The 143,849-nt window shown below is 45.6% G+C and overlaps 1 protein-coding gene across 3 annotated transcripts; it reads left to right on the top strand.

The window, feature by feature from the left end:
* The first annotated feature begins 30,741 nt into the window (after positions 1 to 30,741).
* Actr3b (actin related protein 3B) lies at positions 30,742 to 89,437 on the top strand. Of its 3 annotated transcripts, XM_015493640.2 has the most exons (12): positions 30,742 to 30,759; positions 32,747 to 32,802; positions 44,498 to 44,622; positions 45,543 to 45,653; positions 54,990 to 55,085; positions 56,268 to 56,375; positions 59,172 to 59,315; positions 61,896 to 62,069; positions 63,472 to 63,564; positions 86,948 to 87,073; positions 87,818 to 87,901; positions 88,562 to 89,437. In XM_015493640.2, the coding sequence occupies exons 4-12, from the start codon at positions 45,582 to 45,584 to the stop codon at positions 88,655 to 88,657; spliced, it is 993 nt and encodes a 330-aa protein (XP_015349126.1). In that variant the 5' UTR covers positions 30,742 to 30,759; positions 32,747 to 32,802; positions 44,498 to 44,622; positions 45,543 to 45,581; the 3' UTR covers positions 88,658 to 89,437. The 3 variants fall into 3 exon arrangements, with proteins under 3 accessions (XP_015349126.1, XP_048642619.1, XP_048642620.1); XM_048786663.1 differs by lacking the exons at positions 30,742 to 30,759; positions 32,747 to 32,802 and adding an exon at positions 36,233 to 36,251; XM_048786662.1 differs by lacking the exons at positions 30,742 to 30,759; positions 44,498 to 44,622.
* The last annotated feature ends 54,412 nt before the right edge of the window (positions 89,438 to 143,849 follow it).

Below are 143,849 nucleotides of genomic sequence, written 5' to 3'. Positions count from 1 at the left end.
CTTTCCAGGGGCATCCCAGAGGTGCTGCAGAGGGAGCCTCTGGTCTTTGATCTCACGGCAAACCTTCACCATGCCCAGAGGCAGCTCCGTGAAAATCTCCCCATTTTGTTTTCCTTTTCCACATTTTTAGTCTACCTGGTCCTAAGATCTCTTATCTCTACCTCCAAGATGTCACTAGTCCTACTGCCACCACAATTCACTATGAACTATCCAGATAGTTCCCTCCACGGACTTCACCCAGCAGCACACACAGACAGACAGACACACACACACACACACAGAGACAGACAGACACACAAACAGACATGGACACATAGACACATTCGTACATACAAATACACAGACAGATACACAGAGACAGACGCATAGACACATACATACATACACAGACAGACAGAGATACACATGGACAGACATGAACAGACATAAGACACACAGACAGATGTGGATAGACACACATTCATACACACAGACATAGAGACAGATACATGGACACATACAGACATATACAGACACAGATACACAGAGACAGACATGAGCAGACACAAATGCACACAGACACACATTCACACACACAGACACAGATACACAGACACATTCATACACAGAGACACACACAGAGACATATAGACACAAAGGTGACACACAGACAGATGCGGACACATAGGTACATTCATACACACAGACACAGAGACGCATAGACACACAGAAACATATACACAGGCACAGAGATACACATAAACAGATATGAACAGACACAAGATGCACACAGACACACAGACACACATCCATACACACACAGAAAGATAGGTGCATAGACACATACAGACATACAGACACAAACACAGAGATACACACAGACATGAACAGACACAAGAGATACATACAAATACACACAGACACAGAGATACATATACACCAACAAACAGACACACAAACATGTAGATCCTTAAACACAAAGACACACACACACACACACACACGCACGCGCTCACAAAGTGTTTCCGTCCTGAAAAAGAATTCATTGTGCAGAATAAAGTACAAATATCAGAGGGTAGAACTTTCCCCTTTTTGATTGCAAACCTTCCTCTCTAGCAGCATCTCAACTACTACACCCTTCCTCAGCTCAGCTGAACTCCAGCCAGTTCCTGAAGCAGGCCTCTGTGTCTTTGAAAGTGCGTTTCCTTCTCTTTTTCCTTTTGAAATGATGCTCGCTCTGCGGAGCGTATCCAGGTCAACCAGTTGATAGCTCTCTCCTCGTCACCCTTGAGGTCCCAAGTGCTCCAGCATGATGTGTCCGTTTCTTTACACATCCCACCAGGTCCTTCCTCAGACCCCGGTCATTAGCCCACTGACTGCACGTCAAGGTCTTAATGAAACATGATTACAAAGTGCTTGGAAAACTTTTTATCCTGGGAGAGGACAGGTGTGTCCAGGGAACGTCTCCTTTAACTTCTGTTGAATAACAATTACAGGAGGCCATTGTTTTGCACTGGGCTTCTGCACTGGGCCCCCACTGGCCAGACCAAAAATCAAAATAGAGTCGCCCATACTAGTGTTGCACATCACCAGCCAAGACAGAGCTGTGGCCTGACCTTCCAGGAGTCAGGACTAGAGAGGCCATGCACATTCACATGCACAGCTCCAACTGGTGTCACCAGAAAGTTTCCCTGCCTTAATGTTCACACGAGATAGCACTGCGTCATTTTCCTACTAGTTACTCCCCCTGTCCACCCCTTGCAGGGAAAGTAACTCTGAAACCACCCATCCACGCAGTCCTTTCTTTCTGCTCACTTGAGCCTTTCTCTGTTTATTATCCAACTTCCTCTGCTCAGCCTGGGGGAACGCTTACTCTATTTCATGGGATGAAGTGTGGCCCCAACCTAGAATAGAAAATGAAGTCAATGAAGAAGGTTGTGATTCTGCCCTTTGACCCCTCTGACCAGGTGGATTAAGCTGTCTTCCATGACTTCTCTGGGCCCTTGCCACCCCCTCCCGTCCCTTTCCAGTGCCTGGCAGGCAGCCCCTTATCTGCTCCCAACTCCCTGCGGAGGACCCTGTCCTTCCAGCTCCCTCTTCCTCTCTTGCCTCTCACTGCCTTGACCATTGACTCCTGAAAGTGATCCAATTCATGCAAATTCCTACTAAGTTATCAGAGACAATTGTCCTTAAAGAGCAAAATCTCGGAACTCGTCCCTTAACCAAACCCAGAATGGCGTCTTGTTGAGGCGATGGCCAGGCTCCAGGACCAGACATTTCAGATCTGGTTGGGAGAGAGCAGGGTTGATGGTGCTGCAAGACAGAGTAGGGCACTGCTGTCCCTAAGACACGGTGGTCCTCAGGGAGGTCTCCCGAGGAGAGCAGCAGATGCCCAGCTACACAGGGGAAGGTGGGGAAGTGGCCGTGAGGGAGGAGAGGGTAGGAAGCTTCTGGGAAGTCCTCCATTGAAGAGAGTTTGCCATGGAGGAAGGACATTTGAAGGGGAAGCTCAGTGTGCCTCAGGGATGGCCTCCTGTCAGCCGGAGCGGAGTCTTGGGATGACAAGTGGAAGGAGTGTGTGTGCCTCGAGGTCAGGTTCGCGCTGCTCATTTAGGAGTACTGGAACTTCCGGATGCCATGGTTTGGATTGGTTTCCCCCCAAAAGGTTCATGTGCTGGAAGCTTGGTCCCAGTGTGGAGGGGTTGAGGTGGTGGGAACCTTGAGAGGTGGGGTCTTGCTGGGTATGGTGGTGCCCATCTACAGTCCCAGTGACTCAAGAGGCTGAGGCAGCAGGATCACAAGTTTGAGGCCAGCCTGGTCAACTTAGCAAGACCCTGTCCCCAAAAGAAAAAGTGAAAAGGGCTACGGATGTAGCTCAGTGGTAGAGGGCCCCCGGGTTCAGTCCCCTGTACTGCAAGAATAAATCAATAAATGAAAGTATCCGGACCCCTTGGTTAGTTCTGGAATCTCATCTGGGACCTGCTGTGGTCCCCTGGGTTTTTGTCATTTTGTGTGGGGGAAGACACTTTTTCTTTTTCTTTTTTTTTTTAACTTCTCTGCACCATTGCTGAGTCAAGAGTAAGTCTAGAAGGAGAAGTCCCTTCCTTTGGAGAGGGGTTGTAGAGAAGAGCACAGGCAGTTTCAGCCTGCCAATACTGGACTAAAAATGGCATTTCCCAAAACTGGCCACGGCAAGAAATCGATTGGCAGTGCACCGTAGTGAGCTGAGCCCTGGGTGGAGCTGCATAGGGGTGTGGTGGACAGCGGTGGCAGTCTGTTTGTGCTGCTATGTACCCAAATGCTTGAAACTGGGCGATTTATAAAGAACAGAAGTGTATTTCTTACTGTTGTGGAGGCCACGATCAAGACTTGAGCGTTGGTGGTGTCACTGGAGGGATCTGGGGAGATTTAGTCAGCTTTTTTGCTGCTGTGACTAAAAGACCTCATCAGCAAAACTATAGAGAGGGGGGGCTCACGGTTTCAGAGGTCTAAGTCCATGGACAGCTGAATGTCCATGAGGAATGGAGATTCCTCGGGACTCAAGGTCTGGCAGGACATCAGGGTGGAAGAGGGTGGCAGGGGGAAGCAGCTCACATGGTGGCCAGAAAGCAGAGAGAGAGAGAGAATCTTCTCTCTCTCTCTCTCTCTCTCTCTCTCTCTCTCTCTCTCTCTCTCGATACAGATATACCCCAAAGCCACACCCTAATTCCCACCTCCTCCAGCCACACTTCAATTACCACTCAGTTAATCCCATCAGGGGATTGATTCACTAATTGGGTTAAGACTCTTATAACCCAATCATTTCTCCTTTGAACCTTCTTGCATTGTCTCACACGTGAACTTTAGGGGGACACCTCACATCCAAACCATAACAGGGGACCTCAACTCAGCACAAGAGTCCTTGATGAATATGATAAAAAAGTTCTGCACATGTTAAATATTGAGGCCCAGAGATCTAGGCAGGAAAGTAAGGAGTACACATTCAAGGGAGAATGTGGGCCAGCTTGAGAGTCAGCATGCTTTGGGGTTCTCCAGCCCTTCTGTTAGAGGAAGCTTGTTGGAGAGGGGTGCCCATGGGGTGGCGTGTGTAGATCGTCTATTAACGTTTACCTAACTCTGGTCTAACCCAAGTGCCCCTGGATACTTTCAAAACTCTCTACAAAACTGTGTCCTATGTTTTAAAAACCATAAACCCTCACGGGCACCTAGATTATTTGAGGTGTTAGTGGTCTGAGTCAGTGGATCCTGGGGCTCCAGGGATGCCTGGGGGGAGATCTCCTGCCCCCTAGGGACGGGGACACCTGACTGTTAGTAGATGTGGGTGTGGGATAAATTAGTCCCAGTTGGGAAAAGATGAACGCAGACTCATGTGCTTTATCCTGTAAGTATGGGATAGAATCCTGATTTAGGAACTTGTGGAATAGAATTCACAAAACACCCTGAGAAACTTACAAGTACACTCCGATCGTGTTCTTTTATTTTTAGAAAAACACAGAAACTCTTCAAAGTGTATGAGTTACAAGATTACAGGGAGTTCCATGGCTGTCTCTGAGAACTCAAATTTGGGTCCATGTTAAATAACTGGAATTATTTAAGGCTGGGGACTTAATGAAAAAGAGATTCAATCCCAATATAAATTAGAGAGTAGAAAAATGCGACCTGAAAATGGGACTCTGGATTTTAATGCAACACTTCAACGTGGCTGGTTCTGAAAGTGGAAAGGAGAGTGGACAGAGGTCCGAGTACCTTTTGGTTTTTCCCTGCTCCCATTTCTAGAAAAACTGTTATTCACAGATTATCTCACGCTCTTGTTAAGCATTGCCACCTCAAGCACTAAGTCGAGAACTAGCTCTCAAACTCATTTGGTACTGAAAGGCAAAACGAAGGCATTTTCTCCTTTAGAGGGTCGTAAAAAGGGAGTAAGTAGTGGTGATCATCATTGCGGGTCTACTTGTGGCCACCTGACCATGCTTCAGTGTCGGCCTTGACCTGTAGACTGGTAGGCATGGGCCGTCCCCAGCTGCGTGGCTTCCACTGACTGTGTCCTCTACTCTCTATTGTGTCACACAATAGACAGCTGCATTTTGATTAAAAAAAAAAGTAAACTATAAACAGCAAAAAGTGTCTTATCATATTAAGAAGAAGGAATAATTTATCTAAATTCTTATAAGGATTATTTCAAAGTGTGAATTTAAGGAAATAAGGTAGAAAGAAAATGAGTAAACAAAAGATATAAGAAAGTTATAAACATGGAAATACTTATTAAATATGGTGTTATATATAATATTTACATATTATATCAAATATTACATATATTATATGCTTTTTATATACCTATATATATTTATATATTTGATACCATGGATTAAACCCAGGGGTGCTTAAGGAACTATATCCCAGCCCTTTTTATTTTTTACTTTGAGAATGGTCTTTCTAAGTTGCTTAGGACCCTGCTAAGTTGCTGAGGCTGGCCTTGAACTTGGAATCCTCCTGCCTCAGCTCCCTAGTTGCCGGGTGGAAATGTATTTTTGGTAAGAAAAGTCAAAATGAAAAGGGAATGATTTTGGATGAGAAAGAATTTTGAATGATAAAGTAATATTTGTATGTAGCTACATAGACCAATGGAACAGAATAGAAGACACAGGGACAAACTCACATAGATACAGTCATCAGATCCTTGACAGAGGTGCCAAAAATATACATTACAGAAAAGATGGCCTTTTAAATAAATGGTGCTGGGAGAGCTGGAGTCCATATGTGGAAGAATGAGACTAGACTCTTTTCTCTCACCCTGCACAAAAGTCAACTCAAAATGGATCAAAGACCTAGGGATTGGACCAGAAACTATGCAACTCGTAGAAGAAAACATAGGGTCAGCACTCCAGCATATAGGCACAGGAAATGACTTTCTCAATAGGACCCCTAAAGCTCAGTCAGTAATGCCAAGAGTTATAAATGGGATGGCATAAAATTAAAAAGCTTCTGCACAGTGAAAGAAACAATTAGGAATGTGAAGAATGAACTTACAGAATGGGAGAAAATATTTGCTAGCTACTTTTTTTTTTTTTTGGTATTAGGGATTGAATCCAGTGGTGTTTAACCACTGAGCCACATCCCTGGCCCTTTTTGTATTTTTTATTTAGAGATAGGGTCTCGCTAAGTTGCTTAGGGCCTCACTAAATTGCTGAGGCTCCGGGGTAAAAATGGGAGTTCATAACCCATTTGAATCAAAGTGTGAAATATGATATATCAAGAACTATGTAATGTTTTGAGCAACCAACAATAAAAAATTTTAAAAATAAATAAATAAATAAATAAATTGCTGAGGCTAGCTTTGAACTTGCAGTCCTCCCGTTTCAGCCTTCTGAGTCGCTGGGATTGTAGGGGTGTGCCCCCATGCCCAGCTGGTAGCTACTCTTCTAACAGAAGATTAACATCCACAACGTATAAAGAATTCAGAAAACTTAACACCAAAACAAACAGACAGACAAAACCAAATAACCCTAATTAATAGATGGGCAAATGAACTAAACAGACACTTCTTAAAAGAAGAAATACAAATGGCCCACAAACATATGAAAAAAAGTGTTCAACGTTGTTAGCAATTAGAGTAATGCAAATCAAAACTACACTGAAATTTCATCTCACACCAGTCAGAATGGCAGCCATCAAATACAAATAACAATCAATGGTAGAGGATGTGCAGAAAAGAGACCATTTTACACTATTGGTGGGGCTGTGAATTAGTACAACCACTATGGAAATCAGTATGGAGACTCCTCAAAAGACTAGGCATGGAACCATCATATGACCCAGCTCTACCACTCGTTAGTATTTCTCCTGAAGAATGAGTCACTATACTACAGTGACACCCTGTTTATAGCAGCACAATTCACAACAGGTGAATATGGAACCAGAGCAGGTGTCCATCAACAGATGAATAGATAAAGAAAATGTGGTGTATATGCCCAAGGGGGTTTTATTCAGCCATGATGAAAAATAAAATTATGTCATTTGCAGGAAAATGGATGGAACTAGAAACCATTATGTTAAAGTGAAATAAGCCAAATTCAAGAGAAAGAGAGGAAGTCAAGGGTTATGTATTTTCTTTTATATTCAGAAGCTAGATAGGAAGGAGGAAAAGAAAGGTAGTGGTAGTAGCTAGGAGATCCCATGAAAATCAATGGGAGATCAGTAGAGGAAAGGGACTGGGGACGGGGAAGGGGAAGTACTGGGGAATGATATTAGTCAAATTATATTGTTGTATTGTGTGCATGTATGAATATGTAACAACGAATCCCACTGTTATGTACAACAGTATGCACCAATAAAAAATCATGGGAAAAAAGACCTATGGTTACTGAGATTGAGAAACATTGATTTAGGAAAAATGCTGCACCAATTATTTTAGAATAAATAATCTAGGCTGATGGAAAAAAAAAAGAATTTTTTTCCTAAAGCAAATGATTGGATTTCTCCCAGTGTGGAAAAAGAGAGAGAGAGAGAGGACAAAAGCTAAGGATTTAAGTAAGTTGTAGCGTGTTTGAGTTGTACAAGGTTTATCAGAGTTAAAGCTTATAACAGGCAATTTACAAGTGTGATGAAATTGGCTATAATTAAGAAAGTTGTTCTAAGACCAAAATTTTATATGCTGATGTAATTTCAAAATCTAACTATTTAAAGCAGTGAGGTATTCTGTTCTTAGCAATATTCATAAAGAACAAGCTTAAAGAGCAAGAATTTCATCTTATCAAGATAGTCTCTTGGGTTTGCTATCTTTGTTAAGCCTTAGATTACTTAGGAAAATGAGGCTTAACAGAGTCAGAATTTACTTGAATGTGTCTTCCTTCCTCCCTTCCTCCCTTCCTTTCTTTTTGGCACCAGGGATTCAATCCAGCAACACTTAACCACTGAGCCACATCCCCAGCCCTATTTTGTGTTTTATATTAGAGACAGGGTCTCACTGAGTTGCTTAGCACCTCACTAAGTTACTGAGGCTGGCTTTGAACTCATGATCCTCCTGCCTCAGCCTCCTGAGTTGCTGGGATTACAGGTGTGCATCACCACATCTGGCTCCGAATCTCTTGATAAAATCTGAGTCTTTCAGATTGCAACAGTTCTGTGTTAAGAGAATGGCAACAGGAGTATTCCAACTCATCCCAACAACTGAAACCAGTTTCTCTCCGTCTCCTTTGGGTCTAGTTAGGATGACTTTCCATCCCTGACCAGGCAGGGTCACGGCCCCTTGCCAGCAAAACAGCTCTGGAAATGAACCTGCACCTTTAGCAGCTCTTAAGAATAAGGGATTGATGGGCTGAGGATGGGCTCTGCGGCAGAGCACTTGCCCGACATGCACAAGGCCCAGGTTGATCTCTAACATTGGAGGAGGGGAAGGTGAGAATTGCAAGTCCAGGGGGTGTGGATGAGGTAAGGTAGAAGGAATTTTAACAAAGATGGTAGAAAGGAGACAAGAGGAAGGACAAGACTAGAAGTTTGTTCTTCAGAGCTCCCCTCTCCAAGTTGAGATAGGAAGCTGGGATACAGACAAAGGAAGATACACGGAGGCTTCAAAGACAAGCACACCCACTCAGCATATGCCTTTGAGCCCTGGAGTGCAGAGCAAGCAACTCCCGAGCACTTGGCCTGTGTCCCTGACCCTTGTCTTTGGCCCAAGTCCTTGATCTCAAAAAGTCACAGGAGGTAAGGGCAGTGCCGGAGCCCAGGGAAAAACCGCAGGACTCTGGGAAAGTCCACCCAGACTTCCCTGCTGTCCCTCTGTAAATATTGATGTTCCCACCAAGGGGCTGCGACTTCCCGCTCTTGAGATGGTCTGCCTCCTCCCTCAAATGTGGTTCTACGTTCCTAAGAAATCTGTGTTTCTACCTGATGCACCCTAAATGCACTTCTGCAACATTTATCAAGAGCCCCACTTGTCCTGATTTGAGGTCCCCTCTCCAGGAACTCTTTGGACCTCCTCCAGTAATAAAGCCATTTCTCCCATTGGCCTGACATCCTAAATATCTGGGAAATCCCCAAATCACCCACAATCTTCAAGTTACTGGAAATTTCCCCACTTATGAAAACTGCCCTATAAAACTTATCAGCCTATGAATACGTATATTTTTAGAATAGATTGAGCAAAAGGAGATATGAATCCTTTAATATACGGTATTTCTCCACGTGATCTATGATCAGTTCATGGAGAACATGTCAGCCTAAGGATCCTGAGAATCACCAGACCATCGTAAAGGATCTTGTGATCAGTAGGCTGATGTCATCCCCACATACCTTCCTATGTCCAACCCTTCAAACTTTCCTTTAAAAAAGGAACCTGAGACTCTAAAAGTGTGTCACTTGTGAGATAGCCCGCATTTTCCGTGAACGTGTACTCTGTGGCTTCCTAAGTAAATTTCTCTGCCTCAAAATCTGACATGTACTGAAATACTTTTCCATCATGTGTGCTAGGACCCTGTTGTCCTGAGTTGAGATCTCCTCTTTAGAACTCCTGGGACCCCTCTGGGGATCTCCTCATGTGGCAGGAGGCAGGATGGTAGGAGATTTATGAGACAACCCACAGCTTTTGTGCAAGTTGCCAGTGCAAAACAGCACAGCTTTGGGGTACAAATTGTTTAGATTGAGCTTCTTTTTCAAGGCAGAAATAGGGTAGCCAGTTTCAGTGGTAGTTTTTCAATAGCTGAATGGGTTAAAAGTAATTGTGAATTAGGTCAACCGAGAACATCTGATTTCTGTGCAATTGTAATAAGGGTGAAATCCTAACAATAGCCGCCGTTTACTTAAGACTTGCTATGTGACATGGTTGAATAGGAGGTGTCCCCCCAAAGCTCAGGAGAAAATGTATATCAGAGGCAAAGGAAGTAGGTTATGAGAGCTGAAATCTCATCAGTGGATTAATCCATTGGAAAGGACTCCTGGACTGGACGGTAACTGTAGGCAGAGGGGGCATGGCTGGAAGATGTGAGTCACTGGGGACATGCCCTTGGGGATCATGTCTTGTCTCCCTGATTCCTCCTTCTCTCTCTTCCCAGCTGCCAAGGGCTGAGCAGCTTTCCTCCTCTATGCCCTTGTGCCATGATGTTCTACCTCATCTTGGGCCCAGAGCAGTGGAGTCAGCTGACCGTGGGCTAAACCCTGAACTCAAACTTTTCTTCCTTTAAGTTGTTTTTTTTTCCCCTAAGTTTTTCTTGTTGGGTATTTTGGTCACAGCGATGAAAAGCTGACTGAAACCATGTCAGGTGCTATTGTAAGGACTTGCATAAATTACTTCTTTTAAAATTTGATTGATTGATTGATTGATTGATTGGAGTACTGGCGATTGAACCCAGATGTGCTCCACCACTGAGTTACATCCCCAGGCCTTTTACATTTATTCTGAGACAGATTCTCCCTGAGTTGCCCAGGCTGGCCTCAAATTTACAAACCCCCTGCTTCAGCTTCCTGAGTCACTGGAATTACAAGTGTCTACCACTGTTCCTGGCTTAAATTACCTTTTTATCTTTAACCCAGCTCTGTGAAGCAGGTGCTATAATTTCCTACATTTCATTAAGATAGAAACTGAGGAACACAGTTGCCCAAGGTCTCAAATTCATAAAATCAAAGCTCAAATTCAAACCAGGTAGTTTGGCCTAAAAGCCTGCACTTTACATATATATGTGTATATGTGTGTGTGTGTGTATTCCCAATATATATATATATATATATATATATATATATGTCATTAATGTACCTTTATTTATTTATATGTAGTGCTGAGAATCGAACCCAGGGCCTCACACATGTAAGGCAAACGTTCCACGACTGAGCCCCAGCCCCAGCCCCAGCCCCAGCCTGCACTTTTCACCACTATGGACTATGGAGCCATGAATTACCAAAGCTTTAGCATCATGACAGCTTAGTGTCTGCAGTCACAAGGGAGAGCTGGTAAGAGGATATAAATAATTCAACGTGGCTGATCTCTATTATAGGGAGAATATCTCAAATGTCTAACTCAACCCTTTCACATCCTGGTTATAATCCAGGAAGTCAAAATAGAGCTGTGTGATTCTGGCCACAGAACTAAAATTAAGAGAATTACTAATCAGAGGAAAGTGGCTGCTGAGAGTCAGGGCAGCAATGATTTTGAATACCTTCCATATTATGGTGCCTGATATTTTTATACACTGACTTTAAAATTCAGAAAAAGCCTTTCTTACAGATAAGAAAACTAAAGCTCGGAGATATTAACTTACTCATGCAAAAATGTAGTTAAGTTTCCTAAAAGGGATGTGGAGACAGATCTAAGAGACTTCAAAATATGGGCTCCTTCCATACTTTGGTAAACAAGTAGAATTCATTTTATAAATTAACCTTCTTTCTTGGTGTCAATTAACATAACCAAAAATATCTAGATTAAGTACATAGTCTGATTTTTACCCCAACGGATAGCTATCACAATCAGTTACAGGTATGAAGAACATGGTGCCTACATGATTTTTTGGTTGCAAGCGACTTTTGCTTAGAATTCTTGCACCTTGGTAAGTTAAGAGCAAAGGATAGAAAGGTAAGACATGGAAACACTTTAATTTTGTGTCTACAAGCCAGATACACATTGTTGCAATCAGACTTTTAGCTGTAAGAAAAAAAAAAAGTTGAGCCCAGCAGGGTTCCCTTTTCCTGCCTACCTTCCTGCTACTAGCTTTGAGGTTCCCAGCACAGCTTATGCCTAAAAGGACAGTGGCTCTGATGAGGGCATTTTTGAAAGGGAGCAGCCTCTTCATTCATTCTACAGGGATTACATGAGAATCCCTCCTGAGCTGCTTCTGAAAATGTTCTAGGATGAACATCAGCAAGAAGGGGAGAGATCCCTGGAGGGCCATCCCGAAGCCTGTTGCTTGTGAGCCGCATGATGGCAAGAAACCCGGGTCCAATGTTTGGCGGGACATTCTGTCCGCATTGCTTGGGGTCCAATTACTCTACTCAGCAGTTTCTCTCCGTATTGGCAAAAGAATCTGATATTTACTGGATGCTACTCTAGAACATATAGTGATTGCCTGATGGGAGTTCATGGGCATTTGTTAATGAAAACAGAAAACACTGAAAGGGTTCAAAAGTAGGAAAGTGTGTTTGGAGTTCTAGAAGTACCAATTAGGGTGAAGGCCTGATCTCCTAAGATTCCTTCCAGGCTCAATGTACTTTCCACCTGTGCTTACCAGATGCTGGCTTTGTGATGCTTTAGCGTTTTCCGATTTCTCAAGGGAGCCTAAAGAAGGTGCTTAGAAATTAAATTGTAATCTATGCTAATTGAAAAAGTATGAGCGTTGGTTTTCTCATTTGATTAAGAGGGCTCTTTACAATATCCATCTTGTGGGAATGTTTTAAAGATTAAATGTGATGATGTGCTGAAAATGCTTTGTAAATGAAGACATTATTATAATTCAGTTCTCCATATGAATTGGAGTGTACTGTGGGGTTCCGTGATGTACTCCTCTCATCTCAGTTACGCTGGAGGCTGAGACGGGGGCTCGCAAATTCAAGGTCAGTCTCAGCAACTCAGTGAGACCCTGATTCAAAAATTAGGGGAAAGAAAAAAGGCTGAGGGTGTATAACTCAGTGGTAGAGCATCCCGGGTTTGGTCCCCAGCACCAAAACAACAAAACTGAAATACTGTTTTGTAGAATACAGGAACTTGGGAAAATGCAGACTCTCAGATTTACCTCTGGATTCTGACTGGCAGATGTGGAGTCGGTGATGGCTTCCGAGGAGAGGCAAGTGGAAGGTTAGCCTGCTTTGTTGAGTGCATGGAGTGGACACCTTCCAACTGAAATTGGCAGGATGAGCCAAAGAGGATGGGTAGGTGCAGAGGAAGGTTCTGGACTGGGGAGCTTGCATCACAATATGGAGGTTGTGAGGAACAGTGTGTGGTCTGGAGTGTCCAGATGTGTCCAAGGGCTCAACGTGAGAGGAGATCAGAAAGGTAGCATAAGAGCAGATCATAGAGGGCCACAAGTGCTATATTATGGGTTTGGACCAAGTCCCACAATAGGAGGGAGTCCCTGGGGGTTTTGGAGAAAGAAGGCTGACGTGATTTGTGGACTTCCTGTATTTTGTAAAGACGCCTTTCATAGCAGCCTAATCCACCCCAGAGAAGTCCTGCAGTGGCAAAAGTCTGGAGACAGGGTGGCTGGTGGGAGGCAACTGAGTAGTTAAGAGCCATGGTAGGAATAAAAAGTAGGAGTGGAGACTCAGGGGAAGTGGTGGGATTGAAGGAGCAGGACTTGGCGGCCGAGTGGCCTAGGAGGAGAGCCAGTGGAGAAGGGGGTGTGGAGGACCAGGGTTCCAGTTTGACTAATCGCCACAGACGGAGACAGAAACAAAGCAGAGTTGATGTGAATGTGTTCAGCTCCCTGAGTAATTTCCTTGGGTCTCCTGGGTTTTGGTTTGCTATCAACTCTCTGCCACACTCAATTCCCTCCAACCAATCAACTCTGGCTTGGACCATTTTTCTCCTGCTGTTGCCAAGACGTCAGGGAAGTCCTTTGAGTGCAGTGACAGGCCCTTCCTCTTAAAGGAGAATGCCAGTGACTTTCAAAGGAACGGGTTCTAATTTGGGGGGAATTCTTCCTCTGTTTGCATCCTCATGGCAACAGGGAACACACAGATCGCTCCTGCCGACAGCTCTGAGAGTTAAGATTCACAGAGCTGCTGGGTGGGCAGTTTTTGAAGAGAGCTTTTAGTTTTTGTGTTCTTTTTCTGGCCCAGGACAACTAGTTAAATGCAGGAAATCAAGATCACATTGTTCAAGTACTCATGGACTAAATTCCATTGGATAGAAAAATCTCTAAGCCCCGATTGTTTTGTTCTTCCTCGTCTTCATATGCATAAATACACATCACCACCAGCATTTGTTAAAAGTTCATTTGTGAGTGTTGTGGGATGATGCAGCCCTCAAAATGGGGGATGCACAGTGGCATCTTCTACCATGGAATTCATGCATGAATTTCATACATGAGCTGTTTTGACTTCCATGATTCTGCCTGCTGGGCGGGGCTGGAGAGAGAGGCTGTTCTTAGGTAGAAGCACAGTAAGGAAGGTCTCTTTTTGCTAAGGAAAGTCAACTAAAACATGTCTCTCATTACATGTTAGATGCAGGATATCAGTCAGGGAAGCAGGTTGAGTACTCAATGGGAAAAGAATCCTAGGTTAATGTGTATGTAGTAGCTAGAATTTTCCCTGAACTGGACAAAGCCAACTTCTCAGGAGTGTTTTCATCCAAGTGCTTCCTGCAGATGAGGAAGTTTTTTTTTTCTCTGTGCTTTTCCCTTGGCACTGTGAAAAGAGATGCAATTGGTTTCTGATCTAGAGGACTTCAACACTAAGAAGAAGAACAGCACGGGACAAAATGCCAAGAGCTGTCTTGGTTTGCTCAGGCAGCCATGACAGAATACTGCGTGCTGTGTGGCTAAAACAACAAACGTTTGTTTCCTCACAGTTCTGGAGGCTGGAAGTCTGAGATCAGGGTGCCAGCACCGTGGGGTTTTGGTGAAGCCTCTCTTCTTGGCTTGCAGAATTCTCATTGTGTTCTCACACAGTGTGTCTTTATGCTGTGTCCTTAGAAAATGGCTATCCTCCTTCCTGCTGATTGAACAAAATTCCAGTCAGGTATTGGCAGTCATACACTTCAGAGCACACAGGCCCTTTTGGGTCTTATGGGATTGTCTTCAATAGTCCAAATCAATACACTACTGCTGACTGCTTTTGGCATGACTGGTGTTATGGGTTAAACTGTGTCCCTTTAAAAAAAATATTGAAGTCCTAACCTTTGATATCTGTAAATGTGACCCTATTTGGAAACAGGATGTTAGCAGATGTAATTAAATTAGGATGAGGTCATAAGAGTGACCCTAATCCAATGTGACTGGTGTCCTTATAAGAAGAGAACACCATGTGAAAATGCTGTCAGACCTCCAGGGAGAAGGCTGGGTGACAATGCAGATTGAGGCTGAAGTGCTGTGTGTAGAAGCCAAGGAACACGAGGACTGCCAACACTACCAGAAGGCAGGAAAAAGGCACAGAACAGACTCTGATGTGTCATCTTCAGAAAGAGCGCGGCTCTGCTGGTGCTTTGATCTTGGACGTCTGGCCTTCAGAACCGTGAGAGCGTAGTGTTAAGCCGGCCAGCTTCTTGTCCTTGTTACGGCCACCTGAGGAAATGAGCTGGCTAACAAACAGGAGGGGAGCAGCTGGAGGCTCTGCGAGTAAGCCTTCTCCCTTTTCCTCTGAGAAAGGGACTCAGGAGGCGCTGCCCTTTTTGTCCCTTACAGCTTTGGGGCTGGGAGCAGTAATAGCCATCTCAAAAGTGCAAGAAGCAAAGCCTGAGGACAAAGGCCAATGTGCAGAGCCTAATGGAACTGAGTATTTGGGCTCACAATGACATCACCGAGTTGATGACATCACTGAGTTGTTGAATTGTCTGGAGTTATTGGACTTATTATACAAGAAAGTTTGGTTATTACTCATTCTACTTTGTTGAGGGCCACAGCCGAATCGGGATGACACATGGCATTTTTGCCAGAAGTAGTGGTTGAGAGGTGACGCCAGCAAGCCATTAAGATGATGACTTTTGAGTTCTCTCGGAGTTCCGGTTGAGCTCTCGCAGGGATTCCTGAAGAGTTCGCATTGGTTGGGGAAGTGCCGGAGGAGGGATTTCCAGTTGGTAGTTCCTGGAGGAGCCCCATGGCGTTGGGGAGAGTTCCTGGGGAGCGTGTGTGGAGTGTGCTGGTGGAGTTCAGAAATAAAGTTTGTTCCTCTTAGTGGCTTATGATTTGTGCTCAGCCAGACTGCGGCACTACTTTTAGTTGGTTTTTCTGTTTCCTGCCTACAAAAACATCTTTGATAGCTCAAGGGCCAGTGGTCTCTAGTGGTATCAGTGAAATCAGGAAATCTGTTATCTGTACCAGCTGTTGATGGTGACCACCATTCCCAGTAAATCCTATACAGAAGTGACAGTCCTTCATTACTAGCTGGTCCCAAACTTCTACAGAGGCTTCTTCCCTGATGTGGTGAAGCCTTGAGGTCCTCCTGGCCTTGGCATATGTTTCCCATCCCAGGATTACTTTCCAACCTAGCTGCTATCTACCTACCCTCTAGGTTTTGGCTTAGACTCTATGGCTTTGAAAAACTCCTACTGACCCTTAAACCAGAGTTAGTTACCCTCTAATGGGTTTCTGGGCTCCCTAGACTTGTGCCATGTTAGCATTTACCAAATTGTATTACTATGTCTGTTTTCTGGGGCTATCTCTCACTAGACTTGTGGAAGGGGATACTGTGAACATCCTGCTTATTATTACATGACCAGTCTAATATGAAAACTGACTCACACATAGTAGGCCTTTGATACATTTGATAAATATGCATTAAGTAAATAAAAGAAAAAACATGACAATGACAACATTTTGTAATCTGGAATTTTTCTATGATGTCTTGGCTAGTGCCATGACAGAATTGGAGCTGGAAGGACAGTGGCAAATGCAGTATAGACAAGACAGTCATCGCTGGCCTTGAGGTTCTACACTGGGATCTTCCACACTCCTAACCTTTAATTTTTCTCCCGTTTTCTACTTCTTTCTTCAGTTCTCTTAACATTATCTAGGTCAAGGCCTTATTTAACTCTTGCAGGTAAAAAGAAAAAAAATGTGTTACCTAGAAATTAAGCAATTCTGGTTTTTGTAAGAACTTTGGATGACCATATCACCTTTGATACTCGAAAATATTTTCTGGCTATGGTCTAGGTGTGGTGTTGACTCAGTCTAAGGTGGTTCATTCCTTAAGCTTAGCTGTGCATTTGTTTTGCAGATTTTTCTTCTTAGAATAAGTAATGCAGTTCTCTACTAAGATACGGTAATTTTAACAGCAGTTTTTTCCCCCTCTATATAAAGTTATTCATCCATTCGTTCAACATTTGGGTGTTTCCCATGAGAGCACCAAATGCTGTTAAGTTGGCATTGGGTCATAATAGAAATTTGACAGACTCGAACCCTATTCCGTGGAGCCTATTGTCCAGTAAGGGAGACAGACTATAAATGAACGAACGAACGAACGAATGAATGAATGAGTAAATAAATAAATAAAGCTTTTTTTTTTGCTTCAAGTCTTAGGAATGAAGCCAACAGATTGTTGAGATAGAGATTAAAGTTCGAGGAGGGAACCTTGGTAGGGTGATCAGGGACAACGTCCCTGAAGGTGATATTTGAGCCGAGACGTAAAGGAAGAGAGGATGAGAAAGGAGCCAGGCCTCGGAAACCGGGTCACATGCACCATGAGTCAGTTAAAAATAAACCCCAATCTCTTCCACAGCCAGGTTGGGTGCGTGGGCTAATAAGCCTCACTGCCAGCACTAAAGATGGCGGACGAGGGGGGGTGGGGCGCCCACGCGTCCTGATTGGCTGGCCCGGAATGACGTCACGTGGTGGCGGCGGCGCATCCGGGCTCCTGGCGGCGGCGCTGCGGGGGCTCGCGGGAGAAGCGGCGTGCGGGGCGNGCGCTCAGGTCCTGCGAGCGCTGGTCCACCGGCCGACGTCCCCCTGCCGGTGACATCCTCGTCGCTGGTGCGCCCGTGTCCTCACGTGCGTGTCCCTTCTCCCGGCGGATGATGATTCCTTAACACCGACTCGTGGAGACGTTTGCACGGATTTGCCAACTTGACCCCCTTTTCTTCTTTTTCTTTCTTTCCCTTTTTAACTGCCCACTCCGCTCTTTTCCTGAAACGGAACACCCAGGCCAAGCTCTTGCATTAGTTTGCCATAGACTTACCTTTTCTCTCAGAGATGATGTATTTAAAGACTCCATTTTGAAGAACAGCCTAAATTTGGGAAAGTCCTCCCTCCCTTTTTGATTGTGATCGCTTCTTGATGTTTAAAGAGACTTTAGGAAAGATCCCGTACTCTCAGCGGCCCAAGATCAGCTGATTTTTAATGTGATTGCTGAATTTACCTCTCTGGGAGTTTGAGGATTATAAGCTTGCTTGCTTAAATTGTGGATGTAGGGCTTAATAAAGTAGCTTGGGAGTAAATTTAGCTTCTTGAAAGATATTTCAAGAAGGAATTTAAGTCCTTGTCTCATAAAATATTCCATGGCATGTTCGCCTCTCCCGTGATTCTTTTCTATAGAAAAATGTAGTTGGTTTGGTTTCCTTGACAACCTTGTGGGGGTGTTTTCGGATTGCTACAGCCCATCTCCTACCTGATGGTCCTTTCTGTTTGCTGCTGAAGGACCACTGTTGGTTACAGACTGGAAAAAACTGCCTCTTGTGCTAATTTTTCTTTTTAAAATAGACATTGTGTTAGAAGTTTAGTGGCTTTCTCTTTTTGAAGCTGCTGTTGCTGCTCAAAACACAAGCCCACATCGAATTGATATTTCAATCCTCCTCCCCCAATTGTTGGCTCCCTTATTCAGCCTCTCTCCCTGCAGTCCCATGCCCTAGGGCTTGTGTCACCGGGCAAGGCAACCCATAAAAGTGTTCTATTTACATGGGGGATTTTTGCTTTTGTTTTTTTGGTCTCGCCAAAACTATTGAAATGTAAAGCATTTGTTAGTAGTATTGAAGTAATACATTTTGTTATACCTTCAATATTAGTAATCTGGGGACCTTACTCATTCTTGGTATAAATATCTAAACTGTGCTTAGTTACTACCTTTTGAGGTAAGTGATTCGTGTAACTTGGCTCACTGGGAAATTTACCTTTAGTAGATCATTGGGGGCCAAACCTGTGCTCCAGGCTGTCACAGGCTTTGGAAGTAACAGCATGGAATCTTCCCAGAAGGGTTCAGGTGGACATACTTTGCCATGGAAGCTGCTGTGTTATGTTGAATTCCCAGTGACCAGTGTAAGGACAGAAGGAGCAGTCAGGAAGAGCCTAAACTTACCCGCTTTATCACATTAGTAGTTCTTAACATTTCCCAGAAAGCTAAAATGGTTTTTGGATTGAATTTTACCTCAGAATAGAGGAAAAATTGGTAAAACACAGATGAAAATAATGAGGGCTAAGGAAAAGAGTGGACTTGAAAAGTTGCTGTGAAGTTCACAGTAGTGGCCCTCACATTTGGCTTTAATTTTCCTATCTGATGTCATCCTAAGAGAATCATTGTTTTGTAATCCCTGTTGTCAGGAAAAAAGAGAAATACCTGTTTCCCAAGTGAGAATGCCTATTATTTTTTTACTACATTCTAACAGAAAAATTTACACTGAGGAAAAATAGTGGGCACTAATGATTTAGTAGACAATTTACCAAGTAGCCAAACATCCCCCCTGCCCTGAACCCCATCCACCCTCAGATCATGCATGCTAGGCAAGTGCTTTACCACCAAGCTGTAGCTCCAACTCCAGTGTTTAGCAAATGAATTTCAGCCTGGTAGCCTCAGAAACTGAGGGCCAACAAAGAGACCAAGGTAATATGGACAGGGGGATCTGCTAGAATCACTGTATCCTGTTATTCCAGTTTCACCAGCTATTAAATATTTATTTTCTCATTCTCTCTGGATAGCCATACATACTTCAGTGTTTACTTTCTAAGAACAAGGACTTTCTCTTTTGTAATCACAGACCAATTATTGTAATCAGAAAATCAATCATTTATTCAGTAGTAGTATTCTATATACGGTCTGGATTCATGTGAACAGCCCCATTTATGTCTTTTATAAAGTCTTTCCCTGTCTTCCATCAGCATTTGTGGTCATCATATATTTTAGGTTCCATATAATCGAGAACAATTCCTTAGCCTTTTTTTGTCCTTCAGGATGTTGATGTTTTGGATCACCTGTTATGTATAATGCCCCTCAGTTTAGAATGGCTAGGTGTTTGACTATGGTAGGTCTAGTTATGTGTTTTTGTCAAGAATAACACAGGAGTGATGTGATCCTTAGTGTATCCCATCGAAAGGCTTAAGATAGCAGTTTGCCTCATTTTCTACCTTTCCTTTAAAAACGTTTTTTTTTTTTTTTTTAGTTGTCAGTGGATCTTTATGTATTTATTTATGTATGTGTACGTGGTGCTGAGGATCAAACCTAGTGTCTCACATATGCTAGGCGAGTGCTCTATCACTGAGCTACAATCCCAGCTCATCGTTTTCTAGCTTTCTCGTGGGGGAATTCTAAGTCTGATTAGGCTTTGTTTCTGGTAGAAACAATTTTGGTATGTTTTATTTGTCTTAAAAAACATTGATTTTTGGGCTGGGGGGGTTGTGGCTCTGTGGTAAGAGTGCTTGCCTAGCCCATGTGAGGCACTGGGTTTGATCCTCAGCACTACCAAAAAAAAAAAAAAAAACCTAAATAAATGAAATGATGGTATTGTGTCCATTTACAACTAAAATACAAATAAATAAAAACAAAAAATTGATTTCATCCAGAATTTTCAAATGTATGTGTAGTAACTTCTTGAATTTTGAAAGTCTGTTTTTATGATTATTTCCCTCTGTCACTAAAGTTCTTATATTATGTTTTTATCCTTTTGTTCCTGATACTTTAGTTAGTGGCTTTTCTATGTTGTAGACGTTTTTCAGAGGACAAGCTTTGATTCGATTCATTCATTTTGCCTCTCTTCTATTTTTGACTCATGTATTTGTGTTTTTATGATTATTAATTTGTTTTTGTTTTGTTTTTGAATGGGATGTTAAACGTATTTATGTTGAAAAGGTACTTGGTATTACAAAACTTGTAAGCTGTTTTTAGCTTGTATGTATACCTCTGATTTGAAAATTTTAAAATCATTTTCAAGAAATTTATTTATTTTTGTTTTGAATTTCCTCCTTGACTCAACATTTCTATGCTAATATGTTTTAAAACTGTCAGGTGAGACAGCCTTTTTGTTTTTGCTTTTAATTTCTACTTTTATTACTTTATGGCTAGAAGGGTTCTATGTTATTTTTGTTCTTTGGACTTCATTTTTTGCCATCCAAGATTGGTTTGTGAATGTTGTGTGTTCTTAAAAGGAGGTATCATCTGTGTTAACAGTTTGTTCAGAGTTCAACATGTATCTGTATGTGCTACTTTATTAATGATGTTATTTAGAGCTTCCAGGTTTTATTATTTATTTATTTATTGTTTGTATTTTGTTTGGTCCATTCAGACTGTCCTGGACTGGGGCTGGTTTGTTAAAGTCTTTTGTTACTAGTGTGTTTTTCCTTTCTCCTTGAATCTTTTATAGTTCTGCTTTATGGAAGTTGTTGCTGCCTTACTGAATGCCTAAGGAGAAGTAACTTGTGTTTTCACTTGACTTTATGCATTATAAAGTAGCCTTTTAGTGCTTTGGGTGTCAAGATGTGTGATTCCTGTTTGCTTCTTGTGTTTGCCTGGTGTATATATTTGCCTATTCTTTTGTTATTATCCTTTCTCTGTCTCTTACACCCAACATTTTGTTAGATTTTGCTTTGTTAGCCAACATGGAAAAAGTTGTCCTTATTGGGAAACTTAAACTTTTTTTTTTAAATAATAAAAACAACTAACATTTATTTTGTGCTTGATATATATATATATATATATATATATATATATATATATGAAATGTGTATTCACATTTGTGTGTGTGTGTGTATGTATATGTGTGTGTAATATATATATAAATTTTGTGGGACTGCCATAACAAGTTACCTACTCCAGGTGGGTAACTTAAACTAAACTTTTTAATAATTATTAACAGATGAGTTAAACACATAGTACTTATTGACATGATCACTATATTTGGCTTTAGTTTTGCTTTATTGGTTTATATTTATACATGTATATTTAAATATAATTTTTTGCCATATAGTCATTTTTATATGATTAATTTTTTGGGAGGGACTTTGGTACAGTTTTTTTTTTTTTAAATCTAATGGTTACATTTGCATATGCCTTTTTTTTTTAAACTGGGGATTGAATCTAGGGCTTTTCACTTTAGATAAGTCCTTTACCATTAAGTTCTATCCTCAGACTGTTCTACTCTTTATTTTTAGATCGGGTCTCACTAAGTTTCCCTGTTTGGCCTTGAATCTGTGAAACTCTTCTCTCAGCCTCCCAAGTAGCTGAGGTTACAAGGAGGCACCACTACACCTAGCACACATACCTTTTACTAGTGGCTTTTTCTACTGACTCTCACCTATGAGCGTTGATGAAAAGAGCTAGTAATAAACCCCCTTTTCCCTTTCCCCTTTCTAGCATCTGGTTTGGAGGAAAAAAATCCTCTTATTTCTAATTAATAGTTTTAAAGTGATCTCTGAGCTTTTTAAACTTTTTTTGGTGCTCTTTTTGAATTGTATTGACTATATGTTGTCAGAGAATGGAGCCATTTATTACTACACTTTTCCCCATATAACCTTACAAGTTTCATTTATGAAAAGTTCTCTAAGTCCTTAGTAGCACTGATTGTACCATGTAGCATATATCCTTTTTATACTAAAAGGCTTTTGAGAATTTTGTTGGACATATGGTGGTCTAAATATATATTCACATAACACTTCTTCCTGGAACTTCCTAAAATGAACAAGTCAAATCGGCAGTAGAGAAGAAAACAGCTAAAATTTATAAAATCTGGACCCACTTAACAGGAGTATACTGAGATGTGACATTTCTGCCCATCTCTGGCTGGTTGCAGGTGTCTTAGCATAAATGACAAGTCTCTGAAGGCACCATTCAAGCTGGGAGGTGAGGAATGAATAGGCCATTGCCAAAGAAGGCACATTCTCACAGTGGTTCATTTCCATGCCACCAAATAGCGGGGTCTGCGGGGCTAAAAGAGCCATGGATCATGCCTTAATGCTGTTTTTATGTTTTTTGACTTGACCTGAAGGGAAAAGCCTCTGAGGATGGTCATCTTATATCTGAGTAGGGATTGCTGATTGAGCCATTTCCCCTTAAGCCCCTTCACCCCACAATGAGCTTTGTAATTTTATGTGTCCCCAGAACAAAGGATATAATAGAATTACTGTGAAAGTATAATATATCCAAGTTCAGGCTCTGACAGCCTACTATTCCAGTGAATTCTTAACTTTTTCCTTCCTCTTAACACCTAAAGATTTGTACAGAGAATGCTAGTCATTGTATTTAGTATCTCTGTAAGTGGGAAAAGAGTTGATTGTTGAGCAAGTAGCAAGTCTAGAGAGCAGAAAATACCCTTCGTGGGACCTATGCATAAAAAATAAGGAGAGAACGATGACAAAGGAAAGTAAATGAGAAGTAGATTTTGGAAAAAGGAATGCTTCAGGAATCAGTAACATTTTAAACAAAGACATTTTGCTCTCAAAAACTTTTCGACAACATGGGTTTAACAATGTTAAAGAGCAAAAGAGTAATTTAAAAAATTGGAGATAAAAGGAGGATGTGAAAGTGAGCTGACATCTGTAAGGAAAGAAATAAAAATCATTTCAGAAATGAGAACGTGTTGGAAGCTAAAGGAAGTAGTACCATGGCTGCTGAAATCTCAGCTGCAGGGAGGATAGATAAGCTTTGGGAAGTTATGGACACAGGCATTTCTGATTGTATCAGTGTGCTTTGGTCCCTGTCTTTGGATTTTTTGTCCTAAGAGTTTTCTCTTTACACGCTTCAGAGAATCAACTTGCAGAGAATGCTGGAACCAGGAGAAGCAGGTGCCCACAGTATGGGGCCTGGCGGGGAACTTAATTTCATTCCCACAAGTACTGTATGGCTCTCCAGTCTGGAGCCTTTAAGGGTCTGTGCTGGTTCTTAGCTTTTGCTCCCAGTGGCTTTCTTAATGTCAGAATTCCAGGGCCAAAATCTTTCTGTTGTCTCTTCTTTGTGGTTTAATATAGCTTTTAAAAAATATGGCTTTAGTTTTAGTGAGGCTTTGGGAAAGAGTGAAGTTAGACTATTTATTCCACCATTTAAACAGTTAAAGCACTGTTTTACACACCATTTTAACTTGGAAGTCAGAGCTCATTTTATAATAACCAGAAACCCCAAAGTGAGCTGCATGTGGGGCTGTATCTCTGTAATCCCAGTAGCTCAGGAGGATGAAGCAGGAGTATTATGAGTTCAAAGCCAGCCTCAGCAATTTAGCGAAGCCCTAAGCAACTCAGGGAGGCTCTGCCTCTAAATAAATATAAAAAAGGGCTGGGTTGTGACCCAGTGGTTAAGTGCCCCTGGGTTCAATCCCTGAGGGAAAAAAACCAAAACAAATCATCATCATCATCATCATCATCATCATCATCATCATCTGAAAGGAGAAATAGACAAGTTTAAACAAATATCATCATCATCATCATCATCATCATCATCATCTGAAAGGAGAAATAGACAAGTTTATTAGGTAATGTAAAATTTAAGGGTAGATCAAATAGATCAAAGATTGAATTTAGGTAAAATTATGAATAAATGTCAGCTTGTATGTTGAACTCTTCTCTAAACAGAGGTTACAGTTTGCTATATAACAACTCAAAGATAATTTATAAATTGTGTATTAATTTACAGTGCTGTGAAGGATTGTGTATTATTTAAAAACTATCACTAAGATCTGGAAAAAATTTTATGTGAAGATCTTAGGAGACAGTAGTGCTATTGTGGTTGAAGTTTAGGGTTTGAGATAGACCCTCACAAGGATCTCAATCAAATGAACTTCCCTGCAGGATATAGTCTGAGAACAATATATAAAGATGTAAAAGACATGAAACTATTTTAAGATACAAATTTCCACTTTGGAACATAAATTAATTGAGAGTACATTGTCACCTTCTGCTAAGACACATGGTTGTAGGAGGAATTTCAATTATATATAAAGATATTGAGTTGACAGTAGATTCAGTTCTCCTGACTTTGCAGAATTGAGAAATGTACATGTTTCTGTTGTTGGAAGATAGTGACATTTAATAGGAAAAGTGAAAGAGTCTTTGTACTAAGAGTGTTTAAAATGTTCAGGGCAAATAAGGATATATTTACAGAAAGAAATGTTAGATAAAAAAGAAAAGAAGGTGGAAGGCAGAAATGTGGGTAGTCACGAGAGTGGGAGTGAGACTTCTTTATAGTACCTTTCATGTTGCTCTGAATTTTAAACTGCTAGAACATAGTTGTTTAAAAGGCAGAGGTGTAACTATTGGTATTGCTTTATGCAGCTGTTGATTCTGTTGCTTCCTCTTCTTTTTGCTGACTTCTGTATGAGAGAAGATCTCAGGTCAGGGTGCACATGGAAAGTGGTATTGCGTTCCAGAATGCAGCCAGCAGTCCAAAATAGGTTCTGTGGTTTTGAGAATGGTGCCTGCCTCTACAGTGCTGACTGTCTTTGGAAGGTAGTATTAAAATACAAAACCAAGAGCTTTTTTTTCTTTTGGTATCTACCAGGGATTGAACCCAGGGGTGCTTAACTACTGAGTCACATCCCCAGCCCTTTTATTTTTATTTTTTTTAAAGTTGGTATTTTTTTTGGACCTTTATTTTGTTTATTTATATGCAGTGCTGATAATTGAACCCAGTATCTTACACATGCTAGGCAAGTGTTCTACCACTGAGCTACAACCCAAGCCGCTTCCCAGCCCTTTTTTAAAAAAAATATTTAGAGGCAAGGTCTTACTGAGTTGCTTAGTGCCTCGCTACGGTTGCAGAGGCTGGCTTTGAACTTAACATCTTTCCTCAGACTCCTGACATGTGCCTGGCCAAAACCAGGAGCTTTTAATTAAAAATTGTTTTGAATGCTTATACACATGTTTAGGAAAATTTGGTTAGTGTAGTTCTTCCTATTTGGGATAAAAAGATATACATAAAACCAGAAGGGAAATAATATGAAATTTTAGTATGTAGAGGGACTTTCAAAGTAGAAATGATGAATAAATTATTTAGGAAAATGTTTGGTAGATTTGACCACCTAGACTGTTGTATTTCAGAAAATGTGTGGTCACACACTGCATAATGGCATTTCAGTGGACTGCATGTAGGATGTTGGTTCTGTAAGATTGTATCAGTGAGGTGATAGCTATCTTAGTTTGTGTAAGTGTGCTCTGTGCTGTTCACATAGTGATGGAATCAACCATAATGCTTTAGAGTCTTATTAAGATCTTGTTGACAGCATGTGACTGAAACTCAAGATAACACACTGAGAAAAAGTATAGAGTAGCTTTGTACATATGAGTAAGCATTAATATCCTCAATGTATAAAGAGGTAAAATTGGTAAGAAAACACTAAGACTCTAGTGGACATTATCTGAAGATAGTTCATGGAAGAAATGGAGATTAGTAATAGTGTACATAATATATATTCAGTAGTAGTAAATAAATAAAATTATTTAACTATGAGGTCCTATTTTCGTTTACTGAATTAGGAAATATTTTCAAAAAATGGTAAAATTCAACATTGCAGTAAAGATTGTTCTACACATTTTGCTGATGAAGAAACAGACATGGAGGGATTAATTTACTTGCCTGAAATGACATGGCTAGTGCTAGGATTTGAACCCCAAATTGTGGTCCCATTAAATTGCCTCATATCACAAATATATATTGCTTGCATCTGCTTGCAACTGTATTATACATCTATTTATGGCAGCAGCTCTCAATCTTCCTTTTAAATATTTGTGTAGCATTTTATTGAATGGATAACATAATTTATTACATCCTCTATTTTGAATGTTTCCAGTTTTTTGTTTTGCTATTTTAGTGTGTCAGTGAACTTTTGTGTGTGTATGTGTGTGTGTGTGTGTGTGTGTGTGTGCATATCTTTGTATGCACTGCTACCCATGAACAACTCACTACACTTCAGGAGTACCCCTGAGTTTGAATGGGTTTATTAAATTTATAGGTGGGTTTAATGATCTTTTAAGGATATTGATTCTTTCTGTTTAAGGTGAGGGCATATCTCAAATTTTTTTCTTCTTAATATTTGGAGAGCTATCTACAGCATACAGTTTATTCTTTTTTGTGATTCGTTGGTCTTTCTTTCCTTTCTTTTCATTCTTTCCTTTCTTCCTTTCTTTCCTTTCTTTTTTGTACTGGGAACTGAATCCAGGAGCCTGGTACATGCTAGGCAAGTGCTCTACCACTGAGCTACATCCCCAGCCCTTTTTGAAACGTTTTTATTTCAAGATAGGGTTTCACTAAGTTGCCTAGGTTGACCTCCAACTTGTAATCCTTCTGCTTTAGCTTTCCAAGTAGCTGGGATTACAGGTGTGCACCACTATGCCTGGCTCTTGTAGTTTATTTATTTATTTTTTTACATATTATTTTTTAGTTGTAGGTGAACACAATACCTTTATTTTATTTTTATGTGGTGCTGAGTGTCAAACCTAGTTTCAGGCATGCTAGGTGAGCACTCTTCCTCTGAGTCACAATCCCAGCCCTGTAGTTTATTCTTAAAGGTAATATTCCATAGTTGATGCCATTCGGTATGGGATCTTTTTATCCAGTATATGTTCTTGTTGACTGTTGTCTTTATTTAGTAACTAGTCATCTTACTGAATTCTCTATATTTAATTTTTCACTTAATTTTCCTCACATAATCTAGGTATACAGTTATTTATAAATGATTAATTTTTTAGATTTTTAAAAATTATTCTTTTTTAAAAAAATATTTTAAAAAATATGGATACAATATCTTTATTTATTTTTATGTGGTGCTGAGGATCGAACCCAGTGCCTCACATGGAATCAACCATAATACTTTAGAGTCTTATTACAATCTCACAATATAGCTCTGCCACTCAAGCCCCAAATTTATTCTTTATAAATATACATGACAGTAGAGTATATTTTGACATACATACATGGAGTATAACTTCCCAAATGATTACATTTTTGTCTCTTATCCAATGTCTATTCCTTTTATGTAGTTTTTTAAATTGTTGCTGGTGATTTGTAATATCTAGTTCCTCCAAAACAATGTTAAATGAGAGAGTGATGATTGGTCTCCTGGCTTAATTTTCACTTTTGTAGAGATATAGTAGTATTTTATTATCATTTGGTTTGATTACCCCTCCATCATCTCATAAGGATTAAATGCTTCTGTTTTTCACTATTACTTGAGCCTAGTATTTTTTAAAACAAACTACATTTCATAAGTAATTCGAATTGAAAAGCATTTTTAAATAGACATAGAATACTGAAATGCACAGTGTTTCTAAATAATAAGACAAAATTGTCACATCTGGGTCCCTACTTTTGTACCTCTGATTAGTGTTATACTTCAACACATTGGTATGTTTTATTTGGTGAATGTGGTGAGTGGTGGGTGGTTTGTTGGAATGTGAATGTGAGGTTGGGGGCTTGCATTATAAAATAGTGTGAAGATGATTGCCAGTGGTGTAGTTGAGGTCAGGATTTCTCAGCTGGTTGACCTTTAGAACCATGGTGGAAGGGCAGAAGATATTAAAAATACTTGTGTGCAGATCCCTTTGGAGACTCCCATTTGTGAGTCTTTCACAGGACCTTGGAATTTGTATGTTAGGATTTTCACAGGTGTGGCTGATATTTTCTGAATGCCTACCAGATGATCTTAAACTTGCCTGCTATATAAAGTGGGCCAGGCTCCCTCAATGTGAAGTCATATTTCTAATAGGTAAACATTTTGAGAATCACTTTGGAGACCTTTGGGCTCCCTTGCTTCCCAGTGTCTTCAGTGACTAATACAGTGCTGGCTATTTGGTTTACATTTTGGTAAATTGGTTGAAATGAGAAAAGTTTGTTTTTGTACATGGGGTCTTGACTTTCCAGATTTAAGAATTGTGTTTACTTGTTGACTCTTTTTTTGGGGAGGGTCCTGTGCATTGAGTAGTTGAACTGTCACACAACCATCCCTCCACCCTCCTCGCCCCCATATTGTGGATCAAACCCAGAACTTCACACATGCTAGGCAAGCCCTGGGCTATGTCCACAGCTCCCCTGTGTTTTAAATTTATTTTAAACAGGGTCTCACTAAGTTGCCTAGATTGGCCTCAAACTTGTGATCCTCCTGCCTCAGTCTCCTGAGTAGCAGGGATTAGAGGTGTGTGCTACCACATCTGGCTCTTAGGAGCATTTCTCTCTCTCTCTCTCTCTCTTTTTCTTTCTTATTGAACCCAGGGCCACTTAGCCACTGGCCACATCTCCAGTCCTTTTTAAATTTTTTATTTTGAGATAGGGTCTCACTAAGTTGCTTAGGGCCTAACTGAGTTACTGAGGCTGTCTTTGAGCTACTGGGATTATAGGTTTGTGCCACTGCGCCTGGCCATGATCATTTTTGATGGGGTATGATAGTCTAGTATCAGGTTGTCCTTCTAGGAAAGAATTTGAGGTGTGCAATGTTGCAGTTGATAGATTCTCACTGAAGGTTGGTGTGAGCCTGTGTTGATAGTTTATTAAAATTTTAAACTTAAGTGTCTTTTTTGGAAAAATCTTGTTAAACACTCATTATATTGTGATTATTCAAAATATACAAAACCTCAGGTGTATTTGATGCTATTTAAAGAATAGTATAGGAAAATTGAAAGATTTTAAATTGCCATAAAGTGATCTAGATCCTCTGTACTTTTGCCATTGAATTTAATATGGCTTTAGTTCTGCTAGGATGGTAAGGAAACATCTCACAATAAACTGTTAGTACATAGGAATACAACTATGTCTTCATGTTAGTTTGCCTTAGGCAGGAAAACCACTATTTGTTCAATGTTACTGATGCTTAAGGTACTCCTGAGACTATTAACAGAGGCCTCCTTTCAAGACCTCCTTTTAAGACCTTCCTGTTGTCTGACAGAACCCTGTGGCTTAGGGTCTTCATGTTCCAGCACCTGTTGCTGAGTGGCATTGTCAATATGTAGTTGAATTTTAGAACTGTGAGCCTAAAAGTGCTCCATTCCATTTCTGTAGTCTGAGCTCTTGTTGCTTGGGCCACAGTTCTAGTTCAGGTTTCAGAATGGTGGGAAAGAGATGAGACATAGCTGTTATCTGTTAATGAATATCTGTTATCTTCTAGTGACTCTAGAGATAACAGATATCCTTCAACAGCTGTGTTTCATGGTGTGTGCATTCCATCCCACTACTCCACAAACCAGACTGGCCATGCTGTACTGCAGAAAGAATGGAAACTATGGCTTGGGACACAATTTTTTTTTTTTTTTTTTTTTTTGGCTACTGGGGATTGAGTCAGGGGCACTTGACTACTGAGCCACATCGGCAGCCCTGTTTTGTATTTTATTTAGAGATAGGGTCTCACTGAGTTTCTTAATGCCTTACTTTTGCTGAGGCTAACTTTAAACTCTTGATCCTCCTGCCTCACCCTCCCAAACTGCTGGGATTATAGGCATGCGCCACCACACCCGGCTACTTTTCAAAATTTTAAATAAGAAAATATTCCACAGATACAGAAAAATAATAGAAAGATAAGTGAATCTTATATAATAACAATGTTGTTCTACCATTCTTACATATATTAACCCCATTATCATACTAACTGTAGGAGGTGGGTTGTATTATTATTTCTATTTTCCAGATGGCGAAACTAACACATATGGAAGAAAAGTAACTCCTCCAAATTTGGCAAATGGCTGAACTGGGATTTGAGCTCAGGCAGTCTGGTGCCAAAGTGCATGGTCTTATTAACTAATAAAAAATATAGGAAATAAAAAAAATAATGTAACAGACGTGTGGTACTTATGGGATTAAGTAGAAAGTCTCCAGTCTTTTCTGGTTCCACCATTTTTTTTCCTGATTTTCTGCATCCCCTTTCAGACATTGGTCCCTATCTCAGCAGTTTGACAGTGCTTACCTTTTCTTACACCTGGGAAAAATTCATTCAGAATTGAATTCATTCATTCAGAATGAACTGTCTGCCACATACCAGGCACCGTGAGTAGATGTGCATTTGTGAAGGATCCAGTTCCCTACATCACGGACCTCATAGTCTTAATGGTGTGGGAAGTTGGATTTACTTAAGTGGTTTAAGTTCAAGTGCATGGTTTCTTTTTAGGGGAGTAAAGTGATAAGACTTGTTAAACACATGATTAGATTTGATGATTTTGGTGGTTTCTGGTCTGCTCATTGGGTACTATGGGCTGCTTTTGCCTTGGGTTAGTAACTTGTTTACTTAAGTTTATCATCTGGAGTTTATTTCCAGAATGATGCTCAAATTGGGGATGATCTAGAACTTTTTGAAGTCTCTGTTGCTCCATTCTGGAAAGTCCCCAGTTCTGGTTTGGCTTAGAAACCTTCCTTTGTGGGTCTGTGGACCTGGGAGTGACTGCTCTAATTGCTTGTGTACCCTTATCCTAGACCTGAAGTCTGTGGACTTGTGAGGGCTTCAGATGGGTCTTATCCTGTGGGGCCAGGATCTCAGGGCTTGGCCTCATCCTGACTGCTGTGACATGAAGAACTTGTATCCCTGGAGGCTGAGCAGTATGGTGTGATTTAAGGACAGCTGACTATTTTTTTTCTTCTCCCCAATCCTTCCCATTTACTATGTGTTCAAAAATACTAAGATTACCATATTGTAAAGTACATTTAAAAATCATGAAGTTAAATTATTACTACCATGTGATAAGATCCATTTAAAAATCTCAAGGATAAATCTTTAGAAGTATTACCACATTAAAAATTTTCAAAAACTTAATATCAAGGGCTGGGGATGTAGCTGAGTGGCAGAGTGCTTGGCTAGCATGCACAAGACCCTGGGTTCAATCCCTACTAGTACAAAACAAAACAAAACAGGCATCTAGAAATAATTAATTGAATAGAATGAGTTCATAAAGCTGCTTTTACACTGCCAGAAGCTCTGTTCGGGATCAGTGCTGTTACAGCTTAGGGTGTGGCTGTCCCAACCTGGCTGTGGATGAGAACAGCCCTGATGGGAAGTGCTGAGGAGCCTTCAGTTCACTGGCTGCTTCTCAACTGATCCTCTCTAGCAGATGGTCGGAGTGGTGCTTTTTTACCCCTCTTTTTATATTTGGAAATTAGCAAATGCGTTTGGAACAGATAGTAGTATTTTGGCATTTGTTTTAGTGAAGACTTCTGGAATCTATCGTACAGAATATCTTGACAGAAAATGGGCTTCTTCTGAAATGAAATGATAAAGGAGGTGTTCCTGTCAGATGATTCTCAGAGAGAGCAGTAGCTGTTTCTAGACATATGCATGACATTTTAAAAAAATTATGTGATCATTTTCTAATTCCGCCCCCCCCCCCCAACCCAGAAAATACAGGAAGTTTGGGAAATAAATATACTTCCTACAGAACTGTGTGGGAATTAGCCTGCCAAGTTAAATTGGGGCTCTTTTTCTGTAGTTCACTGACAGTTTGGCCTTGGGCAACTTAATTAACTTCTCAGTGCCTCTGTTTTCTTATCTGCAAGATAGGAGTAATATCCACTTTCTTCATTGCTTTTGTAAAGATTTATAGAGTATGAAAGTAATTTTAAGTGTCATTAGGGATACAAATGAAGCTTTTGTGTGTTACTGTATGTGTTGCCATCATTCTAGTAGAAGTTTAGCATTTTAAGTAGCTATAAACTACTTTTCTTTGAGCTTTGGCTGGTGGTGCACACCTGTAATCCCGATCACTAGCCTGGGCACCTTAGTGAGATCCTGTCTCAAAATAAAAAGTGAGCTGGAGATGTACCTCAGTGGTAAAGCCCTTCTGGGTTCAAGCCCCAGTACAAAAACCAACCAAACCAACCTACTTTCATTGATATTCAGAGATCACAGAGTTTTTAAAAAATTTTCTAGGGAGTGTTCTGAGGCTCACTATTTTAGGACTTGGAGAACTTGATAATAAAAGACATTGGTGGGATATAGACAAGAACATTGTTATCTAAACCTGTGTTGATGACTTTGTGCTTTTAGGTATACCAAGCTTGGCTACGCAGGCAACACTGAGCCACAGTTCATTATTCCTTCATGTAAGTAAAGCTCTACCCTCGGGTGTTTTAAGGGTTGTGTTTCTCAGCATTCTCATTTCTAAGCATTCCAGTTCTGTTTTCCAAGGCATATTATTTTACTCACCATCTTCTTTTAGAAGATTATTCTAGTTTCTGGGAAGGGCTGGCTATTTTGATGCCTGGTTCCTGAATGTCGCTGTTGGTGGTAGCTATGACCTAACTGCAGTGCTCTAGTCTTTTGGTTCCCCTGAGAAAGCCCTTTGTCACTGTCAATGGAGTTTCATCTTGGGTGGTTGGCAGGGGACTTTGATTTAATCATAAATGTCTGAACTGCCTAGAAAAAGTGTGTCTGGGTTTTTAAGGCTAATTTGTAACCTTAAAAAGTACAGTTGTATTAGCTTAGTAACTTCATGTCTATTGAAAGATAGATGTTCACTCTATTGAAAGTTTTTTTTTTTTTTTTTGGTGGAAATGAGTGGCCTGCTGCTTTTTTGAGTCCAGAAGTGTTTTGTTGTTTAATTTTTAGTAGAGAGCGATAAGCTTAAAGGAAGCACCTCACGTTTTGTACAAGCTCCTTCTAGGCACTCTTATTTTCCTAAGGACAGGCTGGTTATTTATAGGTAGAATTCTTGGGTGCTACCTAAATCCTAGGTTATATTTGGAGTGAGTATATCAATCAAGAGTGAAGTAAAGATTGGCCCCTATATGTAGCTCTTGTAAGATAAGCTCTGATCTTAAAAACTGTAGGTGGTTAGTAGTTGTGTAGTGTTATGACAGTCTCTGTGGGCAGGACAGAACTGGGATGGAGTGGACGGAGGGAGCTTGGGTAGAATTTACTGAAGGGAAGGCCAAGGCCTTATTTGATGATTGTGAGTATGAAGATCATTAGAAAGTATACTCCAGATTCCTTGAGATGATTTAAAGGAACCTTGTTCCAGTTCCTTTCTTACTGGATAACAGACCATGATTTTGATTTTCTTGCTCTAAACACTGATGCCCTAATGGATTATCCCTGATAATAGGCATTATTGGTCTGCTGTATCCTTATTTTAAATTTATAAATGGGAATATTTGTCTGCCAAGGATGCCATAACGAAGTACCCTGCACTGAGTGACTTAAATAACTGATATTTATTTTATCATAGTTCTGGAGGCTCAAAGTCCAAGTTCAAGATGCTGTCATGGTTGATGAGGTCTCTTTTTTCCAGGCTTGCAGAGGGCTACCTTCTTTCTCAGTGTTTCCTCACATGGCCTTTTCTTTGTGAATGTGTAGAGGGAGTGGGGCTACTCTGTGGCCTCCCTTCTTGTAGGGCCATACTCCTGTCACATTAGGATTCCATCCTTATAACCTAATTTGATCTTAATTACCTCCCTAAAATTCCTTTCTCCAAATATTATCACATTGGGAGTTAGGGCTTCAGCATTTGTGGGGACATAGTTCAGTTTATAACAATTGACATTCTGTAGGATGAATCGTCTTTTGTGAATTTATTAATGTGAATGCCTCAGAACTTGATCATTCCATGCTGAGTGGACAGATTAGACTTTCTGACTTTCAAAGCAGGAGGTTAGATTTTAACTTTGTTAAGTGCATCAACTAAAAAAGACCGACCTTGTACCTTTTGCTTTAATGTGCTGTCGTTTAAAACTGTGAGCAGCACTCAGTTGGCTGTGCCATTTAACCTGTCATCATTAATAGGGAGGGGAATTGAAGACAGTTGTTAGTGGGATTTCATTCACTGTCAAAAGACGGGCAAGCTCTCAGACTGGGCTGTCAGAACCTTAGCAGTGGCAGAAGCTAGAAGTCGACAAACTGTCAAAGAGGTGGGAGTAAAGAATAGTTATGCTGTTGGCTGCAAGTGTTGAGAGAGAAAGATCCCAGAAGGCAAGGTAAGGTGATGCTCGGGCAAAACGGAGGGGGCGGGACAGGCAGAGGGTACTGGTTCCCTTGCTTGGCCCACTGCTTGTCTTGGTACTGGGAGTGGAACCTATTTTCTATGTACAGAGACCTTGTTCTAAAGACAAATTCCAGGAGGTACATGGCATCAAATAAGAAAAGCGGGGCTAGAAGTGTAGCTCAGTGGTAAAGAACTTGACTGAAATGTGCAAGGCCCTGGGTTTAACCCATCACTGAACATTAGTAAGTAGAAGAAAAGCTTTTGTGCAGAACCAGCCTTTTCTGGTTCTGATGGATCTCCATGTGAGACGGTAGTGAGGGAAGGAGAAGCCCTAGTGATATTGGACTCCAAGTGTGGAGAAGGGCCAGGTGTCTCCTGAAGGCACTTTGTTTGGTACATCAAGAGTACTCAGATGGTTTCTGAAGCGTCCGTCTCTCAGGTCCGGGTCCCAGGACTAGACTGGTGCCAAGTCTGTCCCAGGCTCTGCTTTTGTCTGGACTTCTGTGCAGAATTTTCCCAGTTGTTTGAAGAAAGTTCTTTTTCTACTTTTCTTTTTAAATGTTATTGGAGAGCTTTGGAAGTCATTGAACAGTTCCACCAGAGGGATGGATGGTGACCATGTCACATCTACACCTGGGAGGGGAGAGAGCATCAGAAAGGAAGGGACTTTGTGTGTTGAGTTGAGGTGTGAAGGCCTGGAGGCTGCTAGGACAAAGCTTGATGCCCAGAAGAGAGCTCCACACAAGTCATGAGATGCTTTTTTTTTCCCATTAAATAGAGCCTTAAAATTCTGATTTTTCTAAAAAAGTGCCAAAGAATATTAACAAAGACCCATGAACCCACCACCCAGAATGAACATGTTAACTTGTTTCATGTTCATGTCAGAATACAGTCATGCACTCTGTAATGAAGTTTTGGGCAGTGTGGATCGCATATATGACTGGTCTTGTAAGATTGTGTCACTGAGTGACATTGTAGCTGTTTTACTGTGTGTAGCTGTTTTAGTTTGTGCAAAGTGCGTATATGACTGGTCTTGTACACCCAGTGATGTGTAGCTGTTTTAGTCAGTACAAATGCAAATGTGCTCTGTGACCACCACTCAGCTGTGCCTCTCACCAGCTGTGCCTGTTGTCAGATGGTGCATAACTGTGAACGACACCTTACGGATGGATCCCAGCCCTCATTTCTTTTCCAGTTCTTTCCCTTTCTTTTCTTGCTTTCTTCCTTCTCTGGTGGATTTTTTCTGGTAGATTTCTAATCCATGTTCTATCTGTACACTATGTATATACAAGAATACATGGTTTTATGAGTTGAAACATTTAAAAAATGATTTCATAGTAACTTTCTGTGTTATGTTTAAAATTCTCCTCAATATTGTTTTTAAAACTTATCACTGATAATATACACAGATTAAGATCAGAATTCTAATGTGAATATATAGCTTTTTCTTTTTTTTTTTAAATGGCCCTTTCCCAGTTTTTCTATTTTACAGAGTAGTTTAGTAGATATCTCCTGAGGTACATGTGCCATTTTCCGAAGAGGAAATAATCAGAGATGGAGTTTTTTCATCAGGTTAGCCCTGCTTCGTCCTTATTAGGTATTGCCAGATTACTTCCAAATAGTTGTTCTGATTTATAACCCATCAGTAGTGTGTGAACGTTTTTGCTTCCATGTGTCCTTGACTTAAATTTTGCCAGTCTGATGAATGTAAAATGATGTTTAAAATTTCCATTTTCTGCCAGATGTGGTGGGGCACGCCTGTGATCCCAGGAGCTCGGGAGGCCGATGCAGGAGGATTGTGAGTTCAAAGCCAGCCTCAGCAACTTAGCAAGGCACTTAGAACTCAGTGAGACCCTGTCTCTAAATAAAATAGAAAATAGGGATGGGGATGTTACTCAGTGGTTAGGAGCCCCTGCTTTCAATCCCTAGTATCTTCACCCATCCCGAATTTACATTTCTTTTGCTGAAGTTGAGCATGATGCCTGTTTATATTTGCCCACTTTTCTCCTGCTTGTTTTGGTCTTTGTTATGGTGTCATGGGGACTCTTCTCTGTGCAAATGCTAATTTGTTGCCAATGTCATATTCTAGTCCATGAGTTTTCCCCCTGTGGTGCTGGGGTTTGAACCCTTCTTAGTGGCAGGCAATGCTTATCTCTGAGCTGTACTTCTAGCCCTGTATGATTTTTTTTTTTTTGGTTTCTTTTTCTTTTCTTTTATGCTATGACATTTTAAAAGGATTTTTTTTTTATCATCTAGAAATTTTAAATTTTGATATAGTTAAAATTTTCACTTTTTTCTTTTTTAGTTTTTATTTTGGAAAATATACCCCTACTCCAAGTCATAAAGAATTTCTGTGTTTTCCTCTACAAAAATTTTAAATTAATATCTTGAATATGGTATGAAGGAGATAGCTAATTTGATTTGTTTTACAAATGCAAAGCTTGTTGTGTAAACACCATTTATTGAAGAATACATTTCAAGTTGACATTCTTTTTCAATCATGTTGCGGTAACATTTATGCTTGGGAGTATTTTTGGTCTTTGTTTTGTTTCATTGATGTATTTCTCTATTTCTGCTCCAAATATGCAGTGTTGAATACTAGCATTTTGTCATGTGTCTTTTTAAAAAAATATTTATTGAGTTGTAGATGAACACACAGTAAGTGTGTGTTTTATTTATTTTTATGTGGTGCTGAGGATTGAACCCAGTGCCTCACACATGCAAGGCAAGCGCTTTACCACTGAGCTACAGCCCCAGCCCCTGTCTTGTGTCTTTATCTAGTAAGTTTGGTTTCTCCTCATCTACTTTCCTTCTTCTCTCCCTTCCTTGTTTTTGAACCCAGGGGCACTTTACTGTTCAGCTACATCTTTTAGCCCTTTTTATTTTTTATTTTGAGCCGAGTCTCTTTAAAAAGTTTCTGAGGCTGGTCTCCCAACTTGTGATCCTTCTCTCTCAGCCTTCTGAGTTGCTGGGATTACAGGTGTGCATCACCACAACTAGCTAATTTTTCTTTTAACCATAGCTTTGGCCCTTACTCTTTCCTAAAAATTTTAGAATCAGTTTAAGTGAACTTATGAAGTATTATGGTGTTTTGATTAGAGATATGTTATTTATAGATTGGGGAAAAGGTTGATATCACATTGACATTTATGGATAGGAATAGAATATTCCTACTTGGGAATATTTGTAAATTGAATATTTCTATCCATGAATGTGTTATGTGTAATTTATTGTTTATTCATGTCTCTTGGGTTTTCAGTAATGTTTATGTATGTTCCTTATAAGTTTATATAATGTTCCTTAAAATTCTTTTACAGACTCTTTGCTAGAATTATTTTTAGTCACCTTTGTGTTTTGTTGCTGTGAAATTAAAAAAAAAATTATGTTTTCAAATTAGTCCTTGCCTACAGACAGGAGCGCTACTGAGTGTTGCAAGTTGTTCTTGACTCCAGCCTCTGAGAGTCCTCAGAGTTTTCTGTGCAGCCTTCTGTATTGCCTGTAAATAATGGTCATGTTCTCTCTTCCTGCCTAGCTTTCTGTGTTTCCTTTCTGCTAAAGTAGTGACCAAGACTGGGGATAGCAGGTGCTCTTGTGTTTCTGACTTCAGAGAGAATAAGACTTCAGTGTTTCATTAGTGATTGCTCTAGGTTTTGTGGAACCTTTATCAGGTTAAATAGTGCTCTTCTATTCCTAATTTAACCAGAGTGTTTTTTAACCATGAGTGTTGACTTTTACTTAAGGATTTTTCTTTTATTTATTTATTTATATATCACAGTAGAATGAAGGCTTTTTATTTGTTGAATTGATCACATAGTTGTGCACTTTTGTGCTTCTTAATGTGATGGATTATATTAATACATTTTCAAGCATTGAACAGTTATTAATTTTATCTTTGGGATAAATCCTACTTGATTATGAAATACAGGTACATGCTGAACTATATTTGCAAATATTTACTGTCACTCAGTGATGGGGGATATATTAGGCGACTTTGTCCTTATGTGAACATCATAGATTGTCCTTGAACTAAGATGACTATGACCTTACTTGATGATGTAATTTTGTGGGACAATAGTCAAGTAAAATGTGCTGTCCATTGTTGACTGAAGCATTTTTGTGTGGTATATGACTAAATTTAGGATTTTTGCATCAATGTTCAAAAGTTTATATTTTCGTTTCTTACACATTTTTTATCTGGTTTGTGTATCAGGATGATACTGATTTCATAAAATAAATTTGTTAGCTTTTTAAATCTCTGGAACAATTTGTATAAGATAGGAATTATTTATTTCTTGAAGTTTTAGTAAAATGTGTAGCATTATTTTGAGAAATATATTAGATATTTTCAATCTTACTAATTTACTGGAGATTAGATCTCGCAGTGTTGCCGGGCTGGTCTTGAACTCCTGGGTTCAAGGTCCCCTGCTTCAGTCTCCAAGTAGCTGGATTACTGGGGCGATATATCTCTATGTATCTCTCTCTATATGTATGATTTTTTTAAACAAAATTACTGGTGGAGTCTTTTTTTAAAAAGTTTGTTCTTATTAGTTATACATGACAGTAGAATGCATTTTGACACATCATATGTGGTGTGTTTCTTAATTTCTGTGTCAAGTACAGAATCGTAAGTCCTTACGTGTATTATTCCTTATATATGCTCTCTCTAATAATCTTCCTTAGATTATCCTCAGATTGTCCTCAAATTTCTTGGCCCTGGAGTCTGTCTCTTCTAGCTACTCAAATTTTTTATCCATACTTTGTTTTTTTTAAACTAAAGAACTTTGTTCTTTACTAAGTTTGAGAACATTTTTCTTTATTAAGTTTAATCTTGTTAGTTTGATCATCATTAAAACTGAGGTGTTTTATAATTTAGATTGTTTAAATCATTTGTGAGCTTTATTTTACATTATTTTATTTTGAAATAATTGTTGATTCATGGGAAGTTGCAAAGAGAGTTTAGAAAAGTCCTGTGTATTCTTTACTCGGTTTATCCCGAAGATCACATCTACAGTGGTAGAGCCGGGAATCTAGTATGGTACAGTATGTGTGCACAGTTCTGTGTGTTTGTGATTGTTCCCTAAAGGGTTTTATGATGGCTCCTGCAATCCTTGCTTGACAATTGTGGTATCTGTGTCATCTTGGTTTGTCACTTATATTGTTTCAGTTGAGTCGTCCCCAATTGTTTCTTTGGTGAAATTGATCTGTCTTATCAAAACCTGAACATTTTGGGTGTATGCTTTGAGATTCTGATCTTATTTTAAGGGGGATGCCTCTTCATGACTGCCAGTGTGGTGTCAGAGTCAGGCTCCCCATTTGGCCTTTGTGGATACCCAGTTGGAGAGGGGCTCAGAGTTACTACTGGGTGGATGAAAGTCAGGATTTTGAAGCAGGCTGTGGGTCCTGGGAATAGCTGGGGTGAAACAGGTCATTATTTTATGAGAAACATGGGCAATCTAGTCTCTTGGAAATATTTCTTTATTTTGTTCCTAAGGACTATTTGGGCCATATCTTGGCTTTCATAGATATATATGAAAAAAGATCTTGAGTATAAATTTTATGCACATACATATGTAACTTATTTATTTTAAGATTAATTCTTGCAGTGTTGCTGTATAGTTTTTTTTTTTTCTTTTGCCCTCAAATACTCGATTAAACTTAAAGGATATCATGGGTTGCAGAATCATTTTTTCCTTCATCTCTTAGCAATTTTTTATAGTGACTTGGCAGTTTAAATTTACATTTATACATATTAGGTTTGATTCTGCCCAGAGGATAGAATCTGAGATCTGCTGCAAGCCTTCTTGCCAGTTGCCCTTGGGAATATCCAACACATGTATCAGATGGTTCTGTGTGGTGTCTGTCAGTATGCCCTTGATTTCGTAGTCAGTTTTTTTTTTTTTTTTTTTTTCAAGTGGGCTAAAGGACTGTTTTATAAATCAGTTTTTTTTTTTTTAAAACATTAGAGCATTATAGTTATACACAGTAGTTGGGTACATTTTGACAGAACTGTACATGCAAAAAGAATTTGATTTCAGTTCCCTCCCTTCCTTTCTTATTCTGTTCCCTCTCCCTGTTCTTCTTCCTCTACTCTACTGATTTTCCTTTCACTTGTTTATTTTTCTCGCCTTTTTTTGTGGTGCTGGGGATCTAAACCCTGGGCCTTGTACATGTGAGGCAAGCACTCTACCAACTGAGCTATATTCCCAGTCCCTCACTAGTTTATTTTTGATTGGCAGTTTCTACAAATAAATAAATAAATAAATTCCCTGTGGAACATTTATATGCACATATAACACAGTTTTGTTAAATTCATTCCTTATTTCCTCCCCTTTCCCATCCTTCCTCCCTCTTGCTCTCTTTCTGTTCCACTTATCTTCCCTATATCTTTATGATATCTGATCTCCCCTGCCTTCTTTCTCCTTTTTTTTTTTAAATTGCTCTAGCTTCCACATATGACAGAATATTTTATCTGACCCTTGGTTTTCTGAGTCGGCTTATTTCACTTAGCAAATCAGTAAAACCACTTTGGAAAGCAGTGTGGAGATTCCTCAAAAATCTAGGAATGGAACCACCATATGACCCAGCTGTTCTACTCCTTAGTACTTATCCAGAATAACTAAAGTCAGCATGCTATAGTGATCAGCCACTTCACTGTTTATAGCAATACAATTCACAAGAGCCAAGTTATGGAATCATCCCAGATGCCCGTCAATAGATTAATGGATCAAGAAAATGTGGTACATATATGGAGTTCTACTCAGCCATAAAGAAGAAAGAAATAATAGCAGTCTCATGGTCAGTTTTCAGAGAGGGGTTTCATTTCCTGCTGTGGACTGCCTTGTTAGTGTTGGCCCCTAGACCTGTGAGCCCGTCGCAGCCACAGGCCTCGAGGCTCCAGAGGCTCCAGGGCTTTGCTTCTCTCCTGCTTGCTTCGGTGATGCAGTTGTTCTGTCCTTTGGGCTTATGCCCAATTTTTATAACTGGAAAGCTGAGGTTTATTTTTATTTTTATTATTTTAGGAGGTGCTAAAGATTTAAACCCGGGGCCTTGTGCATGTTAGGCAGATGCTCTACCATTTAGCTACATTCCCATCCCTTTTTATTTTTTTATTTTTTCTTGTAGCAGGGATCAAACCCAGGAGTGCTTAACTGATGAGTCACATCCCAGCCTTTTTAAAATTTTTTTTTTTTTTTTTTTTTTTTTTTTTTTTTTGTGATGCTGGGAATTGAACAAGGCAAGCACTCTACCAATTGAACCATATCCCCAGCCCACCCTTTTTAATTTTTTATTTTGAGAAAGGGTCTTACTAAGTTACTTAGGACCTTGCTAAATTGCTGAGGCTGGCTTTGAACTTGTAATCCTACTGTCTCAATCTTGTAAGCTGCTAGAATTATAGGTGGGTTCCACTGTGCCTGGTTTTAAAATTTTATTTTTGATGTAGGGTCTTACTTAGTTGCCCAAGTTGGCCTGGAACTTGTGACCCTCCTGCCTCTTCCTCTTAAGTAGCTGGTATTTTGGGTATGTGCCACCTAGGAATTATTGGATAAGCACATTTTTATCATGTTTCTTAGTTTCTGTCCTAAGTGATTAAATTTCAGTTCCTCTTAAGTATCTAGCCAGTCACATTTGTAGTCTCCACACTTGTGTTGATAAATTTTTTTAAAAAATAATTTTTAATTGTAGATGGACACAATACCTTTATTTATTTTTATGTGGTGCTGATGATCAAACGAAGTACCTCATACATGCTAGGCAAGTGCTCTGCCACTGAGCTACAAGTACTCCAGCCCTTTGTGTAGATAATATTTATTGAGTACTACTCTGTAGCAGGTTCTCTACTAAGCACTCCACAAATGATAGGCAGTTTAATCCTCAGCCCTGCCAGGTAAGTGGTGGGATGTGAAATGTAGAGGTGGTATTTGGAGCCTCAGGTCAGCTAGCTTTAAATGCTGAGCCCAGCCGGCAAACCATGGCTTATTTAACTTCAAAGTCTACTCCTTCCACGACATGAAGCCTTCATGCGGAAAAATAAAGTTGGCTGGTCTATTTGAAGAATTAGTTCATATCAGAGACACTATATTTACCTTTCTCTGAAATCTAGTCACAAGCATTTTGATGTTTTAATTATGAGAAACTTTGTCTAGCACTGGTTGGTGCTAGAGAGCTAGGGTTTCACCAAAAATACAGTAAGCCTATAGTGAAATTCCATTAGTGTAGTTATGGGGTTAGGCTTATATTAGAATTATTTAGGTATAGTTTGCATTTTCCAAATCCACAAAGAATACTTTAGTGCAGTAGAATATTAGTTTAACAAATATTCTCTAATGCCTACTCTGATAGTAACCATCTGCTTAAGAGCCAATCTTGGCTTAGTCTCTCAGAAGCTGTGTGACCTTGGTCATTTGTTAAGCCTCCACCTCTTTGAAGGTGAAATCATAGCACTTACCTGTGAATTCAGCTGTCATGGGCACTAAATGAAGTAGTGCACGAAAAGAAACTTAGCAGTGCTCAACTAATGTAAGCTACGGTTATTGACATATGTGCCTGCCATTAGAGAAACAGTAAAAGACTTATGGTTATTTGACTTAAAGAAATTTGCAGTCTTGCCAAAAGTGATGATGTACCTGTAATCCCAGCTATTCAGGATGCTGAGGCAGGAGGATCACAACTTGAAGGACAGCCTGGGCAACTTAAGAACTGTCTCAAAATAAAAAATAAAAGAAGGGCTGGGGATGTAGCTCAGTGGTAGACTATCCCTGGATTCAATCCCCAGTTCTACCAAAAAACCCAAAATACAAAAAACCTACAGTCTCATTGGTAGACTAATGTCAAACATTTACAATTATTTGTGAAAAATGACTTACTGGAAGTTTAGGGCTAGTGGAAACATTAGAAACACTAATTAAACATTAGGAACACTTCACAGGAGTGGGTGACCCAGAACTGGGTGGCCAGTGGGAGCTTATGGGAGCTTAGTGTGTGATGGGGTATGGAGTTTGAGTTAGAAATTGAATCTGTGAAGGTTTTTACAGTTTGTTAGATGTTACATTCTAGAATGAAGTTTTACATAATTATTTAAGATCTTATTAAAATAAAAATGTGCAGCCATTGGTATTTACATTGTTACGGTTTGCTTATTGTGCTCTTTGCAACAGATACTAGCCAGCACCTTTTGGTTTTTCTTTTCTTTTCTTTTTTTTTAAATAACTTTATTTTATTTATTTATATGTGGTGCTGAGGATTGAACCCAGGGCCTTCCAGGTGCCAGGCGAGTGTTCTACTGCTGAGCCACAACCCCAGCCCCTGGTTTTTCTTTTTAATGGGATATCACAGCTTTTTGTTTCCCCCTTTTAACAAGACTAGACATTTTTAAAGCTGTGTGATGTAGTATTTTATAAAATGATTAAGAGTATATAGACATTATTTTTCAGTTTACTCTCCTTTTCTGTATTATACAGAATTTTGTCCCCTCTATACTGTATTAAAAAAATTTAAACCATTGGTATTAATCCATAGGAATTTTACTTACTATCTTGAGGGATTTTCCTGGATGAAACTGAGAGATTTAGTATCATACCTTCTGTCTAAAAGCCCAGTTCCTTTGTACCATTCTGAAAAAATAACTCGTTTCTGTATCATATGCTCATTGGCAGTGTCTTTTCTGTGAGTACCCTTAACCTCAGATAAAACTGTAACAAGGAAAATTTACTTATACATATGTAGGGGTTATATTTTTCTTTCTTGGTCTTTCACATAAATGTGGATACTGATGGAGATCTTTTTGCTTTTTTTTTTTTTTTTATTGTTTTATTATTAAGGTATTGCCATCAGAGAGTCAGCAAAGGTGGTTGACCAAGCCCAAAGGAGAGTGTTGAGGGGCGTTGATGACCTTGACTTTTTCATAGGAGATGAAGCCATCGATAAGCCTACCTATGCTACAAAGGTAAATTTCTGACAGGAGTTTACCTGTTTAAGTGCCAAACCAAGAACAGAATAGTAGATAGAATGCAGAATGGTTGGATGTCTAGAAATTGTGCTTGTGAGCTGTGGAATATAGTGTTATTCTTACATTTGAGTTGGATAAGGTTGTTTTGAATAGGTGTATTTTGAGTGGTGAATCACATGAATTAACAAAGACCTGGCATGCAGAATCGACTCAGGGAACATGGAGTCACACTTGAAAGCAAAATCTGCTTTCCTGGAAAATTACTGGTTGACTAATTGTGGTGAGCCGCTTCTGCCGTTTATGCAAATTATGGTCACCATTACATGATGGCGCTGGCTCCGCTGTGGTCTGTGACAAACAACTCCTTGTTTGGGAGAGTTGGCGCATGACTTTTCATCACTCTATGAGAAAGCTCCATGTGGCTGCTTTGCATTGGGGCTTGAGATGCTTTATTAAGGCTGGGAGGGGCATCCGAGAAAAAGAGGAGAAGAACTATCGGGAGAAGAAGAACTATCAGGGACCTGAATAAAAAAAGTTGCTGAAAGAAGATTCTTGGGTTGCGTCTTTCTTGCGGGCAAGAAGTCGCGCGCAACAACGCAACAACTAATGAACCTGTCAGATATGGAAAATTGCAGATTGAGTCATTAACAAGAAACACTAACATTATTTAAGTAGATATTTCTTCTTCTTCTTCTTCTAAAAAAAAAAAAAAGAGCCGGGCACCAGATCCAGTTGTGGTGGAGCTGCATCTGCCTCCCCTGTGGAGGCGATTCTTTGTACTGAGAAGTGGGTGGTGTGGAGTATGAGCAGCATGTAGGTAGTTTTTTAATAAGGCCTGTTGTTTCTTCTCATGGTTAACACACAGCCTCGGGACTGTTGCTCTGATTGTTCCAACATTTTGGTTTCTCTTGCTTCAGTGGCCAATTCGACATGGAATCATTGAAGACTGGGATCTTATGGAAAGGTTCATGGAACAAGTGGTTTTCAAATACCTTAGAGCTGAACCTGAGGACCATTATTTTTTAATGGTGAGTAATTGGCAACTAATGGGAATATATTCTTGTAACCTGAAAAGTTTCTGATGCTTAGATTTTACACTCAAGATATTCCCAAGGGAGTTTTTAATTCCTTCTAAAGATATTTACATGAATCAGAATTTATGTTTATTTTTTGCAAATAAACTTAATAAAAACACCCACGATCAAAAGGGGCTTACTGTGTTGCTGTACAGGAAGGATAGAATCAGGCTGCTTGCATTACCAGTCAGAGGTAGAATCCTCCTTTAGTTGGACCTCTTCTGTTCCTCTCAGCTGCAGGATTGCTTCCCAAGTTCTTGGTCACCTCTTCAGATATTTTTGCTCAGATGTAGAGAGAAAGTTTTCCTTATATATCACCTTTTAAGAATTTAGAAACCCCCCACAGATCTGCCCTCTCTGCCCAAACCTGGCCTTGTCACCAGCAAGAGGAATGCAATTACCAGGTCTGTAGCTTAGTTTAGATTCTCTCTCTGGGACTGGGGACAGTGGTGGACCATGGCTGATTGCTTGGACCGTGGGAGAAACTTAAGTACCTAAACAGCAAATACTATAGGAGGAGACCTAGTTTTGGGTAGGAAACCAACTGTGTTCTTCAGTGTCCTTGAGAAATAGTTAAGACACTCTGATTATTACCACTAGTGATAGCAGAGGAGTCTGTTAAGATGTTCTTTTTTCCTGGGTTTAAATGTTGTTATAAAATAAAACTGAGCTGAGTTGTGGGCTCTGACTATGATGCTTAACTAATCGTGTTCAAACGAAACATTACGGAGGGATGAAATATCTTGGTTAGAGATCTGTTCTAATTGTTGTACTCAATATTACATATTTTCTTCCATGAAATGTTCCATTTAAAATTAATTGCATGTGTAAAAGGTTTGCTTTATAGAGAACAGTTTCATACAACATAAGCTGCATATTAAAAATATATAATTTAACTTTGGGTTTTTCTTCTATGCAAGTATAATGTCATAAGATTCCAGATCTAAGTATGTAATTTCTTTTAATGTTTGAATATATAATGTTCCTTTAGAATGATCTAGTTTAAAAATGTTATCTACAAGGCTAATAGTGAATAGAATGCATATATTTAACATTTGTTAAAATAAGTCCTTGAAAGTGCTCTGATTTTTTTTTTTGTTGTTGTTGTTGGTGATTAAACCTGTGGCCTCACACATGCTCGGCAAGTGCTCTGCCACTGAGCTTCACCCCCAGGTGCTTTGATCTTTTTCCTCAGTTACACTTCACAACTGGAATTGTCGAGTATGGCTACCATGTTTTATAGGCCACTCTTGTTTTTTCTCCTGGACATGTATAGTGGTTTATATAAAATAAATGGAGCCAAGAAACTGACAGTGTATGAGTGACTTTTTCTTTATGACCCAAATAAATCACAGATTCCTACCTGTCAGACTTGCCATGTTCCCTTCTTTAGCATATCGTTACCTATCTGTTTGGAGATAATTTTAGAACCAGGCACCATGTTTAGCTGCTGCTTTCTGTCTGTTCAGCTTACTGTGCTGGGAGTTTTCCTCCCTCACTAAAGGGACATCGTGTTCAAACAAAACATTACAGAGGGATGAAATATCTTGGTTAGGGGTCTGTTCTTTGTCTTGTAGAGCAAATGCAGGCCACCAGGATACAGCCCACAGGGCACTTTTCCTAAGAAATTTTTTTCTCCCTAATTCAGCTGGCATATATAAGGAAGTAAGATATCATCACTTTCCAAGAAGGAATTGGAGGTGTTTGTGAGCTTGGAAAAGTCCATTTGCTGAAAATGGGTACCTACAGCAAATATTGAAAAGTAATCAATTATTATTAAAAATATAAGAAAGTATTGTATTGGTGCTTTGAATTCTGTAAGTTAGTTCATTTGCATGTGATTGAGAAAGTAATATGGATCAAAATTTCACGTTTATTTCCTTACGTATTCAGTTGATGGGATAATTCGAGGGAATGAAATGCTGAATTAGGGCTTCTTGGTTGAAGAGTCCAAGTGACTCAAATGATGGGTCCCTCAGAAGCTCACAGGATAATCTCTTCTGACATGTACCATGCAGATGAGCTCATGACACTGGATGTTGTCATGAGGGTTGAGTAGGTGGCAGATGGGAATCATACTGCTGTCTCTAACAGTGGAATCATTTTAGTGTGGCAATTGAGTTATGACTTCAGAAGAGATTATCTTGTGCTAGGGGTTGAACCAGGGCCTTACTCAAATTAGCAAAGCTTTGACTGTAACTCACACAAGAACAAGCAAGCAATTTGTGCACGTGACCAGCAGTGAGCGCACATGCAGACTTAGAGGAAATGACGAAGTTAGTGTGACAGAAGCCCCGTGGGAGACGGGCAGAGGTTAGGAAGAGGATGTGGGGCAGTGTGGCGTGGTATGAGGCAGTGGAGCCTGGCTGCTGTTTGAGTGGAGAGGGCACATGACCAACACAGGCTTTGTGGTCACTCCTTGAGAGGGAGCACCTGCCTGTGAGAGGGAAGGCGTGCACACAGGGCAGTAACCGCTCTGTAGGGCTCTTAAAATTGATAAGGTGAAGCCATAGTCCAAGTGACCTGTGAGAATCGCTGAGGAAGGGCCCGTGTAAGAGGCTGGGTGGGAGTCCTCAGCAGGTGGAACTCACTTTCCTCCAACACGGAGGAACTTTGTATGCATCAGCTGAGGTAGCAGACTTGGATTTAGGGGAACATTATGGGGTTACATGTCTTTTATTAAAGCTACCCTCAGTCTAGTGATAGGCTCTTGCTTTGAGAGTATGCGGGAAAGGAGACCAGCTAAGGAAACCACCCAGAGCAAATCCTTTTTAGGTAGGGTGGCACAGAGCATATATGTTTTTCACTTAGTTGTTTTCTTGTTCTCTCTTATTTGGCCTCATCATTCTTGTTTATTCTCTCATGAGCTTATCTGTGTGTTTTTTAAAAATATTTTTTTTAGTTGTAATTGGACACAATACCTTTATTTTATTTATTCATTTTTGTGTGATGCTGAGGATCAACCCAGCACCCGACATATGCCAGGCGAGTGCTCTATCACCTTAGCCCCAGCCCTAGCCCCTCTTTTTTTTTTTTTTAACATGGGGTTGGGATTGGACCTAGGAGCACTCAATACTGAGCTATGCCTCCAGCCCTTTTTATTTTTGCTTTTGAGAAGGGAGGTATCACTGAATTGCCCAGGCTGGTCTTGAACTTAAGACCCTCTTGCCTCAGCCCTGAGTTGCTGGGAGTACAGACATGCATCACTGCTGTCACTTTTTGAAGCAGGTGCAGTTGGTAGGATAGATGGTATGTGGCAGAGATCTATAGGAGGAACAATTGGTGGTTTTCTGTGGTTAGAATTAAGCAGCTAAAAGAGGAATGAAGAATGACCCAGTTTCAGAACTTTTAGTTCTCAGGTGGTCTGGGATTGGGTGAAATGGGGACGTCCGAAGAGACTTAAGGGAAGACGAAGGAGTGTTCAGTTTTGAACACACTGAGGCTTAAGGGTCACTGGGCTGCCCAGGCCAAGAAGCCTGGAAGGAGCCAGCTTGGAGCTGCAGGTGTTGATGGAATCATGACAGTCACATGATCATCAAAAGTAAAATAAGAGGTGAATGTGAGAATTCATGATTATCTTGAAGTCTTGTATGTAAAATTTAGGTTAGAGCTCTGTGGAAGAAGTTTTTTGGTGAATCTAGTGAAATTAAAACTTGGCAGCTTTGTATTAACAGTGCTGCTCATCTGAATCCTGTGTGCCCTGACTCCCTGTAGAGGTCCCTTCCTGCATTTTAGATCTGCCTTGTCCACTTCAGTAGCCTCCAGCCCCCACAGAGGTCGATTCCCTGGATTTGCTTGCTTAGTACTGCCTCTCAAGCCCTCTGGCTTCTGCATGTTATCACCCTCCTTCCTGCTCCCTCTTTTTTTGCGGGGGGGGGGGGGCGGAGGGGATACTAGAAATTGAATTCAGGGGCACTCAACCACTGAGCCACATCCCCAGCCTCTTTTTGCATTTTATTTAGAGACAGGGTCTCACTTAGTTGCTTAGGGCTTTGCTAAATTGCTGAGGCTGGCTTTGAACTCGTGATCCTCCTGCCTCAGCCTCCCAGCTGCTGGGATTACAGGCATACGCCATTGTGCTCACCCTACTGATTTCTTTTCCTTGAGCATCTATATTTTTAAAAATGTTTCTTTACTGCAATTATAGAGGGATGAGGGTGGAATAATGTTAATTCATGTGTTCATTTGATTTTTTTTGTGGCACTCATTAATTACTCATTTTTTAGTCAGTACCAGGTGGTAATATTACTAGTGCAATGAATAAAAATGTTTATGTAGTTTGCATTCATGAGGTGTTCTGATGATTTGCTTCACTATGGAAAAAAAAAAAAAAAAAACCCAAATGTGATATCCCACTTTGGATTATGTTGTAATGATGGTTTGGGAAAATTTTATTTAACTTTGCATCCTAAAGGAATAATTACTAAGTCATTGTGGTAGATGAGGAAGAAATGTAACACGGAGGGACAGATGAGCTTATGATGTGGCTTTTAACACATGAGGATGTGGCCCTAATAATGCTGGATTTGATTCAAGAACCAAGGGAATATAATTGTATGGTCAATATGCCCTAAATGGAAGTATATGCATTTTTATTTTTAAAGGTAGTGAATTGTAATTGGTGGCAAATAATAAGAGGTATAAAAATTAGTAGTTTAAACAAGTTGGGGTTTTCATTTTCCCTAAATAAAATTTTTTTTTTTTTTTTGGATTCTGGGATTGAACTCAGGGTCACTCAACCACTGAAAAACATCCCAAGCCTACTTTTTGTATTTTATTTAGAGACAAGGTCTCATTGAGTTGTTTAGCACCTTGTTTTTTGCTGAGGCTGGCTTTGAACTCATTCTCCTGTCTCAGCTTCCAGAGCCACTGGGATTACAGGTGTGGCTAAATTTATAGTAGGGAGTCTGCTGATTTGGCAGCTTCCTGATGACATTAGGAATTTCTCTTCTCTGGTGTCTTTCATCTGTGGCTTCCATGGTGAGGATGCCTCATGTTCACAGGTAGGTTACTGCAGCTTCTGTCACTACCTCCATGTTCTAGGAAGGAAGAATGAGTTAAGAGAAAAGGGAGTCTACTTCTCTTTTTTTGGAGGGTACTGGGGATTGAACTCGGACACTTGGCCACTGAGCCACATCCCCAGCTCTATTTTGTATTTTATTTAGAGACAGGGTCTCACTGAGTTGCTTAGTGCCTTGCTTTTGCTAGGCTGGCTTTGAACTAGCAATCCTCCTGGCTCAGCCTCCTGAGCAGCTGGGATTACAGGTGTGCACCACCGCACCCATCTTAGTCATCCCTTTTGACAAGGAGCCTGGGAAAAATGCCTTTGTCTGGGCCTGTAGCTGTTCAGTCAGTAAGAAACTCAAAGAGTGTCAGTGTAGCCTGTGGAGAGTTTGCTGTACTGGGGGACTCACAGGTATGAAGGCCAGCAGAACAAGAACTCACTGCTTTCACACCTGTGGCTGGATTCTGCCCACCTGGAGAGTGTACCCAGGCCAGGGAGTCAGCAGGCCCAAGAGCAGCTGTGGCAGATGTGCACCACCTGGTCCTGTTGTGTGGCCGTCTTGCTTCTGCTCAGGCTCCTCTGTGAATGAGCTGTCCGGGAGTTGCATAGGAGCCTGTGTGGTCTGGCCTGCAGGCCATGACGCAGGCCTGCGTAAAGGGCCGTCATGACACTGCAGCTGTACGACACAGTACATTTGGAAGATGACCATACAGCCTTTCACGATGCTGTCACATTATTAACGTAGTTATTGTTAACATTTAGGATATTTTCATTTCATCTTTTTATCCATGTTTTTTATATTTATTTTTTAGTTGTAGTTGGACACAGTACCTTTATTTTATTTATTTATTTTTATGTGGTGCTGAGGATAGAACCCAGGGCCTCACACATGCTAGGCGAGTGCTCTACCACTGAGCCACAGCCCCAGCCCTTTATCCATGTTTTTATATGATTTTATACATAATATTACAGTTCCTATATTTCCTCCATTTTCTTTATTTTTTTTTTCTCTTTCTTTTTTCTGTGGTTCTGGGTGTTGAACCCAGGGCCTTGCCCTACTGCTGTGCTACATCACTAACACTTTTTTGGTCTTTAAATTTTGTGACAGTATCTTGCTAAATTTTGGAGGCTGGCCTTGAACATGCTGTCTTCCTGCCTCAGCCTCCTGAATTGCTGGGATTATAGGCACGCGACACTGTACCTGGCTAAGTTGAGTTCCCTTTTTCCTTCAGATGAAACGGGAAGCTCCTCACTGACAAACAGGAAGCATTCCCTGGCTGCACTAGCCACTTTTCATTTCTTTTTCTTTTTTTTTTGGTACCCGGGGTTGAACCCCCAAGAGGTGCTTAACCGCTGAGCCACATCCCCAGCCCTTTTTTATTTTATTTTTAAACTTGAGACAGGGCCTCACCAAGTTCCTTCTGGCCTTGCTAAACTGCTGAGGCTGGCCTCAAGCTTGCCATCCTCCTGTCAGCCTCTGAGTCCCTGGGATTCCAGTGGCACCACCGGGCCTGGCTGCTTCTCATTTCTTTCTGACCCTCCTTCCTGGATGCTGCCCTCTATTCAGTTCAAGGGCTTGATTTTGAAAGCTGACTTACAACGCTTGGCTTTTAGTCAGGGTAAGAAACAGTGCCACAGGGTCTCTTTGGTAACTGTATGTCATTTCTTCTGGTAGGAGACACATTTTTGGCAATTAGTACCTATGTTTATTAAGCACTTCCTACATGCCTAGCCCTGTTCTAAGTATTTACAAGTATTAATTCATTTATTTAACCCCACCCTCTGGGGTAGGTTATATTATTTCGTATGTTTTTCAGATTGATAGGCTATACCGTAAGAGATACATGTGAACAAATACTGTTGGAGTCTGCACTTATTGCTCATGTGTGTGAGTGTTTTTTTTTTTTTTTTGTGGTACTATGACTCAGGGGCACTTGACCACTGATCCACATCCCTGGCCCTGTTTTGTATTTTATTTAGAGACAGGGTCTCACTGAGTTGCTTAGTGCCTCATAGTTGCTGAGGCTGGCTTTGAACTTGTGATCCTCCTGTCTCAGCCTCCTGAACTGCTAGGATTACAGTTGTGCGCCACTGAGCCAGGCTCATGTGCTTAAATGAAAGCAATCTAAAATAGTAATCACTAACATTGGTAGTACTAACTATGTTCTGGACACTAACAGGTATTAGGAGAGTTAGTATTTTTTTTTGCATTTTTTAATTTGTCCTTTTTAGATACACATGACAGTAGACATACATATCATTCCTGTGGTTGTACATGATGTGGAGTTACACTGGTCATGTATTCATATATGAAATAGGAAAGTTATGTTTGATTGATTCTACTGTCTTTCCTTTTCCCATCCCTCCTCCTTTCCCCTGTTCCCCTTAGTCTATTCCAGTGAACTTCTGTTCTCCCCCTCTGCCCCCTTATTGTGTGTTACATTTGCTATCAGAATATTTGACCTTTGGTTTTGGAATTGGGTTATTTCACTTAGCATGATATTTTCTAGTTTCATCCATTTACCAGCAAATGCCATAATTTCATTCTTTATGGCTGAGTAATATTCCATTGTGTATATTACCACATTTTCTTTATTCATTCATCTGTTGAAAGGCACTGAGGTTGGTTCCATAGCTTACTATTGTGGATTGAGCTGCTATAAACATTGATGTGGCTGTATCACTGTAGTATGCTGATTTTAAGTCCTTTGGGTACATCCCAAGGTGTGGGATAACTGGGTCTTTATACTGTTTTCCATAGTGGTTGCACCAATTTGCAGTCCCACCAGCAATGTATGAGTGTGCCTTTTCCCCTATGGGAAGGCCTGGGATGCAGGGGACTCCCCCCACTCACCCCCCAGAAGCCTGGCAGCAGGCTGTGTGCTCACTGGGCTGGCCGAGGCCCGTGGTAAGGTCCCCCATCTCCTTGCCAGCATTTATTGTTACTTGAATTCTTGATAAATGCCATTCTGATTGGAGTGAAATGGAATCTCAGGGTAAGGAAATATTATCTCAATTGCACTTGGAGTTGGGCATATTAAAATAAGTACTATGTTGTTGAATGCCTTTTAGGGCTCCTCCTTGGAGACTGCTGTGGAGAAGGATTTCATTGTCTTTTCTCCCACCATCTGAGGTTGCTCTCCATCCGTCCCCGGCCATGGGGCGTATTAAATTCCAGTCACAGTGGCTGAGACAGCACGTGTGTTGTAGCTTGAGCTTTGTGCCAGCTGCTGCTACGGAGTCTGAACTGAAGGGCTGGGTGGGCTGGTGGGTGGATTTGTTGGTACGTCTGACGACTGCTATACACAGTGTGGAGCAAACAGGTCCTGGGGCTTCCCAGGCACCCCTCCCCTGCCCCTTCTGCCCTGGCCCCAGGGGACGTGCTTAGTCAGCTGGTTTCATCTTGGGGAGGTGATGACGCGCAGACCTGTGGGTTAGACAGACTTTTCTTTTTTTTTTTTTTTAACACAAATGGTGATCCAATACACAAAGCATCTTGAGTTTTTTGTTTAAAAATCTTTGTTTAAATTGTAAGCAAAGCGGAAGTTATAAAATTCACCATCTTAGCTATTATTAAGTGTACAGTTCACTAATGTTAGCTATATTCACATTGCAGTGCAACATCTTGCACAACAAATTCTGTACCCTTTGAATGGTGACTCTCCATTTCTCACCCTGTTTTTTTAAAAAGTAGTTTGCATTACAGATTGTTGATATAAAAGAATATTTAACTGCATATATAACTGAACAGCTTTCTCTGTTCCATTCAGCAATTCATTGTAGAGATGGTTTTTTAATCACACATATAGTGCTCATCTTTTTAAATCACTGCAAAGTATTATTATATTTTATAGGTTTAGCATCATTTATTTAACCATTTTTTTGGTGATGACTGCGTAGGTTATTTTTGATCTTCTATTACACTATACTGACTTTTGATCTTTTGAACCCATCTATTTTAGATGGGTCCTGGCCCCAGAATATAATTCTATTTAATTTTTTTAGTCCTAACTGAGGAGGGTTATCAAAGACAGAGTCTCCCTTTCTGTAGCTTATTCCTGTGAGGGTGGGTCCTGAGAAAAGAGGCCTTTAGAAAGGTTTTCATCTTAAAGCTCTTACAACCCATAGACAGATTTCTTTAATTAGTTGCTTTAGGTGTACACTGACTGTAAATTTAGGCAGTTGTATAAATATCCTTGCTAACATGTTTTTATACTAGTCTTTTTATAATTCTGATGTAATTGCATGAAATTTAGGTGAACACTAATAATGTTTTCTTACAGACAGAACCCCCACTGAATACACCAGAAAATAGAGAATATCTTGCAGAAATTATGTTTGAATCATTTAATGTACCAGGACTCTACATTGCAGTTCAGGTAAAAACGGTTATTTTTATGTTTCCCAAAGAACCTTGCTGTCTGGCAGGGGAAGAAATAGTAGTTTTCGCTGTTGTAAGTTATGCTGTGTGTTTTTCCTTTTCCCACTCCCTCAACACACACGTTCGTGCCATTCAGTTTGCACTAAAGCACTGCAGAGACTGTTCCATGACTGATTTGTATATTTATATCATTGTTACATGTTTTTCTGGCTTTTTCTTTTTCCATGCAAAGTCTAGTGTATTTTTCTCTGGGTGACAAGATGAGAGTGTTCTCTCTTTAGCTTCTTTCACTTATTTCTGATCCAAAACAACAACAGGTACTGTAGAATCTGTTGAAAAATAGAGTGGATACTGTGGGGGGCCAGTGCTTACTTGCTTCTGTTTGTCCCAGGGCACCCTCCTGCTTCTGAGAGACTCCAGGCTCCCAGGATTTTGCAGAACACCTTCAAAATGACTTTTTTTTTTTAATATTTATTTTTTAGGTGTAGATGGACACAACACAATGCCTTTATTTTTATGTGGTGCTGAGGATCGAACCCGGGTCCCGCCCGTGCTAGGAGGGCGCTCTACCACTGAGTCACAGTCCCAGCCCCTGTTTTTTTTTTTTTTTTAAGCTTTTGGTGACTTTATATTTGCTACCTTATACTCAGGAATTGACTGAGATAGTTGGGAATATATAAGGGTGTTTAGCAGCAGCCCTGGCCTGTACTCAGAGGCAGACCCCCACCAGCTTCCCTCCTTCCATAGGCGCCACAGTGAAAAATGGCACCAGGTGTCGCCAGTGTTCCCCAGGTGGTGAAGCTGTGCCTGCTTGAGGACTAGGGTTGACAACCATCGTCCTCTGTAATTTTAAGACCTCTGAGTCTGTGGTCCCATGTGAGAGTCAGTGGTCTAATTGAAACGTGGGTCTATCATGAAAGTTCTTTTTTACTGGATTTTCTTTGTAGAATTTTACATTTCATTATTGAAAAGTGTGACTTCTAGAGTTGAAGTATGTGAAATTTTGCGTTTGATGTCTAAGTTGGAATTGAGTTTGTGGAAAAAGGAGACGGAGGATGGGGAAAGGAAAGACATACTCAGACTCCTTCAGAAAGAAGGAGTTCGTTCATTGCCCTCAGGGCAGGCAGGTGGGGGCTTCATCGAGAGCCCAGGCACTGAGGCCTCTGTGTCTTCTCTGCAGGCAGTGCTGGCGTTAGCAGCCTCTTGGACATCTCGACAGGTTGGCGAGCGGACGCTGACAGGGATTGTCATTGACAGTGGAGACGGAGTCACCCATGTTATCCCAGTGGTAAGCGTACTAACTCAGGTTTCACTCTCTGAGGTCAGATTCCTGATTGGAGATTAGGGAAGCAGTCAGACAAACAAGCCTAACACTTTTGATAGTTAAAACTCCACTTTTTAAGTACTTACAAAAGGTAACAGGAATTTTAAAAAACCCAGGTATGTAGGAAAGAGTGTAGAAGATGGCCAGGTTTATGGCTTTGTCAGTTGTAAATGCTTGGTGGCAGATTTCTCCAGTCAGGGTGTCAGTGGTTGCTTGATATCTCCTGAGGTTTTGCTTGATTCTGGGAGGTGTAACATTCAAAGAAACATTTCCTGGCTTACCACACTGAGCAGTTGGGAGATGGGCATCATTTTGGACGTCAACTTTGTAGGTGCAGCACATACCCATTTATTTGAAAGGTTATATCTATGCTGTTCAAAAAGATGTGAATGGCTTAATTGGCTCATGCTTTAGAAAATTTGCTTCTTGCTTTTAAAATTTATTTAAGAACCACAAGGAGAGATGGTACATTTTGACTTGTAGAAGGCTCTGCAATAGCACCCTTTTTGGTTTTGATTTTTTAAAAATACTAGAGAGGTAACTCCTAATTCAGATTTCAAGAAACTGTTATGTTTTTCTTTTGGTCAAGTAGATTATTTAAAATTTGGTTTTTTGAAAATCAATTGGTTATCCAGTGGTAAGTCAGGCTTATTCCTGATTGTCCTCCCCTAGGTCTCCTCAATAACCATAGTTACTAGTTATGTATTTTACAAATATTTTTTTCTGCATATATGTGGGTGGGTGTGTAATTATACCTCCTTTTAAAAATGCAAATTAGGGTTTTAAAAGAACCATCCATTTACTTTAATTGAAAAAATAGTCACTATTTCATTTCAAGATTATAAAAGAATGATGTCCTAATGTTGTAATGCTTTTAAAACCTTAAAGGTGAAGATACTGGTGATGGAAAGGCTTGGTGGCTGATGGGCCTGCAGTCAGGAAGGGAAAGCCAGTCCCCACCACCATTGTGTCCTCAGCATGGGGAAGAGGAGTATGAGCTCCACCTGAGCCCTGTGCACTGAGTTCAGAACACCCCATTGTGTGAATCACTGGGAAGTGCTAGTGCCATGCTGTGCAGGAGAGTTGAGCCCTCTGCTTTCTGCTCATAGAGCCACCTTGTACTTTTGATCATATAGTCTCCTTTAAGAGACAAACAGGTATACACACATGACACGTGCTTCTACACATTTCCAGCAAAATTAGAATATCCTGTCTGGTTTTGTATTCTGATTGTATAAATCTTAAAGTTATATTTTGCATGTTAATTTAACCGTATTTTTTCCCTTTATGATCGAATACTCTGAAAAATATCTAATAACAACACAGTATGGGCATGACATAACTCACTGGGTGATGTTTCTGCGCTGGGCGTGGATGGAGCGTGCCATAGTGTGCTAGTGCTGTGCTGACACTGGCACTTGTCACTGGTTAATTTTAGAAAATGTTACATTTTATGCATAGAATAAATTGTGAGTAATTTGTGTGCTTGGAAGCTAACATTTTGTGGGTTCAGGTTGATCTTTACTATATTAATAACTTGTACGTATCTTTTATCTCCATCTTTAAACATTTTACAAATACTGGGACTCTGCTGCAAGGCCATATCTTCTTTGCTTCTAGAAATTAGATAATCCAGAAAAAACTTAGGAGGAATTCAGTAAGTTGTCCTTGTGGCTTAGCTGCGTCCAGTGTGTGTGCAGTCAGAGTCAGTGTGTGCTTCAGTGCTCTGCGATTCTGCTGGGTGTTGTGGCACAGAAGCTGTGAAGAGCTGCAGCCTGAAGCGGGAGGGCATCTTTTTGTGTGCCAGTGTGGGGGTGTGTTACCTGCTCTGACCATGACCACCTCCCACCACACCCCAGCAGAGCACCTGGATGGCTGCCTACACCGGTGGCTTCTGTTGCAGGTTTGTGCCACAGAGGGGCCACAAGGGAGGCTTGTATCCCTCGCTGCTGTGGGCATGTGGCACCAGCTCTTCTAGTGAGGGGTTGCAGAGTCATGCATGCATCTCTTCCTGGCCCTTGATGGGCAGGTCTTCACTGGTTCAAGAAGGCAGTGGAGAGAGAGAGTCCAGCCTGAGCCATGATGGAGGGTTCAGTTAACTAACCAGAATTGTTTCTTGGTATGATAAATGGAACTATTTTGAGTACTTTAGTATGTATCATAAAATAGTACTGTGTGTTTGACGTACAGATTTTATTTAATCTCTATTGTCAAGTGCCCTTGGTATAATTTGCTCCATATTCTAGATGCAGATACTGAGGCTGAGGCATGTTTACCTTGTCCAGTTACTCAGCTAACAAATGTGAAACTGGGATTTGAACCTCAGACCTGTCTACCACACTATTGACTTTTAAATATAAGTAGATTTATAGTTGTTTAACGATTAATAAATAAAGTCTTTTCCTTTTTGCTAGAGAGGAAAAGAAACCCCTGTTGGAGTTACTTTTCTCCCAGGCAGCATTACGGTTTAGAAGTGAACTATCCGGTTTGGTTTCTCTACCATGTTCCTAACATCATCATTTGGTTGCTTATGAAGAACCTCGGGCTATTGGAGTAATTTAGAACTTTCATTATTAGTGAAACACATGGGTCATTTTGAAGGACCTTTGGAACTGATTGTCTGGAGGGGCTTGGCAGATGCTGGCTGTGCCAGGTGGGGGCAGGCACGGAGGCTAGGGCTGGAGATCTTATGAGTGAGTGCATGTGGTTCCTGACTGTGGGTCACTTACATGGGCTGTTCTGCCTCCTCTTCTTCCCCAGGCAGAAGGGTATGTCATTGGAAGCTGCATCAAACACATCCCGATTGCAGGTAGAGATATTACGTATTTCATTCAACAGCTGCTAAGGGAGCGGGAGGTGGGAATCCCTCCTGAGCAGTCACTGGAGACGGCAAAAGCCATTAAGGTAAAAACAGACGGGAAACCGGCTGGTTTGGGGGTGGTGTCTGGACACTTGCCCTTGATGACCTCATTCCTCCCTTCTTTCCTTCCTTCCTTCTTTCTTCCCTGTCCTCTCCTCTCCCTTGTGTGTGGACCTTGGTTTGTTTCCCAGTGAGTTAGGTGGGCTGAAGGCTTTAGGCTCAGCCCCCTCTTCTATTACGGACCCTCTGTTGAGGCTCCGACTGTGAGCAACAGCTTGCTAACGGGTGCTGAGCCACCAGCATGTGTGGAGTATAACTGTTTAATGAAGCCAGTGCACAGCCTTCAGTTAGCTGAACGTTGCTTCCATGTCTCCCTCCATGCTTTGTTTTAGAATTAGGAGGCGAATCAGCAGCGGCAGTGACCACCAGGAATCCAGTGGAGTCTACCATGTTTGTGAACACTTCAGAACAATGCCATTCTAGGGTCCAGGATCATTAAACAAAGCTCACTGTAGTGGTGGACTCTAGTTCCATACTAGAAAGGTTAACAGGCCATTTTAGAATTTAGTAAGATTGGGATAAAAATGGCTTATTGGGCCTTATTTGGAATGTCAACTTGATCCAGTCTATTAGTTTAGCCTTTGTATTATCCTGTATATGACAGTTACAGATCCTTTAGATGAATTTTTCTTTTCAGGTTGTACAATCAAGACATTTTTTAAAAAGATCAAAAAGCAAAAAAAAAAAAAAAAAAAAGTAAGAAATCCCTTGTAAGCCAAAGCTAATTATTATACAGACACGTAGGGAAGGACTTTGTTTTGGAGAAGAATTTAAATGTGGGGATGTGCTAGTGGCCTTGAGCATCTCCTTTCTTGTATAGCTCATAGTTACTGAGCTGTAGGGGAATTGGGGGGCTTGTTGAGTCTAATGCTTTTCTCTTATCTGTGTATCTTGTAACTGAAACTGCTTGTATGGAAGAAAGGACCAGAAATGATTCCCAAGTTTTGATTGACACTAGGTAAAAACAGGCATTCCTAGGGTGAGAGTTGGGAAGAGGTATAGGGAGGCTCTTGCAAGTAGGATGCTCCCAGCCTGGCTTCCCTGGGACGGGAGTTTCCAGGGCTGGGGGCTCAGCACTTCAGTGATGGATCCTGGGTAAATGAGAAGAGTTAGTCCCTTCCCTCTGTGGGGAGATTTCCAGAAGAGAGTCTTTTTAAAAAAAAAAAAAAAAAAACCAAAAAACTAAAATATCCATATGGTTTTCCCTTTCTCCTTTCTTTGCCTTTCTTTGATGGAAAAAAATTTGGATATTGGATCTAGCCTTCCTTGCCTGCTCAGATCTGTTACAGATGTGAATTAGAACTGAACTTCTGCTGCTGATGCCCAGGATCACTCTGGGAGTCTGAGGGTTCCCTTTCTTAGGGTTCCCAAGCAAGTAATACCACTCATGAGGTGCCTTCCTGAGCCTCATGCTGGGCATTTACTTTATTCACTGGCTTTGTTTCAGTTCTGACCCTGAAATCCAGGTATCCTGAAGATGGAATTAAGATACATTAGAATTTAGGAGTTTTAAGAACTTCATAGTTAATGTCATGGAAACACCCGTGGAGATCCTTGCAGAAGGGCCATTCCTTCCAAAATGTGTAGTGAGTGTCCCCTGGGTGCTGATGTTCCCTGGTGTGGCTGTGCTGGTGTGGCTGTCTCCCCCAGGGAAGTTACTTTGAGAAGCTGGTACTCATCTGCTGCTTTGCTGAGGTGAGCTCTATGGACAGGTGATCAGCACAAAGATCCCAAGAACATCAGTGTTACCTGGTCCTCGGGACTTTGCACATCTCAAGCTGGTTGTTGGTGCCAGGCTGGAAACAACTCACAAGGTCTCTTGAGCGGCCACAGATGAGCACCTCCAATCCCCCTGCCTGTTTCTGTTTTTCCCTTGTTCTGTGGCACCTGTCACCTTTTGCCATCATGCTGCTTACTTATTGTGGCTGCCTGTTGCCTGACTCTTCTCTGGAGTGTCACCTGGCAGGGATCTGTGCATTTTATTCACTGTGTAATCCTGGTGCCGAGACACTTAATGAATGTGTGTTGATCAAGTGACTTAGAATACCTGATCAGCAGGGTACCTCTTCAGGCATGCAGCACTCTAGGTGAATGACCAGCAGGTGGGTTGGTGTCACTCCCTATTGTCACATGCAGTCAGGCATTAGGATGTGGACAGATGTCATGTTCAGTAGATTATCGTGGTCTTCTATCTAGAGGTGAACCACAGAGAGTTGCCTGGCAGGCACCAGGTGGGGCACCTGCAGGAACAAGCACAGACTGGATAGAGACAAGATACTCTAATGGACACCTAATATTTCACATCATCAGGCAGCAGAACTTGAGAGAGCAAGGTTGAGTTTCCAAGCCAAGTTTCAGAGAAAGTAGACTGTCCAAGTGTAGTCATGACTCGTGTGAAAGCTGGCAGAGCATGAGGATGGGTAGCATCTCCACACTGGAGTTAAGTTGTGGGTGGATCTGATTTCATGGGTGTGTTCAATGCATGGGGCTCCTGTGTATTTGTCATAGGGCAGAGGCACTGGATAGGTGTTAATACCTGGTGATGTCTTTGTGTGCATATACAGGAGAAATACTGTTACATTTGCCCTGATATAGTCAAGGAGTTTGCTAAGTATGATGTGGATCCCCGGAAGTGGATCAAACAGTACACGGGTATCAATGCAATCAACCAGAAGAAGTTTGTTATAGATGTTGGGTATGAGAGGTTCCTGGGACCTGAAATATTCTTTCACCCAGAGGTAAGTTGGTTCTCTTGTGAGTTGTTGGAGTGCAGTGTGTGTGGAGCAGTGCTGCCACCTAGTGTGTGCAAAGAACAGTTTTCAATAAGTGGCCCAACAAACGAGCCGGCAGGCAGTCTTGCTGGTTTGTCTGCTCAATTGATTGGCTAACCGCTCCATAAACTAATGTGCTTTAATAATTGAAGCTGGATTGTCTCTTGAGATGTTAAGAAGAAGTTTTAAGAGTACTAAAAGATGAAACAATTGAAATTGACCTCAAAGGTTGGGGTCATGTGTTAATGACAGCTAGTTAATCTCAAGACCTATATGCAAGTTTCCTCTGCATAAAAGTTGGATACCACATAATCCTTTTTATCTTTGTGATTGTCCTTCCTAAGCCCAATTTCAACCCTAGACATTTGGTCCTGCTGTGTCCCCAACTGCAGTTTGGTAAAGTTTCTATCTGAGGGCTGACATTATTACTATTATTTAGATAGTGCACAAATTACAGATGTTATCATTTTAACTAATAGTCAAAAGGAATTATTAAACTTTTACAGAAAGCAGTAATTAAGAGGCAATATTCTAAGGTTTATATACAATGCATTTTATTTATATTTTGGTGTATTTCCCTGCCTAATTCAGTTTATATTTAGTAGGTAGGTTGCAAAGTGCTGCCTGTTTTCAGGTACATATATATTTTGTACAAGGAAATGGCACAAAATATATGCCTTACTGGTATTCCAATGGACAATAGTATTCACCTAAATGAATAATAATCCAGTGAATACCCACTCTTTTGATGATATTGATATACAATAGACATAAAACTGACAGATGTCCACTTGGTGGACAGCTGGATATTGCCGACTTCTCTGAGACTTTCACATTAAAGCTTTGCTTGATTTTTTAAAATAGATTTCAAATGTAGTTGAGTTGAATGACATACTTTAGCTTATTTAACTTACAGAATTGAGTCTAAGAATGTGTCCTCAGTAACACTATTGTTATGTGGATTGTTTCATTTTAGAACCTCCACCATCACATAAAGAACATTTCTCCTTTCTGATATTCTGTGTTGTTGACATTGACAAGTGACTGTGTGTGCTTGAACACCACGATGCTTGGGCTCAGGCTCTTTCCTTCCTTGTTGGTGCGAGTCCCACACATGTTGCAGGGTTGGTGCATATTACTGATTTTGGATGTTTTTCCTTCACCCACAGTTTTGTCTCTGAGGAGACTCAGAGCATCACGGTACATGTACATGTGGTCAAGTCACTGGAATTCTTTGACACGCCTTCATTCCAGTGTGACATGTTTTCAGTTACAGTAAATTATATATTTGATATTTTTTAGAAAGCTTTTTTTGTTTTGTGCTGTTGATGAAGGTGTAATATTTCTTTTGAATTTATGTACCATTTAGTTTGCCAACCCAGACTTCATGGAGTCCATCTCGGATGTTGTTGATGAAGTAATACAGAACTGTCCCATTGATGTCCGTCGCCCGCTGTATAAGGTATGAGCTGCTTGGGTCAAGTACTTTGATTTTGTTCCCTACAGTTCTGAGAATGGGTCCCTCCTGTCACTGTGCAGACATCCCCATCTCACCTGCTGTATCGGATTTGTTCTAAGCAGTGTAATTGTAAAAGGCTACTTGGACGGGAAATGACGTAAATGAAATATGACTCTGCCAACTAAGATATAACTAAATATTGTGTTCTTTTTTTCTTCTTATCTGGCAAGCTGTATTTGAAGTTGGAAAATTTAACCACACATATATATATTGATAAAGTGATACCCCTCAGTGTTTTCTGGGAGCTGGTCTGATTTCATGCATCTTTAGAGTCTGATGTGATGCAGGTGGAAATTAGGGCCTGAAATGGAACATTCAAATACAACATTCATGTAGTGTTTTTTCCCAAATTCATTGGTTGTCTGGAATTCTGAAATTGGCAATGATAAAAATCTGGTCTGGTTAATATTGGATAAAAGGAACTATTGCTGATAGTCACATACCAAGAACAGAAAGGGATGGTGCGTCAGCCTTCCTGTTCTTCAGGTCACCCTACATGAGTGCGTTTTGCTCTTTACCTTCAGCCTCGTGACTCCTTGTACCTCATACAGACTCCGGAGGCTGGATTTTTAAGAGGAGAGAATGAGGCTAGGTCAAGAAGACTCTAGATTTTGTTTTATCTTTTTTCTATATATTCTTTAAAAAGAAGTAGGTAATAAACCATTGTAAATTCAGATGAAAGGATATCTGTAACATATGTTGTAAAGTGAAAAGGCACCTTGTAAAATTTACATATAATATTTTATATAAAATATAGTTTGCATATTTAACTCTTAAAATATCTTTGGGTAGGGTGAGGGATAATTTTTACTTTCTCTTTTTTGTATTTTAAAATAATTTGAGTTTTTTTCAGTGAACATTTTTATAATTGGAAAATCATTTTTCTATGTAGGTAACTTTTATGGGTGAAAGCAAAATAATTCTATTTTTGTTTCATATCCTTTTTTTTTGTACTGGGGATTGAACCTAGGGCCTCACATGCTATGCAGGTGCTATACCTCTGAGCTACATCCCCCTCTACCCTCCCTGCCTCTTTTTTGAAGCAGGACCCGCTACATATCCCAGGCTAGCCTTGAATTTGGGATCCTCCTGCCTCAGCCTCCTGAGTAGCTGGTGTGCACCACCAGGCCTCGCTTTGTTTCATATCCTTAATTAAACACATCTCTCTTCCAATAAAACATACCAAGAAAGGGAAGCTAACGAGAGACTGGCTGTGAAAGTTAAGAAAAAGAGTGTGTCTTGCCTGTTGCACTTCTTCATCCCACTACCATGGGCTGTGTAGTCCTGTCAGTGAAAGCAAGGGCCGTGCACTTTTGGAATAATGCTGTCATAGAGGGAATGTCCTCTTTTGATGGGTGAGAGTCTTCTCAATTGACGGTGCAGTTCACTAACTACCTTGGGTTTTATAGAATCGGAAGTAGCGGTGGCCTTGGAGGTCATGTGGATGATGATGCCAAGCCCAGAGATAGGAAGGGCAGCAGGAACTTGAGGCTCCAGGTGAGCTGCAGCAGCTCGGTGTTAGGCTGTTGTTTGGGTGCTGTGTGATTGTCTCATGGTGGCAGGTTCCTTGACCTCACTGGCAAGACGAGGCTGAGTAAACCAACACAGTGCTGTGTTGCCTGGAAGAGCTGAGACCGTCTGCTTTTCCTGTGTTGCTAGCAAAGCCCACCTGAAACAGTCTTCCGTCTGTCTGGTAACTTCACCGTGATGCCATTTTCAGTCTTGGAACGATTAGATCATTAAATAACATTGCTGAGTGTGCTGACCCTGCACTTATGAAAGTGACCTGACGCTAGCCTAAAGGACAAACTGTGTGAGTGCTGTAGGACTCTCAGTCACGTGTCTTTCCTTAGGGGTGTGCTACGTTAGACGAGGCCATGCTCGTGTGTCAGGAGGGAAGTCCATGTTGGAGAAGATGTCTCCCTGGAGAGAAGGAGGATTGGGGTGGGAGGGAAGGAGACTTATGAAGAAGAGGAGGAGACGAGGCTGGGGGAGACAGTCTTTCTCCTTAGAGGACATTATGGCAGGATACTCTGTCCTGAGCCACCCTCTGGACATCCCACCCCAACTTTCCATCTGCTTTCCCCACACCGCCAGTAGCTGATCCTAGAGCCACCTTAAAAGCAGTGCATAGACCGTCAGTCCTGTTGATTGCTGTGTTCTTAATTGTGTTCCTCTTCTCCCAGTCACCCTAACTTTGGTGCTAGGAGGCACCAAAGACAGCTGCAGAGTGCTCAGATCATGGTGATTCTAGAGGGGTCTCTGTGTCATGAGATAGCATGAGATGAGATCCTAGTTGGGTAAGTGTGTCCTTTCAGAACCATTCCTATAGGAAGTACACAGTCAAGAGAGGAAAGAAGACGTCAATCCTGACGATCTCTGTGTTCAGAGCAGTTATCACGGGTGTTGGTGGATGTGTAAGTAGCTGTTTCCTGTAGATCGTCTGGCTAGAGGAGGTAAGAATAGCATCCACTGTTGATTCAGTGGAAGCATGGCCTCCACAGGGGTTCTACTTGGGTGAGATTTGGGAGAGGTAGCTTAGCAAATACAGGGTATTTAACTTAGTTACTTACATTTCCTAATAGATTTTAAAAGTCTCTGTTTGCATTGGCTGTGTGCTCAAGGAGTGAGAGAGCATGCTTCAACTTAAAAGAGCAATGTCAGCAGTAGGTAATTTCAGATGGCTTTTTGGAGGCTCATTATTCTCCAGGTATCACACTTTTATTCAGAAATGGCCTTGAGCTTCTTCTATCCAAACAGATTTTGCTTGAAATTACATTAGTAATCATAGACTTAAGCCAATTTGAGTTGCTTTGTAATATAAGTGGATGTCTGTTTCTCTGTTCTGTTCATGTGGTATCTTGTGAAATTAGGGGATTTTAAGTGTGTGTGAGGTATGGTTCTTGTGTTCAAGAGCTTATTTAAAAAGCTGAAAGTACTGAAATAACTCTAATGGGAACCCCTGCAAGCTAAATGTCGTTAAAGTGATTCATGCAAATTATGGTAACATAGAGACAGGGCAGATTGTATTTAATGAAAGAGGATCAGGACAGGCTTTGGGAAGGCGTCATCTGAGCCACATTAGGCATGGCCTATGGAGCTGGTGTGGGAAGATCATGAGCAAGGAAGGAAGAGTGTAGGAAGGAGGACGGGCCAAGGGGAAGTGGCTCTTAACGTCCTCTAGCAGGGGGTTGGAAGTTGTTAAGAATTCTGCTCATGATGTTTGTCAAGGTGATGTGAACACCTCTTGATACAATTGGCAGATTTTTTGGTAATAAATTGCTTAAATTGGGTATATATTCTGATTATCTTATTGCCTTTTAAATCAGAAAACTGTGTTGCAAAGCAAAAGAGTTAAATACGTTTTATTTCTTATTTGTGTCAGATAATTTCAAATATCTTTAATATTTAAAAACAAAATTAGGAAATTATATAAGATACTTTTTTTTTTTTTTTTCCAGATAGGCAACCAGGTGCATTCTGGTTGAAGTCTAATATGTGAGCAGATGAGAAGGTAGCTCCTGTGGTTTGGGCAGAGGTGGTTTCAGAATTCTGCTCTTTTAGTCCTAACTCCACATTCCTATTCCCCCGTAGCTTTTTAAAATTTTTTAAAAATATTGTTTAGTTGTCAATGGACCTTTATTTATTTATATGTGGTGCTGAGAATCAAACCCCAGTGCCTCACGCAGGCTAGGCAAGTGCTCTACCACGGACCCACAACCCCAGCCCCCGGCCCATAGCTTTTAATTGATACTTCTGGCTAATATATCCCTAAGTGGCAAGATATTTTTGTCTTCCTGGAATGGAAGCCTGATGTCAACAGTTGGTCATGGACTTGCCCAGTTGAGAGAACTTCAAGCAGCTTACTGAAGCCAGGAGCTATGGTACACACCTGTGATCTCAGTGACTTGGGAGGCCGAGGCAGGAGGATTACAAATTTGAATCTAGCATGAGCAACTTAGTAAGACTCTGTCAAAAGAAAAAATCAAAAGGGCTGGGATGTAGGGCAGTGGTGGAGGGCTTGTGAGGCCCCAGGTTCCAGGCCCAGTACTTAAAATGGCAGCAGCTTGCTGCAGCGAAAGGTGACGGAGGCACCAGTGCTGCTGCTCCGTGGCCTTGGCAGCACGGTGAGCATTAGCACTGCAGAGTGCCGGGCTTACCACAAGCTCGAGGATGCCGGCGGGCAGTGTGGCCATGGAGAAGCCTGGGGCCCCTGCCCCCGTGTGGTCTCTGCCACACTGGAGGCCTCTGTACCTTGGCACCCAGTACAGTGCCCCCAATCACGTGGGCTGATGAGCCCCTGCATCTGTTGCAACTGGGCAGCAGCATTTTAAACTTCATGTAATTTAATTAATTAGTTAATCAGATTAATTGATTTAGATAAGCCGTTTGAGGGCCAGGGGTGAAGGAGAGTGGAGCACGTGTGTGTATCTGAACACAGAATGGGGAGTGTGGAGCCCGGGTCAGGCCGGATTGTGCACGGCATGCAGGAGTGCTGATTGGGTGTCCAGGAGAGACAGGACATGTCCAGCTGGAGGGAGGCACTGGGGGTCTAAGGCAAGGAAATGGTGGGACTGACATGAAGGGTTTAGAAGAGTGCTCAGGCTGCACAGGGATGTGGGCTGGAGCGTAAAGGAAGAGCAGTCAGAGGCTGCTGTAGTGACAAGGCAGGGCCGGACTGACTGCTCTCAGTGGGAAGTGCTGGCAGTCGGTGTGTGGAGAGAGGGAGGGGAGGCTCCACAGTCCAGGTGAGATTTTGGTGAGGCAGGAGGCAAAGGGGCAGAGCTGGGAGGTGTACGGGAGCAGGGGAGCCCCCTGGAGGGGTCAGCGGGGAGTTCTTATTGCTTGAGTGTTGAGTTGCATGTGTAGGTTGAAAGCTCGGAGGAAGATGTGGGCTGGTTGGAACCAGTGGAGTGTCATCAGTGTGTGGATAGACGTGCAGGTTTGCGAAAGGATAGCATCAAAGGGGAGGGGAGGGGGGTGGCAGCATGGGGGAGGTGGCATCAGGGTGGGGGAGGGGAGGTGGCAGCATGTGCGACCCTTGGGATTGGCAGAGAAAGGTGACCCAAGGCGGTACCAGTGACTCTTCTCCATAAAATCAGAACTGTAGGCATATCTCTATCTCTGTGTCTGTCTGTGTATCTGTAAATTTGTTTTAAGGAATTAGCTCATGATCAAGGGGCTGGTGAGTCCAAAATTTATAGGGCACACAGGTAGGCCAGGCAGGAGTTGGCACTGTGGTCTTGTCTTGTCTTTTTTTGTCCTAAATTAGTTATACATGACAGTAGAATGCATTTTTGACATATTGTACAAAAGTGGAGCACAACTTCTCATTCCTCTGGCTGTATGTGGTGCAGTCACTCCAGGAGTGTAATCATACATGTATAAAGGTAATAGTGTCTGTCTCAGTCTACCGTCCTTCCCATCCCGACAGCCCCTCCCCTCCCCTCATTCCCCTCTACAAAGTCCAAAGTTCCTCATTCTTCCCATGCCCCCTTGCCCCACTGTGGATCAGCATCTTCTTATCAGAGAAAACATTGGGCCTTTGTTTTTTTGGGGATTGGCTTATTTCACTTGGCATAATATTCTCTAATTCTGTCCATTTACCTGAAGATGCCATAATTTCATTCTTCTTTAAGGCTGAGTAATATTCCGTTGTATATCTGTACCACATTTTTAGAATCCATCTGTTGAAGGGCATCTAGATTGGTTCTGTAGTTTGGCTATTGTGAATTGAACTGCTATAAACATTGACATGACTATATTATTGTGGTATGTTGATCTGAAGTCCTTTGGGTGTAAACCAAGGAGTGGGATAGCTGGGTCTAATGGAGGCTCCATTTCCAGTTTTCTGAGGAATCTCCATACTGCTTTCCGTAGTGGTTGCACCAATTTGCAGTCCCACCAGCAATGCATGAGTGTACTTTTTCTCCCACATCCTCGCCAACTTTTATTGTTGCTTGTATTCTTGATAATTTCTATTTTGACTGGAGTGAGATAAAATCTTAGAGTAGTTTTGATTTGCATTTTTCTAATTGCTAGAGATGATGAACATTTTTTCATATGTTTGTTGATTGATTGTATATCTTCTTCTGTGAGGTATCTGTTCGGTTCCTTAGCCCATTTGTAGATTGGATAATTTGTTTTTTTTGGTGTTAAGTTTTTTCAGTTCTTTATATATCCTGGAGTTTAATGCTCTATCTGATGTGCATGTGGTAAAGATTTTTTCTCATTCTGCTCTCTCTTGATGTTACTGATTGTTTCCTTTGCTGAGAAGAAGATTTTTAGTTTGAATCCATCCCACTTATTGATTCTTGATCTTACTTCTTGTTAAGGAAGTCAGGTCCTAAGCCGACATGGTGAAGATTTGGGCCTGCTTTTTTTTTTTTTTCTATTAGGTGCAGGGTCTCTGTTCTAGTGTCTAAATCTTTGATCCACTTAGAGTTATTTTTTTGTGTAGGGTGAGAGGTAGGGGTTTAATTTCATTTTGCTACATGTGGATTTCCAGTTTTCCCAGCACCATTTGTTGAATAGGCTGTCTTTTCTCCAATGTATGTTTTTGGCACTTTTGTCTAGTATGAGATAACCATGTTTATGTGGGTTTGTCTCTGTGTCCTCTATTCTGTACCATTGGTCTACCAGTCTATTTTGGTATAATACCATGCCATTTTTGTTACTATAGCTCTGTAGTATAGTTTAAGGTTTGGTATTGTGATGCCACCTGCTTTACTTTTCTTGCTAAGGATTGCTTTAGCTATTCTGGGTCCAAATGAATTTCATGATTGCTTTTTCTAGTTCTGTGAAGAATGTTATTGGAATTTTTATAGGAATCGCATTAAATCTATATGACAGTTTTTGTAATATGGCCATTTTGACTATATTAATTCTGCCTCTCCAGGAGCATGGGAGATCTTTCCATCTTCTGAGATCTTCTTCAGTTCCTTTCTTTAGTGTTTTGTAGTTTTCATTGTAGAGGTCTTTCACCTCTTCTGTTAGATTGATTCCCAAGTATTTTTTTTTTTTTTTAGGCTATTATGAATGGGGTGGTTTTCCTAATTTCTCTTGCAGTGGATTCATCGCTTATGTATAGAAATGCATTTGATTTATGGGTATTTATTTCATATTCTGCTACTTTCCTGAATTCATCGATTAGTTCTAGAAGTTTCCTTGTGTAATTTTTTGGATCTTCTAAACACAGAATCATGTCATTGGCAAATAGTGATAGTTCAAGTTCTTTTCCTATTTGTACTCCTTTAATTTCTTTCGTCTGATTGTTTTGGCTAGAGTTTCAGGGACTACGGTGAATAGAAGTGGTGAAAGAGGGCACCCTTGTTTGTTCCAGTTTTTAGAGGGAATAGTTTCAATTTTTCTCCATTTAGAATGATGTTGGCCTTGGGCTTAGCATAGATAGCTTTTACAATGTTGAGGTATCTTCCTATTATCCTTAGTTTTTCTAGCATTTTGAACATGAAGAGGTGCTGTATTTTGTCAAATGCTTTCTCTGCATCTATTGAGATATGATTCTTGATTTTACGTCAATTGATGTGATGTATTATGTTTATTGATTTCTGTGTATTGAACCAACCTTGCATCCCTGGGATGAACCCCACTTGATGATGGTGCACTATCTTTTTAATATGTTTTTGAATGTGATTTACCAGAATTTTATTGAGAATTTTTGTGTGTATGTTCATCAGGTATATTGATTGAAGTTTTCTTTCCTTGATGTGTTTTTGTCTGGTTTTGGTATCAGGGTGATACTAGTCTCATAGAATGAGTTTGGAAGGGTTCGCTCCTTTTCTATTTCATGGTGTTAATTCTCCTTTGAAGGTCTTGCAGAACTTGGCTGAGAATCCATCTGGTTTTGGGATTTTCTCAGTTGGTAGGCTTTTGATGGTATCTTCTATTTCATTGCTTGAAATTGCTTGAGACATTTCATTGCTTGAAATGTTTAAATTGTGTATGTCCTCCTGATTCAGTTTGGGTAGGTCATATGTCTCTAGAAATTTGTTAATGTCTTGTGAGATTTTATTGGAGTATAAATTTTCAAAGTAGTTTCTTATTATCTTCTGTATTTCAGTAGTAGCTGTTGTGATATTTCCTTTTCAAAGAACCAACTTTTCCTTTTGTCAGTTTTTTGAATTGTTTCTTTGTTTCAATTTCATTGATTTCAGCTCTGATTTTAATTATTTCCTGTCTTCTACTGCTTTTGAGGTTGATTGTTCTTCTTTTTCTAGGGCTTTGAGATGTAATGTTAGGTCATTTATTTATTGACTTTTTATTCTTTTGATGTGTGAACTCAATGCAGTGCACTTTTCTCTTAGCACTGCCTTCATAGTGTCCCAGAGATTTTGATGTGTTGTATTGGTGTTCTCATTTACCTCTAAGTATTTTTTTAATTTCCTCCCTGATTTCTTCTGCAGTTCATTCGTCATTCAATAGCATGCTATTTAGTCTTCAGGTGTTGAAGTAGCTTCTATTTTTTTATTTCATCGTTGATTTCTAGTTTCATTCCATTATGATCTAATAGAATGCAAGGTAGTATTTCTGTTTTTTTGTTTTTGTTTTTTTGTATTTACTGAGAGTTGCTTTGTGGCATAACATACGGTCTATTTTAGAGAAAGATCCATGTGCTGCTGAGAAGTGTATTTTCGGTCAATGATCGATGAAATACTCTATGTCTGTTAAGTCTAAGTCTTTGATTGTATTATGTAGTTCTATAGTTTCTTCATTTAGTTTTTGTTTGGAAGATCTATCCAGTGTTAAGAGAAATGTGTTAAAGTCACCCAGTATTATTGTGTTGGTCTATTTGATTCTTGAAATCGAGAAGGGTTGGTTTGATTAATGTAGACGCTTCATTGTTTGAGACATAAATATTTATGATTATTATGTCTTGTTGATGTATGGTTCCCTTAAGCAGTATGAAGTGTCCTTCTTTGTCCCTTCTGACTAACTTTGGCTTGAAGTCCACTTTTTCTGACATGAGGACAGAAACCCCTGCTTGTTTTACACAGTCCATGTGGGTGGTATGTTTTTTCCCAACCTTTCACCTTCAGTCTGTGGATGTCTTTTCCTATGAGTCTGTTGAAGACAGCATATTGTTGGGTCTTTCTTTAAAATCCAGTCTGCCAGTCTTTGTCTTTTGATTGATGACTTTAGGCCATTAACATTCAGGGTTGTAACTGAGATATGATTTGTATTTTTGGTTTATTTTTTGTTTTTAGCTTGACTTAGTTTCTCCTTTGATTGTCCTTTCCTTTAGTGTAGTTCCTCCCTTTCTTGGTTTTCATTTTTTTCCCATTCTTCCTCATGGAATATGTTGCTGAGGATGTTCTGTAGTGCAGGCTTTCTAATTGTGATTCTTTTAACTTTTGTTTATCATGGAAGGTTTTTATTTTACCTTCAAATCTGAAGCTTAATTTTGCTGGGTATAAAATTCTCTGTTGGCATTCATTTTCTTTCTGAGCTCGATGTGTGTTATTTAGGACCTCCTGGCACTGAGGGTCTGGGTTGAGAAGTCAGCTGAAATGCAAATTGGTTTCCTCCTCTATGTAAGATGATTTTTTTCTCTCTCTAGCCTTTAAAATTCTATCCTTATTCTGTATATTAGTCATTCTCATTATAATGTGCCTTGGTGTGGGTCTGCTGTAATTTTGTACATTTGGGATCCTGTAAGCCTCTTGTAGTTGATTTTCCATTTCATTCTTTAGTTTTGGGAAATTTTCTGATATTATGTCATTGAAAAGATTGTGTGTTCCTTTGGTTTGTATCTCTACACCTGTGTCTATTCCAATAAATCTAAAATTGGTCTTTTCCTGTTATCCTATATTTCTTGGAAGTTCTCTTCGTGGTTTCTTATCATCTTCTCTGCGTGGTTGTCTTCTAAGTGGTCTAGTCTGTTGGTGATGCTTTCCATTGAATTTTTAATTTGGTTTATTGTTGCCATCATTTTGAGGATTTCTTCTCGATTCCTTTTTATAATCTCTGCTTCTATTTAAGTGATCTTTCATTTCCTATATTTTCTCTCTGATACCATCCTTTATTTTGAAGATTAGTCTCACTGTGTACCTTCTAGACTCCTTCTCTGATAGTTCTTCCACTGTGTTGTCTGCATTCTATTGTTGGAACATCTTGGTTTGTTTGAGGTACTTTGTTCCTTTGTTTTTTTCATGTCTTTTGTGTGTCTTCCCATTGTGTGGGCCAGCCAATAGCAAGATGTTCTCATACCCTCTTCCAGTAGTTCCGCCCCTTGTAGCCAGCCCCTCTGTCCCTGGGCACTTCCGGGCTCCCTGAGCTGGAGAGAGCCCGGTTTCCTCCAGTTTCTCCAACCCGACCTCCTCCAGGGAACTGTCCCTAGCACTGGCTTTCCACAGACTTGCCAGACCCAGACTGGCCCACGCAAATCCAGCTGCAGTCTGATGGACCCGGGATTCAGATTCCGGAGGCTCTGCCTTGCTGCAGTACCAAGATCTCAGTGCTGTTTCAACTTGCAGAGAGACCAACAGGGATACGCTCACACCAAGGAGCGACCCTGCAAAGAGGCAGTCAGATGTTAGCCACTAGCACACCCAGCAAAAGGACCTCAGGTGTAACCAGACCTGGAGGTACCCTGACAATATATCTCCAGGCCCTGGCCAGTGTCCCCAGACTGAGGCAGCCGTGTCCCAAGATGGCAGCAGTGGCGGAGGCAAATCTATAGGCCCTGGCGGGTGTCCCAAGGTGGCGGCTGCCACTTGTAACCAACCCTGTGGGTACTGTGACAACAGACTTCCAGGCAGCAGCTGGCAGCGGGGAATCCGCTGGCCCTCTGCGGGTGGTCTGCAGGCTTACGGCGGGCGATTGGTGGGTGGACATCGGGCGGTAGGCATTGGGTAGGTGAAAGGCCGGTGATGCGCAGGCAAGAGGCAGGCAAATGGCAGATGATAGGTGGTCTGTGCTCAAAAAGCAGGTGATATGCTGGCAGGAGGTGGGCGATCGTGGTGGATGAATGAGGGGCAAACATGAGGGGGTCGGTGGGCAGCGATGGCTGCTTCTCAGAGAGACAGTATTACCTTTGCTTGGAATGTAGCCTCCCTCTAGTTCGCCGTCTTGGAAAAGGGCACTGCAGTCTTGAGACAGAATTCTCTTCTGGGAAACCTCAGCTTTTGCTTTTAAGGCCTCAGCCTGGTGGATCATTCCCTACCATGTTGTGTTACTTAATGTTAGCCACAACTACCCCGTACTGTTTCGGCAGCACTAGGTTAGGTTTGGTTAAATGAGCATGTTCTGTGGCCCGGCCAAGTAGAAACATAGAATTAACCATTGCAGAGGCCAAGAAGGAGCAGTCTCCAGGAGAAGAGAAGAAAACTGGAAGCTAGGGTAGACAGCTGTCATTTGCCCTGTCAGGTTACAGAGAGGTCCCACAAGTGAGGGCCAAGAGGCACCACCAACAGATAAACAGCCTTGAGAGAGGAGTTGGGCAGAGCCCCAATCACAGAGTTGAAGGAAAAAGAGTCACAAGGAAGAGAGCTTTGGGGATGATTCCTGCCCGGGTTCAATTTGCAGCATTGAAAAAAAAAGCCAAAAACATAACTAAAATTAAAAACCTTTTGTTCCTAGAGAAAGATAAACTTTCTAAAACAAGAATGGGGTCCTAATTAGAATAAGACACATTCTGTGCTTGTATAGTTTTATCAAAATGGATTCTACTGTCATGTATAATTAAGAACAACTAATAAAATAGTATTATTTAAAAAAGAACACAATGTAGCAATGACAGGCTTCTCACAGAGTTGGTAGTGTAACCTGTAGCATTGGGACATCTAGTGAGAGATGAGAAGGCAATTCATCTGAAGTGTCTTTTTTTTTTGGAGGGGGGTGATACTTGGGGTTGAACCCCTAGGGCCCCCTGCACCCTAGTCGAGTGCTCCACCTCTGAGCCATACCCCTAGTCTGCTGAGCAGTCGTGCCCACAGTTACACACAGTGGCTGATAGGTGGCACTGTGTGTCTGCCAAACTGGGCCTCTAGCACAGATACACTTGGCATCACAGGAGTTGGCAGTTTTGTTTTTATATCATATTAGATATTAAAGAAATGAGCTTAGCTCTTTATGTGGGTTTTATTTCAGATCTTTCTGACTTACATTTCAGGAGGCTGACAGACTATGTGTGGGGTTCATGGTGTTCTCTTGCTGCTGCAGGAGGGACCCCCTCGTTTGCAGAGGTGATTTAACATGGAGGCTTTTATCTGACGTCCTGAGGTAGACATCTACACAGGAAGGTGAGGTACTGTGGTACTTGTTGTTGGCTCTTGAAAAAGTCCAGTCACTACAGTGAACTTCAGCAGATGGTGTCTCTGCACCAAGCCAAAGGTACACTTGACCAGTCAGGATTCAGAGCCCCTGAACAGAGAGGAGGGCCGCTGGAGAACTGCCTTGTACAGACCCAGGTTCAGGGTAGGAAATTTAGATTCTGTATATGGCCAAAGATCATTATTTCTAATTTAAAATTCATACTCATTTTAGAAGATTTTAGATGTACAAAATTTTTTCTTTACTATTTCCTGAATTATTTGATCTTTATTCAAGTGTGGTAAGATTTTAAATATTTCAGTACATTGTTTTGTTTGAATGAGTTATTTGGTTATATTTTTCTCCCTCTCTTTTGGTACCAGGGATTGAACTCAGGGGCACTCATTCACTGAGCCACACCCCCAGCCCTATTTTGTATTTTATTTAGAGACTGGGTCTCACTGAGTTGCTCAGCACCTAGCTTTTGCTGAGGTTGGCTTTGAACTGGCAATCCTCCGACTTAGCCTCCCCAGCCACTGGTGTTATAGGTGGGCACCACTGAGCCCAGCTTTTGGTTATATTTCAAGATCATCCAAGCATACAACAAATGACTTGTAGAAATAATTCCATAAATAAATTACTGTATTCCTTTGCTGATCATCTTGGGATATATTACAAAAACTTCGATAAAAGCAGAAGTCACTCTGTAATCACTGTTATTGTTATATCTTTTTCTTTATTGTCCAGAAGTATAAACAGGTACATAGATGTACTGTGTTTTGATAATATTTTCTATCTTATGACATACTCCTTGGCATTATGTCATAAGCACTTTCCTAAGTAACATTATTTTCAGGGAGGTCTGATGTGCCTTCTCAGTACCAGCTCTTTTCCTACTTTTAGGTTCTGATATTTTTCTACCAGGACACATTTTTTTTTTTTTTTTTTTTGGTGGGGGACATAATCTGCTATGTGAGAGTCTGTAATTAAGATTTTTTGATTCAGATGGTTCTGATTTGAGAATTTGCTGTCTTGAATGAAGCAAATAACTTTCTGACTACAATATTTACCTGGCTCACCGGGTCTTTGAATACATTTGAATTTCCCCTCAAAATTTTAAGTGGACCTGTGGGAGGGAAACTGAGTATTGGGAAAGTGCCTTTCCAGAAGATTTCTAATGGGTAGAACCCTAGCCCATGAAATTTTCTGATCTAATGATAAGGAATCATTTTGTTTTCTCAATTGAACTGCCTTTAGAGTGAATCACATTGAGATTTGGCTTTTGTTGAAAGCATCTTGATCAGTCTTAACTGTCATGTCAATCGTCTTTTTTTTTTTTAATATTTATTTTTTAGTTTTCGGCGGACACAACATCTTTGTTTGTATGTGGTGCCGAGGCTCAAACCCAGGCCGCAAGCATGCCAGGCGAGCGCACTACCGCTTGAGCCACATCCTCAGCCCCATGTCATCATCTTTTTAGAGTAGAGGCTCCACAGGTGCACAGCCTGGGTTTTCACACTGACCGAGCCCCTTCCTAGCATCTCAGTGCCAGCCTCTCAGAGGCTCTGCTTCCCCAGCTGCAGGATGGGTGTGATGTGTGTTATTGGAGGGTGTAATTAGGTAGCCCTTGTAAAGGTTGGAAGCATAGCACTTACTATGCAGTAGATGTTATGTGTGACATTAATACTAGTAGATGTTGCTGTTCTCTTAATCCCGGGGCCATGAGCGTGGGAGGGCTGGAGTGGCGGGGCTGCAGCTTCCTAGCTTTGTGGCTTTGGGCTAGTTATTCAACCATTAGTGTTTTAATCTGCAAAATGGGGGTACGGAAACCTACTTCAGCATGTTGTTGTGATGTTTACATGGGATAAGAAACATCACAGTCACTGACACTATTAGTATTGATCATAAATGAAGAGGCCCTTACAAGTTAAAAGAAGCAAGACATGTAGAGATAAAAATCTAGTGAATAATCCAAGGTAGTATATGAGCAAGTCCATGACACATACTGCAGTCTACAAATTTGAAATGAACACCAGTTTAGACTTAGTTCAGAGAAAATGCTACAGTTTTGTTTATTCTGATAGAATAGTTTTATAAAACTATGTTCTTATTTGAATTAATTCCATGGAGGAGGAAGGGAGAAATTGTGTTCTATTTTTAATGAATTGATTTGACTTTTACAGATTAGTGCTCTTTGAGTTTTTACCTCTTACCATAAGACTCTAACAAAGACTGTACATTGCAGACATGAAAGGAGTGAGAAAGTCCCCTTTGGCTGAAGGTTTTTTGAAGGTCTAGGGTAGAAGTTGAGGCTTTGGCTGAGTGGAGGTGTCTCACAGGCCCTGCAAGGTCCATTTGCTCATTTATTCTCTGATCTATGTTTATGGGACCTGCCATCTCCTGATAGTGGTTCTGGACACTGTAGGATTGGCTGCGACCAAAACAGGATCAAAATCCCTGCCATGGTGGAGGTCACGTCTGTGTGGGGCAGCAGGCGGTAAAGCAGTGAGAGTAGGTGCTAAGGAGAAAGTGAAACGGGAACAGGAGCAAAGGCATGCTGGGCTTGGAGCGTGGGCCTCACTGTCCCCAGGCTGCGCGTGTGGCCTCTGCATGCTGGCTGAGGAGTGGGCTCGGGCAGGAGACTGAGTTTCTGCACTCTGTTCCCACTGCTTTGGATGAAGAGCTTTTTATGGCCACACACCATGCATATTAAGGGATGGCAGATTGTTTTACCTTAACAGACCCCAAGGGCAGGATTCCATGTCACTAACTTAGAGTTTGTGTTCTGTTCTGCTGAGACTGTGATGTGTGGATGGGGCTGTGTTTTGTTGGGGGAGGGCTCACATTGTAAGAGGCTTCTTGTTCAGTTTTGAAGTATGTCTGATGAGGGTCATCAGAACAGTGAGAGGTCTTGAAGGATGTCCTGGGAGAAATGGTTGAGGGAGATAACATCATTGGGCTTGCAATTTGGTCGGGAACTGTCAGCTCTCTTGGAATCCTGACAGGCAGATGGGTGGACAGGTGGGCAGCGGTGCCAAGGGCCAGCCTAGGGCCAGTGATTGCAGACTTTAGCCTGTGTGCTGAGAGCCACTTCACAGATGGGCCGCCAGCAGGCTGGGGCTGCATGCTGTATACCTGGAAGGGAGGCACTGTGGACTAGTGTGAGTGTGGTGGTGAGCACATGGATCTCACTGTGCTCTAGTACCCTTCTTAGAAGAATGGGGCAGTGTTGTGGGAAGATGCCAGAGTCTGGTTTGCAGAAATGCCTGCAGCAGTGCCCATGACCAGTAGAGCTGTTGCAGTGTTCTTCCAAGGGTAGTAGATGCCTCCTGCAGCCAGGGCCAGGCTAGCAGATTCTTCATGCTCGCACTGGTCTCTGCTCACTGGCTTTCCTAGTTTGCAAGTTATTTGCCTATATATTTTTGCAGCAAGCACTGCCTTTTGGGATTGTTGTGCATTTAGGACCACTGGCCTTTTATCCAGCTAATGCTTGTGAGATGCCTTAGTCAGTTCATCACTTTCTTTTGCTTAAGTAGCACTCCAGCAAATGGCTACAGCACAACTTGTCCATTTTCCTGCTGATAGACATTTGGGTTGTTTCCAGTTTGGGGTTCTTACAAAAAACTTGTTATGAACGTTTGGCTCTGTATCCAAAGGTCTGTGGATATGTTCTGTTTCCCTTGGCTGTACACTTAGGAGTGCAGTTGCTTTGTCACATGGTACATGTACAGTTAATTTTATGAAAATACCCAGCTTTTTCCAAAGTGGTTGTACCACCAGCCTATGAGAGTCCTTTGTTCATATCTTAGCCTAAATTTGACGTGTGGTGCATTTTATTGGTATGATCTTAATTACAATGAGTGGCTTGCCTTTTTGTGTACTTATCGGTCATTTGTATATCTTTTGTGAAATGACTGAATCTTTTGTCCATTTATGTGTTTTTTAATTGAAATTTTATTGATTTATTTTATTGAGTTGTAAATGTTCTTTATATATTTTGAATATGTCTTTTGTCAGATGTGGGTATTGCAGATATTTTCTCCTAGTCTGTTGTTTGTTTTTAATTTTTTAATCATATCTTTTTAAGAATGTAAAAAGTCTAGTTTATCAGTGTTTTTCCTTAATTGTTCATGCTTTTTATGTTCTAAATTATTTTTGCCTACTTCAATATGAAAGTTTTAAATATTCTGTTTTAGAAATTCTATAGTTTTAACCTGCATATTTAAATCCATTATCTATTTTTAAATAATGTGTATATGACATGAATTAATATGTATAGAACAAGTAGATGCTCTGTGGATGTCAGTTATGCCAACAGCTTTTCTGAAAAAGACTGTCCTTTCCTCCTAAAGTACCTGGGCAGCTTTATCTAAAATCATTTGACCACAACATGCATAATGCTGCTTTTATGATTTTGTGAATAAATGAGAAATGACTCATACAATATGCCTCTGATGGCAACTCAAGATCTTGCCGTGCTTCTGAACTATCATGATGAACATTTATTTTCATACCCTGGTGAATTATTTTTTAATTAAAAAATCCATTGCAGAGATGAGACAAGTAATTGCAAAACCTGACCTCACACTGGATCCTGGCCTGGAGAGAAAAACATGCTATAAAGAATATTAATAGATCAAATGACAAGAGTTGCATAGGAACAGTAGATTAAAGTTTTATAATAATGTTAGTATATGAAGTGATAATCGTACTGCGGTTACATAAGAGAAAGGTTCCTATTTTAGTAACACATACTAAAATATTTAGGAGTACACTGCCAGGATGTGTATAATTTACTTTTAAATGATTCTAAAGAAATGTGTGAGGGAGCAAGGAAGCACTGCTGATAAAGTGTTTTTACCCAGTAGTAAGGTTTGTCACTTATGCTAAATGTAATATTATTTCTAAATAAAAATGTTTCAAAATAGTGTTTTAAAATTTATTATATCATCTTGTTGACTTAAAATTTGCTATTTTGTAAAAAAAAAAAAGAATTTAAATGTATTAAAATAGCTCTTAACAGTGAGTTTTTTGAAAAATGTGAATAGAAATTTCTTGGAATTCTGGGAGTTGAACCCAGGGCCTTTGCACACCCTAGGCAGGCAGTCTACCACTGAGCTACACCCTAGCCTGTGAGTAGAAATTTGCTTGAAAAATAAATGGCTATTCTAGATGTAATTTACCATTTAACTTTCTTTTTTAATTAAAAAAAAATTGGTACTAGGGAATGAACCCAGGGGCCTTAACCACTGAGCAATATCCCAGCCCTTTTTAATATTTTATTTAGAGACAGAGTCTTACTGAGTTGCTTAGGAGCTTGCTGAGTTGCTGAGACTGGCTTTGAACATGTGATCCTCCTGCCTCAGCCTCCTGAACCACCGTACCCAGCCTAATTTACTATCTTAAAAAATGCAATGTGATGATGTCTTATATTGCAGATTCTCTGTCTTTAAAATCATGCTCTTAATGTTTTGGGATAAACTGGCCTCTCTGAAGTTTTCTGATGACAAATGTGTTCTCTTCCAGTATCTTTTTGGATACCTGCTTTGACTGATGTGAATAGTTTAAAATGATCACAGAGCTATGTGCACAAGAACCCTTTGTCTGTCCTAGGATGACAGGATTACTGTGAAGTTCTGATATAGCTCCATGGATCTAATGTGAACCTAGTTGTGTTTTTTTTTTCCTTTTTCTTTTTTTATATCTTTATTTATTTTTTTATGTGGTGATGAGAGTTAAAACCAGGGCCTCGTGCGTGCGAGGCGTGCGTGCGAGGCAAGCGCTCTACCGCTGAGCTACAACCCTAGGCCCCAGTTTTGTATTTGATCTGTGTTCTGTTACAGCAAAGTCCATATACCTACAGAGCTGCCGGACAGAAGATCTGCTTGTAGCCTGGAAGCCTGAGAGGCTTAGGGCATAGCAGACAGCCAGTCAGGCCTCACGGAGCCTGTGAGCTGATCTGGTCAGGAGACCATCGTGTCCACTTACGGCGATCCCTGAGGGTTGTCTTATCTGCTCAGGATGGTCGGGAAGACACTGAGGGTTGTGTTTTCCCCCGGGTGGTTGGGGCGTCGCCGAGGCTTCTCTTATCCACTTGGGACAGTTGGGGAGACCACTTGTCTGCTTCATCTTGTCCACCTGTCATGGCCAGGTGGGTCCCTTACTGTGTTGTCTCACCGCTTGCCACTTTCAGGGTCTTAGCTGACTCAGTTCTGGTGCTTTATTTTCTCCCCTCCTCGTGTGAAGGGTAAGTGTTCGTCACGGCGGTGCGTTTGGTGCAGGCCTGTGTCACTGTGCCTGGCCTCAGAGCCCCTGATCTGGGGTCTCCGTTCCTGCCCTTTGGCTGTGTCTGCTGTTCCACATTCCTAATGTCTGCTGAATACTTTTTCAACTCCTGAGATTACTGTTGGAATTTCCTGACTTCTCTATAGAGTCCTCTCAGTGGCAAGGGCCATCCTCACGTGGCCAGTGTTTATGCTCATGTTGTCTTCAGGCTTCACTGTGTTGTATGGTCTCCTGGTTCTGTCTTCAAAGGAGTGACTTCATCACCCTGGACAGCGCAGTGGCCTGTGAGCTCTAGTCCACGCTGAGCCCGCACGGGTTGAGCTCCTGCTGCATTCTGCAGTGAGGAAGTAATACAGGCGCCGTCCTCCTTAGCTGAATGCCTGCTGCTGAAGTGGCTCTGCTGAGGGGTGCTTGGTGGTGTCTACGAGTGCACGGTCACGGCACTCTTATGAGAGAGAGCTATGGGCACTCCAGAGGGACAGTGCTGTTGGCTGCTCAGGGCTCTGCCTGCCTTCCGGGGCTTCATGGAGACTGAGGAGTGCCTTGTATCCACTCAGCCACGGACATTTACAGCTCCTCTCACGCTCTGCAATGAGAATCAAGGTTCGCTCAAGAATGACTTTTACTTTTTTAAAAAAAATTGTAGGAAGTGAATAGAATTCCTTCTTAAAAGTCTAAAATGTATTAGGAGATTGAAAATACTGTTTTTAAAATGTATCTCCATATGAGAGACACTGTCTTAAAGGTTGATTTTTGCATTTTAAACTTTTTGAGGTCACAAGCCCCTTTAATCTTTTAATTTATTTTTTGCAGTGCCAAGAGATGGAATGCTGGGTCTCTCATATGCTAGGCAGGTGCCCTACCACCTCGCCGTACCCCCAGCCACGGGCCTCTAGGAATCTCTAGATGTAGGAGGTGGCCGCTCCTCCTCAAGCCCCAGGGTCAGGTTTGGATTCTGCCCTCCCAGGTCACTTGCATGCCTTATTTCAGCTCAGTGCCTCTGACCCCACAGGAGGTGCTTGTGGAATGGAGTAGGTTGTCCTCCGTGGATCACTGGTGTGTGTAGATTGCCGAGTTTGTTCAGTGAAGAAGGAAGGACTTCCAATGGAAGACTAAGCGTTCTTTTTATAAACCAGTCTCATTGAACTTGTTAACCCTGTTTTGCCTGAAGATAGTTCCGTTTCAGCATACCCCCCTCCCACCTGCCTGCCTGCCTTCTAGTATGCAGAATCTGAGGCAGTCAGGAGAGTGTATGCAGGACCAAAGGAAGGAACAGCTGGAGGAATCTGGGTAGGAGAAAGCCAGGATGGCAGAACAGTGCAGCCGGGAGACCAGGGGCAGAACGGTGCACGCATCACGCGGGCCTGTCTAGTCACAGAAGAGAGGCCCCCAGGGTGCCGCGCTCCCCAGCAGCCCAGGGACAGAGGGACACCTCCTCTGTAATGAGTCACAGGGTCCGAGAGCAATGTGGTCCCAACCAGTGGGCTTTCCTAACAGGCTGCTTTCCTGACACCGAGACTGGAGAGATTGTTCAGACCTCCCACTAGTCCTTCATCCTGAGTCCCACAGTAGCCAGGGCAGTGAGCTGCTGGTTCCTCTTCCAGTGGCCTGTGGGCCCCTTGTGGAAGCACATGGTGCATGTGCAGCTCTCCAGTGGGGTTGGCGGGGCGAAGCCAGAGCCCTGAGGAGAGGTGAACTCCACGCCTTTCATGTCATCCCTCGCAGGAACACAAGCAAGGGATGTTTCAAGTTTAGCCTCAGAAAATTCTTGTTGATGAATGGTGATGGTATCCAGTGCTGGAATTGAGAGCAGACCCATGTCTTCTGTTGTCTGGGGAGGAACAAGCTTCCCACGCATTTCTGTGGTAATCCAGGAGCCTGGCTCTGTGGCTCTCTACACTGAGGGGAGCAAGGGAGCCTCCATACTGGCCTGGCCCCCAGGAGCCACTGCAGGGACCCTGGCACAGGGGCTGTTAGGAGACCAGAGCTGGGACTTCGTGCCAGAGAAAGGCTGCGGTAATTATAGCCTGAAAACCTTGAATGGAGTGGTGCAGCGCGCTCTAGGAAAACAAAAGAGAACAGATCGTCGGCTGATGCAGAGTCCTGTCCTGCTTCCTCCCCCACCTCTTGTGATTGTTTTTTTTGTGTGTGTGGTGCTGGGGATTGAACCCTAGCTTTGTGCATATGAGGTAAGCACTCTACCAACCGAGCCACATCCCCAGCCCCTCTCGTAATTCTGAATTGAGTGGAACCATTAGAGGTTTATCCTAAGGTAGGACGGTCAAGGTATCAGGAATGCTTTGAAATCGTGATTCTTAATAGTAAACAGGTCCGATGTGTCTCCAGAAGTGTTATAGGCTAAGATGCCTGTCTGAAAGGGAGCCTGTTGTACATTATTTAAAACTGTTCCCCTGACTTGCCATTCGGTGTCCTCTTGCATGAGTGTGGCCACCAGGGGCTGCCTCTGACTGCAGCTGTGGATGACGGTCCCTGGGCTCTGACAGTAGTGGCAGTCTCCTGCTGCACTGAGGGATTTCCCTGTGTGGTGACGGGATGGCAGTGATCATTCATGATGTTGACCTGGAGATAGGATGGGGCTTGGGAAATCCAGGTTTGCAGTTTTTTAGGACGGAGGCAGGTTCTCTGTGGCCCCTCGTCTGGGTGGAAAGGGGAGTCAGAAGGCCTCTCCAAGAAGGGGTTGACTGCAGCGCAGGTTCCCTCCTGTGCCTGGGTCTTCTAACTCCAGGGACCAATCCCCAGTACCCGCCACGTGGCATCTTGGCATCGAAGCCCTGGGGTGCTGGCAGACTGCCTCTTCTATGGCAGGGAGCCTCAGCAGGTGCTTGCCCCAACATCTGTCACTAGGTGGACTCCCTGACGGAGGTGCCCCAGGGTCTGCCCCGCCCCTGCTGGGAGTTGAGAAAAGCACCAAGGGATGTGTCAGGGCTTGGGCTTCCTGAGTACTACTCACCTCTGCAGAGAGCCCGGGGGGGTTGGCTCATAGCCTGCCTCGCCCTGGCCCTCAGCCAAGCCCTCCCTTAAGAATGCATTAGACTCACTGGTAAAAGACTGTCAGCACAGTTGGTGAGACCACCAGTGGCCACTTGGCTTCCCGAGGCCCCTGCCATGGTCTTACGATAGCCTTGGGCCGTCCTCTTCACCCAGCAACTGGAGCGTCGGGCTGCAGGTTATCCAGGACTTGTTAGGGGGTTGTTAGAGCTGACGCTTCTCTGCAGGCACAGCGTGGAGCTGGAAAAGGTCCTCAGGCGGAAGGCCAGATGGCAGGTGGGCTGTCTGCCTGCTGCTCTTCCTTCTCCACCCTCAGCTGTCTAATCCTGGGTGCCTGTGGCGTGGTTGGTGTTGCAGGTGTCAGCTTGGGAACCCATCCCTTCTGCCCAGTACTGGCTGTTGTTTCTGGGGGCAGCAGTAAATGGGAGAGTCCTGTTCCCAGTTGCATGACTTACAACCTGGGTGTTCTGGTTCCTTGAGACATCTGCTTCCCTGTGAACTTGGTGAGGGGTTTGCTGTTCAGACACAGAGCTGACCGAGTGCTGCTGGGAGAAATGCCTGGTGGCAGTTGGTCCTGCAGTGACTCAAGTCATGTGGGAAGGTTAGGGAGGAATGCGTGTAATTCCACCACCTCAAGGAGGGCCTTTTTGGCTCTTTTTTTTTTTTTTTGGTACCAGGATTGAACTCGGGCACTCGACCACTGAGCTGCATCCCCAGTCCTATTTTGTATTTTATTTAGAGACAGGGACTCACTGAGTTGCTTAAGGCCTCGCTTTTTGCTGAGGCTGGCTTTGAACTCTTGATCCTCCTGTCTCAGCCTCCTGAGGCGCTGGGATTATAGGCGTGCGCCATTGCACCCGGCCCTTTTTGGCTCTTTGATGGAAGGATTATTTTGTTTTTCTTATAGTTTCTTCAAATGGCATTTTTTTGTAAGGGAGGTAAATCAGGTTATACTTAATCACTTTCATTGTTCTACACATCATCCTGTAGTCCTAGAGAGACAGCTTTTCTATCCTCAAACTCTGATAGGCAATTTAATGACATTTGCCCCCACTGCCACACAAGTGCCTGATGTGGCCACTTGGCAGGCCTCTGCAGGCAGAGGGATGGCTCACTTGACGTTTCTACAGGTAAGTTGGGTGTGCTTCCTTCCCACTGAGAAGGTTCAGGAGTTAGTTGGAAGCCCTTGCCCGGAAGTCGCTGAGGCAGAGCAGCTAGAGATCCAGTGTTCGTAAGGTTCCTAAGGCGGCCTCAGTCTGTTTGCCAGCTTGTGCAGGCTTTTTTTTTGGGGGGGGGGGGGGCGGTACTGGGGATTGAGCCCAGGGACACTTAACCACTGAGCCACATCCCCAGCCCTTTTCCATATTTTATTTAGAGAGAGAATCTCACTGTTACTGAGGCTGGCTTTGAACTTGTGATTCTCCTACTTCAGACTCCCGAGTTGCTAGGATTACAGGAGTGTGCCACCGCACCCAGAAGCTTGTGCTGTTTGTTTGGGCTTCTTGATCCTCACAGGGGTTCTGCCGGGTCCAGAGGGAGCATGCAACAGAGTTGAAGAAAGTGCTGAGAGGACAGTTGGTAGCACATGGTTGTCACAGGAAAAAAATAGATAACATCTTTTGGGTAGCATTGGCTTGCTAGTTAGTGTGCTCATCTGGGATTGTCTGTGTGTTGGATGTGGGAATTCTGCTGTGGGGCAGTTCCTGGAACATGGTGGGCAGGTGCTCTCATCCAGGGCAATCTTCTGCTTTGTGTCTTTTAGAATGTCGTTCTTTCAGGAGGCTCGACAATGTTCAGGGATTTTGGACGTCGACTGCAGAGAGATTTAAAAAGAGTGGTGGATGCCAGATTAAAACTTAGCGAAGAGCTCAGCGGCGGCAGAATAAAGGTAGGAGAGGCGAGTGCCTCTTGCTGACTTGCCCTTACACAGAGCTGCAGGAGCGTGTCTGTCTGGAGCTCAGAATGAGCCGGAAGCTCTTTCTCATCACACAGAGGTGCAGCAGGGGCTCTTCCTGAGCTCACTCCAAGCCCCTGGTTACGACTGAGCCCTGCACCAGGGCAGCGGCCGTCTTGGCTCTCAGCAGCCCCCAGTGCCAGTAGCGTTCTTCTGTGTTTTAAGAGTTCAGGGCATGTAGCGTGATGACCAGGACCCTTTCGTTGACAGTGGGGTTCTTTGGAAATGTTCTCATTAAACTAAAACAGCCAAGATTTCTCCAGCATAATTCCTGACTAGCTGGTGACTTCATTTGGATGTCTGACCAAGACTGGGCCTTGTTAGGGAAGGAGAGCAAGGAGGGAAGCCCACTGACGTGGAGACAGCTGCTGGAAAGGACGGTGTCCTTTGGTCTTGCAGGTGGCTTTCATCACTGGAACTGCCTCTGCAGGGCTCAGCCATTGGGCTTGCCAGGGTCTTTTCCCATTCAGATGCTTTAGTGTAAGTGGTGACCTCTGCTGGCCCATCTGCTTTGGTCCCTGGACCACCTGCCGCAGGGGCGAGTGCGATGAACTCGAGGGAAGGTTTCCGTACCCTCATGGTGGAGGGAAGGCCCAGAGGGAGCCATTGTCTTACCAGCCGGTAGAGTAAGATCTGCTTGCACTGCTTGGACTAAATGTGAGCTGGTTCATTTTGCAGCCCAAGCCCGTGGAGGTGCAGGTAATAACACATCACATGCAGCGCTACGCCGTGTGGTTTGGAGGCTCGATGCTGGCCTCCACGGTGAGTCCCTTCCTGGATGGTTCTGGGTTTTGGTTTTTGTTTTGCATTCTTTGTTGAATTTGGATAAACGTTGTCTCTGAGGGTTAAATAGTAAGTATTGTACTTATATGGCTTTAAACAGACACATGTTTAATTTTGTCAGATACAAACATATTTTAATGATCATTTAAATTGAACAGCTAATTACTAAGTATCATTGCTTGGGATGCAGATAACATGGATAAGTAAAATCTAAAAAAAAAATCTTTCATTAATCACTAATTCCAATGATTTTCCCAAGTGATGATTTCTTTCACCCTCAAATTTGTTAATTTAAGGCCAGCACATATTTGGTCCTAAATAAATGGAGGCTGAATAAAAATTTTTGGTGTGTGGTGCTGGAGGTCAGTGAGGGGTATGTTTCTTTTCCTGAGCCGCTGGGATCAGACCCAGGCCTCACGCCCATGGGGCAAGGGCTCTGCTGCTGTAGCACGCCCCAGTGAACCTGTGAAAGTGACATTGACTGCTGTTTAGTTCAGCATGAGAAAGAGGCAGGGCCTGACCACAGTGGCCTGGAGAAAGCGTGGAGGTTTGCATCGGGAGGTTCTCTGTGCCCAGCAGTTGCTTTAGCTTATCTCCCTCTGAGCGCCTGGGCTGCCTTCTCACTGCCGCCTCTCGCAGCCCGAGTTTTTTCAGGTCTGCCACACCAAGAAGGACTATGAGGAGTACGGCCCCAGCATCTGCCGCCACAACCCTGTCTTTGGAGTCATGTCTTAGTGTCTGCCTTGAAGTCGCATTCGATAGTGTCATGTTGGGAACGAGTGTCCTCAGAGCCCAGAGAAGACTGCAGCTCCTGTACAGGCGACGCTTGGTGTGGGGTCCCGCTGCGAGCTGGCAGCGCCCAGTGCATGAGGCACCGTGCTGTCTTCACGAAGCCATTCTTGACGTGCTGGCGGCGATCTGCCCTTCTGCCTCCCTCCCTCTCTGCCCTCCCCATCTGAGCTTCTAGTCGACAAATACAATTCTGAAGGAATTCAAATGCAACTTTAAAAATTGTTAGAGAAAAAAATGGTGTGAAATAGTCCCCCCACTGGAAATATCGTGGGGGCGTAAACACTGATCCTCCCAGCTTATTTTTGTAAATAAAACGTTATAAACTTGAAATACAAATCGATGTTTATATTTCCTATCATTTTGTATTTTATGGTATTTGGTACAACTGGCTGGTACTAAGCACGAGTAGATATTGATGTCATGGAGTGCTGTAATAAAGTTTTTAATTGTGAGGCATGTTCCGATATGTTTATAGGCAAACAGAATAAAGCGAAGACTTTTTGCCACACGTTTACTAGAAAATGATACACTTTCCTGGGGTGATGTGAAGTCTGAACACTAAACAGTGTTGTGTGAGAGTCATCATGGGTACTGTGTCTGTTAGTTGTTTTGTTTGAGCTTTCTGGAATTGTTTTATAGAAGATGATGGTTCGATGTTGGTGAGTGTTGGATGAAATGCTACCTTGCACCTTGTAATAAAAGCTGTTAGAATCTTTATAAATATTTTCCTGCTGTGGTGTGGTGGTCTTTTGATCCCTTCCCCCCAAACTTTTAAAGAATATTAAAGTTTGTTTCACATGGGTGGAGAATTTGGTGATGAATGCATTGTTGGTGGAAGGGGGTGTCTAAAATGACTCACACTGCCAGTTCTGCAGCAGCCACCCCATCGCTGGAGTGGACGGCAACTAACATGTCAGATGTGGTTTGGGCTGGGGTGTGGGATGGTCCTGTGGACCTCCGGTGCCCCTTCTTGGAATATAAGAGTTGTGCTTTTAAGCTTTCAGTAACTACTTGGGCATTTGCTGAGTTGGTTGCTGGCTTGAAAGGTAATTTGCCAGATTAATAGATTTAGATTTATTCTATTCTTCATATGATCTGTATGATTCTTTTAAAGCTGATATTTATGATTTCCCCTTTAAGTTGCCAGATATACTTTATTCTCAGAAGATTTACCTTTGTAACCATTTTGGTTTTAATATTTAAAATTAGAAACAGGTTGAGGAGTAAACCTAGCCCTTATCAAGGCTTCATCTTCTAAAGTTTCATTTACCCATAGTCACCTGTAGTCTGAAAATATTTAATGGGAAATTCAGAGAGAGACACATTCATGTAACTTTAACTGGAGTATATTATTATGATTCTTATAATTTATTATCATTTGCTAATCTCTTACTGTGCCTACTTTATCAGTTGAACTTTATTGTAGACTTGGCCATGGCCACGCACCACAGTGTGAGCTGCCTGGAGCTGCCCAACACTCTCGCTTCCGGTGTTGGTCAGCTTTTTGTTACTGTAATGAAATACCTCAGGCAGTCTGCTAGGAAGGACAGATTTCAAGTTCAAGGGTGTGGCCCCTGCATCAGTTCAGTTCTGGTGGGGCCCTCAGCTGCTCAGTTGGGGTAGGTGGCCATGATAGGTGCCTGTGTAGGAGCAGTGGCCACTACTGAGTACAGGAGAGCACTGGGTGGGGCTCTCGGCTGGTTGTGGAGTGTGGTCATGGCCAATGGCCACTCTCAGTACAGGAGCCAGAGGCTGGGTGGCTGGCTCAGGCTTTCCCTCCTTAATGCTGATTATGGGCAGTGACCCCAGGGATCCCAGGGCCCCCTTCTGGGCTCTGCTTCTCAATAATTCCACACTACCGCCCAATACCCGTGTCCTGGGAACCAGGCCTCCAACAGGAAACGTTCGGGGTCAAAACATCCAGACCATAGCGGTAGGCATTTTTTTTGTGTGGGTGGGAAAGCAGTATGTACAGGGCCTGTGTCTGTGGTGTCGACGTGGAGTGGGGCTGGGGACAGTCTGCCCACGTGCCAGTTAGACCTGTGTTCCTTACCAACTGATGTCCTTGAAAGAGGGGCAACTGGGTTCATGGCGGGTTAACTCCCTCCTCAGCAGAGTCCCCCAGATCGTCCCCCAGCGTCTCTAGGCCGGGGAGCTCTCGTTTTCCTCCCGGGTTTCAAGGGTCTCAAAATCTGACTACTAAATTCGGACACTAGCAGGTGTTTAGTGGACACTTTAACCCGGGTGATGCCACAGTGCATCTCTTGTGGGTGGCCTCTGTCCACTCTTACTCATGGAGTATGGCCACCGGCATGTGACCTCAGCCTGAGACCAGCGAGGACACTGAGTGGTAAGGGTGCTCTGTGGCAGTGAATGTGCTCGGAAGCTTCCCCAGCACCACCCCTGAGCCCCTGTGGGGAGAGAGGGCGTTCTGTGATTAACACCTTCTTTATGAGCATTCCATTCCATCTCATTTGTAAAAGTTACGATTGTGCCAAACAAGATTGTGAGGTTAATCAAGTTCGCAGCTTGTTTAAGACCACAAGAGAGGCCCATTAAGAATATTTATCTGTTAAATAATTCTTTACTTAATTAAAGAATATTTCATAGTGTTTCTTTTAAAAGTAGCTGTCAGGCCTGTTAAATAGAAATATAAATTGATTAGCAAAATAATCGTGTGGGGCTCTAATTGGCGATTACATCAATTTTAGTTGGTCAGGTGGAAATAAATCATTTTAAAAAGAGAAGATGCTAACTTGATCTTAGCATTATTATGAAAGGTTTTAAAATATTACCTGACCCTGCGTTGTTTCTCAAGTAAGCGCTGTTTATCCTCTGTAGGCTGACTTCTTAGGGTTTATGTTTTGTTTGGGGATGACATTTTTTTCTGTGGGCTTGTGTCTATAGCATATTCTACTGAGAATTTCAAAATTTTTAATTGAGAGGAATATAGGTTTAAATTATTAAAAATTAGTTGCAAACCTGGGGGTTTATGACGTCAAGTAAAATTTCAATGATATGGCATTGGCTGTATTTCCGATATTTAGGAGTCAGTAGTAACTGGTCAGAGTCTCTTTGACTCACTCTTGCTTCTCTGGCACTTAGTGCACGTAAATCCTCAGGGGTTTCCCTTCAGACGGATTTTGGCCTGAGTAGTCCCTTGTGCCCCTGGACTTGCGTGGTGACAGTGGCAGTGTGGTGCGGCACTGTGTTGTTGCAGTGAAGTCATTTGTGTATTCTGGTGCAGCAGAACTTGGGCTGAGCAGTGAGAAGGGCTCCTGTCTGGTTCCGCAAGTGGGACTTGAGGCAGGGTACAAGAAGTAGGGACAGACAGGAAGGAGACAGAGAGGGAAGGGGCTGTGGCGTCCATCGGCGAGCTCCTTCCTCCAGCCGGGCCTGTTCTCCTGCAGCTGGACTCCTACAAGGCCCAGGAAGCCCAGTGAGCCCGTGCCTGGGCACCTTGCCATGTGGTTTTAGACTGATGAGGAAGCCTGGGGAGAGACTGTTGGGGACCAGAGACACACGCACAGTCCAGCGCCCTCTAGAGCTGGGTGACGTCAACCTGGAGGTCTGAGAGGAGCAGATGCCCAGCCCCCGCTGCTCCACCACCAACGCCACCAAGCTCATTGGCCTGACGCCCTGTTCACCATTCACACTGTTCCCTGACGCCCAGAGCACGGCTCTCCCTCTTTCTCATGGCCACAGTCCTCTCCCTGTGAGTGTGTGTCCTGCTCGCTTTCCTGAGTAGATCTTTGCTTGTCCTTCTCTGTAGGCCAAGAACCTTTTCCCCTCTGGGCACCTCCTGAGACCTGGACCATCATCCTCACAGCAGCGTCCCCTCCCCTCCCCTCGTCAAACCCAGGCCTCCTCCCGTTTGCAGGCCCTGAAACCAGCAGAAGCCGTCAGCTCTGGGTTGTGCATTTACTAGGTGCCTTCATGGGAGGCCTGCCAGTCTGAGCATGCTCGTTGATGGACATGGTGGGGGCCGTGTGGAGGGGGTACAGGGGCAGTGAGATGTGATGGACCATGACTGGGTGACTGGGGGAGGCGGGTGAGGGAATGGGTGGTGTCAGAGGCCTCTGGGAGGGGTTGCAACTAGGTCACAGGAGAGAATGGAGGCTGGTGGCGGGAGGTGGAGAAGGGGAGCCATCCAAAAGAGAAAAGGGCACACATTAGGTTCTATAAGTCAAAAAAAGCAAAATATCAGTTTCCTAAAACAAATGTCTGGAGCAGAAGCTAGCCTGGCTTTTGGGACATGGAGAGGAACTGGGTGCTGGGATGTTGGAGTTCCGTCCAGAATGGGGCTGGGCTAAGGGGGAGGTCTTCATCTGGAGAGCAAAGTCCTGGACATGGAGAGAATTTAGTGGGTGGTCAGATCAGCACTACAGAAAGCAGACACACCTAGAAGCTTCCCTCTAAGTCATGATCCCACCTAGGAGAGGGAGGAGAAACCTGCCAAGCGCCATGGCTACCCTCGAGACTTCTCTCAGGGCATCAGAGAAGTGCTGTAAATATGTCCGAGAGCAGGTGATGTGGTACCTGTAGGCAGGAAGGGAGGGAGAAACCCGTGGAGCCGTGGGCGGAGCTACTGTGGCTGGGAGAGGGGCCTGGCCAGATGCTGTTCTTTGTAGATGAACCTCGGAGATGAACCTTTTGAAGCGTGGTAGAGGAATACACAGCCACTGGATGCAGTTAGTTTTTTTTTTTTTTTTAACTAAAACTACCAATAAGATATTTTTTTCTTATTGAATTTAGAATTAGTCTATTTGATTTATGTCTTATTGCATTTTATTTCTTGTAAAAAAGAAAGCTTTTGTGATCTCTCCACGATCAGTGGCATTTGATAGCTATTAAAGAAGAACTTAGGACAAGGACCTCGACAGGTTAGTAGTGATTAGAAGTACGCTAGTGGAGGGCCAAGCTGTGAGCTGCAGGTGGAGTGACCAGTTGGTGTTCCACTGACATCTTTCATCTTGATTAGGGTAGGACACCGAGCTTGCTATTCTGATTATGTGGTCATTTTCTTGAGTGAACTAGAAGTAGCGTGTGTAAACATATTTATTCACTTATTTATTTAATCTTACCTCCCTGATAAATTAAACTTTATAGGTCACCAAAGCATCATTGCATGAAATAATCACAGCTCTGAATCATACTGTGTGTGATTCCGATGTCCCCAGTGGCAGGGAGTGATGGCATGACCGCTCCATGGCAACAGACAGTTTACGCTGGCCTTGATGACGGAGCCCTGGTGCTGAGGCTTCAGGAGCAGTGGGGAGCGTTTCCAGGTGGCTGTCCTCTGCCCTGGGTGCTTGTGGCCAAGGTGCTCCTAGCCACACTGTGTGCCAGTTTTATTGTGTCAGTGCTCCCGGTTGTCAGTTCAGGACGTGGTGAGGACGGAGCTTGATTCCCCCAGGAAGTGGGAGTGGCCTTCATGTGGCCCGGCTTAGTGGCCACCCTCCAGGATAACTTTGCAGGTCTCTCTCCTTTTCTTCTTTTCCTTCACCAGTACATTCACACCAAGGGCATCCCAGGCCAGGCCATCACAGTGGACTGCTCTCACAAGGAAGTGGGCTTGGCGTTCCTTCCCAGCATTGAGTTGTGGCCAGCTCACCTCTTCCTGCTCGCTCCACTCGGGTGACTGGGAAGTGTGACCAGCAGACTGTTGATGCTCACCTTCTGCAGTGTGCCCCTGGGCGGTGTCCGTCAGTTCCCAGGTGAGCTGTGGCGTCATACTGAGCAGGTGCTCTGGAGCATGCTTGGGATGGCAGATGCACAAAGCAAATCCCAGTGTCTAGGACAGCTTTGGGTTGGCAAGGTTAGACGCGTTGTCACCCAGGGCTTGTGGAGCTCGAGCATGCCGAGATGGGTGGTGCTGAGTGGTGGGGTAAGATAGCAGTCCACGGCCTTTCCGAAATCTTTCCCACCCTGGAACGCACGTCCATCGCCCCCTGGAAACCAGTAGCTCTCCCAGGGTGGCACGGGCAGAGTTGGTGGAGGACCCCGACAGAGCTCCCCCGGCAGGGGCCTTGGAGACCCCTCCGTCCCGCCCCAGTTGATCTTGAGTGTCACAGATCCAGAGAGAACTCCAGGGAGGAATTGTGTTCCTTGATTTCAGAATACTGCTTTTATTTTACGTGGACTGAAGAACATTAATGGTGCTTTGGATGAATAGTGGTGGTAAAACTGAGGGAGATTTAAATGACAGAGGGTCCTTTGCAGGAAGATTGTGGTTCATAATGGGTGCCACTTGGTGCTTCTTGTCTTTAAATTTCTTTCTCGTGCTCATATTTGTCTACCAAGATAGTGAAAGTCCAGTCAGCTACTTGCTTCAGACTGCATTTAACTGCCTTTAAGGAAAGGACTCGAGTTTGACTACTGGAATTGTATGTTAAAAACAAGCAAAACACCCTGAAGGGGGTGGATCATGGACATTGGTGACTTCAACAGGGTCACGCTATGGGAATCGATGAGTGTGGCTGTGGTGGTCACTGTGACACCAGGTCTGTCTCTTTTGGAGAACTCGTAGGTGACTGTGATAAAGGGTGCGGTGCTCTGCGGACTCCTCTCGTTCCCAGCGAGGACCAGTGTTCCTTACTTGTGTTTGTTTTGTTTTACTGTTTGCAGTGCTGGGCTTGAGCCAGGGCCTCGTGCGTGCTACCATGAGCCACATCCCCAGCCTGTGTGTGTGTTTTCACATTCAGAACTACCTACGTTGGGAATGTTCTGAAAGAGGAACGTCATTGCTGTTCATTTTGGTGATTTCAGTGGCATCATATTTGCGGTTTGGACAATGAGTTCTGATGTTGCTGACTTTTAGCTATTGTCTGTCCACAGCCTGAAGACCTAGTCAGTGCCCAGCTGCGTGGACTCTGTCCCGGGTGCAGTGGCCTCTGGTGGTCTTGCCCCTTCCTGCCCTGCCATGTTGCATTTTATTATTGAGAGCCACAGCCGAAGGGGCCCCAGCAAACTTCCAGCTGCCAGCAAACTTCTAGCTGCCAACTGATTGGCTCCTCTGCGGTGATGCTCATTGGGCTGTTTCCCCGCCCTTTCAGACCACGGAGCTGCTCATTGGGGGACTTTTTTGGCTCCGCCCACGTGACCCAGCCAATCGCCTCAAGAGCAGGAGGAGTGGGGGAGGTGGAGAGGCTTGTGGGAAGCCGGTGGTGGCAGTTGGGCTCTGAGGGTTTTCCTGAGGAGCTGTGTGGTGTGGTGTGTGTGTTCTAAAAATAAAGTTCGTTTCTTTTGGCAAGTGGCTCCTGAATTGTGCCCAGCCAGACTGCGGCATTTTATGGCAGCCTTTCTTTTGGGGAATGCAGAGGAAAAGTCAGGAACTGAAATTGCTTTCCTTTTAGTTTTGGGGAAAATAATCTGTAGCAAGAAGTTGAACCTTACGTGAAAATAAATGAAAATCAAACAAAAGAGAGCAGACAGTGCTCATCACAGAGGGCCTGATCCCCAGGGGAGCTGGCCTCTTGCAGACCCGGGAAGGTGGAAGCGTGGGAGCTGTGTAGAGGAGAGGAGGGTGTTGGGAGCCCAGGGGAGGCTGCTGGACTGGGGAGGCAGCAGGCAGCTTACCAGTCGGGTGTCCTTTGTGACTAAAGGGGCATGTGGCTTTTTCCAGTGGGTCCCAGGTGGGAAGCTGTGGGTATCGATCAAGACCTTATGGTTTGGGGCCAACTGCTGCAGGAGCAGAGTGACACAACCGAGCTGCAGATTGTGGGTCAAAGTGCTACTTTAATATACAGTCTGTAAATTTAGTCTCTCGACTGGAAAGATGAAATTTTGATGACTGTGTGGCTGGGCTGTTCTGTTTTTCTACGACTGATCCTGAATCCATGCCCTGAAGCTGCTATTTATCCTAGTTACTTAAATAAAAACCTTCCAAGTGTTTTTATTATATCACATATTTTCCTTTAGAAGACTGTAGGTTCCCAGTTACGGCCTCGTGGGATTGTGAGCAGAGCCTCAGATTGAGACTGGAGATCCGAGTTCTACTCCTGATGCAGCTTTTTGTGTGCTGTGTCGGGAGGGCGACATACCCTGCTCCCTGGGTCTGCGCCCTTGCCGCTCCTGGGACGTCCTGGTGACACAGTGAGCACACTGCGGAGACCTTCAGAGGAGCGTGGCCAAGCACAGAAGCTGGCTGGCTAAACAGCTGTCCAAGATCCAGGTGCCCCGGCTCCAACCCTCCACTCCGGGCCTCTCTCCAGTTTCTGCTGGACCCTCGGTGGTGGCAACATTGCTGCAGCCTGCACAGGGCCTTGTCCCTGTGGGCCGTTGGCCTCTGTGCTCCTTTCATAAGGACACGTCACACAGGGTCAGGGCCGCCTTCGTCCTCTTTGCCCTTGCCTCTGCTCATTGCGTCTGCACAATCCTGGTTCCATATTGAGTTTCTGGGGTCAAGGACTTGGGCAGATGGAGTTTAGAGGATGTGTTTCCATCCACAGCAAGGCCTTGAACACAGCTGTCGACACCAAGCACACAAGTCCCCTTGCACCGCAGGGCCCTCCGTGCCCCGGGGGGTCCCCAGGCCCCTCTGGCTCTGTTTCCTGTCTGTGAAGTGGGGTCCTGCACACCTCGTGGCTGTGGGGATTAAGAGGACGTGTGTGGAAAGGGCTGAGCGCCGGCTACAGGCTGTTGAGAGGAGACCTGTGTCCACCGCCCGCAGGCTGTGTGGAGGAGCCAGGAGACCGCACACACTGCTTTTACACTGAGGGACTCGGGCGTGTTGGCTCAGGGGACAGCGCCTTCCTCCCCCAGTCTCTAGGGAGGGCACAGCTCTGGCCTCACTTTTCCCATGTTTCCCGGCCGTGCTGAGACCCGGCAGCATTCTGCAGTCGGGTGGACTCACTGTGGCGTTGCCTCTTCCTGCATCTGTCCACCCTACCTGGGGGTTCTCTTCCTCAAGGGCAGGCCCTTGTGAGAGGCTCCTCCACACACCGGGCACCAAGTAGCCTCATGCGCAGGACTCTTGGCCTGTGATGGACAGGCATGGAATGAAACAAGGGGTCACCTGTAAGGAGACTCTTCAGAACTTCATGAGGCGAGAAGTCCATCACCCATGTAGAGTCCTGTGTGATTGCACAGGTTGGCCGTCCACAAAGCTGGCCCTGGCTGGTGTCACCTAAGCCAGTGTCTCCCAGTAACAAATGCTTTTCAAACCACTGCAGACATCCCAGGGTGCAGATGAGCATGTTGAGGGAGAAGACACCAGCTTGGTGGGCCCTGCCCGGCCTCACCCCACAGCTGGCTGCCAGCCGAGAGCGCATCCCTCCCAGAGGGAGGTGACTTTGCAGCAAAGCCCCTAATTCCCTTCAGTGCGTGCTTAATGATACCTATTATTAAAAGTGCCATGTTCCTTCCAGAGGAGCAGGCCGTGAGACAGACGGCTTGCAGATAAATAAGCCACAGGGCGTCTGGGCTGTGGTATTTATTGATTCATGGGTCTTCTTGTAAAGCAGAGGAGAAAAGAAACAATTATATCCTGAAAAACACATTTTAATTTTTTAAGTGGATCCATTAAACTTCTACGCTTGAGTAATGAATCGGAGTGGGGCAGGCTTCCTGGAAGCCTCTATTTCTTGCCCACATTGCCCAAGTGCCCTCAAGTTCAGGGGCACAGATCTCTCCTGGCCACCTCTGAGCCAGCACATTGTACCATAATTATGTATTTGCTTTTTATGTGGTAGAGGATTAATCTCGCCCAAGAGGTCATCAGCAGCCCTCCCTAATAGATGCCCTCACTGCCTGGGGCTGGCCACTCCCCACAGGCGGTCTGTGCTGACTAGGGGCCTTACCGTGGGTCTTCGGCTGGAGATGGAAGGTCAGACATGAGGGCGAACCTGCCTGGTGCCCAGGAGAGCCTGCACCCGAGCACTGGGGGAGGGCCGTGGTGGGCAGTGCTCCGTGCTCTCGCACCTCGGGCTATGAGGGGCTAGTGACAGTGCTGTGGGGTACCTGCCAGTCTCCATTCTGAGAAGCTTCCTGGTGCCGCCCCATGTGGCCCTTCCTGGAGGATTCAAGAGTGGGCCTGGTAGGGCCCCTTATGCACAGAGGTACATTCCAAGATCCCAGGGGACACCCCAAATCAAGGAGAAAACCAAACCACACCCATGCATACTGTGTTTTCCTGAATTGTCTACCTGTGAGCGATTGAAAAATTTAATTGAAAAATTAGGTACAGTAGGAGATGACCGCCAAATGAATAGAACATTTGTAGTGGCACCCTGAATGACAGCTACGGGAAGCTGGTGTCTGTTTCTAGAAAGATGTAGGCATGTGACAAAGCAGTAGGCCACTACCTAAGGGTCACTTGAACACAAGCTGATCCATTTGGCCCAGGTCATCCTTCCGGAGCTGGACCCCAGAAGTGACTGCCTGGTCAGCCCCTGTCGGGTGGCTTCCCCGGCTGCTCAGCTGTGGCAGTGGGTCAGGTTTCCTTGGCCTGGGGTCCCTGGAAGGCGGAGACCCAGCTGCAGTGCACGGCTTCTGGTGAGTGTGCTTGTGGCCAGCAGAGGGAGGGCTGGGGACGAGGCTGGTGAGGCCGGCAGGGCATGAGGAATCATTGCCCGGTGGCTGGCACAGGGTGCTGGCTACACTACGCTGTGGGACCGTCTGTGTGGCATGTGTCTCAGAATCGCCCTCCGTGGTGGCAGAAGATGAGGCATGTAGCCCTGCTGCTGCCCCTGCCGAACGCCTGCCCAGAGACGGTTTCACCTCTGTTTCCCTGAGACGCCAGGCTGTTCCTCTGATGTCCTCTACCATGTGGAAGCAGAGGCCATGGGTAGGGGTGACAGTGTGCACTTGGGCTCGTGTGGGCTTGGCCGCCCCTGCAGGAAGCCTCTCCCTGCAGCAATGGCTGGAGGAAGGGCCAGCTGAGGCCATGCTGTCCACTGTGCCTCATAGGAGGTGCCTCCGGGGGCCTTCTGAGAGGAGGTGGAGGGGAGGCTCGGGGAGGGGCAGGAGCAGCATCTGAGTGGCCATTTCAGAGCAGCCCTGAGAGGGAAGGAGGAGTTGTACAGCAGGAGATGACCTAAACAAATAGAGCATCTGTAACAAGAGCACCCTGCAGTGACAGTTACGTGAGCCCCAGGTGCTGGCTGTGTGGAAACAGGCTCAGGTTTCCTCGCTGTGATGCTGCTGTCCCTGTGATGCTCACGACCAAATGACCAAATGGGAACTTGCCAGGCCCCCAGTCCTGCCGAAGCCCACTCCCCATCTGAGCAACCTGAAGAGAGCCACAGTGCCTCGGGCTTGATACCAACGTGCTTTGTCAAGGCCAGCTGGAAGGGCTGCCTGTCACCACTGAGGTGCCCACACTGAGAGTGAGTGGACGAAGGCAGGCCGCCCACCATGAGTCGGGGTAGGGCAGAGTCGCGTGCGGAGGTCACTGTGACACCTGCCCTGCTGGGTTCCCGTGCAGCCAGGGGAGGAGCCCAAGGACGTGGGTGCACAGTGTCCAGGGCAGGACCAGGGAAGTCCAGGAGATGCCCCGGAGGGTGTTGGCACCATCTCTTCTCCAACCCACTCCCAGCTAACAGTCCTCTCAAACTTACGATCTACTTTTAAGTGACTCCATTTTGAATAGATCAGAGTTCTAAATTTTACAATAAGATATAACTCATTTAAAATGCAAATCTAGTTGAGACAAATAGCTCCCCGAGTGGTAAAGTGACAGGTGACAAAAGTCCCTTCTCCAGAAGGATAAGTGACCTTGGAAAGGTGGAGAGAGGAGAAGCCAAGGAAGCCAGAGGCCTGTGCTGGCCAGTGCCCGGCCAGCTACTTCCAGTTCTGGAAGGCCCTGGAAGCCGGGGAGGCTCTACAGACTGGAAGGCCGTACAGACCAGCCCCTCCTCACGCCCACCCACCCTCACACTCGAGCTCACAGGCAGCCTGGGTCCTCACTGCTTCGTGGGGAAGAGCGCAGGGCTTGGACTCCAAGGTCAGAGAGCCCAGGATGTGCGTCCCAGGCTGGGTAACCAGACGCAGGATCTCGTTTCCCCTGCGATGAAGTGAGAAGCCGCCTTCCTCCCCAACAGGTTTCAAGAATCAAGATGACAGTATGTCACTTGCTTGGTCAGGTGTCTGCTCAGTTACTGCTGTTGGGATGGCCTTGCCTTAGGCAGATGTCCTCAGAGTATTCGTTGGCCAAAATAGTGGGGTCTCGGGGTGGCCACTGTTCTCAAAGCGTGTGATTTTGATGCAGACATCGGGAATGACATGCAGGTAACACAAGGCAATATCCAAGTGCCCAGAGGTGCTATGCACAGGGATCCTGAGGGTCCAAGCAAGCTGAGCCATAGGTCTCTAGTGGCCAGAGGACAGGCATTTAAGGCGCCTTGGGTCAGTTGTAGAGATGAAGCTTAGCAAGCTGTGAAGCCCACTGGTTACCTGGCTCCCAGATGATATGGCCCAGAGTAGGAAGACGGTGGCCATCCACAGGGTGGACGTTTGATCGTCCAGGTTTGACGGAAGGTTGTGTTGGGGACCACCTGGAGAGTCTGGCTGCACACGTTTGAGCAAGGTTAGAAAATGACCCAGGAGTGCGTGATTGGTTTTTGCAATGGTGCTCTTGGACAATTTAATTAGCAGTAGCAATTGGTTTCTGTAATTTTTTCCTTCTGTGCTGTCCCAGCAAAACCGGTGAACTCTTCTTGCATCTGTACATTGTCATGGACGTAGGCCACGAGGAGAGAAAGTATATTTAGTGTGGCTGTTGCCTTCTGGCTTTTAATGGAAAATCAATTTATTTCAGCATATTAAGCCATTAGTGCTGATTGGATATTAACTTCCACTTTTTTCTTTAAATTTATCTCCCACTTGGGCTTCTTCATCCTGGGGAGGAGACTCCCGACTCTATCAGTGGTGGACAGCGTCCTGGGAAGCAGGGAAGGCACCAGTGCTCTCGGGGCGCTTCTTCAGCCCTCAAGGAACTTTCTGGTTAAATCATTAAACTCCTCAAGGCTTCTGGCTCTGGGGTTGAGCATCACCTTTATTAATTCCAAGCCTGTCAAGAAGAGGCTCAACAAGAGCCTTTTGTGCAAATGGCTTATGCAGAGGGTTGCCCAGAGCCGTGGCCAATGAGAGGAGGCACTTTCTCAAACAGGGAGGGGGCTTCGTGCACCTGGGAGTTAGCATTGTGTCACCTGGCCAGGCATGATGCACGGTCATTTGGTCGGCCACTGCTCTGCGTGCCACTGTGAGGGCATTTTGAAGATATGGTTAATGTCTCTACTCAGTGAAGTTCAAGTAGAGGCTGTGATCCTCCACTGTATGGGGGGGGGGGTCTTGACCCATCAGCTGAGGGCCCAAGACCAGGAACTGGGGCTTTCTGGGGGAGGAGTTCTACCTCCAGACGTGACATGGAAGCCCCGCCCGAGCTCCCAGCCATGAGTTGGCCCTGTAAGTCTCAACTTGCCACAGTCCTGGGAGCCAGTTCCTTAACCCCCCGGCTCGCGTCTCCCCACAGGAGGGTCCACCGGCTGTGTTTCTTGGGACTCCTATAGACATGGGCCAGAACTTGGGCGGGTGCTGCCACTGCTGTTCTTTCCTTCTGGGCACAGATACAGCAGCTGCAGGGTCTTGTAGAAGAGGGAGCGATTGTGATTATTTGGAGCTGGCACTTGAGTGGAAACCTATTTGCCCTTCTAACACCAGGGGATATTTTTTGTGCACTGACTAATGAAACACATCGTTGTTGTCATATTAAGTACCATTAATTAGTTTTTAGCAAATACTTGTGAGCTTCTGACGTCGGTGCTGCATTTAGCTCTTCAGGGCATAAGACACAGAGGGATAAGACACGAGGGATAAGACACAGAACAGAGCAAAGACCTGCTTCTGAGCAGCTCTTTAGGCACCTGGGGGCCACGGGGATGGGATGCCGTAGGCTGGCCAAGGCTGGGTCCTGCTACCTTCCCACAGTCCCACCATTTCCTGCATTTGATAAACTAGAGAGATAGGGAGGAGGCAAGGACAGCCTTCACTGGGGCCGGGTGGGCACGTAGCCCTGGTAAACTCCACAACAGGAAGCCCAGAGTCTGGGGACGGAGGGCATGTGCCCCTGCTGTTTTTGAATGTGTAAAGGGAACCCTGGGAGCTCAAGTAGGTGATAGGTTGGCACTGGCCACTGGATGGGTGCAAGAATTTTTTTTTTTTGTGTGTGTGTGTGTGTGGACTAGGGATCAAACCCAGGGCCTTGCACATGCTGGGAAAGCACTCTGCTGCTGAGCTAAGCCCACAGCCCCAGAATCAAGTTTTGGGCTAGAGAGAAAGAGCCAAGGAAAGACTTTGAAATCAGTGTGTGTGTGTGCTCCTATGTGCATGGGTGTGCATGTGTGTGTGGTATGGTGGTTGTGGGATATGATTGAAGTAACAATTGATACCATTAATAAATGAGGAGGAGCTTTTGAATTAACAGCCACCCAAGATGGGAGACTGATTATTTAAATGTTTCCTAACAAGATAAATGAGGCAAATGAATTCTGACAGTTAGGAGGCAGTGAAGACCCTGCCCGGGTAGCCATTGTGCTAGGTCTGCAGCAGGAGCTTGTGCTAGGTCTGCAGCAGGCTCAGAGACACTCTTCAGGCCTCCAGGGAATCCACATGCTGGTGTCTTGGACCCAAGATGTCATCTCTGGGATGTCTTCAAGGATGTCTGAGAGAGGTGACACAGTGGAGGTTGTCAAGGGGGTGACCCTGGGTGGGATCCCTGCCCTGTCCACGCCACCCTGCTCGGACAGGGGTGTGGAGGTGCATGTGGCCGTGTGTGGGGTCTGCATCAATCTGATGCTCCTGGGATGTGACGACATTGGGCAGAGTGGCCGGTGACCCCTGCAAATGTGGAAGGGAGTGGAGGACCTAGGGCCTGGGGTACGGAGGGGGTCCTGGGACAGGAAGAGCGCTGCGGTCTTGGGTGCACTGCTCCTCTCACGTCAGGACTGTGAGCCCGCTGGGCAGCAGCTGCACCTGAAGCAGGGACCCAGGAGTGCGTCCCTGCCTCAGTGGCTCCAGCCCTGCTCTCCAGCTTCCCGGGGCCTTGGGCTCCTTCCCCCTCAGTGCGGACTCTGCTTCAGCTTCCGGAGGTGGAGAGCTGCTCACAACAGCTCCTCACACAGCCTCAGGCCACCTGGTGGGGGTCCTGGTTCACCCTCTGGGTGTCATTGCTTGACTGCCCAGTTGTGCTAAATGTCTTGGCACTTACAATGGCACTTGTGTCTCACCTTGAAAAATCCAGCGATACCGGCAGTGATAGATAGGGCATTTACAGCATCCGGGGATGTGGTGGAATCCACGTCACCCTCTCCACAGCCCGGGGAGGGATTGGGAATTGAGGCATGGAGAAATGGAACGGCTCAGGCAGGTCCTGTGGCTGGGGGTGCCCAGGTGAGAGCGATGTCGGCTGGCTCCAGTGTCACCAGATGCTGCTGTGTTTCCTTGTGTGCAGGGTGGACAGTCCACACCCAAGGGCTCAATACATAAATGTAGACGCAGGGATCCAAAATTGCCAATAGGTTCAGAAAGATGAGTTTTGTCCCCTGGGTCTCACGGGGACGGGCCTCCTGGGGTGTGCAGGAGCAGGGCCCTGAAGACCGTCTTTCACACAGCCATTTGTTCTCACGTATCATGCTCCCTGCTCCCAGGGCAGCGCTGCCATCCTGCATGCTCTGTGTCTAGGGCAGGAACCAGCCTGGCGAAGACCAACCGCGGGTCCGTGGGGACTCCTGAGAGCCACTGGCTGGCTGTGCGGAGGCCTGAGGTCCAGCTTGGGGCTGCCTGTACAGGGGCTGATTTTACTCAAGTCGTGGGACCTGGCTGAGGTCTGTGGGAATAGCATGGACCTTTCCTCCCGAGGGGGTCTCAGCCTTGTTTTGGGGAGTCCCTAGGCAACTTTAAAGGTAAGGGTGTAATTAATTGGCTTATCTGAGGGTGGGGTCCAGGGTAGGGCCACAGGATAGGGCCTGGGCACCAGACCTCTTTTCCTAGATTAAGTTTAGATTTATAAAAATTGTATATATTTATGATATTTGACATAAAGGCATACATTGTGGAATGACTAAGTATGCACTTATGTCATATATACCTGATTTCACTTATCTATCATCTCACATACTCCTTGTTGGTGGTAAGAATGTTTAAAATCTCTCTTGGCAACTTTCAAGCTCACGGTGACTGCTGTTAGCACTTGTCACATTCTGCACCACAGCACTCTCAAACTTATTCCTCTCAACAGAACTTTCATGTCCCTTCATCAGTATCTGCCATTCAGCTCTGAGGGGGTCCCCTGGTAACCATGTCTGCTCTCGGTGCCTGTGAGCTGGGCCTTCTTAGTCTCCACGTGTAAGTGGGGTCATGTGGCACTTGCCTTTCTGCGCCTCTTTCCACTCCAGGTGCATGCGCGTTGTCAGGAACGACAAGACTCCTTCTCGTCACGGCTGAGTCGTATCCTCCTGTACACACACCACCTTTCTGTACCTGCCCATCTTCTGGTGGGCATCTAGCTTGCCTCCACGTCTGTCTCTGTGCCTGGTGCTGCAGTGAGCAGGGGGTGCAGGGGTCTGTCCCAGAGGTGGGGTTGCTGGATCATACTGTGGCTCTTTCCTTAACCTCTCGAGGAGTCTCCACGCTGTTTTCCATATGGCTGTTCTTGGTCTACGTCCCATTAACAACACACAAGCTTCCTTTTATGACTGAGCCGGGCCTGTTTCATCCACTGCACAGCATGCAAAAAAGGAGGAGCTTATTTACAAGATGTCTGAGAGTGGAGGGGGACACCCACGCCTCGGATCTGCCTCCCAAGGATGGGGTTCAGGGACATTGTGGGGTAAAGCAGGGTGATTTAAGGCCTGGGGAAGGCTGATTGGAGGTGAAGTAATCGATGGTCTGTGCACGTGTAGTCAGATTCCATGGCTCTTCATAGGACGCGTGTGCAGAATGTGGCAGTGGCAGCCACAGTAGGAGAGGAGGAGGTTTTGGCCTTCTGAAGTCAAAAGGTCCCCATTGGACACTGAGTAGATCCAAATAAAGAGTCACTGCTGACAAGAATGGCCTCAAATCCCTGAAAAGTAACCTAGGCCACCGTTATCATCATGACCCAGGGATCTGAGGTGTCATCTATAGCAGAGCTGGTGGGAGACTAATAATACAGAGCTCAGCCCTGCAACCTCCAAAGTTAGTGATTTTTAAAACCAACAGCAAATGACTAAGGGGAGCATGCGCGCCCAGAGTTAGGGAAGTGGAAAGTATGCAGCCTGGTGAGTGGTGAGTGCTGAGCCTGGGCCAGCTCCGTTTGCTGGCTGGTAACCAGCAGAGTTGGGATTGTGTCCCCGCAGAGTCCTACAGATGAGGCCTTCTTCTGATGGTTATCTTCCTGAGCATGGCTCCCGGGCCCTTCAGAGATGCGTCTGGGCTCCAGAAGAGACATCTGCACAGCTGTGAATGTCTGGCGGAGGGTGTGGCCACTGGGCAGGGGCTGGGCTTTTACCCTTCTCCACATCCTCACCAGCACTTGGTATCTTCGTCTCTTTGATGGCGGCCACTCTGACTGGAGCCAGACGACATCTCCTTGTGGTCTTGATCTGCATTTCCCTGATCAGTGATGTTGAGCCCTTTTTCATACACTCGTTGCTGTTTGTAAGTCGTCTGTTCAGGTCCTTTGCTCGTTTATGAAGTGGGGTCCCACATTTTCGTGCTATTGAAATGCTTGAGATTCTTACGTATTTTGGATATTAGCCTCAGATCAGACGTCTGGTTTGAAAATGTCCCTTTCTGTAGGTGTCTCTTCACCCAGTTGCTTGTTTCCACTGTAGGGCAAGAGCTTTTTGTAATCTCATCTACTTTTGCTTTGTGTTGCCTGTGCTGCTTTTGGGGTCACATAGAAAACCCCACTACCCGGACCAGTGTCCTGGGGCTTCTCTTCTGGTAGGCCACAGTACCCAGGAGGTGTCTTCTGCTCCCCTCAAGGGCCCTTCCTTGGTACGTGCACTGGGAGGGGTGGAGTGGGAGGGAGAGCGAGCTTGGGTCTGTTTTATAAGGACACTAATCCCATCAGGGGCTCCCACCCGCGTGACCTCACAAACCCTGATCACCTCCAGAGCCCCACCTCCATCACACTGGGGATGAGGGCTTGAAGTTCTGAATTTTGGGGGAGACACACATATTCAATGCACAGCAGGTGGATTTTCGGTGGTTCATTACCCCTGGGGCAGAAGTGTGATTCCTCACGATGGCCGAGAGGACGGACCCTGAACTTCTTACCTGTTGGCTGCCGGCCAGGCAATGACGGTCACTCCAGGCAGGACTGATTGTGTAACCCTAGGTCCACTGGAAGCTTAGATCTGTGTTGTCTGCCTAGAGATGGGGAAATGGAGATGGCACACCGTCACGTGGCACAAGCGGGGGCAGCAGGGTGACGTGCCAGGCCCCCGTGAGCGCAGCGCCACAGAGTGTGTCTCAGCAGGAGCTGCTGAGGGGGAGCATGGCGGGGCCAGGACAGGAGGCACCAGACCCTGGAGACGGAGGGGCATGCTCCACGAAGACACCATTAGGGTGAATTGTGGGCTCTGAGAACCCGAATGCCGGGCCCTCACCCAGGACCTCAGAGTGTGGCCGGGTCTGGAGAGGGGGTCTTTAAGGAGCTGTGTTCAGAGGAGGCTGTGTACGCGGACCCTAATCCAACTTAACAGTGTCCTCATAGGAAGAGGCCAGCAGGAGAGACACCCAGGTGACAGAGCTGAAGACGGCCATCCAGAGGCAAGGAGGAGGGCCTGGGGGAAGCCAGCCTGCCCACACCTTCCTGGGCATCCAGCCTCCAGAGCTGGGAGGAAGTAGGTTTCTGTTGTCTGTGACACTGAGTTTATGGTGCTTTGTCCATCAGCCCTAGCAAACCAGCACGGTGCTCATATTTGAAATCTTTACAAATGCTGACACCTGCCACACCAGACCAAAGTGGCCTACTCCCTGACTTCCGCCACCACAGAGCTTCAGCTGTGGAATTCTGAATGGTCGGCTCTTGGTAGAACCGTCCATAGACTCCTGAAGTGCCCAGTCTCAGGTGGAGGGTTCTTGCTATTGACATAGAAAAGGACAAGGCAAGAACTTTGCTTCTACTCAGGAAAGGTGCTTCCTCCAGGATGTCACCTTTTAAATGACAACAGCCATGTGGGTGGCCTGAGCATTCTCCCTGCCAGGCCTGGCTTCAAATGCTCTGCGTGGGTTCACTATGCTGGTTCTTAGTAAAATGTGGATCAGTGTTACCACGCCCACTTTACAGATGAGGCTGAGGCAAGGAGAGTCACTTCCTGACTCATATGCACTTAGTAACTGCTACTAATTTTACTTACTTAGACCTGAGAGACCTGAGTTTTGCTCACGGCTGGATGAAGGAACGGGCTTGCTGGAAGCTGTCTGAGCACTAGTAAGTATTGGACAGTATTTGAGTGACCCATAACTTTGTTTTCCTTGTGATTCTGAATAATGAACACAATGTAAATCCTTAGCCCCTTTATGCCAGGGTAGATTCTCAACAAGTTAACCACCAGCAATTCCAAATAGGGTAAAATGTTTCATTATGTTCAGGCATTTAATGACGGTCCCATTTTGAATGTAAAGAAGTATCAAATGTTTTTTAATAGTAAGTCATTTCTTCTACCCCTGTTAAATGTACACAGGTCAAACATCTGAAGGCGGCGGCTCCAGAGGCACCTGGTGACCAGGCTCTTGGTGCACCGTGATTCTCTCAGGTGCTTGCAGGTGTCCTTCTCATCTCTCTCTGCTCACCTCCCACATTCTGGTTCCTCCTCTTCTCCACTCCTCACATTCCCAATATCCTGAGAACTGGAAGATTGTCCCAGCTGGTTTGCAAATAGGGTTGCCAGATAAAATACAGGACAACCAGTTAAAGTTAGGCTTCTGATAAACAACACGTGATTTTTTTTTAAGTACAAACGTGTCCCATGCATTATTCACAACACCCTCTCGGCATTGCATGAGACATGCTTATGCTCAAAAATTATTCATTGTTTATCTGAAATTCAAATTTACCTAAATGTCTTGAATTTTTATTTGCTAAATGTGACAAACATATTTGTAAGGATTGGCCCTGTTAGTGATTTGGAGAAATTTCTTGGAAGAGAAGACTGTGAGTGTGTGTGTGAGTGTGTGTGTGTGTGTGTGTGTGTGAGAGAGAGAATCGTAGGAGTTCCTGGCTGGGCAGGTTCATCTTGTTTATAATTTAACAGTGAACTCACTGATCTTATTAGGAGTAATGAATGTATGAGTGGCAGCTGCCTCACAGAACGCCTTCCTCATACTCCACCCCGGTTACCCTTTCACCAGGCCCTGAGGCCTCTCTTTGCAACCAGGCCAAGTTCTCGCCCACTGGGTCCTGCCTCTCAACCACCGCGGGGTCTTCCCTCTGCTCTTCTCCAGTAACTGGCTCATTGTGGTCAAAAGCCCTGATGTGAAGACCCAGAGCTCAGGATGCTAACCTGGGCCCATCACGCACGACCTGTGTGAACCTCAGAGTGTTTCTCAACTTCTCTGACCAACCCCCTCACCCCCCAGCTTCCAGGTTTCCAAGAAGGAGGCTGGGAATGGAGCTGTCAGGAGGGCAGGCGGGGAAGGTGGCAGGAAAGTGATCGTCTGAGCGATGACACCGCCAGGTTCCCCCTCCTTGTCCTCTGACTCCCTCAGGTTTGTAGGAGGGAGACCCACAGGTCGGTCATGTCCATATGCCCCCCAGTTCCTAGGTCGGCGCCCTTGGATCCTGGGCAGCAGTTTCCAGGCCCGCCTGGCCCAGAGGCAGACACCAGAGGGCGCCCCGCCACTGTCGCCTGCCGGGAGCTCGGGAGGAGGACTATGTGCAGAGCACTTGTGATCTGAAGTGCTGAACCAGTCTGCAGAGGTGGGTTTTGAGTTGAAATCTGGAAGGAGAAGGGGAAGAGGACCTGTGTAACTCCTCTGGGTTATTTAGAAACCTTTGCACTGCATGGCGTCGTGGTGAACAAGTGGCTCCTGGGTGGCAGGACCTGCTTTCTGGTTGACCTGCCCAGTGAAGGTGTCCTAAAGCCCTCTGAACTCCTTGAAAATGAGGACACAGAGCCAAGTGCAGACCTGGGATGGTGGCGCCATGCTTGTGGGCCACATGTCCAGCAGCCTCCTGCTGTTTGGAACTCAGTGGAGGGAGGGTCCCAAGGGGCCTGAGCCACCCAGAGGGCTGAAGTCAGCCACCTGCCAGACCTGTGAGGCCCAGGAGCAGAGCCCGGACCTCCTGCCTCCTGACACCTTGGCTCTCCGGAACAGCGAGTTAGGTGGGAGCGGGGCTGCTCGGGGCTGCAGAGGGGGAAGGACCCAGGCTCTGCCCACTCAGCCCTGGCGTGGTGCACAGGAGCTGTGGCATCCTCGCGGAGTCGGAGTGATTGACGTGGTTAAAGTGAGGCGTGAAGAATGAGCAACTGGAACCAATTTGGCCATCTCGAGATGTGATTTGAGGTGGCGTCTTAGGTATTAGGGTGCCTTGAAAACAGAACCAGCTGCGGTGATTGCAACCACCAGTTCTTATGAAGATTTCCTGTGCCGTGTGAGCCTTTGAGGGCTTTAATGGAGGGGAGTGATTTTTTTAAAAAAAAAGCCTCTCCTGCCTTCTGCTTGGGCAGGCTTGTTGGCGTGGGGACGGAGAGATGGTGTGGCAGTGAGCAGGTGGCAGTCTGGGTCTTTGTGGTTGTTGTCAGGCCCTGACAAATGCTAGGTTCCCCAGCAGGCCACCCGCCTGACCTGTGAGGCCCAGCAGCCCCTCTCGGAGCCCTGATCCTGCACACTCTGGCTCTCCAGAACACAGTTAGGAGGGAGGATCCTCGCAGCAGGAGGGAGGACCCCACAGGCTCCCGGATGGACGAGGTCAACAGTTCTGACCACTTGCCCGTGCACTGGGAAGCTCTGCCACAGGGGGACACTGATGGCTGAAGAGGAGGTCAGGGGCGACGGGAGGTGTGGTTTACTGTTGAACACTGCACCCCAGAGCATTGAGCTCTCCTTGGTGCTCCCTTCAGGTGAGCTGGACAGACCTCGGTGGGAAGGAAGTCACACAGCATGATGGTGTGGAAAAATGACCCGGTCTTCATGCAGCTGAGAGGCAAGCCACTCCGGTGTTTGTCTGTGTCCCTCCTCAGAGCATGGACACATCAACGGAGGTGCACGTTCCGCCCTGGACCAGAGCAGAGCTGGGGCTCCGTGGAGCGGCCACTCTCTGCCTGCCGGGTGCTTGCTGCGGTGGTTGCTGCAGGCTGTGTCAGGCCCTGCCTGCCAGACACAGAGCTGGTGGACAGAGCCCAGACTCACACCCGTCCCGTCGGTGTCCCTCCCCAGGGTGGCTTTCCCCAGCCCAGCAGGGGCCCGGGCTTGGCTTGTTTCTCCAGATGGCAGTGGGTGGCTTTGCATCGCCAGGGTCAGCGCATTCCCTTCTGTCCATTGGGCGGGGAGGGGGGTGTAGGGCGGTGGTACCGGGCTTCTCTTTTTCCCTTCACCTCCATAGGAGTCTAAAAGCCACCGTGAGATTTAATTGAAGCTATTTTCAAAAGAGCGTGTGATCTGCCTTGGGATTAAGCACAAAACTGGAAAGCCAGGGAGACGTTCTCGTGACTCTAGAGTCAGGCTTTTGAGGTGGGTGGCCGCCTGGCTATGCCCTGGGCTCCGCAGCCTTTTCCCTGGAGAGGGACATTCGAATGTTCTCCTTTACCAGCAGGTGCCTCGGTTGGGGGCTGTAGGCAGCTCCCAGGAGGAGAAATCCTACCTTTCCCTTCCAGCTCTGCACTCAGAGCTGATCTGTTGGTCACAGGGGACACCCCAGAGCAGAGGAAAGCCCTGTGTTCCTGAAGACTCTGGGAGAAGAAGAAATCCCAGAATATTTAATCCAAAGAAACAAAAATTGTTATCTTCCTCTTTTAAAGATATTGTGGCTAGGTAATGGAATTCAAAAGCGAGTTCATTGGGCTCCACCCTCAGGGGGCCTGAGGGGCTGCACCCAGCAGACATGCTCAGCTTGTGGCGTCCCCTGCGGTTCTTGAGGAATCTTACGGGGACCCTGTTTGGGGCTGCGTGTGCTTTCTAGGCCAGGTCAGACTTTGGTTTTTAAAAATTGCAACGAGAAAGACATTGTAGGTCACAGAGCTGGAAGCATCTTGCCTGTTTGGAATGCTCCACAAAGGCAGCTCTCAGGGTCTCTGGCTTGCTCCGCTTCTCAGCCCCGGAGGTGGGCACCCAGGTGCCTGCTCCGAGGTTCTGCTCAGGGGTGGCAGAGAATCAGCACCGAACCCCCGGGCAGAGGGAGAGGCCGTGTCAACATCTTTATTACCTTCTAGTAATCATGGATTTGAGGTGACAGCCAACCACAACTTCCTTTTGTTTTGGGGAACTTCTTTTGCTCTCTGTCTCTGTCTCTGTGCGTCTCTCCCTAATCCACACCTTCCCCAGGACAGAAGTTTCCTCCTTGGAGGAATCTAAGTTCGGCTTCCTCTTCTCTGGTTTGCGTGTGCCGTGGTGGCAGGATTTCACCAAAGGGGGGAAACATTGGACACGCGGAGACACCACAGGGCCTGACTGCCCGAGAGTGCAGGGCCCTCGGGTGGACCTAGCTCACGACAATGCCCACCCGGGTTGTCCTCACTGGCCCTGGAGGAGGGGAAAGGGCGACCCAGAAGTGCAGGCTGCACTGATGTGTTCGTCAGCACAAGTTTGCCGAGGACCTGTCGTGTGCCAGGGGCTCAGGCTCCTGGGGCTGCTGTGACAGGCCGGAGGGCTTGACCAGCAGACATTATTGTCACACAGTCCTGGAAGCCGGGGGCCAGAGTGTGGCTGGTTGGTTCCTTCCGCAGCCTCTCTCCCTGGCTTGCGGGTGGAGCGCTCTTCTCCACGTGGCCAGAGCCGGTGCTTTTCTGGGTCCAAATTCCCCTTTAATTAATTAGGGCACCAGTCAGACTGGATTAGGGCCACCCTAATGACCTCATTTTACCTCAAGGACCCCTTAGGGACCCCGTGTGCACATACAGCCACATCCTGAGGTCCTGGAGGTTAGCACAGCTGGCGAGGGCTGATGTTCTTTCCCTTGTCCTCTGTGTGTGCGAGAGCACATGTGCACACCCAAGCACACTGTGGATCATGTGCTGTCCCCTCCAAAGCTCATGTTGAAATTTAATGGCCATTTTAACAGGTTGAGAGGTGGGTCCTTGAAGAGGTGAAGGGCTCCACCCTCTTGGGCGGACTCAGTCCTCTTTCTCGTTCCTTCGTCCTGTCTTCTGCCAAGTGGCAACACAGCAACAAGACCTGGGCTTGCCGTGTGCTGCGCCTTGATGTTGAATTTCTCAGCCTCTAGAACTGTGAGCCAAAAAGTTTCTGTTCATTATAAATGACCCAGTCTTAGGCATTCAAAATAGGGTCCAATGGACTAAGTGCGTGTGTGTCTCTGTCTCTGTCTCTCTGTCTGTGCCTGTGTTTATGTCCATCACTGTCTCTGCCCATGCCTGTGTGTCTGTTTGTCTATGTTTATGTATCCATCTATGTCCGTGCATCTATTGCAACAAGTGACCACATACTTCCTGGGACCATGTCACGAGATGTGCACTCCACTCCTAGGACCAGGCCAGTATTATGACACGTGCTGAGGTGGTGCTGTGTGACGTGTGACTCTCCATCCTCTGCTTGTCACCTGCAGAGTGTCCCCCACAGGAATGTCTCTCCCCTGGACCCTGCTTCTCTCGGGAGCTGGAAGTCCGGCCCTGCACAGCTGTGCGGTCCAAGTCCTTGGTCCTGACTCGGGTGCCTCTTTTGTATCCTTTCCTAACAAAAATCCTCAATCAAACTGGGAGTCAGTAGCTTCCTTTTTGGCAAAACGTAAAGTCCCTGTGACATTTGCAATTCTAAGACAGGTTCAATCTTCTGAATCCTGAGTTCCGGCCCTGGGGCTGCGCCCCAGGTGTAGAGAGGCAGTGCAGAGAGGCAGGGCCCCTGTCGTGGGAAGGTCCGGTGGGCAGGTGTCCAGGGAGGACATGGTGCCTTCTGGGCATTTCCCCGGGAGTGGGGCCTCTTGTGTGAGCAGCAAAGAGGAGATGGCGTGGCTTTAGGAAGATGTTCGCAGATTTTCTTCTACAGTTTAGAAACCATCCGGCAGTGTTATTTGGACTGTTTTAAAGAATTCAGTCACCTGTACAAACTCTCCAGCTCAGGGCTGCAGATGGTGTTTTGGTTTCAGGCTGTTTTCCAGGATGATGTGTGTAGAACTGGACCTGTAAGAACTAGCTCAGGTGCACCTGGAGCAGGCAGGGCCATCCCTGTGGGCCAACTCAGCTGCGCTTGCCTGGCTGTCCTCCCTGCACCTCACACTGCCGCCCTGGGCTCTGGGGACCCTTGGCATCTCCAAGATGCTCATAGGTCTGAGTGTCTGCTGGGCTCTGCGTCTGCTTGGCCATGCTGCCAATCGAGATGCCACTGCAGCTTCCCTGCAGAGTTGCATCCTTCTAGAGTGTTCTGGGAACCTCGGAGGGATTCTAAGAATTAACAGTGCACCATTCAAGGAGTCTCGTCAGCCTGTCCTTCCCTTTCTCCCCATGAAGGGTGCCAGGGACACCACGGGAGATAACCAGGCATCTGGCTATATTCACAGGGCTACAGCACTGTCCATGGGTAGCATCTCCCGTCCATGCTCACAGGTGGGTTCTGAGAGCCCAGATCCACAGGGCACCTCTGCTTCTCACCCCCTCTCCTCTGTATTTGTTATATTATCTACCTTATTCTTTTACTTATTTCCCCAAAAGTGGCCTCCAGCTTCCTTGAGCTCAGTCATGCTATTGACTTCTGCTCTTGGGCAGGGATGAGGGGCAGATTTAGGGGGTGGGAAGTAGGGGACAACTGGGTAGGACTGATGGGGACAGTAGGTATGAAGAAGCATGTGGCTCACTGTGGGGACAGGAGGAGGGACAGGGTGTTGGTGGCTCACTGAGACTATGGAGCCTGCATGTGTCAGCAGCAGGCGAGGCTCCTGGGCCACCAGAGGGTGTCGGGTGGTTTGGGGGCAGTGGTGGGGTAGGGGTGGTGGTATGGAGGGCTGGGTTCTGGGGTGTGATGGGGCTGCGCTTGCTGGACCCCCTGGATGCCTGTGTGAGGCCGCTGCCGGCCTCTCTGGCAACTCTGAGCACCGCTGGCATGTGGCTGCTCCGTGTGTCTCCTGTGGGGCTCAGGTGCTGTCTGTCTGAGGAGGTGGCATCAGGTGCGAGGCCTCTACCCCAAAACTACAGCCATGGATGCCAGCAGTCACACCCAAGCAAGAGTCCCTGTCCAGTCAAGGACAGCATGGACGCGTCGATGCCCACCGGACCTTCCCACGACAGGGGCCCTGCCTCTCTGCACTGCTCCTCCTCTCGGCCTTTCCTGACACCTGCCTGTCATCCGTCCATCACACTGGGCAGCTAACCAGCCTGACAGATGGCAGCAGCACTGACCCGAGGGTGGTACCACGATGGACAGGACAGGTGGCCTTGGTGACTCTGCCCTTCCTGGGAGCAGGCCGTGGTGCCTTGTGAGGGCTGTGTGCCGTGTCAGTGCTCACACCGGCTTCCCGGCAGCCCCTGTTGTCCACGCCTGGAGCTGCCGCACGGTTTCCCTGGCCGCCCTGGCCTGCTGCCTGGCAGTGGGCACACAGGCAGGGCAGGCAGCGCTAACTCAGTGGCAGATGCAGCCCAGTGGCCACGGGGTCAGAACAGACTTTCCCGTGAGCCATAATGGCAGATGAAGACTTAAGAGCATGTCCCTCTGTGTTTTCCCACTGTCTGTCAACATAGTTTTAACGATTAGATATGATCCTAGTGCACAGGACGATGACCATGAGAGCGTCACCCACAGGGGGGAGAAGAGGCGGTGTCTGGGGAGAGGTGACAGTCCCAGCCCTGCTCCTTGCCACCAGTGGCCGTTGGCAGGGCTTGACCTCCCTGCCCCTCCCTCTCTCCCCTTGTCGGATGGAGACAGCAGGACCGAGCTATAGGCTGGGTGAGGATGAAGGGACTTTCCTTGTTGAGGGCACCTGGCTTGGTGCAAGGCCGGTGCTTTTCATGCAGCTGTTTCCTGTGAAAGGGAAGAGGCAGAGAAACACACACAGCTTCCTTCAGGTTGTGGGTCTGGGAAGACGCTAGGGAAGATGGGGATGGAGTGGGAGGTGGATGAGGGACAAGGGCAGAGAAAAGGGCGAATACAGACCGAAGAGAGTCCTCAGGGCTTCAGGCCATCTGATGGCACTGTGGTGACATGATCAAACCATCATGATGGCTTTGTGATGGCATCATCAAGGTACTGTGATGACATCATCAGGCCATCAAGATGACATCATGGAACTGTGATGACATCATTAAGCCACCATAAAGCCATTGTCATGTCACCATAGTGACATCATCAAGACACAATGATGACATCATTAAGACACCATCATGGCACCACAGTGACATCATTGATACCACTATGCCATCACAATGACACCATAATGATGACATCAAGCTGTCACGATGACACCATGATGACATCATCAAGCCATCATGATGTCTCCATGGTAACATCACCAAGACAATGGTGTAGGGAAGGAGATGGTGCTGCCGCGTCTTTGAACTCCAGCCGGGTGCCCACAGAGCAGACCCGGGCAGACCTCTTCCTGCAACTCCCAGGCCCTTCCAGGCTTGCAACGCCCCCCACCCCTCAGCCTTCCTCCTTGTGCTCTTCTCTTTAAGAGTACGTAATGACAAAGAGGAGGCCTTTTGTGGCTCCTTGGCACCGAGCACCTTGGAGGAGAGGGTGGTCTTGGCAGGCACGCAGCACACAGGAAGAAGCTGGTGGCACTGCGGGTGCAGAAATGCAGCAGAGCCCAGGAGAGCAGGGGACTTGGTGCTGGGGGTGCGCAGGTGAGGAGTTTCTGCCTGTGGCGCCCTTTGCTGTGCCTGGGCAGCCATCTGCGTGGCGTCAGAGAAGTCCCAGGCTTGCATGGAAGCCCCGGGCAGCTTGCTCAGAACACCAGGTCAGATGCTTTTACCCGGGGCCTCTGTGTGAGGCACGTGCCGGGACATGGTGGGCTCCAGTGGTTTTCTGAAATGAGCTCTCAAACCTCCATTTAAACTCACGTGTTTAGTTGGCAGTAGGAAAGATCTAGGCTCTTAATCCAAGATGTTTTATAAGCTAACAAGAGAATTTATTCAATTTTATAAGGGTAATTTTACTCACAAGAGATTGTTAGGTCAAAGTTATTGAGTTAATTATAACACGGTTGGAAAGTAAACTCAATTTTCCAGGGCAAACATTATTCATGACTCTAAGAGAACAGACTTGACCCTCTGCAACAAACATTCCAACACAGACAATTTCCTATAACAAACATTTAAGGGAATCTCCAGTTAATGCAGATTTAAGGTTACAGGTAGGTAATGAGGGCAGATTCTCTGAGGATGGGGGAAGCATGTGTCCAATTGTACTTAGCAGACAGAGCAGTTCAAATTTAATCTTAGGAAGATTTCATCCCTCTTGGCAGAGAGTCTGTTTTGTTCTGCTACAGCACATGTTGTTGTAGAGTGAATGAACCCCATGCAAGTGGCTGGCAAGAGAGCGTTCAGTGTAACAGACGCTACATTTTCATAGGTGATAGTTACGGTTTGGATGTGAGGTGTCCCCCAGAAGCTCATGTGTGAGACAATGCAAGAAGGTTCCCGAGGTGAAATGATGGGGTGGTGAGAACCTTAACCAACTCAGTGCATTAATGTGCTGATAGGGATTAACTGGGTGGTGACTGTAGGCAGGTAGGGTGTGGCTGGAGGAGGTGGGTCCCTAGGGTGTGCCTGTGGGGTTTAGCAGAGCTCGCGTGCGCTCTCTCTCTCTCTCTCTCTCTCTCTCTCAATCTCTCTCCTTCCTGGTGCCAAGTCCTGAGCACCTTCCCACCACCACACACTTCCATCATGATTTTTGCCTCAGGCCCCCTATGGACTGAGGCTTCTAAAACTGTGAGTTCCCAAATAAACTTTTCCTGTTCTTGTCAGGTGTTTTGGTCACAGCAGCAAAAAAGCTGACCAAAACAGCGTGCAAACCATGAGCAAAAGAAGAGCAGGAAAAAGCCAAAATAAGCAGAAGAAAAGGGACTAAAGATAAGATCAGCAATCAGTGAAATACACAGCAGGTAAACAAGAGAGAAGATCCAGGAAACGAAACGCAAGGTTGGTTCTTGGAGAAGATCAACAGAATTGGTAAATCTCCAGCAAGACTGATTGGGGAATAAAGGGATAAGGTCACCAATGGCAGGACTGAGAAGGGAATGTCCCCAGGGTAACAGATTTTTACAAGGCTAAAAGATTCATGATTTAGATGAAATGGATGAGTTTCTTCAAAGACACAGACATAGGAACTCGCTTCGAAGAAACAGAGGTATTGAATATCCCTACATCTATTAAAAAATCAAATTGGTAATTACAAATCTTCACATAAAGAAAATGTAACCTAACCGGTGAATTCTACCAAAATTTAAGGAAGAGTTAATACCAGTTCTGAGGAACCTGCAGAGTCCCTCCCCCAAGGCCAGCCGCACTCGGCCCCAGTCCTGAGAAAGACCTTGCAAGACAGTGAAACCCCGCCCCACCTCGGTCCACCGTGGAGTTGGATGCACACGTTCCTAACAGATTTTAGTGACTTGACTCTAAAAATACATGAAAATGTACCTCATGACCGTGGTGGTTAACTTTGGGAATCAGCTTGTCTGGAAGCTGGGTGTCTGTGAGGGTGTTTTTGGAGGAGTAAGTGGACTGGGTGAAGAACATCCAGGTGGGCAGGCGTCCCCCAACACACCAGGTGGGGACAGAACATTCACTTTCTCCTCTGAGGCTGGGACACCCATCTTCTGGCTTTGGAGGCCAGAATTCTAGGGTCTCAGGCCCTTGAACTCAGAGTGAATCCTACCTCCGACTTCCCTGTTTCCCCAGCTTGCAGACGCAGAGTGGGACTTCCCAGCCCAGCCCCAGTGTTGTGGGAGGAAACTCACGCCACATCCTGTCTGTCTCCCATCTAGTATCTATCTGTCTGTCTGTCTATCTGTCTATCTACTATCTTCCATCTATCCTATCTATCCTTCTGTCTATTACATCTATCTATTCATCCATCCTATCTATTCTTCCATCATATCTATCTATCCATCTATCATATCTATCTATCATATCTATCTATCATCCATCTATCTATCTATCTATCTATCTATCTATCTATCTATCTATCTATCTATCCATCCATCCGTCATATCTACGTATCCATCCTGTCTCCTATTGGTCCTATTTCTCTTGAGAACCCTACCAAAAAAACAATCAACAGGGGTTTAATCTTAGGAATATGAAGTTGGTTTAATATTAAAAAATCATGCAGCTGGGCACCATGCTGAGCCAGAAGAATTGCAAGTTTGAGGCCAGCCTGGGCAACTTAGTGAGACCCTGTCTAAAAATAAGAAATAGAAAAAGGGCTTTGCATATAACTTAGTAGTAAAGAGCACTCCTGGGTTAAGTTCCAGTACTACAGAAAAACAAATCAGTGTCATTTAGCATATTTGCAAATTAGATAAGGACAAAGTCCATCATACTGTCACCTCTTTAGAGGCAGAAGGCACACTTGTCAAAATCTAACTTCTGTTTCTGATGAAGACTTCCAGTGACTGCTGTATGGCTTTGGCCACCCTGCCTGGGTTCTGGTAACAGCTTTCCCCTTGCCCCGGGGCTGGGGCTGGAATCCTCCCCCAGTGCTGGCTCAGGGAGTATGTTCCCTCTGTCCCACCACAGCTTACCAACAGTCCCTTCACTACACTCAGTCAGTCCCCTCCAGTGTACTCTTTGTGCTCATGGGACCCTGATTGATGGGGTCTATCTAGAGACTGTGTTACATCCTCGGGAATTGCCTAGTAAATCTATATTTTATAAATAACACAGCAGCACATGTATTTCCAAGTGTCTGCACAATCAATACTAGCGATTTGGTATTCAATCAGCACTTGGTTTAAATACAGATTTGTAGACCCCTTGTTATTATTTCTCAGACACCCAGCCAGCATGCGGAGCCCTCAGCCTGGGAGCCCATGTTAGAGGCTTGACTATTTCCTTAGAAATTACTTGTGACTTAAGTTGTGGTCCCAACCTGGCGGTCAGTAGAATCCCCGTGTCCTTTAAAAGGCTGGTTCCTAGGTGTCACCCCATACCTTCAGAGTTTTGCCCCCAGTCACCTCTGATGATCAACACATCTGTGACCAATGACGTGAGGATCCAAGAGCTCCCCACAGGGACTGGGAAGCTGGACTCGCGCGGCCTGGTTCTTGAAAACACAGCTGAGCAGCCAGAATGCACTATTCATGTGGTGAAGCCAGCAAGCCAGGCACGGGAGACTCACGGTCCGCTGTCCCTTTCCCATCCTGGACACACGGAAGACTTTCCCAGCCCTGTGGAGGCAGGGGGCCCTGGCCACAGGCTGGGAGCAGAGGCGAGTGAGTCACCCAGGAGGCGGTGGGTAGAACTGTGTGCGACTCTGTTCCCCTCCCTCCTGCAGACATTCAGGAGTCACGGTCCCAGGAGGGGCCGCAAAACCCAACAGCTTGCACCTGCATGGGTCCCTTGGGGGCAGCCACCTGGACAGTCTTCAGACACATGGTGGACTCGAGTGAGCACACAGTGAACCTCATGTGACAGTCTAGAGTTGATAGCTGACCCCGGCAAAACCCAGCCTGACTTAATGGATGTGCTGATGCTGAGGTGCTGCACAACTACAATAAATCATAATTTAAAATATCATATGTATATTGGGAAAATGTTTATTATGAGGTTATGTGAAAAAAAAAATCAAGCTACAAAGTTGCTTGAAGTTGATTTATAGTTGTGTAAAAATATACATGTCCACGGACCCAAGTTCCCTGGGAATACATAGAGATTAAAATACTTGTGTTAGGATGGGAATCAGGAGGTATTAAAAAGAAAAAGAGTCTTGCCTTTGAAACCTTTGACATGATTAGTTCTTCCTCCTCTTCCTCCCGTGTCTGTCTGTCTGAAGAACAGGAGGTGGGCATGTGGGGGCTGCTCTGTCGGCGGGGGGNCACTGACCTTGCCCTAATCCTCCCCACAGGAGAACACTCAGTGTTTCTTTTTACACATTGTGAAGGTCAAATGAAGGGGGGGATAGTTGACCTCCTGGCAAGGGCTGTGTGTATTTTGGGTCATCTTTGGGGGTTTGAATACGATCACTAGACCCCTAAGGGAGGCCCTGCTGCCTCTGATGTTGGGGCAGTGGGGTGCCAGGATTTGCCTCAGCGACAGAGGGTCGTCAGTTACAGAGACCCACCCCGGGAAGGGAGTGGGTCGCATTGGCTGACTGTGACGCGGACACCCCACATCCTGGCCCTGCTGCCTCACACACCCTCCAGCTCCATGGGGTGGCGGTGGCTTTGTGAGCTGGTCCTGTGTGGGTCTTCTTCTTCTGCCCTCCCTGTCCACTTAGATCTCCTCAGGAGGGGTCAGGGGTAGAGTACTCCAGATGCTCAGCCCTCTCCACGTCCCAGGCCTCTGAGCTGTTAAAGAAGCCACCAGGGCTGGAACCGCCTAGCCGCTGACCCGGAGCTGCTGGGAAGTGCGAGCCTGCGTTCGGCGGGCTTCGCTCCAGGGCGATTATTCACATCGGGCTGTATATTTTCCTGGCCTGCTGCTTCTGACAAGATAAAGTGCTTTCCTGACACGCAGAATTTTCCAATAAAGATTTCATTGTCTTGTTCCCCTGTGAGAAGTGATGAGTGAACTTGATATTTCTCTCTTCAACCTTCATCAATAAAAAATTTTTCTGGTTGGGTTATTCCTGTCGATTCTTAATGAAGTGGCGTTTTATGAGGTGCCATTCTGTCTTAAACTTCAGAAAGAGCCAGGGATAGATGGCACGTTGAAGTGGGGGCATTAAACGTCGGAATGTGTATTAATGGCCGTGTGCATACATAACACGGGAGTAAACACACAGTTATTGGGGATTTAATGCACCTCGTCCAGAGGAGGATAGATCACACATTAAAGCATAATTACTGGCTGGAAGGAGGAATAGATCACCTGCGCAGCCAGATTCACCAGCCTGACTCCAACACGTCAGCCGCCGAGCATCGTGGGTGCCCATGGCGTCTGCCATCCACCACTCAGCCTGACACACACAGACTGGCTTAGCTCCAGAGCTAAGCTGGTGACCTCCCTGACTGAACGGCATCGTCACCTGGTGAAAAACGTCTTTGTGATGGAGCACGAGGTTGAAGTGTGACGTGCGTGCGGTGCTCAGGGTGGCCTGGACCAGCAGGTGGCCTGGCCTTGAGGCCAGCATGGGTGGGGAGGTGGCTCGGGCTGCGGTCAGTCAGCATTGGTGGCCACACAGAGCCCAGCTCCCTGCAGACAGGTCTCTCGGGCCATCAGGGCCGGGGGGTGGCAGGCTGCGGCAGAGGGGCCAGGCAGCTTTTCGCACCTAAGTTCAGCCTGGGGCCTCCTTTCATCCCCAGCTGGTTCTGCGTGGGTCCCAGGGGGGAAGAGCCTTCCAGGAAGTGCTTCCCAGGAAGCTCCGAGATTCTCCTCCTCCCAGGCCACCTGTCACCACTCCTCCAAGTGTAACCCCCAGGGGATGCGTGCATGTGACAGATGGTGGTGTAGCCGGTACGTGTGAGCTGTGTGTGTGTGAGGTTAGTGTGTGTGTGTGGTGTTTGTGTGCATATATGTGAATATGTGGGTGTGAGGTTAGTGTGTTTGGGTTGTATGTGTAGGATGATGGTATGTGTGGGTGTGTGGTATTTGTGTGCATATGTGTGAGTGTATGTGTGTGAGCTTAGTGTGTGTGGGTTGTGTAGGGTGATGTGATAGTACTTTTGTGTGTATGTATGTTAGTGTGTGCATGAGGTTAGAATGTAGTATATATGCATTATATGTGTGTGTAGGGTGATGGTGGGAGTGTGTGTGTGCAAGTGTGAGTTTGTGTGAGCTTAGTGTGCATGGGTTATGTGTGTAGGGTGATATGATAGTATGTCTGTGTACAATATGTGTGGGTGCAAGAGCAGGTTGGTGTGTGTGCTTTGTGTGGGGGGGTGATGGTGGTAGTAGTGGGTGTTTTTGTATTTATGCATAAGTTTATGTGTGTGTGAGGTTAGTGTGTGGGGGTTGTGTGTGTGGGGTGAGGTGATAGTATGTGTGTATATGTGTGGGTGCATGTGCAGATTAGTATGTGTGCTTTGTGTGTGGGGGGTGATGGTGGTTGTGTGTGTGTGTGTGTGTGTATGCATGTGTGTGAGGTCAGTGTGTGTGGGTGGTGGTGTCTGTGGACTCCAGGTCTGTGTACAGAGGCTGTCAATGGAGGGCACTGAGGGCGTGGAGCTGGGAAGCTGGAGGCCAGGGATGGGAGAGCGTCTTTGTTTTGCAGGAGAGGAGGGGGACTGCTAAAGAGGGACCGCCTTGACACGGTCCCACTCACTCCCGGAGAGCCAAGCTCTCCTGCTCCCTGGGAGAGGCCCCATTGCCCAGAACATCACCTGAGCCTTCAGCATGTATGCAGCAGGTGCCAAACGTGCTGCAAGAGGCCACGGGAGGACAGACAGACTTTTGCACCTCTGGAGCCTGAAGCTGCATTTCCTCACAGCCTTGCCAATAGCAGTGAGCGCACAGATGAGACTTGACCAAGGAAAAGAGGTCACTACGAATGTAGGCTCCAAAGGTAATTTTGCCAAAGTTTTTGTACAAAACATCCATTTGCTGGAGATGGGGAGAGGAGCCTGTGGCTTCTGGACTGTTCTGCACCCGCTCCTCCCACCAGGCACTCTGTCTTTGCTTCCAGTGAACGGGCTGGAGGAGAGAGGGCATCACGTGTGGCACTCATGGCCATGAGAGAACAAGCCAGGCACACATTCTGTGCTGGGGCTCGAGGAGGCAGCAGGAATTGCATCCAGTTCTACACATGTCACACTCGTGTCCCTCACAGATGGAGAGGGGATGAGGTGAGCTGATGACGGTGTGGGGGTGCCACAGTCCGGCTGGGCACAAAATCACGAGCCACTCACAGCCTTGTAGATTCAAACAGCAATTATTTATTCCCGAAACTCTCACCGGCACTCCACACGCACGTTCTGGGGAAAATCCACACCTCCACCAGGCTCTGCATCCCAAAATACTCTCTGAATCCCGCGAGAACTCAACGGGTGGGCGCCTGAGGCAGCAGGATACTCCCTATTCCCAGCAGGATACACCCTAAACCTGGACCCACCCTAATCCAGCAGGAACCTCCCTAAACCCGGGTCTGCCCTGGTCCTTGAGCAGGGTCACCTTTCTCAAACATTCATGCAATGTCACTGCAAATGACCTGGGTCCAAGGCAAGCCCATCTCCACAATGGAGAGTCCTCCCTCTAAGCAACATGGGGTAGGCTGACAAGGAAATTGCCATGCGTCATTCCTACTTGGCTATGGCTCTCAGCATGGGGGACATCCCAAGAGGGAGGCTGGTAGAGGACAAAAAGGACCATGAGATGCGCTGGAGGAAACTCAAGACCGGGAGTGGGCAAGTGAGAGATAGTGAGACAGCCCCCAAAGGAGAGAGGGTTTGTGGGAAGGTATGCACTGGGGGCACAGAGACACCCCCTGGTGATGTCATTGCCATCACTGTCGTCACCATCACCAGCGTCAGCAGCATAAACATCATCATCAATATCACCAGCAGCACAGCAGCAGCAGCATCTCCACCACCACCATTGTCAGCATTGTCATCACCAGCATCATCACCATCACCACCATCACCACCATCATCACCATCACCACCATCACCACCATGATCATCACCACCATGATCATCACCACCATCACCACCATGATCATCACCACCATGATCATCACCACCATCACCACCATGATCATCACCACCATCACCACCATCACCACCATGATCATCACCACCATCACCACCATGATAATTACCATCACCATCATCACCACCATGATCATCATGATCATTACCATCACCACCATCATCATCATCACCACCATCTTCATCATCATTTCCGTCAGCAGCAGCATCCTATCAGCATGACCACCAGCAGCAGCAGCAGCATCACCATCATCATCATCATCATCATGAGCATCATCCTTACGTTCAACGCCAGCACCATCGTCATCTTCACTTGCACAGAACACTGAAGATTCAAAGTCGTCTCGCAGTCAGAACACAGTCGTTTGTGTGAACTTCCAGGCATGATCTATCCTTCTGTTTATAATATAATACTGAGGCCCAGAGGATCAGAGCCCAGTCATGCCTGGCACGACAGAGTGTCTGCCGAGAGCACAGAGAAACCTGTGAGCCAGGATGGTGGAGAGGAGGCGCCTGGCTCTCGGCTGCAGCCTCTCCTGAAGGCCACACTCCACCTGCGGGTGTGGACAGGATCTGGAGCCACCGACGTGTTTGAGGCTGGGTAATCCCGACAACCTCTACTTCCAGGTTAGGAACCAGACAAGAAAACAGGGCAGGGGAGCGGCCTTCATGAGGATGACTGAGGCCTGTGCAGACTCCACTGGCTCCTGACGGGCAAGGAGGGAAGCCAAGGAAAGGTCGGGGCTGTGTGAGCCCAGGGCCTCGCCCAGGGGTTTCCCACCCTGGAGGGGTGAAGCGGAGCTGCTACAGAACTGGCCTCATGGTTCGCTGAGATGAGGCAACTCGCATGGGCACTGAAGCAGGCGGGAGCTCCCCGTAGGGGCTCACGTGTCCCTGGCAGTGTGCTCTCCCTCCCCTCGCCTCCCTTCTCCCACTTCCTCTTCTCCACTCCTCTCCTCTTCCCTCCCTGCTGCTCTGCCTGGGTGGCACTCGGGAGGGAGACTGCGGGAGGCCACCTGTCCTCCCACCGACAGCCAGGGCACAGCGCTCTCTCACGCCCAGGGCTGCAGGCCGCCTGCCAGTGTCCACTGGTCGGAAAGGCAGAGAGGGCTGTCCTCGGGCCCAGGACTCCTTGTGAGGGGGTCCCTCGCCCCCCTCTGCCCTCGGTGGCAGCTGAGCAGTGAAGTGGCATTGGGGGCTTGGTAAATCTGCCACCATCCCACCCTGGACAAATGTTCAAGCGTGGCTGGGGGTGTAGGGCATGGTCCTCCCACTTCCTGTGTGTAGGAAGCCATGTGATCACACCTCCTGCCATGTGATCACACCGCCAAGTCGCTGCCTAGGGCTGCCTCGCAGCCGAGTTGCTTTTCTGATTTGGTTCAAGTTTGGGCGTTGGGAGCGCACGTGGTTTTTTTTGCTGGGGATCCGCTGTGAGCAGTGTGATTCCTCCGGGCAGCCCTCCCCATCCCGGGTCCCCCTTCCCTCAGGGTCAGCACCTGGCAGGCTGCACTGCACTTGTTGGGGTCAATGGCCAGCGCAGACCTGACGTTAGGGTGCACTCTTGGCGCTGTGCATTCTGGGGCTTGGATGACTGTAAAGACGTGTCTGCGTCCACCGTGGCACCACGCAGGACGGTTCCCTGGGCAGCATCATCACCATCTCTCTCCATCCCACCTCACTACCCCCTGGTGACCACTGATGGCTTTCTCCGGTCTCTGCAGCTTTGCCTTTCCCAGAATGTCGAGTGGTGGCCTCAGCGTGCAGCCTTCCATGGGCTTCTCCCCTGGGCAACGGCAGTTCAGCTTCTTGTGTCTTCTGTGGCTTCACGGTTCGTTCCATTGTCCAGGTGCCCCTGGGCCTTGCTGTCCATTCACCTGCTGAAGCCATCTGGAGTGCTTTCCAGTTCTGGAAACTAAGTGAAGCTTCTCTAAATATCTGTGTGCAGATTCTTATGTGGATATAGATTCTCACCCACTTGGGCAAATACCAGGAATGTGACTGCGGGATCTTGTGGGAAGAGTCTGTTCAGTCTTGTAGGGAAATGCCAACCGTCTTCTGCATCCCTGTACCCCTTGACTGGCTCCATCTCGCTATGTCACCCCACACTCTGTGTCCCCATCAGCACCCTAGGACCCTCGGGGAACCTGAGGATCCATGGACCGCGTGTGGCTCCCCACCAGGCTGGTTTCATAAGAGGGGACCCAATACTACTCTCACCTAAGCCTCTTTCCTCAGTTTTCTGGGCTGTTAGAAAAGAAAGTGCTCAATTTACCCAATTCACCAAGAATGTGAGACCGCCCATAAGCCCTGACTTCCTCAGATGGTTGCATTCTGAAAATACCAGTCTGCTGTCTGCTCAGTCTGAATTTTGATGCTAAAGACTCAAATTAATTAAAACCCAGAATTCCTAGCTCTCTTGATTTGTTTTCTCACCTAGAAAATGATCTTCTTGGATTCTGAGAATGAGTTTCTAATGTCTTTTCTGACCAAATCAAAGACGAGACAGTGGGATGAAGATAGCAGGACTTTGGCAGAGGCAGTAAACCCTCTCCCTTCTCACACCCTCCCAGTCTCTGCTTTTAAAGGTGTGGGGTCTCTGAAAGCCCCTCGGGCTGTCTTTCCAGGCCTACGGAGACTGCCCTGGATCTATGTTCCTGGTAAGCAGGGCTTCCGGGCTCCTCTGGCTGTTTAGTCCTCTTGTGAGGAGCTCCACTGAGCAGGGGTGCAGAGCAATGCCGGTCTGTCTGCAGCCTGCCCAGGCGTTCCCAGAAGCCAGTGTGCAGGGCAGCCCCCCGGGGTGGGGTGGGAGGGCAAGCCTGGACAGATGCCCTCTTACTGGGTTCTGATTCAGTAGGCCTGGGAGGGGGCACTGGAACCTGGACCATTATCAGCAATACAAGTGACTCTGCAAGGTCATTTTATGAGCAGAGAAACCAAGGTTGAATGCTGTGGCTGAGTCGGGCTGTTTATGCTGCAGAATCGACACTTGACCTTGGCCCCTTGGGCTCCGGGGCCAAGTTCCTTCCACTCCACCATCCTGCCTCTCTGTTGGGCCCACATGGGATTCGCCTTCATGATTGGTGACGGAAGGGAGTGAGGGGCCCGCAGGTGCCTGAGCCCCGTGGGTGCTCTGCACACATTTCCTCACGCCAGCCGCGAGCTGTTCTCCACGGTGCTGCTCTTCACAGTCTCCTGACGCAGCAGGTTGCTCTGCTCCTGTTTCACAGATGAGCATGTGAGGGCCGGAGAGGAGGCTCAAGGTCACAGCCAGACAATGGCAGAGTCAGGAAGACCCCGGCCCAAGAGGACCTTCTTTTTATCAGATGGACATTGCTACCTCCCCAGGTGTCCTCTCAGCCTCTGTTGGTTACCCCCTGCCCCGTGGCGTCTCCGGCCAACTCTTTTCTCCCCGTGCCTGCGATGGGACCTGTGAATATCTGAGCCTCCCGCTCGTCCTTTCTGAAGCCCTGAATCTACGGGGCCCCTTTCCTCGGTCGGTTCCTTTCCCTTCTGGTGTCTGAAGGTCAGTGAGTAGCCTTTCCTTGAGCCATGAACCTGGGGATATTTTACAAGGCTGCTTTCTGGACCTTCTTCAGTGCTGTTCAGGTTGTTCTTTCACCCTAGGTGGAGAGCACATTCCGGGAAGGTACATATATTTCTTTCCAATTGATTTCTTGTCAGGTCTAACAAGATCAATCAAATCATATGGCCAATAAAGCTGATTTAGCACTCATAAAGCTCGGGGACGTCTCCTGGAGCTGAGGATGAATGACAAAGAGGCGGACCTGTGTGTCCCTTCAGCTCCCTGTCACGGAGAGCTTTGCATCCAAGACCCCCTGCCCATCCACCAGGGGATGCCAGGAGGACTCTGGTGGGAAGCAAAGCTGGCAAGAGAGGTGGCGGGGCAGACGTCACCCCGGCTGCAGGAGGCAGCAGCCTCACACGGCAGTGCCTGGGGAGACAGTGGGAAACAGGCTCTTTCCTTGTGAATCTTGTTTTGGGAAGCTCTGTTCTTCTACGGTCTAATGTAGCCACACAGCTGGAACTGGAACCCACCCCTGGCCCTTCTTGGCCACCACTGCTGGGTCCAGGGTGGGCGCTGGATCTGAGATAGGCCCAAAGAATCCTCCCTCTGGAATTTGAAAGTGGGCATGAGAGACTGAGCCAAGAGCAGAGGGGCAGGGAAGGGCTGGTGCTGGGTAGTCCGTCTCGTCGGTGGTGAGCAGCCGGGCCGAAGGTCAGCACATCCTTTGGTTTAAGTCCTGGAAGCGTCCCTGTCCCTGTTTCTTCAGCTCTTTGGTGGTGGGGGGGGATCCTTAGCACTTGTAGCCTGCAACAGATCCCTCATTGGTGGAGACAGCCCTGTGGAGTTACTCCACACAACCAGACACACCCTGGGAGAAGCAGGTTTCTCTGGGGCATGCTCTGCCCCAGCTAGTGCAGATCTGGAGAAGTCTTATAAGGGGACTTTAGGGACTGTGCAGCCCCGGCACTCCTGGCTCCTGCAGGGGTATTTCTTAGGACTGCCTTGTGGAGTACTGAGTCTTGTTAGGTGCTTGGGCAGGCCCTCCCGCTAACCGCTAACCGTGACACTCCCTCTGGCCTCACACCCTGCCTGCTCCACACAGGGGACATTCAGCCTGGGCTCCTGATTCAGCCCAACCCTCCAGCTTTGCAGAAAGGCGCTGTGATGTCCCCAAGGCCATTCAGTTAGGCATTATCATGGTCCAGGGGTTAGAATGAAGAATCCCCGGACTTCCAGGAAAGGGCATGAGATGCAGGCCCATGAAGGAATCTGAGCTGAGCATGCTGAAGCCCAGTCCTACTGCGCGTACTGGTTGGTGCTGGAAATACAGCAGTGAACCAGATGAAGACTTGCTCTGGGGGAGCTCACGTTCTAGTGGAGGGAGACATTGTGTTCCTCCATAGTGTCTACACTACATTGCACTATACTGCAGCAGTTGGTGCTATGCAGGAAAACAAGGCCCAGTGTGTATGCGTGAGGGCGAGTGAGAGGGAGGCCCTGCTCTTCTGTATCGGAGTCTTAGGAAGCCCTGGCAGAGGTGAGCGTGAACTGCTGGATCACAGGTGTAGCAGCACCCAGGGGACCAGACGGGGAGGTCAGCCCAGGGGTTTGAAAGCAGCTGGAGGGCTGGGTTGGCTGGAGCAAGGGGAAGGAGCTGGATGGTGGAGGTGAGGCTGGAAAGGGAGGCCGAGAGTGTGCAGGTGTGTGGGGCCAAGGGAGAGCTGGAGCACTATTTCCAAGGGGATGGAGAAGCTGCTGGAGGGAGTTGAACCCAAGTGTGAACTCACCATCCTTGTGACTGAAAAGCGCCACTGGACTGGCCGGGAGGCTGAAGGCATCTGGGGAGGCTGGGACCTGGGAGGCTCTGCGGGTGAGGGAGGCAGTGGCAGACGCTGACGGGTGTGGGTGTTGTGGTCCCCGTGATACCTTCTTGGAACCTCACAGCACACAGCGCTCACAGGTCCCAGCAGCAATGACAACCCAAACCCTCCTCCCTGTGGTCTAACCCCGTGTCTCTGGGTCATGAAGCCCCTTTCTTACATGATTACTGTTGACATCCTGCAAAACTAGTCTCCAGGAAACACCACCTGGAGTCACTCTGTCCCATGCAATTTTAAATAATCAGGTCATGGGGAGAGTGGTGGCTGAAGGTCTAGGAGGCACTTTGACCAAGCCCCCTGCCTCTGCCTGATAGGCGCAACTCAAGGCATTTGTTATGCATAGCTTGGATGGCCTTGGGGACATCACCTGGCCTTTCTGCAAAGTTGGAGGGTTGGGCTCAATCAGGAGCCACAGGCTGGATGTCCTCGGGTTTAAAAGGAGAGCCCTTGGGGTGTACTCACCCCGTCCTCTCTGCAGTCTGGGGAGGCAGAGTTTAAGAGTCCATGATGGCTCCGCACTCAGTTCTGCTCTGTTGAGAGGTGGAGGGTGCTTTACAAGGATCCCCAGTCCCTGCGGGGTAATTTGGGCCCAGGCTGACCCTTCTCCTTGTCCCGCACGCCCCCGGCTGTTCCTGGGGCTGCAGGTGCACAAAAGCGCAGTGGCCCCTGGAAAGGTCTCACAAGGCATACACCTGCCTACTTCCTTCCCCTCAAATCACTGGCTCGTTAATTACCATCTGGCCAACCCTGAGCTGACCTCCAGTTTTATGGCTGTTTTCCAGCGTCTGTGAAGGTTTCTGACTTGAAGGATGCACTGGGCAATATCAGAGAGTCTGGCTTTAGAGCTCTGAGGCCCGGAAAGGCTGAGCAGGGCAGCTCTCAGTGGCTCAGTCCGGTGCGGGGCGGGGTAGGAAGACAGCTGCTTCCACACGGGGTGAGACGGAGGTCAGTCAGGGCTTTTTTAAAGTTCTTTTTGCTCTGACATGCTGGAGAGAGGTAGCATGGAATTCCTGTTGGTGGCCCTGCCATTGTGTCACCTGGGGATGTCACCTTGCCTTTCTGCAAATTTGGAGGGTTGGGCTCAGTCAGAAGCCACTCCTGCCTTTGGTGAGTGACTCTGGGTTGCATATTGGTGGTCATCGACCACCGGGGTTCCCTGAGGCCTCCTGGAAGTGTTGCCTGGGTCTCCTGCGTCACTGCGAAGGAGTTTCACCAGGGCTGCCTGTGACCTCTGTGCCCAGTGTCCTGTGCTCTGGGTGCAATGCTCTCCTATGTACCACCTTATTTTGGGTTTTCCCTCATTCCCAGAAGTGGACTTGCTGGGGACAATCATATCCTTTTGTCATCTGGCCATCTCCCCATTAATCAATGATTGGGAGCTCACAATGGGAGTGGTGTGAGCTTGATCCCTCAGGGCAGCTCATCAATGCATGTGTGTCATTCCTCAGAGCTGCTGGCACTGCCGGCCACTGCGAGCTGCACAGGCCCGCACTGGCCAGCCCTGCACACGTGTGTGCACGTCTGTCTTTTCATCTCCCCTTTGCCTGAGGCTCAGCCAACAATTCAGAAGCAGTTGGGGGAAAAGCAACTCACAAGAGTCATAAATGTGTGCAAGAGGGAGAAGTCCCCTCCAGCCCCCCCGACTCTCTGCATGGTGACGAATAGGACCAGTTCACCAGGGCACATTGTTCTAATTGATAAACAACCTATGAGTTTTTGAAGACTAATAGCAGCAAAATATATATCTCAACAATTCCTGAGCAGTGCCCTGTAACAAATGGGTACTGTTGGTGGCATTGATGGAGCGGTGATTCTGTGCCTCAGAGTCAGGCTCCTGTGATGTCTGCGGCCCCTCTGGAAGCAGCTGTTTCCTGTGCAGGAGGCAGCATCCTGGGTGCTGGGCACATGGGGCTCCAGCCTGAGATGGGAGAGTATGTCTGCTCCCTCAAAAGGGCTCTTGCTTCCGCTCCATGACTCGTGCACATAACCCTGGGAGGGAGAAGTAGAGCCTGGGGGACATGTTGGTGCCCACCCAGGCACACTCAGTTAAACAAAACCCAGCGGAAAGTGGCCCCCGTAGAGGGAAGGAGCCACGCCCTCACTGCGTGCACCTCACGGCTGGCCACTAGCTTTCCAGATTCCAGGTGGGCCACAACACACGCCTGTCAACATTAAGAGTTTCATTACTCAGATGTTAGGATCAGACTGAATTCCAGGGGAGCATCTCCCCAGAGTGGTTGTCACCCCACCACGGGGCCATTCTGGGCATGCATGCAACCAGCGCCCTTCTCTCCTCTCCCTGCTGTGTGCAGACAGGGGCTGTGTGGGATGGGGCAGCTTATTTCCTTCTCAGTCCATCTGCAGGGCCCAGACTCTTCATTCCTGCTCACCCCATGTGGGGTGAGCCCCGCACCCTTGGCCATCAGAGACACTGTCAGCGCTCCGGCCCTTGGGCGAAGCCCCTCTGCTCCTCTGTGGGAAGGGGCTGCGTAGCTTGGATTGGAGATGATCTCTTGATGTCGCAGGCGATGCTGTTGGAGGCATTTGGGGTCATGGGCAGTTGGTGGTTTTCCTATAACATTGGTTTCGGGAACCAGCTCTGATAAGCAGAGTCTCCCGGCTTGTCAAGCCTCCTCCCCAGCCCCCTGCTTTTCTGGGAGAGTCCTCTCTTCCCGCAGGGTGGGGTGCAGCACCTCAGGCTTGCGTATCCTTGGAAAAGGAGGTGAGTAGAGGGGTGGAGAGGAGCAGAGCAGAGCAGGCCCAGTGGGAGCTGGCAGGCGGTCCTGCTCTGCCTGGACGTGGGGACCCAGGCACCCTGGAAGGAGGAACAGTGCAGTCAGCTTCAGTTCAGTCAGTTCAGTCAGGTTCAGCTGCAGGGGGGCTGGCAGGGGGGACCATGAGGATGGAGGGCGGGGTGGGTGAGGGGAGGGGCAGGGCAGCACAAGGAAGGGACCTCTGGGCTGGACACGCCGTGGGCAGGTGTCTCTGGCCAGCTCTGACTGCACAGAGTAGAAGCTTCATAAATGTTTCCTGTCTGCCGGCAAAAATGTCACTGATTTCCTGCCCCCTCCGAAGCAGGGCTGGTGTCATGAGAGGGGAACAGTAGGATTTCTGAGCGTCAATGTGGAAGGTGACATTAATTGGGAGAGCGTGTGTGGCTGGAGCTGCGAAGTGTGGGGAGGATAAGAACCTGCTGATAGAGGGGGATCAAATAAAACACTGATGAATGTAATTTCAGCAGAACAGTGCCACAGTCTGGCTGGGCACAATTCAGGAGCCACTTGTCAAAAGAAACGAACTTTATTTTTAGAACACACACACCACACCACACAGCTCCTCAGGAAAAACCTTCAGAGCCCAACTGCCACCACCAGCTTCCCACAAGCCTCTAAACCTCCCCCACTCCTCCTGCTCTTGAGGCTGATTGGCTGAGTCACGTGGGCGGAGCCAAAAAAAGTCCCCCAATGAGCAGCTCCCTGGTCTGAAAGGGCGGGGAAACAGCCCAATGAGCATCACCTCAGAGGAGCCAATCAGCTGGCAGCTGGAAGTTTGCTGGGGCCGCTGTGAGCCAATCATCAGCTGGCAGCTGGAAGTTTGCTGGCAGCTGGAAGTTTGCTGGGGACCCCTCTGCTGTGGCTCTCAACAGAACAGGAAGTCTTAGGAGTTCTGCCCAGAGCCAGGGAATCAGAGGGAGCAGGGAGGACGGCCCCAGTGGACAGGGAGGGAACACTGGGCCACTCTGGGGGACCGGCTTCAGCAGCAGCCTTACCTGCCGAGTGGCTGGAGAGTCCCAGCCAGAGGTGTGCGGCTCAAGGGCAGGGCTGCATCTTCTTAAAGAATCCCCGTGTCCCCAGCAGCACCCCACTCCCAGCAGCTCTCAGGGTTGGTGACTTTCCCGTGGTCATCACAAATCCGAGAATGTCAGGCTGCTGCACTGGGGTGGGTCTCTTCAGCTTCCTCTTCTTCCTGGGGCAGTCCCTGAGCAGCCCTGTCCCCCAGCCCTCACCTGTGGGAACAAATGAGAGCTGTGCCCAGGACCCGACCACAGTAACTCTGTGGGAAGAGAGGCCAAGATGTGCAGGCCAAGCAGAGGGAAGGCTCGGGACAGCCTGTGGCTCCCCAGGACGTCCTGCTGGGGGAGGGGATGGCAGGCAGCACCTGCAGGAGGCTCAGCTTGCCAGGTGCCCCTCCTCCCAGCTTACTTCTCTGTAGTTATGTATTTGTGGTGGGTCAGGAAACTCAGTTAAGTTTTGCATTTAATTTTTATGAAATAAAGTCAGCATTATTTTTGGGGGGGGGATTAGGAAAATACTAACTACTTATTGGGTGGAATTTCTGAACAGTCACCAAAGTTACTTGAATAAAGTAGAAAATTCTTGTCCTCTGACTATATGTTTAGCCAATGCAGATATTTTCATGGATAGATTTAAAGAATTTAAGATCAAAACAGATATTACTATATAATGCTTTGCAAACTTTTTTTTCATAAGCCCCTTACATAGTTTGTCACTTAATTAGATAGTTATATCATGAGTTTTATTACTTATGATTACTATTTTTTACTTCTTAAATCTTACTTTTTGAGACACGCTCTCTCTGTGTTGCCCAGACTGGTCTCAAATTCCTGGGCTCAACCCATCCTCTTGCGTTCAGCCGTCCTGAGTCCCTGGGACCACAGGTGCACACCACCACAACTGGCTTATGATTTTTATCATTTTTCTTTGTATTTTGAAGAAATATTATTTTTCTTTGTATTTACATTTAAACCTTTTGCAAGGATTAAAAATTTCAGTTAGACAGGAGGAGTAATTCAGGAGATCTATTACACAACATGGTGACTACAGCTAGTAATGATGTACTATGGGCTTGGAAATTGCCAAGAGAATAGATTCTAAATGTTCTCCTACAAGCGATGGTGAGTATGGAGATGATGTGAAGGTTAACAGCATGTTTAGCTGCTCCACAATTTATACGTAGACCAAAACATCACAAATATACGATTTTATTCATCGATTAAAATAGTTATACCTTTTTATAAAGTTGCGTCTTTCTAATGCATTTTGAGAAATCTGAGTTTCTGTGGGTGCATTCCTCCCCTCCCACCTCCCCGATATACTGAGGTGTAACTGGTGTGCAGGACCCTGCACATAGTTGGTGCACACAGTTTGGACATGTGCACACGCTGGTGTTCCCATCACCACCTTCCAACAGCATTCCCATGCCTGGGTTCCTGGTGAAGTTGTTTCTTCCTGTTGCTTGGTTCTACCCCTACCTGAGTTACCTTCAGGGAGTCCATGACTGTCCTGGGGGCACCCTGAGCTCTCTTTGGGTGAGGCGTTGGGTGTGCTCTGACCCAGCCCACCTGCTGTATCGTGACTCTGTCTTCCCCCGTCTGAAGCACTCTCTCCATCCTTCTTTCCTCGACTTCTCCATCCTATGTGGAGGTTGCCCTGTTATGGTGACCCACATGCCCTGCTTCTGAAAACCCAGGTGCTTCTTTGGGTCCTGCCCGTTTGCCAATAGAAGAGTGTAGCTTTGTGAGAGCTTTGGTGTCATGAGCTAGTTACAGGCTTTGATAGAGTTTCTGCTTTTTCTATGTGTATGTGTGTCCATGTTGGAGTTCAATTGTAAGTTCTCAGGGGAAGAAGTCACCATCTTCTGTAGCAGGATGATGGCAGCTGGAGTGAACGTAAGTACCGCTGAGACTCGCTGCTCGGACCAGTGGTTAGCAGGAGCATCTGTGCCAAGTGTGATAGCGTGCTCTTAGTGTTCCCACCTTCAAGTTTACACAGGGCTCCAGAGGGCTCTGTGTTCACCATGCAGACTCCAAGGCTGTTTTAATGAGTGAATGGATCTTTAACAAGGACTTGTATTAGGTTTTGGCTTATTTTATGTTAACAGGCTCCTGTACGCATTCAAAACGTTTCCTCTATTAAATTCAGTTAAAGCATGCATCTTGCAATCTTGTTCTATTTCTTAGCAAACTTTCTTCTTTTATATTTATACTATATTTGTAACTTGCAGATAATTCAGAGGAAGTTCTAGATTTGATTTAGGATACATTCCAGGATTTTGGTGGCCGGGACCTTCCCTCAGTGGACAGCCGTTTGGAATGAGTGGGCTCTGGGAAAGGAAAGCTTCATTTGTCAACTCTGGATCCAGGAGCAGGAGCCCAAGATGAGAAGTCGGAACGCTTGGCTCCCAGTGTCCTGCTGTCACAGAGCTGGCTGCTTCCATTTCCACACTGAGCGGGTCCAGTGACCACCAGGCTGTCTTGTGGGTCAGTGAGTTTGCATGGGAATGGGTCCCAAGGACGTTTGGGAGGCAGGAACTCAAACACGGAAGCCCCTGGTTTGAGAGGCCCAGTGTGGGGCTGGTCTCCAGGCCCCCAGGCCATCCTTGATTTGGGTGTGGGAAACCCAGCGCTCCAAGCAAGGGGCGCAGGTTGTCTTAGAGAATGTCTTCATCTTGCTCTCCCTGGTCTGCCGCAGCACGAGGACAAGAAACCAGAGTGGCTGCAGCTGGAGTGCAGCTCTAGAGTTTTCTGACCCATCACATTCAGGGCCTGGGGACACCCACAGCAGCAGGGCCAGGGCCACCCACCCAGTGATATCCCCACTGGTTTCTGCACATTTGGGGCATGGACACTTCCGCCCAATTCCCCTTAACCGCCTGAAAGTCTCTTGGGTGGTTGAAATAAAATAGAAGCAATTAAACAATAAATACGAATTACTGGCTCTTCAGTAGCTCCAGGGGTATTGATTCCAGTCCTACAAGAATGAATTCTCATCCTCTTTGTCTTATCTGGGATTGTGTGTCACCCTGATTGAAGTTCACCTGGGGAGTGGACTCTACATTCAAGGGAGTATGAAGAACTCCTGACTCGGGTGGAGTCGAGGAGCCGTGGTTTGCTGAAGGAGAGCCAGGCCCCGCTGCAGCTGCAGACCTCGGGATCTGGCGCGGCAGATGGCCGCCATCGCAGCTTGCTGCTTTGTTTGGAATCCCAGGACATCATCCGATTTAATAAAATGGACACAACGTCCTCATGGCGAAGGGAGTTTTCTTGGCCCACAATTTCCTGAGGTTGACTTCACTGCTGACAGCAAGCCAGCCGCTGGCTACTTTTCATTAATGGTGCTACGATCAAATCTAAATGGAAAATGCAATAAAGTCAGCGATAATTTGTGTTGACCCAGACTGTCTCATTATTTGGAGGATAGATCGTTTCAAAGAGCCGAGCAGAGATACGGTTGCCTTGAGTTTTGCAATATTAGCAATCTCGCCTTGGTGAATTTTAATACCATTTGGTTTAAATGCAAATGTTAAAATAAGTAACTGCTTCACTACGGGCTGTGGTTGAGCAGGCGGAGAGGATCTTACAATTAGGCACATGGGTAAGATGAATGTTTTAAAGGAAAGCTTGATGTGTTATCAATTATTTCACGTAGTAGAATTAACAGAGAGAGAAGCTCGGTACAGGAACTTCCTGTTTTCCAACCATGCACCAAGCGGCTGCGGTTATCTGGACTTGGGAAGCATCTCACATCCCAGGTGGATGGGGGTTGGGAAGGTGGGGGTGGGGTGTCGGGTGGGGGCGATGTTCTCGCAGTTATTTACTTTTTATATACAAAATGCTTTATTTACTACCTCTACTTTTAACATGCTTTGTGTATGTACTTCTAAACATCTAGAAAGTCCAGTTGTTTCAAATAGGACTGAAATTTGCCTACTACGTACACAGTAGTGTTGAATAAATGGTGCACACATGGCTGTGTTGTACCTGAAGTGTCTTCTAAGGGGGAATATTTTGACCTCGAATCCTGCACTTGTTCCATTTCCTTCCCTCCTGGACACATGGGATATACGCAAGTGCATCTCTCAGATGGGATGCGAAAACCTAACTTCCTAAAGTCCTTTTCAGAAGAATGCCTCTCCACAGAAAGTACAAAATGCATTAGTCTACTACCTCCGCTGTTTTAAAATTTGTTGTTTTTAGATGTACGTAACAGAAGAGTACAATGCATTCCAATCAGGATCCCATTCTTACGATTGTGCAAATGTGGAGTTACACTGGTCATGTGCTCATTTATGAGCAAAGTGAAGTGGTGTCCGATTCATTCTACTGTCTTTGCTATCCCCACCCCTCACTTTCCTTCATTCCCTTTTCTGCTCCAATGAATTTCTACTCTTCCCCTCCCTACCCTCCTTTGTTGTGCGTTAGCATCACATGTCAGAATGTCCCATTTTTGCTTTTGGGTACTGGCTTATTTCACTTAGCTTGATGTTTTCCAGTTTCATCCATTTACCAGCAAATGCCATAATTTCATTCTTCTTTATGGCTAATATTCCATTGTGTATGTAAACCACATTTTCTTTATCCATTCATCTGTTGAAGGGCACCTACGTTGGTTTCATAGCCTTGCTATGGTGAATTGAGCTACTATAAACATTGATGTGGCTGTGTCACTGTGGTATGCTAATCTTAAGTCCTTTGGGTATAAAACAAGGAGTGGGATAACTGGGTCAAATAGTGGTTCCATTCCAAGTTTTTTAAGGAATCTCTGTACTGCTTTCCATAGTGGTTGCAGTTCCACCAGCAATGTGTGAGTGTGCCTTTTCCCCCACACCCTTGCCAATATTTATTGGTACTTGCATTCTTGATAAATGCCATTCTGACTGGATGGAATCTCAGTGTGGTTTTAATTCACATTTCTCTAATTGCTAGAGAAGTTGAACATTTTTTTCATGTATTTGTTGACCATTCATATTTCTTCTGTGGGGTGCCTGTTCAGTTCCTTTGCCCATTTGTTGATTGGGTCATTTGTTTTTATGGTGTTAAGTTTTTTGAGTTCTTTGTATGTCCTGGAGGTTAATGCTCTACCAGAGGTGTAGGTGCAAAGATTTTCCCCATCCTGTAGCTCTCTCTTCAAGTTCTCGCTTGTTTGCTTTCCTATGAAGAAGCTTTTTAGTTTGATACCATCCCATTTATTGATTTGTGATTTTACTTCTTGTGCTTTAGGACTCTTGTTTAGGAAGTTGGTTTCTAAGCTGACTTGATGGAGAGTTGGGCCTGCTTATTCTTCTAGTAGGTACAGGATCTCTGTTCTAATGCCTAGGTCCTCGATCCACTTTGAGTTAAGTTTTGTGCAGGGTGAGAGAGGGGGTTTCATTTCATTCTGCTACAAATGGATTTCCAGTTGTCCCAGCACCATTTGTTGAAGAGGCTATCTTTTCTCCAATGTAGGTTTATGGCTCTTTTGTCTAGTATGAGCTAACTGTAATCATGTGGTTTGTCTCTGTGTCTTCTATTCTGTACCATTGGTCTTCATGTCTGTTTTGGTGCCAAAAACCATGCCATTCTTGTTACTACAGCTCTGTAGTACAAGTTAAAGTCTGGTATTGTGATGCCTCCTGCATCACTTTTCTTGCTGAGGATTGCTTTGGTTATTCTGGGCCTCTTATTTTTCCAAATGAATTTCATGAGTGTTTTTTCTATTTCTATGAAGAATGTCATTAGAATTTTAATAAGAATCACATTACATCTGTATAGTGCTTTTGGTAGTATGGCCATTTTGACAATTCTGCCTAAGACTATGGGAGATCTTTCCATTTTCCAAGGTCTTCATCAATTTCTTTCTTTAGTGTTCTGTAGTTTTCATTGTAGAGAAAACTCTATCGCCTGTTTTGTTAGATTAATTCCCAGTATCTTATTTTTTTCAAGGCTGTTATGAACGGGATAGTTTTCCTGATTTGTCTTTCAGCTGATTCATCACTAATGTATAAGAATGCAATTGATTTATGGGTGTTAATTTTATATCCTCCTACTTTGTGAATTCATTTATGAGTTCTAGAGGTTTTCTGGTGAGGTCTTTTGGGTCTTCTAAACATAGACTCAATTGGTAATCAGGCATAATTTGAGTCTTCTTTTCCTATCTGTCTCCCTTTAATTTCTTGCTCTGTCTGCTTGCTCTGGCCAGGGTTTCAAGGACTATGTGGAATAGGAGTGTGAGAGAGGCCACCCCTGTCTTGTTCCAGTTTTCAGAGGGAATGATTTCAGGTTTTCTCCATTCAGAATGGTGCTGGCCTTGGGTTTAGCATAGATAGCTGTTACAACGTAGAGGTACGTTGCTGCTTTCCCCAGCTGCAGCCCAGCTGGCCTGGCCACTAGCTCTGCTTTTGTCACGAGTTGGCAAGCTCTTTGGTGCCCGGAGACTAGATGTGATGACATCAGGACTCCTCTGCCAGGCAGAGACCCAATGTACACCGCATGGCAAGGCACATGAAACGCAGGAGCACGCAGGGCAGGGTGAGCTCAAGTGTCCTAGCCCTCTTTCAAAACGCCCTCTGCCGCTTCTGCCCCCCGTCTTCCTTCAGCCCAGTGAACAAGGGACATGGGATACTGTTCAGGGGGCTAATGATCCCAACACAGCACTTCCCACCAGTTTTTAAAGGCTATTTACAATGAGTAAATACTATTAAATATGTAAAGCCCTTCTAAATATCTCGACGGACTAGATAGTCCACATAAGAACCTGTCCTCGAGGCACCCGTAGCAATGGTTATATTCTGCGGTATCCGCTAGTGTGACCGCTGTGTCCTTGAACCTTTCCTTCTTCACTTCCTTCCTCTTCCAGGCCTGTGGACAAGTACAGCATAGCACTTAGAGATGGTTGGATAAATTCATATCCAGAAGTCATTTGCAGAGGACAAGCTTTCCTATGAATTTCAACACGAAGTGTACAAAATGTGCTAATTTTACTAACGACTTGGTCATAACTGGCAACCTCTGTAACATCTAGAGACTAAACGTTTCAAAATGGGGACTCATTTGTCCACGATATACAGTACGTCCACCACGAACAAAATGCCCAGATCATGCAGAGAGTGACCTCTGAGACTGTCCAAGTGGGAACTCACTGGCCAGTGCTCCCTCCCTCCTCCACAGCACTCAACGGTTCAGGGATACTGTCCTGCTCACAGAGGTGGCTCAGCAGAGCCATTTCCGAGAGACGGTATTTCATATGAATTTTAACAAGAAGGTATTGCCATATTGATATTTTACCACTTCTACATTTAACACACACCAGGCATTTAGACACTCCATCTAAACATGGAGACGGACTGGATGTTTCAGGCAGGACTCAATCTGTCCACCATGTGCACAGCAGTCCTGAAAACACTGCACTCACGTAACAATAGGCCTAATTCAAAAATGTCTTCAAAATGTGAGCGACTGCCCTTCATCAAACCAGCGCCCAAGTTTTCAGAAGACAATCTTTCCTAAGAATTGAACTCAAAACACACAAAATTCATTTACTAATTTTACTTTTGTCCTACATGGGCAACCTCTGACATCTAGAAAGATGAGATGAGGCTAGACCACTTGTCCCTTATGTACACCAAGTGAGTACGCGGCAGAGTGCAGCCAAGCGTGTGGATGCAGGGCAGGGCGGTTCCCTGGCCCCTGGGGGAGGCACTGGCCTGGCGCTCTTTGCCTTTCCCCTCCCTCCGAGGACAGCGCACATGTGACTACTGAACGGGGTGCAGCTATCCCCCAAACAACGTTTCATAAGAATTTTAACAAAAAGAAATTTACAACCTGGTTTCTTTTTACTACTGCTGCTTTTAACATATATCAGGCACTTTAGAGCGTCTAGAAAGAGCAGATAGTTCAGAACGTACTTGTCATTGTCAACTGTTTATACGGTAATGAGGAACAACATGCACACACAGAACAACGGTTATGACATGAGGAACGCGTTTTCCTGTGACCCACCTGGCGTGGGGCCTTCTCTGCCTTCCCAGGTCTCTGCCCCGGATCCTCTCACCACTGAACACACCTGGACACGGGTGGGTGTCGCTCCCACCGTGGTCTAACAACTCCATTTCAAAGTCACGTCCAGAAGTCATTTCTTCTCTGATTTTAAAAACAAATGGGCATTTACAAGACGTTTGATTTTCCAACTCTGTCACATGGGGCAGCCTCTTTACATGTGGAAAGTTCAGATGTAGCAAAAAGTTTTTTTACGGGGTTGGGGGAAGCTGAGAGCAGCGGTCACGTTACACACACAGGCCTTCCCCAGATGGCCAGTGAACATTCCCCAGGCTGGTGACGTGTCCCACAGGCCACATGCCATGGTGTGTTCCTGCGCGTTCTCTCCTCCCTAAAACCAAGGCCACCACCTTGGTGCTGACCGGTGCCCCTGTGTCTTCTTTACTCACCCTCCAGGACTGGTCAGGCCTTTGCTTGTCCTTGTTGGGAGGAGGGGGTCTCGTCCACCCTGCAGGGGTTATGACCCTGAGTCCAGGTCTGTGTGGCGTAGTGTCCAGGTACTGCTGAGCCTCAGGCATCCTTGCCTCCTTGGGCCTTGAGCCCTTGACCCACTTGTGGCCACTAGGCCATTGGGGTGCAGGGAGTCATCCTGCCAGGCCAGTGGGCTCAGGGCATCAGCAGGGCAGAGGCCTGAGCTGTCCTGCCACCTGCCTCATCTGGGAGCAGCTGTGGAGCACTTCTCACCACGGCCCTGCGGGAACTCGGTGTCCTCACACTCACTGTGGTTTCTTACACAAAATATGGGTGTAACACACTACACCACCTTCTGGGTGAGTTCAATGTCTATTTTCCTGGTCAACCTTCTACCGCAGTCTCTGACTCCCACAGTCAGGCTGTGAGGCCCCGCATGCCCTTGCCACTGCGTCCTTGCCCACCTACTCCTACAGGAGGCCAATGGAGGATGTGGCACTGATGAGACTCAGCCCTGGGCAGGAGTCATGTTTCTCCATGCTAGGCCTTTAGGTCCTTGTGTGTCACCACCTGGTGCTCCCATACCTGTCCTGCCTCCTATTTGTGGCTTTAGCATCTTGTCTCACCTGGCCCTTGCATGAAGGACACCAAGGGTCCTCCACAGCCACTGCTCCTCATCCCAGGCCTGCTCTCTGTGTCTGGCCCTGGCTATGGGAAAAGGTTTTCCAGCCCTTCCTGAATGTGCCTCACCTGAAGTCGGCCAAGTCCTAGCCTCCTGCCCTGGAGATCCTTGACATCATGGTGTCATACATGATTCATACGTGACTCATACATGACTCATACCTGTGTGACCTAAAGAGAGGAGCCCATGGCCTATGTCCATGGAACCCATTGCATCCATGGAACCCATCTGCACCCATGTAAACCCAACTGCACCCATCATGGAAACCCAACTGTGCCCATGGAACCCATCTGTGCCCATGTAAATCCAACTTCACCCATCATGGAAACTCAACCATGGCCATAGAAACCCAGCTGTGCCCATGGAACACAACTGTATCCATGAAAACCCAATCATGGCCATGGACAGTGGGAACCTGTGCATAAATGCTCCTCTCTTTCCCCTTGGGTGAATGACACCTTTAGGATGGCTCCCCAGAAATTTCCAGAAGGAGGGAGCACCAGGCAGTCCACTAGCAGGTGTCAACTTCCCAACAACCCTCCCAGATTCCCCACTCCTGCATCTTGAGATGGCTTCCTAAAGAAACTATGTGCATGGCCAGGAGTGGTGGCTCACACCTGTGATCCCAGTGGCTCGGGAGGCTGAGGCAGGAGGATCACGAGTTCAAAGCCAGACTCAGGAATGGTGAGGCTCTAAGCAACTCAGTGAGACTCTGTATCTAAATAAAATACAAAATACACTGGGAATGTGGGGGCTCAGTGGTCGAGTACCCCTGAGTTCAATTCCTGATAACAAAGAAAGAAAGAAATTAGGCAACTTTTGCCTGGGGCTCTGCTTTTGGGGGAATAAAGGCTAAGACACTTGGGAAAAGACTGGGAATATTACAGTTGAAAAAAACTTATCATATTGA

This window comes from Marmota marmota, unplaced genomic scaffold (genome assembly GCF_001458135.2).
Source record: "Marmota marmota marmota unplaced genomic scaffold, marMar, whole genome shotgun sequence".
NCBI classification, from domain to species: Eukaryota; Metazoa; Chordata; class Mammalia; order Rodentia; family Sciuridae; genus Marmota; species Marmota marmota.
The sequence above is the reverse complement of the archived record's forward strand: the minus strand, read 5'-3'. Positions and strand labels throughout refer to the sequence as shown.

What these genes read in the sequence shown, in the direction of transcription:
- Actr3b (XM_015493640.2), top strand. Translation starts at nt 45,582, where the DNA reads ATGGAAAGGTTCATGGAACAAGTGGTTTTCAAATACCTTAGAGCTGAA. An exon ending in AGGACCATTATTTTTTAATG is followed by an intron (nt 45,654 to 54,989) that starts GTGAGTAATTGG and finishes GTTTTCTTACAG; the next exon opens with ACAGAACCCCCACTGAATAC. An exon ending in AAATATTCTTTCACCCAGAG is followed by an intron (nt 62,070 to 63,471) that starts GTAAGTTGGTTC and finishes TGTACCATTTAG; the next exon opens with TTTGCCAACCCAGACTTCAT.